Raw genomic sequence first — 133059 nt, forward strand, 5'->3', positions numbered from 1 at the left:
TGCGTGCGCGATGTGCTTGGTCACGAATTCCGAAACACTGAGTGCTGAAAGGCTTAGCCGCATGTCTGAGGATTCCGCGCGCGAATCTTGGTCGCAAAGTCTGCGTCGCCTATGCTCGGAATGCTTAGCCGCAGGTCTGAGACGTTTGCAGACGTAGGTATCGGCCACGCTACTAAGTGTTCTGTGACGTTACTGCGATGTTTGCGTAGCACGGCGTAGCGCCCGTTTTGACACGTCGAGATTACGGCTAATAGGCGATTGAAGACTTCCAGACTCCAGTGTTGCCAGATGGCCCCAACAAAGAATAGCCAAATGATCTCAAAATGTAGACCAAAAATAGCCAGACTCAAATTTTTCGTGAGCGAAAAGTAGCCAAAACATAGTCAAGACGTTTGATGACGTTCTGCAGGTGTATTATGGATGATGTAAATATCGAAATCTCACCACATATTTCCGGCTCTAAAATCACTTCTGCCGCACGCAAACAACACAACAGTGGCCTCAAGATCTGCATAAAGAATTCTAGTGAGAGCTGCCTCTCAGGCGTGGATTTCGACAGCACTTGTTACAATAAACGGAAGGGTTTCTTTTCCGATTTACTCGTGACATTACTAGTACCAAGCCACGTTCTGAGCTAACGTTAGTTCACGCCTCACTGTATCCGGAGCATTTTTAGAGTCGGGCAAAATATGGCCAGCACCAAGCTCGAGCATCAGCTTCAATTGTTGCTGATCGCCTGCCCAAGAGGCAGCCCGAGCTTAAGGCATTAAAATAGGGATGCCTTTCCTAAAGGGGTTGGGACACCAAATTTTGAGGCTACAAAAAGCATGTTGTAGGCTGCTTCCGTGTGCAAGCACACTCAGACCGAGGTATTAATTGGACGCTGCAAACATTTCAAAATAATTTTATTTCAGCTCCAAAAAGTCATTAAAAACTCCTACTCGTAGTCGAGACCCATCGCTAGCGCGGCAGTTACTACGTCACAGAGGAGGATCGAAAGTATTGACGTCATAGCACACTAGCACAAAAACGTGACGTATAATGAGTAGCGATGAAATGCCGATTACGGAGCCTGCTGAGCCGAGCTACAGGCATATAAAAATCCTTTCTTAATGCAAAGAAGGGGTAAGGCGTGCAGACACGGACACAATAGGAAAGAAGTGGACAACACGAACGCCGCACGGCGGCCCGCGAACGGCAAACTGCGTGCGGCGAGTTGCCGTGCGGACGTTTGAGTGTAACACTAGCCGGCCGACTCCGAAAGGGACCAGCATATGCGGCGTTCGTGTTGTCCGCTTCTCTCCTCGCATAGTCGCACAGTTCGGCAGCTCAGAGCGGTCTCCCGTTCGCTTGGCCTTTCTCAATGTGAGGGCCCGTCCACGTTACCGGCACGGAAACTCGCCGCACGCTGTTTGCCGTTCGCGGGCCCCCGTGCGACGGCGGTTTTGCTCGCGAACGGCGAGATTTCCTTGCCGTAGAGAGGACCGGCCCGGGACCCATTTGTGCGGCAGCCGTAGGGCGAAGCGGCCAATCAGCGACCGAGGAGTGGTCACTCTGGCACCGACGGCAGCTTCACCGCCTCTGATCGTTAGGCGCCGCCAATATGGTCGCTAGGCCTTTTCCGGTCCACTTCAAAGCTAAAGCTTACGGCGCTTCGGAATGAATCACCGACTCACACAAGCCGCAATATTTTCTTACCGTTGTTATCGCTCTTCGCAATAATTATATTAATCGCGACATGCACTTCGAATCGCCAGTTGTTGACCTCTGCTGGCAGAGCACGCGTATGCGCGAGCAGACGACGCAGCATAGTTTTACGTCACTATTTTTGTGGCCCACGTGACCAAGCCATGTTGCGCTTCCTCCTCTGTGACGTCATAGCATCCCCCGGAGCCCAGAAACCGAAATCGCTCGGTATAATAATGCTATTACTAAATTATTTATCGGATATATATGAATCCCGTTGTGTGTATCGTGCTCCCTGAAGAATGACGCAACGTTTGAATCAACAAACGCATGAACGAAAATTTTGATGTCTCCACCCCTATAACCCCTATTCATAAAATAAACCTGTTTTTTCTCTCCCGCTTTTTATTTTTCAGTTTACTTGAAAGCAGCTCTACACTGAGTTAGCAAATGCTGCCACTTGGAGACACACTGGACTTCGGAGAAAACCTGAAACCTTCTCGCATTTTCCTCATGTGAAAAATCGGCAGTTGTGACTACAATTCGCCTTTCAGTGGGAATAAACAGGACGACCTGCTGGCAAATAACAGAAGAGGTGGATTAATGTTCATACTTTTAAATACCACATGGGTTACAGCACTGATAGGCAGTACTGGTATCGAAAAGAGTTGAACTGCACAATGTTTAAGCAGGGATTTGGTGGCAAGATTTGTGCAATATGAAAATGCGTACTTCAGTTGAATGCAGGCACGAATGCGCGTTGCCAAATTTCCGAGAGGCTGCACACGTTACTTTCAGGGTGACTTGAAAAAATAACAAATGTAGTTTCACTAGGGAACTCACAAATTCGATTTACATGGGCCGTGCACGGCTGTCATGAAGTTAAGTACAAAGTAAAGCCCTTTGTCTAACAAATTCAAGCACCATATATCAGAATAGGAAGTCAGTAGAACAGTATATATATATATGTTTACAAACTGACAAGAACTTCTTGCCTAACCACCACTGTGATGTATGCAGAAATAATAAAATGTGGACGTAACATTACCGCAAGCACCTATTACGTATATCGAAGCAGTTTTTTTAATCACAGCTGAAAAATATGCGCAAGCAAAGTACAATGTAATGACCAGTAAGACAAACAAAGCGGAATTAAAATGATGATAAAGTAGTGCTTACAAAAAGTTAGCCATAATTGCAACTACCCGCACGTACAAAGCTTAAAGGGAAAAAATTGACGAAGGAGTGCGGTATGAAAATCGATGAGGTATCCCTACGTTCGGTTGGCAAGGCGATCCCTCCCGACCTTTGGCAAGCAATTGCCTTGGCATCGTCACTGAGGACGAACATCGCATTTCATGTATTTACAGAGCCTATCATTGTCATAATATTTAACGTTCAAGAAATGCCATGAAACAATCAACTTTAGCTGCGTTACTAAAACAAAAACGAAAAAAACATTGTGTAGAGTCCCAGTTAATACTTCTCACACTGGCAATTTGTGCAAATGGATTAAATATACAATCTAGCCCCCCTTGAATTAAGTTCCACAGCCACTTGGACCATATGGAACTGCAGAGTTGAAACCCAACAGTAACTGTTCAACTGGCTGAAAATCTTTGCAGCAGTACCCATTCTCCGCCAGACCAAACTTGACGTGAAGGAGAGCTTGCAGTGTCTCATTCGACAGGCGGTTTGTCAAATCATTCTTTGTCAACAAAACCTGGCTGCATTTGAAAAATACAGTGCAAGTGGGGACGAAGCAAGCTCAGACAGTAGAGGGAATGTTGGATTTCTAGCCCAGTTTTTTGCGTTCCTGAGGCTTGGTGATACTAGAATATTTTGTTCTGATCAACAGTCAAGGATACTGTGCTTCACTGAGCATGTACGTAAAGACTTGAACCGTCACGCTTCTCATCTGAAGGGACTTGCGAATTTTTCCCTAAAGTTACTGGGTAAATAAATAGCATGGTGCTTTCCAGGAAAACCAAGCAATAGGCATCGAGGAACCCTTGATAAACATTGAAGGACCACGGGCGAAAAATACTCGCCATGACATGTGTTTGAATAATTCAGCGGTTGTGTGAGTTGCTTGCTGTATAACAGCCACCATAAAACACGTACTCGACAGCTGTCAGCTCCACCATTTTTCTGCCTGAACCAGGCGTGAACCGACCACAGATGGTGCCGAAACCAAAACAAAAAGAAGAGAGCTCAGCGCTGGAATGACGTATAAATATGGCAGCCATGACTTACCGCCATCCTGCAAGCACCGACATTGCCTAAATACACAGCTTTCGAGATTGCCCACGTATTTTTGTAGCAGCAATGAGCTTTGGGTTTTCATCAGCCGGTGTTCGTGAATTTTGTCAGCATTGATCTGTCTTTGAGACTCTGAACTTCTTAAGACAAAGATAGCCCAAATATAGCCATGTAACCAACTCAGAATTTGTGACACCAACCCACATGAAAATAGCCCGATTTAGCAATTAAAAGCCCAATCTGGCAACCCTGCCAGGCTCGTGAGGTGCTAAGAGCTGAGTAGACGACGCGAGCGCCGGACCAATGAGGAACCGTGCTGGAGGCACGTGGCGGACACGGCCAATCGCAGACTTCGGCACGACCTTCAATCATTTGCTTTTTGTGTGCTTGTTCCTGCATAGAGATAGCTGAAGCGGTAAATTTGAAGATGGAGAAATGCGCTTTCTAACAGGACCAAGATGGCGGCGCTCAGTCATGCCGTTCCAGAGATATTGTGGCTTGAAAAACATTTTTCGTAATTTCCGTGAAATTTTTCACCACCTTGACTAATAAAACAAACCTTTTAGAGCACTTCTAGGTGGTTTATAGTGATGATATTTTGGAATCGGAAAGAGTTATAGAAACTGACAATGTGATATTCAAAAAATCGACTTTGTGGCCATTTTTCGCAATGCATAAGCTGCGTCCCCCTTTAAAGGGCCCCTCACCAAGTCTGGCCATCTTGAGTTGACAGACGCAGAGCGTACAGTACGCGCCAAGGATCATGTTTGCAAAAAATTACATCGCTACGCGCCATGGAAAGCTCTGAAATTTCAATCTTAACACCATTTTCCCTTCTCCTTGCGGCCGCTGCGTTCCAAGCCGGACGGCGGCGTATTCGTGTCCCTGCGCCTACGTACTCGGGTCCACAGTGTGACGTTGCTCGTGGTGACACACAACTTCGAGAATTAGTCAAGGCAACACCTGTTAATTTTGTGATCTGTTGCTTGAATTGATGAATGGAAGTTTAGAGCAATAATGAAACACACAAACGGAATGTTACATGTTTTTTGTTTTACTTCGCACCGAAGCAAGACAAATGTACTTTCGCTTCGTCTGCTTGTTCGCATGGCCATGCAGTCACGTGCGTAGGTACCGAAACTGCCATTTTCTACCGTGTTTCAGCGCGTGATCATACTCTGCGACCTGCTTGTTCTGCCTCAGTATTCGTGTAGCACTGAATTATAGCGCTAGTCATGTGTTCTTGTGCACAGCGTACAAAATCGTGCGTTGCGTGAAACCAGGCAATCAGAACAGCTTGTGCACAGCGTCAAAAAAAAAAAAGCGAAAAAAAAGAAAAAAAGAAAGAATGCGGGGCCCATGACATATGAGTCATACGATCCTCAAGGTCCGGTATGAGAAAACGTAGGTCAGGAATTTTGCTTGCGGAGGCTAGACGGAGCAAGTGAAGAGAGCATCGCGCTATGCAGTGGAGCTCGCCTCTTGAAATCATGGGTTCGCAGCTCTGAAATACTTCTAGCTCGGCTATTAATGAACAGATTTGAAAAATTTTTGTGGCAGAACGCTCCCTAGAGGACACGTAACAACTTTCAGCGTATAATTAAAATTTGCTATGGGGACTGGTGAGGGGCCTTTTAACAAAATAGACCAATTTCATAAGGCATTGAAAGGCACAACCTTGCATTTGGCTCAACTTGCTAACATTTGTAGACAATTACTATTGCTATGTCAGAGGCACCTGCTACCTTACTCAACTCCAAATATACAAAAAATATTTTTTGTAGAGCCATCTTGCTTTTTTCAAAGACTTGCATGAAAATACACCTGGGCCGGTATACTGCAGCAATTCCTTTCATCCGATTCTATACCTTTATTATCCGATGTTCATGACCGACTGATTCTGTTAATAACACGACGCTGGTACTAGATCACAGCTTGAGCCACTTACAAAGCACAAGAACAAAGAATTGGAATAGAATCATTACATTAAACTGGCCCTCAACAACCAACATAAGCAAGGACTATCAATAAACAGCAATGTGAGCTACACTTCAATTACTCTGGTCATCACAGCATCAAATGGTAAACAATATGGAAGCAAGTAGTTCTAGAGACGTTACGCTTGCCGTGCGCTTGGGCCACAGCAAGTACCCGACTATCTATGGTAACATTTTCTAATTCCCTCATATTTCCAGATTCTTTGCGACTGCTTTTATAAAAATTCCTGGGCTGCCTTTGACACTGGAGCTTCAAGTTTATGGCTTGCCCAAGTTACCATGCTAACAAAAAATAAAAAAAATCACCCAGTACAGCCATTACTGGTAAGCTGCAAATAAAATTGGATGAAGTACTGTATCACTATCACATTTGACTGAGTCTTGTTTTACACTATTCCAACCACCCAGCCAAGCGCACATTCACAAAACTAGCAAAAGACACCACTATTTGCAGAATGTGAAGGTTCGCTGTAACCAATTACCACGATTCAAAACAACCAGAGTAAAAAGTGCCTAGTCTTTCTCCCAATTTCCCAGAACTGTCAAATTTACTTTAAAGTTCCAGGTTTTCTCTGATAACCTGCAAGTGAAAAAAAGAAAAAAAACAAATAGAGATATACGGGTCTCCAGTGTACACAGAATGACTTCACACAAACAACAGTTGCTCCATTCAGACAGCAGGAACTTTATTATTATTTTTCTTTTCACTGGTTGCTTGTACCTAGACCTGCTTGTGTTCTGAATGCCTACTTACAAAAACCTGCTAGGAACCTTGGGCACACGCACGCACACACACACACACGCACGCACACACACATAAAAAATGGGGGGGAGGGGCAAAGGAAAGAGGGGGGGGGACTCCCCTGCTGCCTCCACTGTGGTGCACGTCCGAAGCCGTGCAAGATTCTGGCAGCACGAGAAGCACAGTTGTTGCTTGTTGCCCGGCCTGCCAACTGGTCGGCCAATAAATAGGAAAAAAAGGCGGTATGTACACGGTTTCGCGAGGAGTCATTGCACATGTTGCCACCATGTGCACACTGCTTGTTGCACATAGGCCAGGTCACTTTGGCACCAGCTTCTTGGTGTCCACCGGGGAAGACAAGTCCAGCGGGCCATCGACTGCACAGAACACGGACGGGCAAGATTGGTCATTTGTTGCAAAGCACGGCACCGCAAGCTAGTTTTTTATAGCAAATGCACTGTCGGGCGCTGGATACGCTACGTGGACTGCGCAAGCCAAGTAGTTCACTGGATTGCCCTTCTTTCGTGGCAGCTGCTACGTAGGCCAGATGGGAAGGTGCTTAAACAACTGTCTGCACGAGCACAACAACAATGTGCGCAATGGTAAAGAAAGATTTTTTAGCCATTCACTGTACACCTGTGGTTGCACCCCCTTGTTTGAACAAACCAGTGTACAGTAACACAGTTGCACAAATTACTTTCATCCACAATAAAGCCGAAGTGCATAATGCAGCTTTAAAAATATTAAATATTAAGATATTAAATATAAAAATATTGATTTTACATCAACACAATCGTGGCACCATCTGTCACCACTCTTGTGAAACATGCCTTGCACCATAGCGGTTACAGATGGGGCCACCACTCTGTTGCAGTACTATATCTTTCTTAAAGGTGTTAGCATAAGGAGTATCAAAGTGGGAAAAAGTATATGTATGAAGCATAGGAAGCCAGTCGCATGGTAAAGGTAGAGAAGGGATGGGAGAGCTAAGAGTATGTGTGAATGATATATATAAGTTTGGTCCAAGATATGCCGAACTCGAAGTGGATTGTGAAATGCATAGTTCGATATATTGACCATTCGAAATATAAAATATGTCTATCTGACTGAAGTTTATCTGAGATCTCCACACGTCTCGGACAGTTTCCAGAGATCATGAAAAGCAGCAACTTACCAAGTGGCTTCTGTAAGGCAGTGTCGAACACACAAAAGATGACTTATTGCTCATGAACACTGCAAGTCACTCATACTCACGCTGCTAAATGGTCTTTGATATACTGATCTAAAATATAATTCCATTTAACTGAATTTGATAAATCCGGGACAGACTATTATATATAACCTCAGCACATTTTATGTCTACTGCCGGACGAAGGCCTCTCCCTGCGATCTCCAATTACCCCTGTCCTGCAGAAACCGATTACAACTACGGCGTGCAAATTTCCTAATTTCATCGCCCCACCTAGTCTTCTGCCATCTTTGACTGCACTTCCCTTCTCTTGGCACCCATTCTGTAACCCAAATGGTCCGCCGGTTATTTAGCCTACACGTTACATGACCTGCCCAGCTCCACTTTTTCTCTTAAAGGGACACTAAAGGTTACCAGAAAGCCAAAGTGATAAAGCAATGCTCTAGAACGTCTAAGGCGTCAATATATTCGCGAACAGAGCTTTAGTAACCGAGAAATTGAGGTAAATGCATGACACGATTTGAGACCCCCCAGCGACATTCCGGTACTAGCCCAATCACGAAAGCACTCCTCATCATAATTTATGTCACTAGTACTCAACTACTCATATTAAAAAAAATCATTTCATTAGATCATAAGACGGAAGAAAATGCTACTTGTCTACTTCTATTCGATTCTAAAGAAAAAATAACATTTTGACGTTACCCTTGAGTAGTATGGGTGATTGAAAGGTTTCGTTTTAGCTCAACTCTGCGCGCTCGACTTTGCGCCGCAAGCGCTTTGGAGTTTCAGTTGTTTCTTTATTGTGTCGTGCTGCGGTGGTCCTGCTGGCTCGCGAAACTTGCATTTGGAACAAGCAGCGAGAATGCCACGTCCATGTGATGACATGGGATGCGCGAACGGTCCGCGGAATTTGGCTAAGGGCAGTTGCAGCAGCGAATCCAAAGTTACTTATCACTGTGTGCCAACGAGTGAACCTCTCCGTTCGAAGTGCTTAAGTGCCGTACCTCTGCCACAGCGCGCTGGCAAAGAGCCGAAAAATCATGTAGTGTGCTCGCTGCACTTTCGTCCAGAGGATTACGAGTTCAACGCCGACTTACTGAAGTCGCATTAAGTGCCTTTCAAAGCAGGCCGTCGTCGTAGTAGTACACGACGACGCCGGCAGCGCGAGCCCTCAACAGCAGCTCACGTTCATCATCATCATCACCACCACCATCATCATCATCATTAGCCTGGTTACGCCCACTGCAGGGCAAAGGCCTCTCCCATACTTCTCCAACAACCCCGGTCATGTACTAATTGTGGCCATGCCATGCCTGCAAACTTCTTAATCTCATCCGACCACCTAACTTTCTGCTGCCCCCTGCTACGCTTCCCTTCCCTTGGGATCCAGTCCGTAACCCTTAATGACCATCGGTTATCTTCCCTCCTCATTACATGTTCTGCCCATGTCCATTTCTTTTTTTTGATTTCAACTAAGATGTCATTAACTCGCGTTTGTTCCTTCACCCAATCTGCTCTTTTCTTATCCCTTAACGTTACACCTATCATTCTTCTTTCCATAGCTCGTTGCGTCGTCCTCAATTTGAGTAGAACCCTTTTCGTAAGCCTCCAGGTTTCTGCCCCGTAGGTGAGTACTGGTAAGAAACAGCTATTATATACTTTTCTCTTGAGGGATAATGGCAACCTGCTGTTCATGATCTGAGAATGCCTGCCAAACGCACCCCAGCCCATTCTTATTCTTCTGATCATTTCCGTCTCATGATCCGGATCCGCCGTCACTACCTGCCCTAAGTAGATGTATTCCCTTACGACTTCCAGTGCCTCGCTGCCTATTGTAAATTGCTGTTCTCTTCCAAGACTGTTAAGCATTACTTTAGTTTTCTGCAGATTAATTTTTAGACCCACTCTTCTGCTTTGCCTCTCCAGGTCAGTGAGCATGCATTGCAATTGGTCCCCTGAGTTACTAAGCAAGGCAATATCATCAGCGAATCGCAAGTTACTAAGGTATTCTCCATTAACTTTTATCCCCAATTCTTCCCAATCCAGGTCTCTGAATACCTCCTGTAAACACGCTGTGAATAGCATTGGAGATATCGTATCTCCCTGCCTGACGCCTTTCTTTATTGGGATTTTGTTGCTTGCTTTATGGAGGACTACGGTGGCTGTGGAGCCGCTATAGATATCTTTCAGTATTTTTACATACGGCTCGTCTACACGCTGATTCCGCAATGCCTCCATGACTGCTGAGGTTTCGACAGAATCAAACGCTTTCTCGTAATCAATGAAAGCTATATATAAGGGTTGGTTATATTCCGCACATTTCTCTATCACCTGATTGATAGTGTGAATATGATCTATTGCTGAGTAGCCTTTACGGAAACCTGCCTGGTCCTTTGCTTGACGGAAGTCTAAGGTGTTCCTGATTCTATTTGCGATTACCTTAGTAAATAATTTGTAGGCAACGGACAGCAAGCTGATCGGTCTACAATTTTTCAAGTCTTTGGCGTCCCCTTTCTTATGGATTAGGATTATGTTAGCGTTCTTCCAAGATTCCGGTACGCTAGAGGTCATGAGGCATTGCTTATACAGGGTGGCCAGTTTCTCTAGAACAATCTGTCCACCATCCTTCAACAAATCTGTTGTTACCTTCAACGCTAAGGTCCTCTTCCTGAGTTAAAGCCAAATACCTGTTCTGTAGCTTGATCTGGAATTCCTCTATTTTCCCTCTTACCGCTAACTCATTAATTGGCTTCTTATGTACCAGTTTCTTCCGTTCCCTCCTCAGGTCTATGCTAATTCAAGTTCTTACCATCCTGTGGTCACTGCAGCGCACCTTGCCGAGCACGTCCACATCTTGTATGATGCCAGGGTTAGCGCAGAGTATGAAGTCGATTTCATTTCTAGTCTCGCCGTTCGGGCTCCTCCACGACCACTTTTGGCTATCCCGCTTGCGGAAGAAGGTATTCATTATCCTCATATTATTCTGTTCCGCAAACTCTACTAATAACTCTCCCCTGCTATTCCTAGTGCCTATGCCATATTCCCCTACTGCCTTGTCTCCAGCCTGCTTCTTGCCTACCTTGGCATTAAAGTCGCCCATTAGTATAATGTATTTAGTTTTCACTCTACCCATCGCTGATTTCACGTCTTCATAGAAGCTTTCGACTTCCTGGTCATCATGACTGGATGTAGGGGCGTAGACCTGTACAATCTTCATTTTGTACCTCTTATTAGGTTTCACAACAAGACCTGCCACCCTCTCGTTAATGCTATAGAGATCCTGTATGTTACCAGCTATATCCTTATTAATCAGGAATCCGACTCCTAGTTCTCTTCTCTCCGCTAAGCCCCGGTAGCACAGGACGTGCCCGCTTTTTAGCACTGTATAGGCTTCTTTTGGCCTCCTAACTTCACTGAGCCCTATTATATCCCATTTACTGCCCTCTAATTCCTCCAATAGCACTGCTAGACTCGCCTCACTAGATAACGTTCTAGCGTTAAACGTTGCCAGGTTCATATTCCAATGGCGGCCTGTCCGGAGCCAGTGATTCTTAGCACCCTCTGCTGCGTCGCAGGTCTGACCGCCGCCGTGGTCAGTTGCTTCGCAGCTGCTGGGGACTGAGGGCAGGGGTTTGATTGTTGTGTTCATATAGGAGGTTGTGGCCAAGTACTGCACCAGGGTGGCCAATATTGCTCTGGTGAGGGAGTGCATTACCGGTTCTGGTCACTGGGATCAGGCCACACTCCAGGCCTGTTTGTGCAATTTTATCAACACGCATATTTTTTTTTATTTTTTATCCGGTGGAAAATTGCCGGCACCAGGATTCGAACCATGGACCTCATGCACGCGAGGCGGGTGTTCTACCTCTACGCCACCGGTGCACCTCACGTTCATCAGTGCTTAAATCGCTGAACACCGTGTTGCTCAGCTCGGCCCCCGAAGACCAACTTTTGGCTGTCCAGCAGGCCGAGGATGCCGCTAGAGCTCAATGGCTTCTGGCCGCCATCTAGGCGGTGTTGGCCCCCCACCAATCTGCCGGCTATATAAATAAAAGTTATTTCTCTCTCTCTCTCTCTCGGGCCCAGCATCACGAGCTAATGTGTCGTCAGGGTCATCCATTGCAACGAGCGTCGAAGTTGGCGTCGAAGTTGGCGTCATAAAATAAAGAACCAGCTTATCATCATGCGCTTTCCCTTCCGCTAGCCACCATAGTTCCGCTTTCGTGCTGCTGTCGGCTCTGTTTCTGGCCGCGTGTTTGCGTTTTTTGCAGAAAAGCCGTAGCGCCGTCTGCGGGAGCCGTTTTACTCACTGACGGCGCAACGTCACTATGAGACCATGACGTCAATACTCCTCGATCGGAGGGCGGGTGATTTGAACTGCGCTAGAGGTATGCGGATGCTTCAGAACGCATTTTCTCTTAAAATAAGTCTCTTCTTCGCACGAAACAAGCGTTTCAAGGTTTCTGGGATGGTATTTCAACAGTCCACATTAACTTAACCTTTAGTGTCCCTTTAATGTCAATTAGAACATCGGCAATTCCCATTTGTGCTCTGATCCACAATCTCTCTCTCTGTCTCTTAACATTACGCCTAAGATTCTCCATCACTCTTTGCATGGTCCTTAACTTGCTCTCAAACTTCTTTTTCAGTTTCCAAGTTTCTGCCCCGTATGTTAGCACCAGTCAATGCACTGATTTTGCACCTTTCTTTTCAATGATGATGCTAAGCTTCCAGTCAGGATCTGACAATGTCTGTCGTATGCACTCCAATCTATTTTTTTCTGTAAATTTATATATATACACTAAACTCCCTTTAAGACGAACTCGAAGGGACCACAGAAATGTGTTCATATTATCAGAAGAATAATTAGCAACATGACCAGGTGCATCCAAATATGCTACTTCAAAACAGCAAATGAAGTAGACGTACAAATGGAGAAAAATGACATAAAAAGCATTTATTTAGCTGAACTTAACAGGAAGCTGTTTTCAAGTGGTGTTCTTGCCTGGTTTCTTCTAGTCCGTGATGGATGTTTGGCGCTTCTGTGCAAAGTGGTGAACAGCCACAAACAATGTCATCTCATCTAATGACCTTAAATATCCTTCTGTGCTTTCGTGCTGCTGGAAAAAGTTCTCTAGGGAGTTCAAGCAGCCATCTGCTGCCTCACAGGTCATTGGTGCAGGGTCCGAGCTAGCGCAAGTACAAAGGAGCACGCTGAGCGTGCAGCAAAGCAGCGCAACCTCGAGGAAAGTCTAGGTCACGTGGAGCGAAGTGGGGAAGGAGAAACGAGGCGGCTTACACACAGTTGAACACGGATATATTGCACCTACAAATAATGAATTATTGCACAGAACAAACAGCTCTAAAATCCCCTTGAGAATTTAAAAATAACATTTGTATTTGATATATAGGATTACCTGTACAGGGTGTCCCATGTAACTTGAGCGAAAATTTTATAAATGAAAGGCGTGTCGGATGCGAATTGAACTGAACGCATACTAGTCGCAATAGCCTATAGTAAATCAGGCATTTTTTTTGTTTTCCCCATAACCCACTCATTCAGTTTAATCACCCAACTTTTTAATTACTGGCTGAGGACCCAAGTATGATATGCAGATTTGCAGACCACCTTCAGAAACCGCCGATGGAGTTGTTTCCTGTACGATACGTCTCATGTAGCCCTTTTTTCTTTGCTACAAAGAAAGCCTGCAAAATATGAAAAAAGCCACGTGACAGAGCGCTTGTGCAATGGTATCGTGCTGCTCTCAAGCGTGTGTTCAATGAGCAAGGTCGGCTGCACTGTGACTGGCGACGGGGAAGTGGCTGAGGAAAAAGCCATGCTTACATGGTTTTTGGACGCAAGGGCACTAAATGTGCCCATAATTGACATGATCTTGCAGCAGGAAGCGAAGGATTTTGCGTGCATTCTAGGCCACAAGGACTTCAAAGCTAGCAACAACTGGTTGCAAGGTCTTAAGAGCCAAAATGGAGTCGTCTGGAAAATTAGCGGCAAGTCTGCTTCTGCTGACAGCGACGCTTCTGCACCGTGGGCTGCCAAGAAGCTGCCTGGCTGTTTTCAGCCGCTACAATCTGTTCAGTTTCAGTTAATTTCTTTAATAAGTGGATATATGCTTACATAAGTACACAGAAGGAGGTCCCAGAGAATGTGGCTGAAAGGGGACCTCCTGTCAGAAAATATATACATTAGAACAAATATACAGCATAAAACAGCAATATTGTCGTCACTAAGTGGTTGACATCTACAACGTTGAGGAGACTGCTCTGTTTTATCAGATGTTGCCAAATCGCACGCTGGTGCTTAAAGAAGAAGACTGCCACGGTGGCAAGCAAAGCAAGCTCCACATGACAGTTTTGTTTTGTGCCAACAGTGATGGCAGTGAAAGACGAATCCCATTAGTTATTGGGAAAAGAGCCCAGCCCAGATGCTTCAAGGGAACGAAGTGAATGATAGTTAAATATGTGGCCAATTATAAAGCGTGGATGTTGCGGGTGATCTTTCCTGACTGATCGAAAGAGGTTGACAAAGACATCAAGAGACGAGGCCGCCAAATCTGCTTGCTGCTCGACACTTGCTCTGCGCCTTCAGCTGTCAAACATCATGTTGTATATTTTCCTCCCAATTGCACATTCCTGATACACCCATTGGGCAAAGTGATCATCAACAGCTTCAAATGCTGCTATCACCGTCAGGTGATAACATCCTTCTGGACATCCGTTTTGAACGGCGAAGATAAACATATATCAAGCGATCTAGATGCTTGCTGTGTCGTGGCAGGAAGTTGGAACCCAGACGGTTTCGATTTGCTTTGCCAAGATCCTAATAAAAGTCGTTCAAGCTGGAGTCTGCGATGATGAAGCGCAGCATGAAAACCCACTTGATGCCACCAAAGTGTAGGATGCGCTATGTGCGAATGGTGGAGTGCCCAACGACGTCGAACTTGGCGTAGTTTTGTATGCTGACAATGGCACCGTATGTACTGAAGAAATGTCAGATGCGGCGCTTGTTGAAATCATGCAAGATTTTGGTGACGAGGTAGGTGCATCAGAGGCAGATACACAGTTTGTCGTGCCTGCCACGAGAGAGGTGAGGGACACATCGGATGTCTTGCATCGTTCTGTTGGTACACAGGATGATGAAGCCGCATTGCACGATTTAGCTTCTTTGGAGTGCCGCTTGATGTCGTCAATTATGCAGAAGAAACAAGCTAAAATCATGCAGTTTTTTTTCTCCTGAATTGAGAGGTGAGCTCACCTGAAGAAAATCCATCTTGGTTTCGTTTTTGCACGATACTTGGCCAGATTTAATGTGAATCCGCATGTAACAAAAACCTGTATATAACGAAATATTGTGGACTTCAATTTCGTTACATCCAGGTTTAACTGTATTACCAACTTTGGCAAGATTGTTTTCATAGTGAAGTCAACAAGCAATTTTTCGCACATGCCTGATTATTTGGAAACCTTCACAACCCCACCACATATTCCATAGAGCCAATGTATAAAGACATTGGATGCTGAAGCCCTTCACCGTCCGATTTTTCTGACTTTGTACCATTTCTACAAATTCAAACAGCATTAACCGAAGCTATTACTGCTGTCATTTCGATTATCTTCCAGTCTTGGGCAAGTGCTTTCATACACCGATCTGTTGGCAGCCGTAGCCAGCGGTAGCCAGCCATGGCCACACGGCCACCACAGCTATTTGTGTGTGGTTTTCTGTGCTGTCGTGCGCTCTTCAATGCTAAGCCTAGTTGCTTAAACGTTCGCTACCAAAGCTCCTGCTGTTTGGTGCTGCGTTTTTTAGTGACACGATTCAATGCTGTCAGAAATGGCGCCAACTCCGCTGGTTGAATACAGCATCCGCAGCAGGCGGGGTTAGCCTGGCAGCCTGCGTCAGCAATTGCTCTGCCTCTGTTGTCTCGCGCTATGCAGCATAATGCCACAGCTAGTGGATTGCCCTGGAGGATAGAAGGAGAGGCACCTGACCTGTGGTGCCAGTGGCAGCCGGTGTCACCAGAGGCGAAGTGGTGCTGGTGGTAAACAGGGGAGCCAGGAAAGGCACTCCAGCAGGCCGGCCACCACGCCAGTTGGGGCGACAGCGTTCCACGCAGCCTGCAGCACACGCGGTTCATAGCAGCATTTGTCGCAAATAGTCCACAGAGCCTAAAGGCCCTTAAGAAAGCATTTCAATGACTGAAACAACATTGTTTGGCAGAGAGTGTTGAACCGAAAATTTCTTGCTTCCAGTTCAGCAAAAACAGTTAATTTATGGTTCAGCTTCAGCGTGAAAAAAAATAAACAAACAGCATACAATAGAACCCTGCTGATATGGTCTTCATTCATAGGTTTTTCTCATGCATTACATTGCTAATGCCCGGTAACAGCCAAAGGCTCACAGGCACCTATGTATTAGAATCCTCATTGATGTCATGATTTCCCCAAAGTTCACGCGTAATACATTGTGACTTGGGTGATTAATTACAAGAAAATATTTCTGTACCATATATAACACAACAAATCTTTAAAAAAATATAGCCAATCGGACATCCTAGGCCTCCTATACCTACACACTTGCCGACCACCACCAACGTGCGCTTTCGATGTGCCACGGTCCTGACAGAAATTTCTTACTGCAGTGCAGCACGATATAGGACTCCGGCTGCACGAAAGCGTGCCAATCTGGCCACAGAAATGAGAAAAAAATAACTGCATTTTGGTTTTCATACCCTATTTACTCGTTTCTAATGCGCACCCGTTTTCTGTCACCAGAAAAAGGGGGGGAAAATGCCCTCGATTGTAACGTGCACCTGTTTGCCGTGACCTAAACAAAAAGAAAAGTCCTTTATAGTACCGCAAACCTCGTTATTTCATACAGAAATAAAACTTTCTCTCATTTGAAAAACAGATTTACTACCAATGTACTAAAGTTGTGATAAATAAAAAAGTCACAGTTTCACCCGAAAGCCGAAGCATAGACTGCGATAGCAAATTAGTAGACAGCTATACGAAAAGTAAAGATAATAGTTTTATTGGCCGTACAAACTTTGAAACATTCACTTACTAGCTAAATTAACAAACATGGTGTCACATACGCACAAGCAAACGTAAACACGTCTCACCTAATGACCGCAGAAACTTTTTATCAGAATGCTGGACTGAGAAAGTGCGGTAGCAGGAGCGAGCAAATTTACCTTTGTGCAACCTCTCACTTCAGCGTGAACTAAGCGACTAGAACCCAGCGCGGTGCGCCTAGTTCACAAGCCCAAGAGGCATTCCGATTGCAAAAAAAAAAAAAAAGTAATAGTGCACTCCATGTTCCTGCTCGTGTTAAAACTTTTATTGGGCTCACTTTCTAGTTTTTTTACCACATCTGACGCAGAAGCCTTTCGGGAACAAATCAGACATTTTGTAAATGCGATGTCTAGGCATTCTCAGATCATGAACAGCAGGCTGCCATTATCCCTCAAGAGAAAAGTTTATAACAGCTGTGTTTTAACAGTATTCACGTACGGGGCAGAAACCTGGAGGCTTACGAAAAGGGTTCTACTTAAATTGAGGAAGACGCAACGAGCTATGGAAAGAAGAATAGTAGGTGTAACGTTAAGCGATAAGAGCAGACTGGGTGAGGGAACAAACGTGAGTTAATGATATCTTAGTTGAAATCAAGAAAAAGAAATGGGCATGGGCAGGACATGAGGAAGGAAGATAACCGATGGTCATTAAGAGTTACGGAATGGATTCCAAGGGAAGGGAAGCGTAGCAGAGGGCGGCAGAAAGTTAGGTGGGCGGATGAGATTAAGAATTTGCAGGGACATGGCCACAATTAGTACATGACATGGGTAGTTGGAGAAATATGGGAGAGGCCTTTGCCCTGCAATGGGCGTAACCAGGCTGACGATGATGATGTCTGTAGCAGATTTCAGAGCGATCTTACAACACGAAACGCCAGGCGTCGCAGAGCACCGAACGTGCGGAAGCAAAGGGGTTAATGTGAAAGAGATGAATATGAATAAGAATAAAAGAAAGCTTTGGCTTTTTAAGAATTAGCTTCTCGCTGCAAACTACTGCGACTGCCTTTTCCACAAAGTACATTACACTAACCCCATTTTTAAAGACGACTTGTTCCATCATCCATCCTACATGTCCTTCTGCACCGATCATCAAGTTGCTGTCCCTTCGAGCTGCACCAATGTCTACTTTTTAACTCTTTAATACCAAGAACTGCGAACGATTGGAACTACCTTCCCGCCACCATCGCTGCCATCTCTGACGCCACTAATTTTAAAGACGCTGTCACCTAATACCTTCAGTCCTCTCTATAATGCCTTCAGCCCTGAGAGTATGAAATATAAATAAATATGCACAAAGTGCAGAAGAAAAATAAATGGAACATGGACATTGGCGAGCACCTTGACAGAACTAGCATGGCAATACAAATGGCTCTCTTTTTCATTTTCGTTTTTTTTTTTCAATGATTATTCACATCGTGCCATTTCAGTGCAATCGTGCACTGCAGTGCACTTTACTGCACTACAGTGAACGACCGATTTTTCAGACGTGCCCAATAATTTAGGCTTTTTGCCGTGACCACATGTCCGAAACGGCATTAATCGAAGTTATTACCACCGCCATTTTGATTATCTTGCAGCGATGAAGCGGCACTCTCGCACGCCAATTCGCATAGCCACCATGGCAACATTAGGCCAAGTTGCTCCAATATTCACTACAAGCTGCCTGCTGTCTGGCACCGTGCTTTTCAGAGAAAGAATTTGCTGCTGCCAGCTATGGCGCCAACTTCGCCTTCTGCATTATCGCAAACAGCTTCGAAGTACAGAAAATATGGAAAGGGACAAGTGTTGATAATGCCAGTTTGCAAAAGTCAGCTTCGTTGTAATACAGCAGTGTTACGCGATCAAGCATACCAAGAATGAAAAGGGGGTCACTGTCGCGGGACACGGTATGTATTCTTTAATTATACACGTGTGCACCTGCTTTCTCCTGTCACAGTATGAGTACCGATGTGCCTTCACATAGCTCTAACATGCCTTCGGAGCTATTTCAGACATCTCTGTGGCAATTACAGCCCTTGGGAGCACTAAAAAGCATGCATTCATTTTTTTGGACTACCCATTTTTCGGACATTTTCGCGGCGACTCGGGAGTCCGTCCGAAAAATTGGATGCTGACTGTACGCATAGAACAGTTACTTGTACTTGTATAATCTGAAGTATTTTTTAGTGTTGAGACATGTATCAAAGCCCAGTGCCTTGATGACTTGGGCCATCAAAAGTTGGAGTCGCTGTGCTTACCATCGGCGAGTGGTGAACCCTGCGGCATCAAGAGTGGTGGTGGCGAGTTGGAGGCGCTCTGGCTCCTAGCTGGTGCCGGGGGACGTAGAGTCAAATTCAGGGGTGGAGGGGGGCCTGAACACAGAGGGGACACTTCATTTACCTGCTACACAACACTCTTCTGTGTCCACACATACAGTCAGCAAATGGTTCCCAATCAAGCGAAATGTCACATTTTATGACAAGCAGTTGCAGGCTTTCGGCATAGAATTACAGAGAAATCATGAAAATGAGAACAAATACAGATAGCTGTCTTGCAACTAGGCTTTATTTACAAGCATGCCTACACTGACGACCTGATCAAGATGACACAAAATTATCAACCAACCAAGCTAAAGAATACGTGCAGCGGCATACGTTGAACAGTAAAAACAGTATCACCTAAGACATATCCTCCTCATGAGAAGGAAAGAAATGAAAGCTCTTTATCCGACAGGTGGACTGCCGCTATACTCGCGTCCGTACACATCACTGTTACTTCAATCATTTCTTGGCTTCCTTGTGGTCTGCACTTTTCCCAACACAGTTACAACGAAGCCTGTAAAATCGGCAATTTGCTTCATTATATCAAATTATTGTTGCATTAAATTCGACCTTTTATGCAAGTAAGTACAGTCACGGATCGATATTTCTTACAGGAAAAGGGTGCAAAGCTATCCGAATAATCAGGCCATCAAGAAAAGCAAATCTTAATGAGAAAAAAAAAAGTATTTGGTTTAATTTTAGAGTCGACAACAAAACATATGGTTTCATGCTGTGTTGACGATATCCTTACATCAGCAGTACAAAATAAGAGAAGCCAGCTACTCTTTCACGTCCAATCCGTCCCCGTGGCTGATAGTGTCACCTGCAGTGGAACGATGCTATGATGAAAAGCACCAGCGGCGGGGAGCAAATGCTTCGGCTGTCTCTCGCTTCGACGCATCTCCAAAACTCAAGATTACACAACCTCCAGTACTGAACAAGTAGGAAAACAGCACATGGTGCCACACCATCTCAGTATGCCCACTCTTTACACACATGGACACCTCTAAAACAGGGCATACGGGCTGGATATATGCTCAGCCGTACACAGCCATGGCTTCTCTATAAAAGGTGATGCATGTCAACCTACTCCTCCCTCCCTCACCCCTCCTCCCCTCGCAAGTACTTGATCTAAATACACAGTGTTCTATAAACGAGAAGTTATGAAAAGTTAAATACTTTGTTATATCGAGAACTTCATTATAGTGAAGTTCATTATATCGAGCTTTAACTGTACAACACATTTTTCGGTGCAATTCTGCGCTGAAGGCCTGCAATGTATTTACAATTTTAGCTCCATCAAAATAAAACAGCACAATCCGGACAAAGTACAATAGACTCTAAGCGCAAACACTGCCTCTTTGCACTGTTTGATTTTGACAATGTTAGCCTACCAACTTGGCTAGCTTGCCATTCTGATACAGATTTCTAACACTCCAAAAACATCAAATCTATCAAAGGACACAAGCCAGGCAGCAAGAGTCACGCAACTCCTGAGCTAATTTGAGCCGACAGGAACTATCTTGAGTGCTATGAGAGAAAGCACAATTACTGGATGTGGCAAGGTCATGACAAAATTTTTCTTGGAACAGAAAAAGGAAAAAAGAAAGGACATGTTCTCAAGAAGCTATAATAGTCAAAATATCCCACCAATAATTTGGACTTGACAGGGATGACCTAAAAGTAGGAATAATGCTTGAAAGTTGGAAGTTTAAAAAAACAGACGCACCAGAAAAGCTCTTAATTGCATTGCTGCAGGCGAGTGTGCATGCATGCAAGCCAAGTTAGTTTGTATTTCAGCCTTGTCAAACCACTGCCTTAGTCAGATGAAAGCACAATCAGTGCATGCAACCAATCTGGATTGTGTGGCAACATTGAACTGAGAGATTAACTCGGTATATCCCTTGCCAAGGGGACGCCAAAGACTTGAAAAATTATAGACCAATCAGCTTACTGTACGTTGCCTACAAAGTATTTACTAAGGTAATCGCAAATAGAATCAGGAACACCTTAGACTTCCGTCAACCAAAGGACCAGGTAGGATTCCGTAAAGGCTGCTCAACAATAGACCATATTCACACTATCAATCAGGTGATAGAGAAATGTGCGGAATATAACCAACCCTTATATACAGCTTTCATTGATTACGAGAAAGCGTTTTGATTCAGTCGAAACCTCAGCAGTCATGGAGGCACTGCGGAATCAGGGTGTAGACGAGCCGTATGTAAAAATACTGAGAGATATCTATAGCGGCTCCATAGCCACCGTAGTCCTCCATAAAGAAAGCAACAAAATCCCAATAAAGAAAGGCGTCAGGCAGGGAAATACGATCTCTCCAATGCTATTCACAGCGTGTTTACAGGAGGTATTCAGAGACCTGGACAGGGAAGAATTGGGGATAATAGTTAATGGACAATACCTTAGTAACTTGCGATTCGCTGATGATACTGCCTTGCTTAGTAACTCAGGGGACCAATTGCAATGCATGCTCACTGACCTGGAGAGGCAAAGCAGAAGAGTGGGCCTAAAAATTAATCTGCAGTAAACTAAAGTAATGTTTAACAGTCTCAGAAGAGAAGAGCAGTTTACGATAGGTAGCAAGGCACTGGAAGTGGTAAGGGAATACATCTACTTACGCCAGGTAGTGACAACAGATCCGGATCACGAGATTGAAATACAGTAATCAAAAGAGTAAGAATGGGCTGGGGTGCATTTGGCAGGTATTCTCAGATCATGAACAGTAGGTTGCCATTATCCCTCAAGAGGAAAGTGTATAACAGCTGTGTCTTGCCAGTACTCATGTACGGGGCAGAAATCTGGAGGCTTACGAAAAGGGTTCTACTTAAATTGAGGACGACGCAACGAGCTATGGAAAGAAGAATGACAGGTGTAACGTTAAGGGATAAGAAAAGAGCAAATTAGGTGAGGGAACAAACGCGAGTTAATGACATCTTAGTTGAAATCAAGAAAAAGAAATGGGCATGGGCAGGACATGAGGAGGGAAGATAACCGATGGTCATTAAGGGTTACGGACTGGATTCCAAGGGAAGTGTAGCAGGGGACGGCAGAAAGTTAGGTGGGCGGATGAGATTAAGAAGTTTGCAGGGACAACATGGCCACAATTAGTACATGACCGGGGTGGTTGGAGAAGTATGGGAGAGGCCTTTGCCCTGCAGTGGGCGCAATAAGGCTGATGATGATGATGATGATCCCTCGCTTAATTGTAGTTCCCATCGATGAAGACAGCGCTGGTGACGTTGGCAACCATTGAGCTACCTGATCATTCCAAGCAACAAAAATTGGCCAATTTTAGGATTTAAATAAGGAAAATTTGAGCTTATACTTACGTATGGGTGCTGACTGAGACCTTTGGTCGGAACTGAATTAACTGAAAAATCTAATTAACCAGAATCGAATTAAAGGGCCCATGAAACAGTTTGAACAAATTTTGTAGATGCGTTGTATACAGCTACAGTAAAACATTAGTGCCACAATTTAAGTGAAGCGCCTCATACAGTGAGACGCAAATATATTGAACACGGACATAATGAATTGTTGTATATAGCGAACAGCTGTAAAACCCCCTTGAAAACTTTTGTATAAAATTTTTATTTTATAAATCGAATTATTGATATATTGAACTATTTCGCAATCCCCTTTGAGTTCGATATATCCAGGTTTGACTGCATTAAGAAGGTTACGGACGATTACAAGGAACCCTCCTAAAGTCATGCTTTTCCTCAACTCGTTAGCCGAGCGATCAGGGCTAAGCCTTGCCTTTACTAGCTCTGCATCATAATGGCATGTCCTGTTGTCTACTTCCTGTGTCTTGAAGTGAGTGCACAAAGCCTCTCGAACCTCTCCACTAGCCGCTTGGCTGCCTATCCTCAGCAAGAGCGAGCAGCGTGCATTGTCCACTAATAGCGATACCACAATATAACAATATATCTGTTATATATTAGGGATATGAGAAAATGAAAAAAACATATATATGATACATTATTCACCCCATATCAGATATAACGGTCAAAATTTTGCCTTCTGGATGGTGTTTTCCATGCAGAATAATTGTGAAATTTGCATTCCTAAGTTCCCCTAAACAAACGATGCCGAAATGGGTTCGCCTGCACGAGTTCGTATTTGCCGCCATTAACCCCGTCCCTCTCATGCGCGAATTGCGAAAGCCATGGAGAGCATCGCTAGTTGATGCAACGCGCCACAAGATGGCGCCAGCCGCCTCGCATTGCCCATGATCAAGCTACGTGTGAGAGAATGAGAGAGAGAATAAAAGCGAGAAGGGAAGTGGCGCCCGCCCTTTGCCCCCTTCTCTGCGAGCACGGAACCGCACAAGCAGCAGCGGACAGTCCGGTTGATAGAAAACGGTGCCGAGAAAGTGCAGTGTTGCCTTGCTTGAGACGAAGCTGCAAATTTTGCAAGGCTCAAAGTGTGAGCTCACTAAGGAGCATTGCAATTATGACGGCTGCAACCAGGGGCCATGCCAATCAATGGAAAAGATGGGCTGGCTTTGTGCACCTCGGTGAAACCTCAGGAACCAACACGGTGGCATTACCGCGGACATTACCGAGCTCTGGAAGCATGTCACTACCGATGATGAAACAGGTGATGCTTCGATGAAGGAGTTTCTGGGTTCATATAGTGCTGCCTCGTTATGCAAAGAGATCGCCAACGGGGCGATTGTTGTCGGGACAGACTGCGACGTTGTGCCACTGGGGCGACAAGATTGAAAATGACTCGTCTTTGACACCAACGTCGATGTCTATGTGAAGTGCACTGTCGTCGATCGATTGCTCATTCATTTGATGCACGCTTAATCATTGCCGCTAGTGTTTGCGCAGCAGCTGGACACCACAGTTTTAAACCTGAAAATCCCACAAAAGCAAGTGCGGATTTCTGACTATTTCAGTGTGCGTAGTGGTTGATACACTGTTTAGAGGCATAGATAAACATTTTGTTCTTCACAGGCTACTTAATACAATGTCTATTTTTCAGCGCAAGTGGCCCATTGGGTTTCAGAGCTGCAAAGGTATGTCCGGCAGCCTTTTTTTGCGGCAGTCCAGATATAGCGATGATCGGTTATAATGATCGGATTTTTTGTTCTCTTGATATCATTATAAGTGGACTGTACTGTAATTCTCGCCAATGGCTACGAAGCCTGGAAGGCACGACGCATTTCATAATGCTGGTTTCTGAAAGTCAGCTTCGCCTCGTTGCAGCACTGTTATGCAATGAAGCATACCTAAAGTGGGAAGCGGTAATTGTCAAGAGACACAGTATGTATTCCTTAATTATACATGCGTGCACCCACTGTCTCCTGTCCCAGTAAGAGCACCGATATACCTAATAAGTGTACTGAAAGGACTTTAGAGCTGTTCCAAATGTACCTGTGGCAATTTGAGCCCTTGGGGGCAATAAAAGGCATGCATTCATTTTTTCAAACTTTGCATTCGTTTATTCATCTTTTGCACCGTTTTTACGACCCCTAGGGAGTCTGGAAAATCGGACATTGACTGTGTATGGTACCATTATAAGTGGACTACACTGTATCTCTTTCTGTAACATTTCTTATAGAAAAAACACAGTGGAACCCCAATTATACAAGTTTGAGGGGACCAGGCAAAACCGTCGTATAATCGAAAAACTAAGAATACAGGCAGGGACGCTGCCTTGCACAAAAAAATGGGTACAGACTGCCCGAATAAGCCAGCTGCATGAACTCGCACTGCTCCAAGGAAGATAGATTAAATTATTAGAAAACCTGGCAACCATGCATATAAGTGGAGGAAGTGCCGTTGGGGTCCCGTTGCAATCTCGAGGGTCCCGTTGCAGTCCTGAGGGTCCCGTTGCAGTCTTTGACTTTGGGACCCTCGTCTGTATATTGTATCTTACCAATGCGTTGTATTTAAAGAATAATAAACTGACATTGAAAAGTGTGAGCGAATCTTTATTCACACCTTTAAAAAAATCTGTGATAATAGACAGTTTTAGTTTAGCGTATACTATGTGCTATAGTGTAGCGTACGCTAAGCAGCGCAGGTTTTTTACAGTTTTAGTTGGCCAGCGAGATCTTCGGATCTCAGAGGCCATATGCCGTCATTGCAGCTATTTCCGGACTGTAGCGATAGGTGGCGCTGACCTCTCGAATGTTTTATTCGTTAGGCTTCGACTCGTTCGAAACAAGAAGCGATCTCGAAAACACCACGAGGTTATCCATAATACTCTGTCATTGAAGCAGCCTGAGACTAAGCGAAAGCCGTTTACACAATCATTTGCTACGAACGAAGTGCATTTTACAAAAGCAATGCCAAATTCAATTCGAAGCGGGCAGCCAGGACCGCCGCCATGTTTCACGCAAACTCCGCAAACCACGGAAAGACGCTAACGCTAAATTTGAAAAATAGCGTGTGTACGCTATACGCTATGGGTCGTCTAGTGTGCTGTGCACGCGCAGTGACGACCCGCTATTTCATAGCGTACACAATGGTATAGCGTACGCTATACTAAAACTGTCTATTTTTCTGGACATTTGCGCAGCCGTGACGTGTCAACTTCCTCTCGAGAGCTGCAACATCTGACAGCAAGTTGCCGACATGGTCGCGTGCGCAAACAAACTGCCAAATGTAGTCGACACTACGGAATACGTCCGCGTAATTTAGAACAAACAGACAATTCGGAAACAAGTTCTCTTCACTTATCGTCGTCGTCTGAACTGGAGACAGCTTTCCTCGGACGGTATTCCTCGGCGATCCCTTTCGGAAATAGTTTCACTATTGCGAAATTTCGCCTGACTCGGCCCCAACAGTACCAAGAGCACTCTTGACCGTATGCTTCAAAGCCAAACTATCTCCGTAAGTGATCACACGAGTACAAGTGCGCTTCGAGCTTGTTTGACATTAGATTTATTCGAATCTAGGTCAATAGTTCTTTTTTCAAATAATTGCATACATAACTCTAGGGTTAGCTTAGACTCAAGGATATTATAAAACACACAAGTTTGTAATTGAAAATGATAAATATGGTGCATAGCTAGCACTATCTAAAAAAGTCAGTTTCACAGCCACAAACTGGCCGGGCCAGTAGCCAACTGAAGTACACAAGCGATGTCGTCACTTTCACCTGTGTAGTATCAAAGCTGGTTCTTTATTCTATGGTACCGGTGTGCGGCGTGGCATTGTCCTAATGGCGCTAAACAGGCGATGCCACTATAGTGTCTGTCGCTTTCAAACAAAAAGTTGTGCTAGCCGCAAAGGCACAGCAAGCCAGGCGGGACTTCAGCGTCGATGAGAAAAATGTCCTTCGTTGCTTTCAAACAAAAAGTTGTGCTAGCCGCAAAGGCACAGCAAGCCAGGCGGGACTTCAGCGTCGATGAGAAAAATGTCCTTCGTTGGAAGGCGCAAAGGGAGATGCTTTTGCTTGTGCTGCAACGAGGAGATGACAGCAATAAGGAAGGCAAGCGTGCAATAACAGAGTGCTGTGCACCGAAATCGTGCCACGTTTCGACACACACAATGCCGCGCCGTCAGCGCGTGCATGGGCACGTGGATGCGAGCTTGCGCGCGTCTGCAAGCTTACATGTGGTCTGGGTTATAGGGAATGAGACTAGTGGCGGTGCCAATGTAGAGTGAGCTCAGCATGTTCATATTAAATAAATGCTGGTATAATTTTGTGAACGCTGTCCTCACTTCTTTTGTTCGGCCTAACACTCGAGGTAAGTTTTTTTAAAATTTTTTCTGGCTTTGGACATTCGGGGTTTCGCATGGAATCGAGGCCGGCCTAGATTCGAGTAAATACAGTACTTCTTAAGAAACCGCACAGCCATTTGATAGGGAACGGTGTCAGGCCACTACGAGGTCCACAGAGCCCTTCTGACTGGCCTCACATTTAAAGAAAGTCTCCCGCGGGTCCTGCCATCCGCGAATCGTTGCCATCGAGCCACCAAGCTACGGTGGAATTTCCCTCTTCCTTGGCCATCAAAATTGCTCCTCTCTCGAAGCGTGAAAGACTGCAAGGTACTGCAGTACCGTAACCATGACACAAGTACGGTGAAAATGGCATCGACTCCAACCAAAAACAAATTTTGACTTTGGCTAACTTGTATATGGATTTGATGGAGACATAAAGGTACATATTGCCAACGTAATGCTAGAAACCATGGAATTTAGGATATTTGTTTTAACATTGTGGATTTTGTTATTATTCAAATGTAATGAGAATGAAACCTGTTATCAGCCAGCTGCAGTGTGCTCACGTGCCAGCGTCCGTCTGCTTAGGGCATTTCCTTTTTCCATAGTCGTACGAGGAGGGTTTGTCATGAAATTGTGTTGCATAATAGAGACTTTTAATACATTATTTCTATGCAGGTTCTGCCAGGACCAAGCCAATTCGTCGTAAAATGCAGGTCGTTGCATGACTGGGGGTTGTAAAATCAAGATTCCACTGTAACCAACATTCCAACAATTATGAACAACATTGTTCACACTTGTTCTTGTTGCCTTTTTGGTGTCCTGCGTCCACTCTTGCGCTAGTCACTTCAGTATCTTCACCATAAAGTCGAAAAAAATTATGGAAGACAAAACGTGGGTAGCCGAATGGATAGCTCGCTTGAGTGACGTCACGTGCATATGCCCGCCATGTAGCTGGTGACGGGTCGGCTGAAAACTCGGGGGAGCTACGCTGCTGCAATCGGTAGTTACGCATATTTAGAGATATACCTTATAATAAATTAAACACATACCGTGGAATGTGTAAATGTGTCACTTAAAGGGACACTAAAGGCAAATATGAAGTCGACGTGGAATGTTTAAATACCTTTCCAGATACCTTGCAACGCTTATTTCGTGCCAAGAAAATACTTAATTTATGAGAAAATTGTGTCTGAAGGGTCCGAATACCCTTTTCGAAATTCAAATCTCCCGCCACCCAACCGGGGCGGTGGTGACGCTGCATATGCCATCAGCGGCCCTTGCTGCCTTTGGTGAGTAAAACGGCGCCCGACAGATAGTGGCACCAAGCCAAGACAGAGCAGCGGATTCGCCACTGCAAGTGCTTTTTGGTCAAGTAGCGTAGACTATTTGGGCATCCCGTGACATCACATGGAAGTTGAATTCTCCGCTACTTGCAGTTTGTGCGAGTACTGAAACGCGAGGGCGTGGGCAGCGCAGAGTCAAGTGAACACGAAACCTTTCGACCAACCGCGTAGTTGTGAACGGTAGTTTCAATGAGTTCTTTTTTCTAAACATGAAATGGAACTGGACATGCAACATTTCAGTTCACCTTATAATACAAAACGAGGATGTTTTTTACAACGAGTAGTTGAGCTCTAGTGGCAGAATTTAACTGAGGAGTGCTTTCGTCATCGGGCAAGCACTTGAATGTCCCGGGGAAGTCTCTAACCATGTCCGGCATTCACCTCGATTTCTCGATTATTAAGGCTCTGTCCGCGATGTTATTGACAGCTTAGAGATTCTCGAACACTAATCTATCACTTTAATGTCCCGTTGTGTCCCTTTAATGAGCAGAAGGACCTAGCTTAATGATTCAATACATTCGCACAAAATCGTCAAAGTCATTTCAAGATCTTTCTAACAGAATTCTACTTTATTGGATTAAGCCATAACAGAAGCATTGTTATTCAGCTGCTAAGCATAGTGCCGAGCAGGTGAGGTATTGAAGCGAATGGTCACTCTGTCTGCCCATCATGATGATTGAGTTTATGTCATGGAGACAAAGCTTGAAAAGCCAAGTTTGAGCCTTCAAATAAGCCAAGACTATGAAGCCTAAAGAGGAAACAGTTACCATTGTTGGTGGTACAACCAAGGCTCTGCTTGGATTGCGCTCCTTAATTTGTTCTGACTTCTCAGAATGGTTGAAGGTGAAAATCTGCCATTCTTATTCTTCAGCTCACCGAGAGGGGGCGCCTGAGGTGGGCACTTGGGCGAGGGGGCAGTCCTGGTGGCTGACGGGGGCCGCTGCTGGTTGCTGTCATCGTCGCCTCCATCCTCATCTTCCGTGCTGTTGTTCGTGTTGTTGCAGCCCCCCGAGGTGCTGTCATCAGGCGTTGCCATCCGAGCTGTTGCCAGGCTTCCTGAAGGCGTCAAGGGCGCTGTCTCTGGCCATGACGTGCACCGGGAACTGCCCCTGTACAAGCAGAGAAACAGTTTTCACCCAAGGCACACACACAAGGCAAACCCTCATGATTAAAATGTTGATTAGAGAGAGAGAGAGAGTGGAAGCAAGGAGCTATGGCTTTCACCACACCGCTATCTGAGATGAGCACAGGAAAATAACTACTAGCAGAACATTCAGAAATGACGCTCGATTGCAAGGAAACTTATTGCTGAAGGAAAAAAAGTTGCAGTTTTGGCTGAAAGGCGAAGCATCGATTGCAATAGCAAATTATTAGACAGCTATACGAGGAATGGTAGTTTTATCAGCCATATAAAAAATATTTGCTTACTAATTAAGTTAGCAAGCATGGTGCCACGCCCACACAGGCAAACATAAACACATCTCACTCGATCAGCGCACACACTCGCTGTCAGAACACTGGCATGAGGAAGAGTGGCAGCAGCAGGTGAATTGACCTTCATGCTGCCTCTTGCTTGACGCGAACTAAGCAGTGGGAACACAGTGTACACAAAGCTATGGGCCCTCGGCGCACCTAGACTCTGCACTTATCGCCGATCGCTTTGAAATAAGGCCTGCGTGGCTGCACTCAGCCACACCATAAGCAGCCACCGATGGAGTAGAACCGATCACCAATATGTTTGGACTACCATAAAAAAAAAAGCTGCTGAACATACCTTCGTAGCTCCTAACCCAAATTTGCCTCTTTCGCTAGATAGTAGAGGTTGTAGAAAGCAGGCAGTAAAAAGTAAACATTTATACCTCCAAACAGCATGTCAAGCATCAGGCACACTGAAACAGAAACCTGTACTTGCTTTCGTGGCAGCTTCGGGTTTACAACCACAGTGCGCATTGCATCCAGCTGCAGCGTGAGCACTGGCGGCAATACTTTAGCATGTGGGAAATCAATGAGCGACTTGATTGACCGCGGCGCACTTTGCGTGATAGTCGGGGTCAAAGACTGGCCATTGTCAATCTTGCTGTCACTGCCACTGCTATCAGTGCCTCGTTGGAGATCTCTTTGCAGAACGAGGCAGCACTATCTGCACCCAGGAATTCCATCAAAGCACCATCTGTTTCATCGTCAGTAGCGACGCGCTCCCAGAGCTCAGTAACGTCAGCGGCTTCCACTGACATTAGTTTCACTATCATGGAAGGTTCCGCCCTGGTGCACAAAGCCTTCCTTTAACTCTTTCGTTACCACGCCTATTCAAATCGATCACCGGTGATCGATGCTTTAAACGGCCGATTTCGACATGTTGGAATCGTTTCTCGTGCAGCTAGCGCCATCCAGTGGTTAGTCTAGGCAGTGCACTTGTAGAACCAGTTTAAATTTTTCCGCTCTGACGACGTTCTGATTTTTGATGCGCCTTTTTGAGAACTAATGTGCACGTGTTGTTGCAAAAGGGGGCGTGGCGGCCGCGCTTGAGAAAAAAACTGCCACTGGTGGTAATTCAGCTTTAGCGTCAAATTTTTGTGATCAAAAGGCTCCCAGCAAGTCAAATATTGAATCATATTGTCGGCTTTGTTATCTGGCGGCGTTGAGTGGGAATAATTACCCGAAAATGACGCCAGCTATTCACTAGTGAGCTTTGACTTGGAGTCCGGGTGGTTTTATTCCACGAAAACGCATTCCTGAAGGTCCGCCGCATGTACAACATGTATACCTGGCCTTTACAGCCAGTTTGCAGCAGTTTTGGTTTCGCTTCTCTTGTTAAATCCGCCAGAGGGCCGCATCCGGTGTTACTATCGCTACAACGCCAGTCGCTCCGGTCTCTGCCATGGCGTCGTCGTCTGACGCGACTGCGCCGCGCGGAAAGCGTTCTGCTCGAAAGTATTCTTCGCCCGCGCCTGATTTTAGTGACGAGGATTCGAGCTTCGAGTCCGAAGATGACAGTACTTCTGCTTCCAGCTCTGACGGCGACGATGTTTCAAGTCAGCCCGGGACATCCGCAGCTGCTCACCGGTGAGTTACCTTTACGGCCTTGAGCAGTCACCGGTGTCGCGCAGCGCTTATCTGCCGACCTTTGTGCACAAGCTTAGAGCTATTCTTGTTATCTGCAGGGTCCGTACGTTGCTAGGCCAGGATGTGCTGCCACCGGCTGTGAAGAAACTTCAGTTCACACCAACAAGGCCGCCGGAGCACATCTCGCCCCAGCACTTCGGAGCAGCACAAGACGCTTTACAACGGCGCGCGATTTTTTCCTCCTGTTCTTCACCGCAGAAGTGATAAATACTATCTGCAAGAACACGAATAAATATGCTTGGATGCATATTTTGGAGCTTCCAAGCTATGCTGAAAGAGATGGGTCGTGGAAGGAAGTGACTCCCGACGAACTAGTGAAGTTCAATGGACTGCTCATTTATATGGGCATTGTGAACGTGCCACGCATCCACCTTTACTGGAATACCAGTAGGCTTTTTTCAGGGCTTCTTCCTCGGAACGTTATGCCAAGGAGACGGTTTTCTGCACTTCTGCGCTTCCTAAGTGTCACTGATCCGGAGGCAACTACTGTAGCTATGCACAGCAGGCTGCACCGCGTATTGTGGCTTCTGCAACACGTGAACACTACATCAGCAGAACTTTTTCAGCCTGCGCGGAACCTCTCTGTGGATGAAAGAATGGTCAAATCGAAAGGAAGATCGGGTATTCGGCAATACATGCGGGACAAAATTGTAAAGTGGGGATATAAATTGTGGGTGCTTGCTGATTCGCAGACTGGCTATTCCGTTCAATTTTATGTGTACGCAGGCAAACGGGAAACAGCTAGTGTAAGTGGACTAGCATTTGATGTGGTGACGCAACTGTGCGATAAATACCTCAATCAAGGATACGTTATCTACATGGACAACTTTTACACATCTGCGTCTCTCTTTGCTCACCTGCTAAATCGCAAAACTCTCGCTTGTGGCACGACACGTAAAGATCGTCGGTGCTTCCCATCTGAACTGAAGGACGTGTCATGGGAGAAAAAGGCAAACAGAGGTGATGTTCGGTGGCTCCGACGGAACAACATCCTCTATTTGCAATGGAAGGACAGGAAGGTTGTTCACATGATGTCAACAGTGCACACTGCCAACAGGCATGTTACAGCCACAAGGAAAGAGAGAAGAGGCGGCGTGTGGACTATCATCCCAATCGAGAAGCCAGTACTGATTGACGACTATAATTCCGGGATGCTTGGTGTTGATAAGTCGGATCAGCTGATTGCATCCTATAACGTTTTGATGAAGTGCGTGAGGTGGTGGAAGACGCTCTTCTTTCATTGTATTGACATGGCTGTTGTGCATAGCTTCATTCTTTTTCAAGAGCACCGCCAGCAACACCTCTCAACACCGGAATTGCAGAGGAGCGCCCACTTCGACCAACTTTCTTTTCGGATGGAGCTCACCCAACAGCTGCTCGAGCTTGATGATGAAGAGGTTGCCAGAGTACATCCTGTCCCAAAAGAAATGCCGCACCATCCGCAAAAGATGCCGAAAAGGCGAAACTGCAGGATGTGCTATCAGGAACGGAAAATCGAACAAAAGACGAACGTTTTCTGCGAAAACTGCGAAGTGCACCTGTGCCTCACGAAAACGCGCAACTACTTCACTGCATGGCACGAGCGCTGAAGCTGTTCCCCGGTCTTTAGTCTTTTTTATGTAGCTGAAGAACGGCGCGGTACAGAGAATTAATTTTTTTAGACAGTATTCCTAAGTCATTGATCTTCAAAATGTATATTCTAAATTTTCTTTGTTAATAATGTGTATGTAGATATTGTGCCTTTTCTTTCTTGTTTTTATCAACTCGCCACGAAAATGGCACTTTTCCGAATTTTTTGTGTGTTCCCTAATAAATTGTTTGCTTTGTAACTTATGTTTTTGGAAAGAGCATTCCATTATGTGCAGTTTGGCATGCTGCAACATGTTCTGGAGTATTATTTGTACTGGCAAAAAAATTTCTTCCGAGACCTATGAAAAACGGCCATTTTCACGCGGTAACGAAAGAGTTAAGCAACAGTTGCTTATTGTGGAAAAGGGTCCCAACCCTTTTTCTGTTGATCAGTATTGACACTGGTTCCAGCTATCATGATCGTGGCAAGCCTGGTTTTTCAGCATTGTTGATATCGTCGGCTGCATGAGCTGATACTTGCTTGGGTTTTGCAAGATTTGTGGCTCTGTCTCAAGCGACACAGCTTTGAGCTTTGTTGGCATCACCTTCTACAACCTGGGATGTCTGCTGCTTTGGGGATGCTTCCATAGAGCATTTCCACGCTTGCCGACAGAGAGAGAGAGAGAGAGAGAGAGAGAGAGAGAGAGAGAGAGAGAGAGAGAGAGAGAGAGAGAGAGAGAGAAAGATTTCAGAAAGGGTGGGCTAGGCGGTTTGGCCAGTGCTGCGAATGTGCTGGCAGGTTGTGTGCGCTCTCTCCAAGCCCCACTGCGAGCAATGCCTGGCAATGCATTTCACTGAGCACATTTCGCTGTAACGCTTGCGATCATCATTTGGTCAGTGCAAATAGCATAATAGGAGGGTCAACATATTCAGTCAATTGCTTTCGAAGCTACCACTTCAAGCAGATGCAAATTGTCTAAGCCAGCGAGCAGCTTTTTATCTCTTCGCACTTAGCCACTAGGCCATGGAGCTAACTTTATGTTGATAAAAGCTGTATTATTAACTAATTTTTTTATTACTAGGCCTTACAGTAACCCACCTTGAAAAAAAAAAACAAAGAGAAAAAGAAAATGCTCCTTGCTCAAGCGAGCAAACGTATCTCCAAAAATTATGGACCGAAATTACGGGCCTCAACATAGAGGGAACCGCCGTGCGTGGTCTAACATCCCCAAATATATGACTAAACTGCATAACTAATAGAACAGAACACATGAATAAAATGTTTAATTATATGAATTAACTGCTACAGTACAGTGATCATTGGCACCACCTCATTTTACGTAGCTTTCGTCTCTTGCAATTTGAAGCTTACTTTTTGTTGCCTTCGTAAAAAAGTCCAGCTTTGTCAAGGCAAAAAATTAATCATATTCCGTGTGGCTGCATGGCCGTTTTTTTTTTCTTTTCTTTGATTGTTCTTCGCTGCACTACAGAATGTATGCAAAAAACTGCACGCAGGAAACTGTGTACACTGCAGTCAACTTTTTTGAGTTAATGCCCTGAGAGGAAGCTAGTTTCTGCAGAAGAAATAGTAAAAGCGTTCTTCAACTTTGTTTTAAAACTTAAAGGACCTTTGAAGGGTAGAGTAAGCATCAGCGACTGTCAGCCGGATGTCATTTTTCTTTTTGACACAGCCAAAGCATATATGTTGGGTTTCCCTCATCCAAGAGCTGATCAATGTGGCTTGCTTTGTGTGCTGCCTTTTTTTTTGTCCCTACATCAGATGGCTGCAGAAGTGAACTTACAATCTCAGCTGGGGAGTTTCTATTCACTGAAGTTGTGAAAACGAAGACTATTTACATAAGCAAAAACTGGTTCGGGGAGGGAGGATCATTCCAGCCAAATGATTGCCTCATTGAGCAAATTTCTTTGATTCAAACTGGCTGTCAGCAGATATTTGTAGTTTAGTTGCATACTTCAGCAGTGACAGTGTGCTTTCCTATGTAACCTAAGTCCAAAGGCAGTCCCTGCATTGAGAAATAGTCGAAATCCACGATGAAAAGATCTCGCAACAATGAAACATTTTCGTATCCGTGGCAAGCGCCCATAGGGTTCAATGCATTTCATACGTCTCGACAACAAATTGTTGTGTACCACAATCCTGCATCACCAAAATTTGCTGGAACTTAACCCCGCATATATTACCACAAGGCTAGCACGCTCCAAAATGTGCTCAAATGTGATTGCTTTGCACTAAAATTGCATAAAATACACCACTTTACACTTGCGTGGGTGCTGCCATTTTTGTTTACAAAAACAACCAAGTGCCGGAAGCGATCGTGTGCGCTGGAAACACGTCATGGCCACCAGCTTGTTTGTTGATCGCCCGTTTGAAGCAACAAGCATGTTGCTACCGACATGTGACGACGGTTTTTGCACACTTAGTGCAGTGTGTAATGTGCACCTCGGTGAGAAAAATGCAGCAAAAACAAGAAAATCCACGTCCCACTGACGTGGAATTGCTTATGGAGCTCGAGGTGGCAGTCGCAGGATGGAGTACCACGCATCGGGCCGTGATTGAGCGATCGTCCGGGAATACGCATCCCTTACTTCAAGAACGCCGGTTTTGGTGCCCCCCAACAGGCATTATGTGCGGACTCGGCACGGGACGTAGATTTGTGCAAAAGGGTCATAATCTTGATCGATTGCCTTTCGGTATGCAAGATATGATCACTTTCATGCTCGGCACCGGACGCATCAGCACCTACGGGTGACAGCGTGTGCTGGACAAATGCAGCTGCATGCATGGAGCACTGTTGCTCTGTGTCTGGTGCCGAGTTACGCAAAATCTCGCAAAAGTGATTGTATCTCGGAAAGCAATTGATGAGAATACTGCTCCACGGTAGTGCTGCCACTGTTGATTGACACATGCGGCGCACTTTGTGCTGTCAGCAGTGCGGTTCTATATCCTCGAGCACAGCTTGCCAAAGTAGGCTAACGGAATTTTGACAGTAATGTTTCGTTCTGCAACACATTACCTATCTGTGCTGTCTCTCTCACTTTGCAACAACGAAATTCTCACGAAAGTGAATTTTTTCATGTTCCCCGTCAATTTCGTTATTGCGAGGTTCAACTGTATACCCCGTGCTGAGCAGCATAGTGCTCCCATGTCTTCATCCTAAATGGTTATAGAATCTTCTAGAAAGCCCGCACTCTCAGACTTTGCTTGAAGCTTTTTGGACGGTACCCCAGATGTCATGACAAAAATTTCTCATTACATGAGTTTCACAAATATTCCAGCCTCCCTACTTTCACTGGACTAGGCACGAACGAGAAGCAGTGGTGGAACTGGCTCCCTCTATGTACTAGCCACTAAGCGGCCGCAAGTGGCGTCTGCTCATGACACTAGACAAACCTTTTAGCCTCTTTAGGTTCACTTTCCACGTTATTCTTTTTTTTTTCTTTCTCTACTCTGGATACGTATGGTGCACGGCACCGACACAAAGCAGCTGAGTGCACCAATTCGCGATGCTTTCGCAATCAGTGCACGAGCGGGACACATTGTGATGAAGTAATGGTGGCAGATACGAACTACCGTACGCAAACTTTTATCCCTGTCTCAGCATCGTTCATTTAAGGGGAACTTAGCAACGTAAATGTCAAGCTCAATCTGCATGAAAAATGCCATCCAGAAAGCAAAACGTTTTATATTCGACATGCGGACATAACATATCATTACACAGTAAAACCTCGTTAAACCGTACCCGCTTAAACAGTAGTTTCGTTTTAAAAGTAGTAAAGTCAAATCCCCGACTCAGCGGCCATTGAACATAATGTGTTTCGTATCCGCATAAACCGTACCAGCCTACTGCATATGCATCGGTTAAAACGTAGTGTTTGAACTTTTCGTCGCGCAAACACGGCGCTGCGCCGTCTCCATCGGACGGCCCGGCAGAACAACACACCTCAGAGATTGGAACAACGGCCTCCAAGCGCCCTGTGCGTTTGCGCGTGAAGCCACATCAACATCATTTCGACGCGGTGCCAGAGAGCGTTATGGCGTCGTGCAAGCGAGGACTCGCGTCGTTCCGAAGCTTGGATAAAAAAAGACGCCGGGTGCTCAGCATAGAAGAAAAATTAAGACATCGTCCGTGCTATCGAACGTGACACGAAGAAGTCGGCGCTGACACGCAACAGGGATCTGCTGTTGACTACAGTGTGTGGCATTTGGAATGCGAAGAAGTTGCTCGGCAGCGCTGCTGCGGCCGCAAAGATATGTCGGCTACGAGGTTCGACAGTTCGCCATCGTTGCCTCTGTTGTTGCCGAAGTGTCGACTAGCGACAGTGACGAGGACGACACGGAAAGCGATAGCACGGGCGATTCAGGCCCGACAGTGGCATAAGCTGCGCGTTGCGTCAGCCTCATGAATGTAATCGTCGCGACGACAATAGGGGCGCGATAACGTAACTCTATTCCAAATGAAAATTATTCCAAACTCCGGCACCCGTAATGAAAAAGGCGCCCCCGGGACTTCTGCAGCACTACTGCGCACGTGCACGGTGAATACGTAACGCCAACGAGGAATCTGCCATGCGAGTGTTTGCCGAGAAGAGGGGGCTGGCTGAAAAGCTGGCACGCAGCTTCAGTAAGTTTGAGGCCGCTGTCGTCGGCGTGCTAGGCCGCCGCGGCATCAAACGAAAATAACGCTTTTGTCGCGCGAAGTGAATAAATACTGCATGTTTTTTCCCCTTTCATCGCACTCTCTCTGAGTTCCGTTTTCGACAGGTAAGTGGGCGATCTCATGCTATTTGGTTAAACAGTACTACCGTTTAGTACGTACCTTTCCCGAGCTCCGGCCAACTACGGTTTAACGAGGTTTCACTGTATATGTTATTTTTTACATGGCCCTAATGCACATCTTTTGTGTCATTAGAATGGCCAAAATATAGAATAATCCCTCGTTATAACGAAATCGCCTTACTCGAAATATCCCTTTACAGTGGAACCCCGTTCATACGTTTTTCACCGGACCGGGGGAAAAAAACGTAACAGCCGGGAAAACGCAACAGTGAGGAAAGCTCCGAAAATGAATGAAAAAAAGGGCAGCTTCAACTATAGACAATTTATTTCCACAGAGTGCGCTTAGGACTTAAAAAAGCCTAGAATGATGGCTTGCCGTTTCTTTCGCTCGGTATAAATCGCCACACGTTTCTCAATAGCCTGGAAGGCCGCATTGCTGTCAGCGTCGCTGTGAGGTGCGACGTACCTGCAGAGGAGGTCTAGAGCCGCGACGGCTTCTCCAAAGCTAGGATTTGGCCACTGCCCGGCATCATGCGGCTCGTGCTCCTCGTCGTCACCGCGCCATGGGAATGGCAACGGACGAAGGAATATCCGCGGGAAATTTTGCCCTCTTTGGCGTAATCATGCTAACCTGCTAACGAATGTTTAGCATTGCTGCGGAGCGCGCGCGTCCGAGCAGCCCGGTTGCCCGCGGCGCGGCGTGGGAGAAATGTAAACAAGAGAGGAGAGCTGTCCCGGTAGGCGGAGCAACGCCACGAGCAACGCCAACTTCCGGTTTCACTTTTGCTTCACAAAGAGTGACGTGAGGGCCTCTCCCGAGTTTCCTTCCTCCGTGAGTCGACCCGTCCAACAACCATGCGGTGACTCTAATCACAGTGATGATAGTGAGAGCATTTTTCACGAATGGCCACTTAGTGCGGCCTATCGAACTGGCGTGCGGCTTTTTGCAGCCAGTTCCATAGCCAAGCCCGGCCAAGCCCAGCCAAAACTCGTCAAAAGCCAAAATGGCGGTTGGAGCGCGTTGCCTACTTCAGCCCAGGCGGGTTCGGGGTGCTAAGTTGCGACGTATCATGCGGGAACGTTTTCACAGCTACGACGTAACAGCGGGGTTCCTTATACATTGAATCCTATGGAAGCTATGCCGGGACCGGATGAAAACGACGTAGCAGCCGGGAAAACGCAGCAGTGAGGAACGTAACAGCGGGGTTCTACTGTATTTGAAGTTTCTTCCTGTCCCGACCCGAATGCACACATCTTAAGCGCCATTACTCGAAGTGCACGAAAAGCTTGACCCACTTAAAGTGGCGAGCGGAGGCATCGGCGGGCGATCCTTTTGCACATGCAGAGTCAAATTAATACCGCCAACGAATTAGCATCATGCAGGCACAGAACAGGCCACAGAAGTAGGAAACCCACAACCAACGACCGCCTAGTAACGGGTACCAAGCGAGTGCCGAGTGCTCCCAGCTGTTTACTGCGGAGCGAACAGAAGCTGTCAACTTCCATGGTGCAGTGCGACCAAACCATTAATCTCGGTAGCAATCGCATTGCTGGTGTCCCCCACGATGGAATCCACATGAAAATAAAGTTTTCCCGACACTTTGTGATGCCAGGAAACCGTGGCCTCTTGGATGCCGAAAAGTAGCCAAAAGATCACGGGCAGACTTGGGCTGTAGTATTCTATGGGGTGCGCCCGGTGAACAAAGTTTAATGCTCTAAAGAGCGTTTCTGGCACTGAAACGTGCCAAAAAACACAAAAGAAGTGTCCCTCCAATTATAAGTGCCATGTTGGACACAAGGAGCTACATTAACAAATCATGAAGAAGACTTTGGGGAAGCCAGTCTAGAAATTTGCTCGCCACTCGCCATAGTCAGCCTGCACCACGATAAAACACTGCCCATAGCTTCGTTGCACTTTCGACGCAAATCGACTGATAAGTTGCCAAAAACATGAAAAATCCAAGTGTCACCAGCGACCAGTGAGGCTGTCAACATGGCGGGTCAATACAAGCTGGTGTTTCCCCAATGATATTCTCGAGCCGGTCATGCTCGATTCATGCCATGCGAATTTAGACAAACCGAGCGCTGCTATCTTGGGTCTCATTGGAAAGCACATTTCTCTGCCTTCAAATCGGCTGCTTCAGCTGTCTCCTTCGTACAAAAACAAGCGCACATAAAGCAAATGATCGAAGGTTGTTCCAGAGTCTCCGATCGGTCACACCCGGCATTTGTTCAACGCACACTCTGTAGGGGCGTCGTCTGCTCTTGGCACCTCGACCACAGTGATCTCGATAAGCGTCGAAATGGGCGCAACATGGACATCAGAGAAGCGCTGCCAGCCCATTCATTACTTGACGTTTCAGAACTACGGCTAAGAATTCTGTGCATCGGTGCGTGGTGTAGCGACCAAGCACTTCACACGCGGAATCCTCGGACACATGGATAAGCCTTTCAAGCGTGGGTGCTTCGGACTTCGCTTCCAAGTTTACTTCCAAACACATTGCGCAAGCAATCTTTGGACCCGCAGACCAAGAACATCGTGTGCGAATTCCTCAGATTTGTGGCTAAGCATCTCGCACATTGGCCCTTCGGATTCGGAGAACATTGCGCACGGACTCCTCAGATTGGGCAATCGAGCACATTGTGTGCACACTCCTCGTATCCACAGCTAAGCAATTTGCACATCGAGCGTGGACTCCTCATATCCATGGCTAAGCATTTTGCACATCAGCCCCTCGGATTCAGCTATTGAGCACATTGTACCCAACTCCTCATATCCATGGCTAAGCATTTCACACATTGGCCCGTCAGATTAGGCGATCAAGCACTTTATGCGTGCACTCTTCATATCCACAGCTAAGCATTTTGAACATTGGGGCCTCGGATTCGGCAATCAAGCACATCACCCACCGAAGTTGGGCTTTGATTTTATTTATGAAATAATGAAATCAATTGACACTTTTGTTCAGACAAGAGTGCACATTTCACTTTGTTCAAATAAAGAACTGTCTGTCCCTTGCACCTTGGTTGTTTGCATTGTTGGCATGTGCCGTTGACAGCTGGCCGGTGTCTGGCGCTGTCAGTGTTAACATAAGTTACAGATAGGGGGTGTAGCCAGGGGCTAACGGGAGCTGGTGCACACCACCAGACAAATGCCCAGACAGATTTTAAGCAGGCTTCCTTTACTTAATTTTCCGCAGAAGTCCGTGAAAGACTGTTTTAGATTTTGCTAAACAGGGTATCAATGGCTTCTGCATCATTCAAAGAGTTCAGTAAGACCAACCTTAATGCTCTGTCTTCGCAGCAAGAGTTGCGAGCCTTCAAAGTCATCACTCAGAAGAGTGTTTTCCTTCCATTTTTTTACCCCCACCATAAACAACCACCTCTATCCCGCATCTTTGTGCATGCACCTTCACTTGGTCAGTCATCCAAGCAAGTCTGCGCCTTCATGGTTGCCCAGTGGCAGGGCACGTACCTGAGTGGTGGTGTGGCACTGCCTCCTGCGCCAAAGGACGTTCCTGGCGCCCCATCATCGTCATCACTCGCGTCCTCCGACGGGGGCTGGCGTGGGCGCCCCAGCCGGGGGGTGTCTTGGGCTTCAACCCACGACCCCCCTTCCTGGGCGCTCAGCTTCAGCACCAGCCGACCCCCTGCGTAGCAAGAAGGATGCAAGGAGCAAATGAGGCCAGACAAACAAGCAGCCTGCCAACAGTTTCCTACAAGAATCACCAGAGGGAACTCTGGCACTGTGGTCATTCAACTATCACAGGGAATGCAGACCCGCCAACTTTAAGGTTTGGAAAATACTGCTGATGAAGCCTAAAATTACTAAATTTACGTTAGATGATGATGAATAAACTTTTTCTGAGCAGAGGGTTGTCCTTGGCTTCGAGCCGTCCTCTTTGCCTAGTCCACCAGCTTGCACCGGTCATCCGAGTAGGTGCTGGTCAGCTGGTTACAAATACTAAAAATTGCTTTAGCACTCGAGATGTGGTCTGTTTATTAAAATAATTCACAGCTAGAATGATATGCATCACAGATGGAAATACAGTAGAACCTTAATCATACATTTTGGGAAAAGACGTGAGAAAAAAAAAAGTACTAAATGGGAAAATGTATGATCCGAACTACCGTATTTACTCACGTAATTAACACATTCGCGTATTGAACGCACCACCATATTAGGTGGGAAAAATCTGAGTATTTTTTTCCTCATGTAATGAACGCACCCCTAATTTTGCTACTGTGCAATCCCACGATCGAACAGTCATGCTGTAGTTTTTCAGAGAGACTACAATCTTTGACTCTCGCACATGTGTTTAAAGCAAGCAGACTCAATGCTTAACACATCTTTTCTGCCAGTGCTGCCGTAAAGGCACCTCCCACACTTGAGAGAGAAAAGAATACAACTAGCTCTCTGCAACATATGCAGTTTACATAATTTACACTGACATAATAGGAGGGCACGCACATGGGATGCACGGCCTGGAGCGGCACACAGAAGAGTCTAAGTGAAGAAGGGGTGTCTGGCACTTGATCAGCACAGTGGCCATAGACGGGTGTAGATGGCCGGAAGCGGCTGCGAGGACGAGCTGGGGTGCGATCGGAGATCACTGTACGAAGCGTGTGTTCAGTTTTACCGCGTGCGATTGGTCTAGGCCGCACCGACTTCGCATGGCTGACGTGTTGGTTCTTTATCCTATGGTGGAACCACGATGGAAAGCTACGGCTTGCAAATGGTATACATGTATTTATGCACGTTCCAAATAATTACCGCCTTACTTTTCAATTTTTTTGCTGTTTCGAAAAAGTCTCCATGAAATTTACCCCTCATAATGAATGCACTCATCAACTTTGGTATATTGTGGAAAAAAATGCATCCATTACACGAATATACATGGTAACTGAAAAAATTCGACAGACTCAACTATTGTTGACATCTACGTAATGCGAAGTGTCGCACAGATCGTTGCGGCACCAGGTGCCAATGCATGTCGAGCTGGTAGTGCTCCAGCGGCCCGAGACGCGTTTTGCTGTTTTCCTATTGCGTGGCATTTTAAGGCAGTGACTGGAAACCGAAACTAAATCAAGCTAGTGGGCAATGCAGGATGCCACAAAAGCGAAACGTGATGCCCACATCACGCCACCTACAGCGGGGAATGGCAGCACGTTTGGATTATCGCCCTACTAAAAGCGTGCAGAACTCTACCAATGGCACTACGCACCATGCGCTGTAAGACAGATAGGTGAATATGCTTATCGCAATAGGTTTAGTGCCACTAATTGCAAATGCAGCATGCAACGACCCGGGCGGAGATTTGCTGGTACAGGAATAAGAAACTGTGCATGCCGTCGTTTTCACGTGAGGCGGGCGGTTATATACTGACACGTGTACATGTTTATCTTTATCGGGTAACCCCGTTTCACTGCCTAACAAATGTTATCGCACAGCGCAGGGGGCACCTGCATGTATCAGCAGTTTCTTAAAAGTTATCGATGGTTGTATCTGGTGTCTGTTGTCACCGAACCTTGCGTCATCCGATTTCATGTATGCGCGATGCGAATGGTGTAGAACTTTCTGGAAGACACGCAGGCACCAGCCATTACTCTGGAATGTTCGATCACTGATGTATAAAAGCCGACGCGCTTGACCCGCTGATGAGATTTTCGGCAATTGCCGACTGTGTTCGCTACTATCGTTGTGCCTGTTTTTAAGGGCACAGGTTCGCCCAATAAAACACTAGTTTCGCCATTCAGTTTTGCTGCTTTCTTCACCGTCGCTACCACGTGACAATACTGTTCTCGATTGCGAGTGCCTCGCATATTTCCTTGTTCACAAGGGATCTAGCTGTCGGAAAACGTATGTAATTGCAATCTGCAGCAGCGAACGGCAGTGCATTTCAGTTATCGCCCATTAAAATCATGAGCTATGCTTACGACGGCACCATGCGCTGTGAAACGGATAGGCGAAGATGCTTATCGTAATAGCATTGGCAGTAATAGCTGCGAATGCCATGTGCAACGACCCCGGAGAACATTTACTGGTACTGAAATAAGAAACTGAGGGCGTGCCAGTGTTTTCACGTGAGACGGGTGGGCAAGTATTGCGGTGAAGCCGCGGCAGCGGGCAGTTATATACTGTTCTTGATTGCGCATGCCTCTTACACTTTCTTGTTTACACGGCATCTAGCGGCCGGAAAACGTATCGTACATTTGCAGTTTGGCGACCTACTGAACGATGGTGCCAAAAAATCATGTTTTCCGGGAATGTATGAACCAGCAAAGAATGAATGGAACTCTCTCTATTGGGTCATTTTTGGTGTTTTCGATCGCGAACGTTGGCGCCGGGAAAATATACATAACGGGAACGTATTAATGAGGTAATACTGTATTTGCAAATTTGAGAAATATTCCTGAAACAGCAGCCGAAAATATAAACGGGTGGGTTTAATGGAGTGGATGGTGCTGCTGTGGGTACCCATCCGAATGATAGAGCAGGTCCGAAAAAGGCAGCTCTGAAAATTGAGTACGCACATTTTTTTAAAATAGCGGCTGCCCTAAGCTGCATGCAAATAAAGAATCATAAAAACCATTAGCATCTTTATAACAATCATAAACAAGCTCTAAAATATAGATTTTTTTTATGTACAAGTTGCTAGTTATGGGAATGATAGGTAGGACATAGATTTGACCAATCTTGTGATTGTGGCTTCAGATGTTTCTGGTGCATTATTTTATTTGTATTTATTTGTTTCTTCATATTCTTACGTCACCTGAACAGGCACTCCAGCAGGGAAGCAATAACAATTATGTTTTACCTTTCTAAATTTCCAAGCAATCATAGTTTTACAAGTGCACAAAGGCAATAAGTTTCTGCACACATACAAAATCATTGTGAATTGTTGCATTTATAACAAAATGTTTTGGTTAACATGATCAATCAGCAATCGCAAAGCTGTTCAAAGGACAAAGTCAAATCCATGCACTACCTGTCATTCCCATGCTTGCTGCACTGCTGTCATGCTTGCAGCTGCCATAACAAAGCTCGCATAGTTGCTAGCACCAGAGTTTCCTCAAAATCTTTTTAAAGAAACTATGATTGGCAGGATGGCCACTGATCCAGTGAGGCGCCACACTGAGCCCGCAAAGTGGCAGACCAATGTTATGAACCAGAAGAAGGAAGGTAGAGGGGCCCGATTTTTGTTAATCATGACCATATAAAGTCAGAAGGCAATGAAGCCACGGAAAGTATAGGGTTAGCTGTGGTTGAAATTGAAATGTAGAAAATAATGAAGGGAAAGAGGAAATGAAAGTGGACGAAAAGATAACTTGTTGCCAGTGGGGAAGAAACCAACAAGCTTCGTTTAATGTGAAGGTTGCAATGTGCAGACAATGTCAGGAACATGGTGAAAGCTGACGAGGATCAAGATTATATCGTGGTTTGATGGCATGAAATCTATAGCTATATTGCGATGGGCGGATAATCTCTCGGCGACGAGCTCACTGGCAGAAAAAAAATTTGGATGTGCATACAGTAGTGCAAAGCATGTCTACTTCAATGAAGACGCAGGTCTCGCAGTATGACCAAACGGGTCGCACAGCAAAGGCAGTCATCAGGTCATCGATGCTGTGAGCTCTAATCACGGAGCAAGAAACATTTAGGAGAAGAAACTCCGTTGTTTGCGGCGACCAGAAAAGGTCATAAGCCCGCAGAACCATTAGAGTGTTTTAGTTGAGCGTCTTTACGGTACGCTCCGCTCCGAGCTGCCCCGCTAAGCCACAGCGGAGGGGCGGGCGATTTTCACGTTTTAGTTATACGTTCAGCGTAGCGGAGCGGACCTTTCGTAGTTGCAGCGTCCTCTGGCTAAATTCAGGGTAATGAAAGAAAATAAAAACACTTTATGATCACTCTTATACATTAAAACATATATATGTGTATATATAACTTATTTCTCCATGAAGTATCTAGACGTGCGCTTGTAATGCGTTACCGGTCCATTTTATCCAATCCAAAATAAAGCGCCGTCTTGGGGAACGCCACGTGTTAGCCAGCGCGCTTGCTTTCTGCATCCAATCCAATCCGTTCTGACGCCAACGCTAGCCAAAGTGCTGCGCGGCACGCTCCGCTCAGGCAGCTTCTAAGCGGACCGTGTTCCTCGCTCCGCTGTCCCGCATACGGCTAAGCGGACGGCGCATGCGCATTCGCGCTTCCGCTCCGCTTAACTGCTTAGCGGAGCGTAAACACGCTCAACTAAAACACTCTATTATCGTGCTGGCGGCGCCTGGCGGCTTGGAAAGAAACTACCGCCGTTTCGGTTGCCAGGGCAACCGGTCAAACGAGTTGCTCCCGTTCGGCCGCGCGCGCCTGGCACGGAAGAAGTGGCCGGAGAGCACGCCGGAGCCGCCTGCGCGCACGCTGCATGTTTTATTTTTTTTTTCGCTGCGGCTTCTATGACGCGCCGCATGGTGCCGCCACTGCATACGGTCCCGTCGGCGCATGCAACAATTGTGACCTTATCTGGTCGCCCGCGCTCGCTCGTGCTGATGAGAGTTTCACCTCCTAAATGTCTTACTCCGTGGCTCTAATCAGTCACGAGATGACGATTTATTTTGTGCAGCACAGAAGCAAGGGTTGCGAATTTATTCAATAAATAAAGCCAGATTGGCTTAGCAAGCATTCAGATATCATTTTCTTGATGTCCTTCACAATTCAACGTTCAGTTAACTCAGCAGTTTTTTCCAGCCTTGTGGAATTAAGATTAACAAGTTTTAGTGTATCAAAGACCTCAAAGACCACTTGCAGCGAGTGACTTGCATCATTTACGTGCAAAAAATAACTAAGGTTTTGTGGCTTCGCAAGGCCTTGTAGCAGCATATCGGTCAATTCCTGCTTTTCCCGATCTCGGGAAACTACCGTATTTACTTGCACAATGATCGCACTTTTTTATCAGAAAAATTGACACAAAATCAGGGGTGCGATCATTACGCGATTTAAATTTCCCGCGAAAAGAAAAAAAAATTTTTTTTTCGTCCCGCGTTTGCTGCGGGACGCCAAAACAAAATGGCAGCCGGCGGAGCAAGCCGAACGTGCCGAACGCGATTTTTTTTCTTCTCGTGAGTACATTGCCTGCATTGAAACAGTTTCTTCCGTATCAGTAACGAATAATATCGTTAATATGGGCAAGTTTGCGGCAATAACGTAGCCGTGTCCACTTTGAGGGGACAGAAAGAGATGGGCGCGCTTAGCTGCCAGTGACATAGAAACACATGGCCGGCATGCTGCGGAAACTGCGGCATCTATCTTCACTACTATGCTAATACGGCTTGTTTCCGCTAAGGGTGGGTGAATATCTTAGCTGTGTTACAAGCGTCAGCATATGAATAGGGTACACTTTTAACGTATCAGTGTAAACGTGGCTACTATCGTTGCCGCTCGCAATTTGTTGCGTGCCCACGAGTGCAGATGAGAAGAATCGAAAGGTGCCTTTTTTGTTGTTGACCACAACCATTATAAAGCCTACACATAATAAAGGCAAGTTTGGTTGCAGCTTTTTTTTAGTCATGGAAGTGCAGAAAGTGATGAAAGCTATGAAATGAGGCATCTACTTAAGAATGTTTGGTGCGTGCAGACTGCTTGGTTTGTCTTGAAGAGTCGTTCGCGTAGCATTTGACAGATGGTAAGCGCGATCAATATTAGCTCGACTTGGCACACGACATATCGCTGCGGCAAGTTCGGGGTGCGATCATTACACGGGAAATAAAAAAAATAGAATTTTGACGACAAAATTCAGGGGTGCGATCATTACGTGAGTGCGATCATTATGCGAGTAAATACGGTATCTGAGACATGCGAAAGTTTCAAGTAAGTTTCAGACTGGCACATTTTATATTATCGGTACATCGAACTATTTTGCGATCCCCTTTGAGTTTGATATATCTGAGATTGTCTGTTCAACATGTTCATGCTGAGCTACTATGGCCTCCTGTGTGCAAATCTGTAAGGTACGGCAACGAGTGCGCATGAGCACTAACAATGCACACTCACTCACCAAGGAAAAACTTGAGTGAACCAACGGGTGCTACCGAGGCAGCGTCTTCAGGTGCTTTCAGCGGCTTGGCGCGCATGGGCTTCACCTCGGGACCTGATGGGGGCGCGCGGATTTCTTCGCTGCCACCTTCGCCCACAGGTGAGGCCGAGGGGGCCTCCTCAGCTGCTGGGAGCTCCTCCTCGTCCTCAGGCTCGTCTGGCGGCTCAGGCTTCACCTCAGGCTCCTTCTGCACAGTGCAGACAGACCTCCCGCCCTCAGCGAGTTGGCTTCTGTAGAAGCTGCCCGCACTGGACCTGTCCCCAAACTGCACAAATGACGACTGAATCATAATCTGGTACTACTTGTTTAACCAACACAGTAGACATCGCACAAGTAATCCCATCACCGTGGTCCCATCGGCTATATTGCTGCAGTAAGTTTTCCTGGCAAAGCTGCAACTGGGGCTAGTTGGTTACACGTGTTCTAGACTAATTCGCCGTATCGTACAAATTAAGAACGACTTCAGCACGAGACGAGAGATATACTACACAGAGTGAAAAGAAATGTCCCTTCCCGTTCTGAAGTCATTTTTGGTTTTGTGCAAAATAGCGTGTTTACAGTATACAAATCGATTCTTCCTGGGGACATATTCTGCAACAATCCCTTTTGGCGAGAGTATTGCCTCGGCCGTTATGCACGCGCTGATTGGCTGGTTGAGCACTACATCACACAAAAGCGATAGTATCGCTGAAGTGATCGTATTTTGCAACAATCACTTTAGGCGACAGTACTGCCTCAGCCGACAGGCGCACACTGATTGGCTGGTTGAGAAAAACCTGATTGGCTGATTGAGCACTACGTCACACGAAGGCAATAGTATCGCCAAAGTGATCCTCACAGAATATGCCCCCTGCATACAACTTAGGATAGGATGCCTTTCTGAGCCGCATAACATTCATAAACGATTCCGCACGTTTTGAACCTGCTGTAAAGGACGAAGAATCATCTGTAAAAATCTTCACTGCCATTGTCCTTCGTATGCTCACCCTTCATGCAAGGTCCCTTTCATGGGACCTTGACCATTTGATGGTTGGGCTCACATAATGAGAACCACATAAATATCTCCTCAATACATGCATCTTCTCAAAACAGTAGCTGCACAGATGTGCAACTACAACTGAAACTCGCAACAACGAAATTGGTGGGGAAGGCAAAAAAATTTGCTTTCGCAAGAATTTTGTTGTTGTGAAATGAGACAGCACAGATAGGTAATGAGTCGCAGAATGAAACTTTACTGTCAAAATTCCATTAGCCTACTTTGGCAAGCTTAGCTTGAGGATATAGAACTGCATTATCAACAGTACAAAGTGTGCCGCGTGAGTCGATCAGCAGTGGTAGCACCACCGTGGAGCAGTATTCTCGGTCAACTGCTTTCCGAGCTACAATCGCTTTTGTGAGATTTTGCGTAACTCGGCACCAGATGCAAAGCAACAGCGCTTCATGCATGCAGCCGCATTTCTCCAGTGCACGCCGCCGCCCGTAGGCGCCGATGCATCAGGTGCAGAGCACAAAAGTGATCGTACCTCGTACACCCGAAGGCAATCGATCAAGATTATGGCCCCTTCGGGCAGGTCTACATCTGGTGCCGGTCGGGCGGCACCAAAAAACAGCATTCTCGGACTATAGCTCAATTGTGTCCCCATGCATGGCACTCCATGCTGCGAGTGTCATCTCAAGTGCCATTAACAATTCCACATCGGTGTGATGTGGATTTCCTTGTTTTTGCTGCATTTTGCACGCCGAGACGCACACGAAGCACTACACTAGGTGCGTAAAAACCATTGTCACATGTCGGTAGCAACATGCGTGCTGCTTCGTACGGGCAATCATCAAACAAGATGGCGGCCATGACGTTTTCGGAGCCCACGATTGCTCTCGGCACTTGGTTGTTTTTTGTAAACAAAAATGGCAGCGCCCACGCAAGTGTAACGTAGTGGTGTTCTACACAATTTCAGTGCAGAGCAATCGCATTTGAGCACCTTTTGGAGCCTGCTAGCCATGCGCAAGTAGGTAATGTGAGGGGTTCTAGCAAATTTCATTGATGTGGGATTGTAGTACAGTGACATTTCAGAGGTACACATTGCAATGAATCCTATGGGAGTTTGCCGGGGATATAAAAATATTTCGCTGACGCAGGAATTTTATTGACGCAGAGTTTTGTTATAGCGGGCTTCAACTGTACTGAAAAGTTGCCTGCACTGTAATTACTACATTGTCATGATGCCCCATGGGAAAGCTCACTTATGGATCTAGGAAAGAAGTCTTCACTAGGGGTGTGCAAATACCAAAAAGTAGATTTCAAATCGAGTATCAAACCGAATCAAGAAAAACAAGTCGAATATCGAATAGAATATTTATACATCAGAACACATTCTACAACATTTAACCATTTGAGGCTCGATTTTTTTCGCCATATGCGACCGCCCAGGGTCGATTTTTTTTTTTTTGCAGATTCCAATTCTTCTTAGGGACTCATTTTGAAAAAAATTTACCGCAATTTTTCTAGGGTGACCGTAAAGTGAGAAAAAAATATCTTGCGTTGGTATATATGTGCTCTTCATTTATGAATAACAACAATAAAAAGGAAAAGAACTGTTAAGAATTAAAAATTAGATGCATTTTTATGCACATAGTTCAAGGCCTTGAACATGCACACATGATAATATTTCGCAAGACTCAAATATTCCTGCTCTTACACCAACGTCTACATCCATAGCGTAATCGAACTGCGTAGGTGCGCACACTCAAGAAAACTATGCGGTTGTGTGCCCGTCAAAAAAGCATGTGTGACAAACTTCCACTAATCTTTATCTTATCGCCAACCAGAGGCAATTAGTTTTCGCGAGTGTCAAAAAAAAAAAAAAAAAAAAAAGAAGGCAACGGAAACGCATGCACGGCGGCATCCTTCCTATGCGCACCCCTGTGAGCACTAAACGAGCGAGAAAGAGGCGGTCGCCCTTTGAGCAATTATTAACGAGATAGTCATCCGTTCTGCAAGTGCACGGAGCCAAAACCCCCCGCATAACAAAACCCGAACCGCCGCCCGCCTGCCCGCGTGCCAATGCGCCAGCGGTAGCATATAGACGCGCGGGAGCAAACTTGCTCTAAAACAAACCATGCAACGAAAACCAAGAAAGGGAGGCGCGAGAAAGAAATTCCCTGTATTCCCACATAGTGGCAGCACATGACAGAAAAGAAAAAGTTAGGAAATTGGCGAGTTTTTTATACGTACAGACGGCGTTGTAAATATACAGCATCAACCACTTTATGACTTGTTCGCGGCGCCGTATATTTAGGTCATTGGCCCTCAAAGGGTTAACGCTTACAAATTTTGGGAAAGAAAATGTGGTGCTGCACATGCTTGGGAGTCTCCTAGCACTGCATAACATAACAGTAACATAGGCACATGGAAATTAAGACATACAATACGGTATACTCTTATTAAAGGGAACACCAAATTAGTATGTCAGCACCGATTACAGCTCCATTCTAGTATATTAAGGTCTGGAAAATATACTTTTTTAGTAATAAAATTTGCCACTGCCCAGTGTGATAATAGGCCGCTACCCGTTCCGAAATGCTTGACGTTAATAAGTTCATACGGGTGACTCATCAATAATCAGTCCCGATATCACGTGCGCAGGTATGATTAATGGCGATTGGCGTATATTGAAGCGGCATTACGTTCGTTGCCGTGCATCCAACATGCTCTGCGCGCCTAATCGGGGGCTAATCAGCCTGATCTTCTCACATGCTTCCACATTTTACTAAATACAGTCAACGACTGTATTTTCGGACGCCCAAATTTTCGGACATGCCTGATATTTCGGACGTCTTCGTGGCACCGCCACGAGCCCCATAGAATCAATGTATAAGGACATCTGAAGTTTCAGATGCTCGAATCCCCCGCCGTCCAATTTTCCGGACTTGATGCGACGGAAAGTCCTTTGGCTCCGGAGGTTGTTGATCATGACATGATCAATGACCTCCGCTCTGCTGGAGTTTCCATACCCACGGAAATAACTTTTGAACAGTTTGTTGACGCTGACAACGAGCTCGACTTCTGCGCAGAACTGACTGATGAGGAAATAGTCTGTCAGGTTGTGGGGGATTCAGAAGACTGCGATGTTGAAAGTGAGGAGCCAATGCCTGCGCCACCTACAAGCGCCGAGTTGACGCGGGCACTGTTGACTCTTTCATCAGTGTACAGTGCTGACATGACCCTTGCTCAGATCGAGGTGAATATGATCGCATGCAACCGGAACGCTGTCCAAACAACCATCAACAAGTTCTTCAAGCCACTGCAGCAATAACACCGGCTGCCCGACGATGCACATGTACATAATAAACCGGCAGTCAGGCTGCATACAGAGTTTTTGAACACCTTTTTTTATAGACACTTCACTGATGCTTTGGCAGGGTTTCGGAAGCCTGGTACTTCGCCCTTTACCTCTCGATCCGAGAAAAAAAGAAAAAAAAAACGAGTTTTTTGCATGCATTCATTTTTTCGGACTGCCTGAATTTTCGGACGTTTTTACGTTCCCTAGAGGGTCCGAAAAATCGGTTGTTGACTGTATGCACTGCTTTTTTTGCCGTTACCTTTATTCAAGTCACATTATCATTTTGATCGGTCCTGTTGACCTGTACTAGCCTTGTACCAAGGGACGTGGAACTAGTCAATGCGGTGAGAATTGCAGCGTTTGGGTGCTGTGTGTGCGATCCCCGCATCAGGCCGAAATTGGGGAGTGCTTGCAGTGACCAAGACTGCTATTGCATCAGCTGAGGCGACTCGTCTGCGGCACACTCGGTGCTCCTTTAGCACTGAAAATGAAGTGAAACGCTCACTTTGGCCGCATTGAGCACGAGGAGCTCTGTGGCACCGGCAACACATGTGGCACTGCATGTGTTTCTACACCAAATATATTAAATATTCTAAATATCTAATAGTAGATATTCGATTCACAAATCGAATTATTCGAACATTCACTATTTAATGTGATTTGGCCATAGTCAAGTATTCGCACAAGCTCGGTCTCCCACATAAAGTTGCCTTTGCTTTTTGCTGTTCTGAACAATTCTGCTGCAAGAGAACCGTGGTTTTGCCGAGTTATTAGTTTGAGTGAATGCGTGAGACAGCCACAGGGTAGCAATAAATGTCAAGTGCATGTGGAACAGCTTGTGGTGAACCACTGGTGAATTTGTCAAGCAACTTGGGCTGTACCTTAACACAGTTGGCAGTGGAACAATGGCCTCCACTGCAGCCAGCGGCGCCCTCTTCTTCCTCTCCATCCTCCTGTGGCTCCTGCTTGGGGTGGCGCCCCTGGTAGTAGAACTCAATCAGGCTCTTCACCGGTTTCCAGGGCAGCTATGGACATAAAGGCATCACTCTCAGCTGTTAAGAGGATGCAGACAGGCATCACAGTCGACTCGCGCTAATTCCTGCGCACAGCATATGCCAACTGAATATATTAAATGACACAAGAAGGCTTTTCATTTTAGAAACGACAAAGAGGCATGCACACCCACGCAGCTATTGTGGAAAGTTTGCAGACACTTAGTGTTTGTGAGACATTCTGCACTGGCTGCCTGCAAATGTGTTCTGCATATAACACCCCAGCCTATTCAAAACAGCAGGCAATTAATGCAGGAAAGCTCCTGTCCCAAACGAACGGGCGAGCACTTGTGCACACACTCACAAAGTCCTTCTTGATGGCACCGAAGTTCTTGCCACATTCGTCGAGGGCACGCGCGAACAGGCCCGCTTCAGCAGATGTCCATGTTGGTGGTGGGGGCTGGGCCACACGGCAGCCTGCATCCTGCTGGCAGCCATGGTGCGAGGCCACAAAGTCCGAGAGTCCACGCAGTGCCGTTTGCAGGCACTCTGGCCCTCCACCGCCCTCGGGACCCCACTTGTTCATGGCGCGGGCAAACAGGCTTACCGCCTTGGCCATCGACAGGTACTCTTCAATGCTCTGCTCCGACAGGCTCTCAGGCCGCCACCGGAGCGTCTCCAAGTCTTCCAGACGACGCCCATCACTCTCCCCTAAAAACAAAGCACAACTTATAGTAACAACCTTGACCTTTGACCTTGATTTTGCTCCCCCCTTATGTAATGCCTTCGGGCCTTTAAGGAAAAAATAAATGAAATGAAATGAAAAAAACAAAATTTGTTGCTGGGCTAGTTGGTTCATGCTTAACAACTGAATACTGGTAAGCGCAGTTCCAAGATGGGACAAAAGGATGACACAGAAGCACAGTACAAGCACTTGTACTGTGTCTTTCTTTTGTCCCATCTTGGAACTGTGCTTACCAGTATTCAGTTGTTAGACACAACTTACAACTTGCTCAGTAAAAGCTGTTAAACTACTATACTCCATTTCAAATATAGCAGGCATTGAAACAAAAGCTTGAGAAGATCCTCTCACAGCTTGCATTCACAACCAAAAAAACAGACCCATCATATATAAAAAAAAGCTGTATGCTTTGTCATGTAAATCTATGTAATATTATATCTCACAATTTTACACAACAAAATATGAAATATTCTTTACATGGATAGCATCACAGATCTGAACCTACTCGCCACCGAATGAGCAGAGTGACACGTTTCTGTAATCAGTGGCCACAGTACAGCACTTGTGCTTGTGACCAGAACATAGTATTTCACATACTGGAAACACAAAGTAATATGTGATTTGACATAGGCTGATGTCTACAACTTGAAGCCGTAATGGGTGGTGTCCAAAATATGGTGCCTATGTCTTTCTGGTTCTGCAAATTGTTCCGGCGCATGCAGTTAGCAAAAACATGGCCTTCGTGATCTGTTCTTGTAGCCCAATGAGTGTCATCACTTGGGCATTGATTTGGACACAACCTATATATAGCATTGTGAAACACACAGAGTGAGACAATAACTTATTGAGCGTATTGCTGCTTGCTATATCACATGATCTTTAGTAGCACAAGAAATTCAGCAAAAAGTAAGAATAACAAGCAGCAGAAAGAGCAGGGAGTAGAACAGGCACTGAGTGAGTTCTATGACCGCACTACATGCACGGCTTCCAGTGTTGCCTGCTACATATGAAACGGTGTTTACAAACCAACAGTTTCTGGAGTATTATACTTTAATTAAAAGCTGTACACAAGCATTTTTGGATTCTGGTCCAATTGAAATGATGCTGGGAATAGCCGAAGCCACTGGGTCACCACTGGTGGGTTGAATGCCAGGTCCAAACCGTAAGCCTGCACTGCCTCTAGGCCACAGCACATGATGACCATTTTTGGCGGTATGTATTGTGCAAGCGGCCATCACTAGCTAGTGTTCTTGATCTGCCCACTTCCTGCCCAACTTGGCAACCATCTGGCAGGGAATGTCAAAGCTAAACAGCACCATTTAGCCTAATCATGCTGCTGTATCCCCTTGAAGTGCTGTGTGCAAAATGGCAAAAACTGCAAGAAAATTCCAAGAAAATTCCAAGAAATTTTTCTGCAATGCAACATGTAAGCACTGATGTTTCAAATGGAAATGTTCAAGCAGCCCGTAACACTAAAAAACTACACATGATACCACTAATGTTAACCACTGATGCCATCTAGCACCAAAGACTGCAACTAGAAGCGAGCTCACAAATACACAAGTCATATGCTATGTATTAGTTCCAATGACCTGGCAGTGGTAAAGGAATGGTTAAAATGTGTAACATGCAATTTGAGACTCTTCCTGATTGGACCTTTGGTGCAAATTTGAATAATATGTGCACAGTGATTATAGCAGGTAAAAATCTGGGTGTTTCCTCACAGTGTGAGTATGTCATTATGTAGTGAGATCACTTCTTTCAATGTTTCTGACTGTGTTTTACATCAGGCATATTCTTCAAGTGGCTGGATGGGCACTAAGTATGCCAGACATGAAATAGCTGATGTTCACACATAGGAAATTTCTGCAGACTGTTCCCATGTGGAACACACACTTTGCAAACTTGAAAAAAGAAACTAACTGAAGAATTTGGAATTCTTATTATGTTCTGCAGTACATATTTAGCAATTATGAACGCAAAAGAGATGTGGTGATTCAATTGAGTAATACTTGTTGGGGGGCTAGTTGGTGCATGTTTCCAGAAGAGGGTTGTAGCGCCAAAAAAGACAACACCTGTCTCGCTTCTATGTGTTGTCTTTTTCGGTGCTACAACCCTCTTCTGGAAAGGTGATTCAATTCTTCAATTGATAGAGTTAATTGGCATCTGAAAGGGACATTCTTGCTGTCTCTTCCACTGAAGGAAGGCTTTAAAATGACTGTTTTCAATACCCTTGCCCCTCAGAAATATACAGCACCTATCTTAGTCTAAACTTTTTTATAATGGTGTTAAGCTGTGTTACATCAAGCTTGATTTGTCAATTACATTTCTGACATAACAACAACGCATTTCAAGACCAGTGGCACCACAGAAAGCACTGTGTTGTGGGATCCATCCTTGCTGGATCTAAAAGCCAATGAAGTGCTCTCAATGTCCTCTGAATGCTTTATTCAATGTTGCTCAGTGCTTTTGTTAGACAGACATGTGGTGGTTCTTTCCATTAGCTTCAAAACATTAACATTTTAAGCTCTCATAAACTACTAATGCTGTCTGGTAAGACCATCTTTATGCAATGTAACAAGCAGGTTCATCTGATGTCTTTCCTATAAAACAAACATTACACGAAAGTGAAAGTTAAACAGCTAGTGCCACATATGCAGCAAAAATTAAATGCACAACAAGGCAAGCCTTGAATGTCTGATAATAACACCTCTAAAAGCAATACTTCATTCCTAACTGAGTGTCTTAGGAAAGCATTCCTTAATGACATGAGCTCACATCTTGATCAAAACATACCCATAGATGCCCTCTTCTTAATTTCCAAAAGGCTTTTGACAAGGTTCCTCATGAACGGCTCTTCCTAAAATTATTGCAACTTAACCCTTGTGTTCTCCAATGGATACCCAACTTTCTGACTAACCGTCAACAGTTCGTTTACGCTAACCAATGCTCGTCTAATTTGTCACCCGTTATCGCCGGCGTGCCGCAAGACACAGTCCTGGGGCCACTACTCTTCTTAATTTACATTAACGACTTACAGAGAGCTTGTTTTTCCAAAATTTGTATATTTGCTGATGATTGCGTAATCTATTGTCATATTACTAACGACGATGATTTTCGTGCTCTCCAATCCGACCTTAACGTCATTGAAATTTGGTGTAATAATTGGCTAACGTCTATCAATGTGAACAAAACATCGCTACTTACTTTCCACCGTCGCCAATCATTCATTTCAGCTAATTACATTATCACCGGTTCTGAAATATGTGCTGTGAATAAGTACTAAGGTATTAAGTTGACCAGTAACCTCGGTTGGTCCTCACACTTTGCAGCATTAGCAATGATACCAATCGTATACCATGCTACCTGCACCGTAATCTAAGTCTTGTTCCCCCCTCAGTAGAACTATTCGCATATTTAAAGCTCGTTCGACCTATACTGGAATATGCATGCTCAGTGTGTCCCCCAGACCAATCTAACCTGGCAACAGCACTGGAATCAATACAGAATTGTGCAACAAGGTTCATTCACTCCGACTACTTTTACCACACTAAGGTCACTAAACTTAAGTCATCTCTGAACATTCCCACCATCGAGCACCGCCGCAAAACAGCAAGACTGTGTCTCTTTTACAAATTTTATCACTCGCTGCTTCACCAGACCGACATCACGCCTGCGCATCACACTTCATCCCGTCATAGCCATTCAAAGGCTGTTTATCACCCTCTAGCTCGTACCATCACTCAATCTTAACTCTTTCGTCATTCAAACAGCGAAAGACTGGAATCATCTACTTGCTGAAGCGGTGCACCACTCAAGTCATTCATCGTTCAAGGCATTCATTGAAACTATGACCTTATTATGCCCACTCCTCATATAAGACCCCAAAAATGAGGTATTTGAGGTATGAATAAATAAATAAAAATAAATAAAAAGCTGTCATTACTGGCTCATTTACATTTATTCTTTTATTATCAGCTTCTCTACAGATAAAAGCACCAAATAACTAAAAAGCAATGAATATTCCCCAAACAACAACACTTACAAGAACACTAAAGAGAAAAACTATTTTAGCTGTAATAGTAAATTGGAATTCTAGAATGCCAAATACGCCATTCTTGCAAGTTAGGCAAGTAGGAATGAATTCATTGTAAGTATACTTGCAGGCAACTTCTCTTGGCTATGAAGCGAAGGCTACAGCACCGAATCGCGCCTCTTGCACTGCAGCTGCAGGTAGTCCCGCAGTTTTGTTCACCGTTTCATACGTGCAAAATAGATAATATACAGTCTAACCCACTTATAACGATACCGGTTTTAACAATATATCATTTGTAACAATGAGAAGCTGCTGCACCGTCAACTTTTGTATGTTTTCCATGGTGAAATAACCCCCTTACCACAATGCCCAGATGCTGGATTATCGATTATAACGATGAAGTCTGGCTGCTGGGTGCCCATGATGAAAGGTAGTGAATGAAATATGAAATCTTTGAAAAGAAAAAAAAAGAAAGAACGAGAACTTCGAGCCGCTGAACGATGGCCCTGACAGCCGCTGTGCATTCATTTACCAGCCTTCTCCGTGTGTCTCTCTCCCATCGCCCTTCCAACCCTCCGAACACAAATGGGCTGTGTACATATCTCTACACCACACCACCCTCTGAAACACGCATGGACTGTGCCAACTGCGCTACTCCCAGATTGCTCACTGGCTCCTTTCAGTGCAATTCTGTAAACAGCTTAATCGCTCGCGTTTGTTTTTGTTGAAATCGTTCCTGGCCACATGGTTTCCCAGCCTCGTTTTACTAGCTGCCAAAACGAAAGATGGCTGATCCGCCCGCTGATCATTGTCAATGCACGAGGTTGCGGGTGAAAAGAAAGCGCTCAGCTATAGATTTCGAAACTAAAGGCTTCTAACCGATGAGGCGATCGTCGCGAATGTGCTTGCATCGAATAGCGACGGCAGCGGTGACACAGTAGGGCAGGCTGCCACACTATTGTCCTCACAGGAGGCCCAGCATATGATTCAGTCCCTCCAGTGCTTCGTTTTCACGAGGAAGCTTCCGCTGCACTATGTGGAGCACCTAGATGCCTTGGAGAAGGATGTTGGCAAGCTTCGCGTAAAGCATGCAAGGCTAACGGACATCGGGTTATCTCGTGCAGGCCAGTGAGAAGTACGTTGTGAGATGCTTGTGGCAATCTTGCCTCAGTGTTTCTTCTAGATTTCTCAAGCTGACAGGCTGCTGTGGCAACCGTCTCGCATTTCTTAAAAGGCCCCATTTGGAGCTACCAAAATGATGCCTCAGCGGAGCTCGCATATCGCTTGCCACCCATGACCCCTCCTTGTAGTTGTTATATCAGTGCCATTCTTTAACACTGACAGCCGTGCTTTGTTGCATGCGATCAGAGCCCCTAGGAAGCAGTTAAACATGTGAACAATCAGCAGCCGGATGGAGCAATGTGATAGGGAGGCGCACTGGCCTCCCCTCCATTATAGTTTTCTCACAACAACTCTGCCATCCCCTAGTTTTTTTTTTTCATGCAACCTGGTTATAACTATGATCAGTTATAATTTTTGTGGCACTTGAATATTGTTATAAGTGGGTGCAACTGTATATATATATATATATATATATATATATATATATATATATATTTTACAGCACATACATTAAACAATACGCAAGATTCACCAGTCAGCTACTGTTATATTATTGTATATTTATTATGCCTTTTCGAGTTTTAGCACACACGAGACTGTCGCACGTTTTATGTATTCCTCAAAGGCAAAAATCGCCTGCATCTTCTGGCGAGTATTCACCGCTTGCTGCCTCGTCCGTCAGCTCCGCTGAAAGTCTGATGACCAACTTCAGCAACAAAGGATCAGAACTGTCAAAGCGCACAGAACTAGTGTTCGCAGCACTTACATGGGAACCAAACGAACACATCTGGAAATTACAAATGTCAGCACATACAAATGAATGAGTGAGCCGACTCATGCTGCACTGGCAATACTGAAGCCAGCCTCGGTTACACGTCTTATTCCTCACCGACGACGAGGCCATACTGCCACTTCAGGGCACCAATGCAGGGTGTGTTGCCTACTGTTCAAAACTCAATACATGTTGGTTGTGTAAAACATATTTTAGGTTCAGAAATTCACACCAACTGAATTGTTTCTGCCTTCACTAAATTAAGCAGCTATGCAAAGTCAGACAAACTGAAACCAAAACCGATAACAAACTCACCCAGGCTGCATTGCATACAAATACATGTGCAGAAAGCTCCGGCCCTGCAGCTTTTGCTTCATGGCCAAAAAGCTGTCCAAGAGTATAATGCACAAAGGAGATGAGGAACAAGCAAATAAATAATGACAAGGATGCAGCACATTATTTGTTTGCTTGTGTCCTCCTCCCCTTTGCACATTAATTACAATGTATGCCATTCTTACTTTGAAGAGTGCCTTCGACACTAAAGAGAAATGGTAAATGAATTCACACTGATAAAGCATGCTTTCAAAACACTACTTTTGTTAATTGTATAGTAAGCGGTAATTAACTAGAAGGGAAAATGAAGGCCAACCATCATTTTGTTTTTCTTTTGTTTGTTTTCCAATTTCATGTAGCATTGTTATTTCATGCAGCACTTTTCAATTTCCCAGCACGGCTAAATTATTGTGACATTCAAAGTGCATTTTTTTAGCACCTTTAAAGCTTTCGAAAATAACTATGTTTAGTCTTTGGCTCTTTTAGAGCACAATGTTGTCCATTTCTACCAATAAAAAATCAACTATACCCAAGCAAATATCAAAATCCATGACGTCATGGTTGGCTGGTAATGGAACTTCAAGGCAAGGTCTCCATTCATCCTATGCTCCTTGCATCTTCTCTGGCCTATCAAGCCTGATCTCATGGTAACACTGGCTTATTCAGTATTGCAGAAAGGTATTTACTAATACAGCTTAAGATACATTTCTCTTTAGTGTCCCTTTAAAATAAGTCACCAAACCCTGGAATACCCAGAATCAAGCCTCTCACCTGGCCTCAGCAGCGGAGGCACAGTGGCCTGGTACTGGCGGCCTACTCGGATGCGGTTGCGGTTGTTGTTGCGAGACTCATTCTCCCAGTACGAGTCAAAATCCGCATCTGTACACAAAAATGACCGGCAACATGCATGACCACTTCCACAGCCATATCAGCACAACAAGGCAGCACATAAAGCATTTCTGCTATAAGCACAAACATCGTCATCCGCTTCAAGTTTCCCAACCTCGTGCCCGAACTACCACTTTTGCCGCATCATTTTTCTCCCAGACTGCAGCAGACTGGAACGACCTACCCAACGACATTGCAGCCATCACGTGCTCATCCAACTTTGCCAATAATGTTACCAGTCATGTTTCGTTGTGTTAACACTCGCTCACCAAAATATATGTACCCACCCCTTATGTAATACCCCTCGTGGGTCTTTAAGGTAATAAAATTAAATGAAATGAAAATCTAAGGCAAAACTCTTTTCCAACCCTTTTGCTAGCAAGCAACCAGCATCAACCACTTCCCAAAGGCTGGAAGAATTGCCTGCCTAGCCAATAAATGGAAAGCTTTTACACAAGGAAACACTGTGGATTGGAACAACACAGATGTTTAACAGAATGTATGCTGAAACAACGTGTACAGCTTCCAAGATTTTTAGTAGGGCATAAGCACCGACTACATGGCATGTCTGCATGTTATAATAGCAAGAAGCGACAAAGGTGTGTACATGCATGCAACGCACACCGAAATGCAAGCACTGTCTGCAATGCTATTATGTTTAGGGAAACACACTTTGCCACTGTTAATTGTGCAATTTGTTTTTAAAAAAACTGGTGTGAAGCAGAACATGTGCATAACTTATTTTTAACATAAGCTTTTTTTTTTATTACTGGTCCTTTGTATGCATAAGCAAATTAAGATGAGAAAGAGAAATGAGAATATGTAAGAAAATATTGTGAGGAATTCTTGCAAACAATGGGGCCTTGAAGGACAATAAAGACAGGGCATGTACACTCATGGAAAGGGAGAGCATGGAGGATGACAGTCCCACTGATGAATCGATTGTGCACTTTCACATACTCTTGCCGATCTCATTGGCTCTTGATGTTATGTAACACATGCTATAACAGATCTGTATCAAGCCAACAGGCAATGAAGTCAAGGAAAACATAGGGGTAATTAACTGTGGTTGAAATTGAAGAAAGTAATGAGGAAAAGAGAAAATGAAAGTGGACATTACTCATGGCAATGTTTAACAATCCGCTGGAAAACTGCTGATCAAATTGATTAATTTCTTTCGGCCCAGTAATGAAAGAGTTAATGTTCTGAAATTGGCACTGTTGCTTATGAAGGATGCCGCAGCAGAGGTGTTCTGGGTTGATTTTAGCCACTAGGGTTTGTTGACATGCAGCTAAATGTAAGTAAACAAACGTTTCTTGCATTTTGACTATATTAAAATGTGCCTGCCGTAACCAAGGGTTGTACCGGTGACCTTACACTCAGTACAAGAATGCTACGACCAATAAGCCACCACAACGTGTACAAAGTGCATAACATCATCGTGAAATATCATTAGACAGCCTTCTTTTTATAACCTCATCAACAAAGATAATACTAGGTTTTCAGAGCACAATCACCTTCTCTTAGCTAAAATCAGATCCAACTATGGAAAATTTGCACTTCACTTCTATGGCATTTCACTTTGGAATCGCATCCCTGTTAACATTAAGTCATCTCTTTCATTGCAGCTTTTTAAGCACAAGATGAAAAAAATACTGTTAGCAAAATCACGTTGTCATTTGTCATAAACACATTTTCTTAATTGTTACATTTTCTTTTATTTTTTCTACATTACATTTATTACTGTATGGCTAGGATCCACATTTTTGCAAGACAAGTTGTATTTTTCGTTGTTGGTAACATGTAAAATGGTGAATATTTTTCTTTTCTTTACTAAACATTCCTGTTTATGATTATTTATTGTGATACTATTGTATAATGTTTTAATGCTTATCTAATTGTTTTCTATTTTATAACTGGTTCCCTACGGATTGTATTTCTTGACACTTTTATTGCCCAGTTGTTGCTGCTCTAATACTCTTACGTAGCTACTAATGATAGGAGGTCCCACTACCAGTTTCTTACTCCCTGATGTTTTATATAATATGAAAGCCCATTTTTTCATAAGTGCAATAACAACCAACTTGAACACAGCAGTTGTAAGAGTAAAAAGAGCTTTAATTCATAACATCTTTGGGGAGATTTTACTCATGTACGTAAACACATTTATTTGGTATTAATGCTGCAAGTGCCAGTCACTATATCATTGAGCTGCTGAGCTAGGCAGCCTTCTGCATGCAGCAGATTTGTTTTTAATATGATTACCATTCTTAGGGTACTTCATACACTTTTGGGGGACTGACTATCTATCTATCTGTCTCTCTGTCTGTCCTTCCATCTTCATTGTAAGGTTCGTTACAACACAACACAAAACACGGACAAAAGGAAGGTACAAAACGACGACATGGCATGCCTTGTGCTGCGCTGTAACGAACCTTACAATGAATCCTAACCAATTGGCCCAACTTGCCATCTTCATGTCTGTCCGCATGTCTGTCACACAGGGTATTCCATGGTCGAATGGGCAGCGTATTGGGCTTCTGTGCTGAGGAAACAAGGTTTGAAGCCAACCAGCGGAACAACATGGGTCGGTGGCTATGTGGCACTGTGTATATATGCACCACCTCTGTTGATGCCGATATGCACCACTCAGGATGTCGCACTGGACATGTGCTGCTCCTTAATGAACGTCTTTGACACTTCGAGCACCAACCATGTGCCACTCGATCTCTGCTGCTCTTTGATACCATCTTGGGTCACTGGGTATGTGTCAGTAGGTGTGTGCCACTCTTCAGTGAACCCTTAATGCCAACCAGGGTAACTACGCATGTGCTTCTCTGCAATGACAAAAACGGTCCCTTAAATTTTTCCGATGCTCAGCAGAATCACACCCATGCCCCGCACAAGCTCTTTGGTGGCAGCGCCAGATGGTACAGTATGTGCAGTAAGAAGTGTGAGAGAAGAGCCCGGCTGCATATACGTTTTGGTGTTCGCAATACAATGGGTCGCTGACATTGCTTCAATGCTAATCACATTAAAGGGGCCCTATACGACCCTGAAGTCAAAAACTAGTTACACAGTGGCTGATGTGTGCTAGTCTACAAGAAACCTATGGCCGCAAGAATTTTTTAAAGGGGTGCAATTATAGCAAAGTTATAGGTGTTTGGTGAATGAGTACGCAGCTACCACTGTTTCTTTCTCTCCACCCTACCTTTCTACACTCGCACACTCTCCCCCTCACCAACCCTACGCAGTGCAGAAAAAACTGTGGGCTGCGTCAGCACACCAGAAGAAAGGCTCCTCCATTTGTCCGCCTCTAATTGTCCTCCGCTTGAAGCTGACTGAAGGGAAGCTTCATAAAAGGTTCAGTGGCACAGAATGGGTGAGCCGCCCACCATTCTAGAAACACAGTCAGCTCTTGTCATATTGATGCTGTTGTTCCTCAACGACCGACCAATCGACCACTTTTACTCCTGGTGACATCACTTGGGGAATGCTGTTGACATCACAACAGGAGGAGGGGGCAGTAGAGGAGGCGCATGAGATTGTTTTCTTTTTTTAATTTGTGGCATTCCCGCGACAAGTAGCACTGCTGCATTCGCCACAGATTATGGTCACGGTAGCTTGTTTTAAATGTGTAAAAAATGTCCAAGGTTGTCTGGGGACCCTTTAACATTGAAATTCATTTTGAGATGAGTTCTGCCAGATTTTTTTTCAATGAGGAAAATGCTTTGAGTTTGTGTCATTACAACAGCATCAGCACTTAGAAAATAAAGATCATGAGCACTACACTCTAAAAAAAGTGTACACCCTTTGTGGTGTATATCTGCCACACAACAATAATCATCATTTGCCTTGCTTGCGTTTCCTTTCTTGGAAACGCCGCACCCGCTACTTTCCTGTCGACAATGCTATGTCACGCTGATAATGCGCATGTCGTTCGTTACTAGGAAGTACCGGGCTCGCAGTGTTAAAGAAAGGAAATGCGGACAAGACAGATGACGTTTATTGTTGTGTGGCAAGATACGACTCAAACGGTTGTAAACTTTTCTTGGAGTGTATACTGTGCTCATGCAGTCAGTAACAAAAAAGCAAGAATATTATGATCATGAAGGTTGCACTAATAAACTGGTGTACCAACTTTTCGTCCGTTTTATACTGGTTGCTTAAAGGAGCACTGACACATAATGTCAAAGTTCTATAAATGCTAACACCTGTTTCTCAACACATAAGAGGGATCACACTTGGCTAGTACAAAAGTTTGGAAAAAGTTGCAACATATTTTAATTTGATATTAAAATTGTCTAAAAACTCTAGGCCTGGTGCCATTGATACTACCGCGACGTCATGACACAGAGAAAAATTTCCCGATTCCATGTATAAAATCGGGCTACGTACTATAGCATTGCTCATAAAAAATAAAAATGTGATGCAAGCTTATTTTTGGGCTGCACTCACGTGTGGCAGCCACAACAATCACAGGAACATAATACAAAGCATTCTAGAAAACTACTTTACTTCAATGCTTTCCAGTATATTTTCCGAGGTTTAGAGGGTTTGAACCTTCATTTAACAGGTATTTTTCTGAGGTACAATAAATTCAATTTCTGTTTAAGTAACCCAGTAGCAGGCTTTAAATTTAAATGCTATTTATTGGCAATATGTTGTCGAACATCTGAAAATATTTGAAATTTGAAACAAAAGGTAATACTTATGCTGAATACTGATTTTAATTAGAACAACTAGTGCTTCTCTTGCAGCATGGTTACTGTCATTACCCCTTGAAGATACCTCATAAACAACTAAAAGGTTCTTGAAAGAGTATCAGTTAGTAAGACATTCATGAATTCTTGCATCATAAAAAAAAGGGAGAGCTTTTTGCACTGACATGCCATGTCAGCTTAACAGGGCCACAATTTTGTAGTGATGCATTTTCCAATGCTAACGCTTTTCAGCGCTTTTTGCATTCGTGAGTGGTGAAGAGACGCTCCAGCCTAGGCACAGTGTCGAACAGGTCCACTCACAAATGCGAAAAGAGGCGAAAGGCATTAGCATCACAAAAGGCATCGCTATAAAATTGCAGCCCAGCTCTGTCTCACCACCCGTTGTATAAAAACAAAATCTAGCATAAACTTTTTGTTTAAACAACTTTTGAGTAGATGGTGGAACCAGTCTACAGTTATTTCACGTTCACTAATTATCTTGGGCGCAGCTAGGGGTGTGCATGGATGGCCCGACGAGTATACTTGGACACAGCACGAGTTAAAGCTTATGTTTGGTTAAAGACCAACTATGAACTGGACTGTGCAAACTGCCGTAGTATGGCTCCACTATTCCATTGCAACAAAATTTTGCAGCAATTTTTTGGCAGCATCAATGCACACAGCATGCACTTCTGCTTTACTACTAAATAAGCAGGCAAGAAACATTCGTAAACATGCTATTACACTGAACTCACTGCAAAGTACATCTGTGCAAAATTCGAGCAGAAATCAGCCACCAATCTACCTGGAAAATTCGTGCACACATGGCACTCCTATTTTGTTTAATAATCAGTAATTTGCTACAACTAACAGCAGTAAAGATGAAGATGTTTTTATACTTGCTGATAACTTGTCAACAATAGTATGCAGGGAAGTAGACATAACACTAATAGCGCTCTATAAAACAATGCTTACGAGGCCTGTATGAACATTGTTCACATAAGCACTAATCAAAGTAAGATTGTCAGACTGTGATGATAGATGATTATAATTTTGCCTAAGTGCAATATCAGATGTCTGTGTGCATCAAACTTTCTGCTACAAAAGTGCCAAGATTTTATGTACATGTTTTATCAAACCACTTGATGAAGATATAGCAGAGGGCTGGGGCACATTTATGAAAGCTAGCAGCATTAAAGTCGGTGTGATCAAAATGCAATGAGAGTAAAGAAATATAAAAAAGAGAACAAAAGAAAATTTAAGAGGCATGCAGTTATCTGTTGGAAGAGCTGTTTAAAGCCCAATGCTCCACTATGGCATAGTGAAGTACCAGAAATCACTTTTGTCAGCAAAGTCTGATTTGACTGAATGACTGCACTAGTTGTTGGTCGCTTGAAATTTCCCTAGCTGCGTAAAAGTGAGCATTATTGCAGACTTTTCTCACAGTCTTACATGTTCTATGGTTTTGCAAGATTTGCAACTTGTAATATGATACTAATAGCTACTTGTAAAACTGGAATAAATGTAAGAGGTATAACATCACATATTATTGCTGACTTAGGGACGTATTCTGAAATGTTCGCTGCCGCGAAAGTTTCGCCCTGGCCACGCCTCCGCCGTTGCGGCGCGCGCTGAATGGCTGCTTTGACAAAACCGGAAATTCACTTGCGCCACCTGAATTTCCGGTTTTGTCAAAGCAGCCATTCAGAGCGCGCCGCAACGGCGGAGGCGTGGCTAGGGCGAAACTTTCGCGGCGGCGAACGTTTCAGAATACGTCCCTTAATATCAATGCACGTTCAACTACACTTTATCTGCAGAAACTTAAGGCAGCCTTGTAAACTCTATGACTTGATGACTATGCTTGCTCCTGATATTGGACAGCTTTGGACTAGAAGACGCAAACGGCTTGCGTACCCGTGAAGCCAAAATCTGCTTAGGTTTTGATGAGACCCAAGCAGCTTCCATAAAGAAGCAGAATGCGTGCCTCTTCAGTCCCCATATAAAATTAATTAACCGCAGACTCCTTATATGTGTTCTGAAATCACTTTCTTGGGTGGGTTGGCTCGTATTAAAGACAAAAATTTTAGCACAAGGATGCCAGTCCTGTGCAATGTGCATTTTCCCTCGTCTTTCTACACTACGATCTTTAGTTTTCCTCATATGTTTACGGCAATTCAAGCTGGCCCTGCAAAGCCTGCAACAGCTAATTCGGGAATAGCGTGAACACTCCATCAGATCTCGGAAGCATTATTACAGCCGCACCAGTTTGGACAAACCTGTCATCACCGACGTACAGTTGCATACAATCTCTAAATGCTGACTTTAATATGTTTTTAACTATGCGAAGACATATCGTGACCTTCGCAAAGCGAAGGCGGCAAGTTTTACGGGTTGCGTGCCAGCATTTTCTCATAAAGTTAGTCGGGCAGTGTATCTCAGTTTTTTTTTTTTTAATTATGGGGTTTTACGTGCCAAAACCACTTTCCGATTATGAGGCACGCCGTAGTGGAGGTCTCCGGAAATTTTGACCACCTAGCACCTAAATCTAAGCACACGGGTGTTTTCGCATTTCGCCCCCATCAAAATGCGGTGTATCTCAGTCTTCATATAACGGCACACTTAACGTTACCACATTAGCCAGTCACGAAAAACAGCCCAATGAGTTTTGCAATGTGCAAGCGCTGCAAGACGGCTACTCAATGGGTGTGTGTGTGTGCGCGTGTGTGCGAGTGCCATGCATACGCAGGTGCGCATATGACCCAGCGTTTTGCGTCGCCACACATGGCACAGACGCTGTGCAAACGCGCCGCGGCAACGTGCATGGACGCAGCAGCTGTGGTGGGGTGCGCTTCAACACAGGCGTCGAAAGGCTCGCCCGGTCAGAGCCCCGGAACAGGCCATCCGTGCACACCGCACGCCGAAACGGCGGCTGCCGCGACGGCACGCGCACTTTTCTTTCTTTTTAAGAAAAAAAAAATAAACGCCGAGCTTTTTTTTTTTTTCCCCCAGTTACGAGGCCACCATCTAATGCAACCCTCGCGCGTCAAGCCCTGTCCAGAAATTGGTGTCGACGACGGAATCCGTGTTCTCGCACGGCCCACGGAACAGGGCGAGCGGAAGGAAAGCGCAGCAGAGAGGAAAGAAAAAAAGAAATAAAGCAAATTAGAGAAGCAGGAAGGACAGACTGCCGTTCACTTCGCCGCTGGGCCAGACGAATTTGTGATCGCGTATCGTGCACCGGCCGCGCCCTGGGGGCCAGCTCGCGCGCGACTGAGCACGCACAGTGCACCTGAAGCATGCACTGTCCGCAAATCGCGCATTAATTAACAGCAGTACTAATTGCGTTAAGCCCAACCATCATCGCTCGCTCGGGTGAGCGGTTTCCTTCTCCACCTTCCCCCAACCTCGTCGTCGATGAGACCGACAGCGGATCACTTGCTCGAGAAGTCGAAGGCTTACCTGATACATCCATTAATGCACGGTGACTAAACTTGAGGCTGTCCGGCTCTGTGCATATTTCATGTTAGCGGACGCAAGCGGCGAAAGCTGCACGGGCTTTTTTCGAATGTTTACGAACTGTCCAAAATAAACTTCGGAATCCCACACAAGCACGGAAACGCCGAACGGGTGAGGCGAACTTCTCGTGATCGACGTCGAACGTCGCCAGCGTAGGACACTTCTGAAGTGCTGAAATTAAACATGGTCGTATAGCAAGGTCGAGATAACGTGCGAAGACTTTTTCACAAACAGAAAGTTAGTAAAATTTATGAGCACGTAGAAAATGAAATGATCTTACACATACTCATCTAGTCACATAGCCAACGCCAGATCTAGCCTCTAGCTTATGGCTTTGTTACAATTGGTATCGTCATCGCGGTGTACGTAAAATAACGAGAACTGAAACCACAGGTATGTTAACCGCCGTAGCCGCGCGTAAGCAAAACCTTACACATACATGCTTGATTTGTACGTATTGTGTGCGTGCAGGTGTATGCACTTGCTCCCTTCACTGGTATATGCAACTAGCGCAATGTAAGGCTATCTCGCCGCCTATTAGGAGTCGACGTGGGAGCAGCAACAGTAATTTCTAGGCGCTTTGATGTTATACGTTAACACTTGACACATCGGCTGTTTCAGCCCAAACTTCAAAAATAAAAAAAAATCTGTGGGCTCCTCTGCGGTACAAAGCAAGTACAGCTTCACAGATTTATCTAGAAATAAGCGCAGGACGTGTTATGCACTGGCGGTCTCGGAGGTCAATTTTGTAGGACCTTAGAACCATAGAGTTTCTCACTATAATACCTAGAGGGAAATCTGGCGCCACCGTCTATGGGAGTTTCTTAAGGGGGCACCCATGGGGCACCGTGCCGTCATGGGAATGACGGTATATGTGCGGTATATGTGTCTGCGAGGCTCGTGTTGGCTGGTGTTGTAAGAGGCTTCGTCTAAAACGTGGATATGGCTACAGAAATAACGCGTTCTCAAAGTAAAATCTTAATGAAATGTTTCCATTCACGCATATTACATCTTTACTCACCCGCACTGCATCACCAAGCGAAGAAAAGCAAGAACAGACGACCAACTGTTTCAGAGCGAGCGCGAACCTTGTCGTCTGTCTTCCAACTTTAGCGGCCCGCTGATATTTTTTACGTAACGTATAGTCGTACACGCAATAACAAGTTCTCATAGTTAAACAAAACATGTTTTCGCGTAATAATAAAGCTAAAACAGCTTTTTACGCGCTGTTTTAGTAGAAAATGAATCATTGTGACAGACTGAACCGTACTTGCAAGGTGTCCTGTCTCTCCGAGAACGATGTCAATCCGAAGTCACAATATACCGGCATTCCCATGCATACCACAGCGCAGCAGCGCCAGATTTCCCTCTAGGTAATAGTGAGAAACTCTATGCTTAGAGCCATGTTAGAGCCACGAACTAGTGAACTACCGTGAACTAGTTAACTACTGAACCCCAGACCTGCACATATGTCCCTGCTTTATCGCGCGAGTTCTACTTCATCCCTTTTGCCGCTAGGGACAGAACTAACGAGCAGAGTGGCGCTATAACTTGTTCGCTGTCGTCTGCTTCCGCGGTCCGTTTCAGCAGTCGTGCCACTATTTCGGCTGGCGGAAAGTGCTTTCATCCTGTTTGATAGCACAATTAACGACAATGAAAGAATAACAGGATATTTGCGAATGTTTTGCATTTGAGCATGGAGCCACAGTAGGAGGAGCGGCGCAAGAAACGTAAACAAAGAGTACAGCTGGCAGATGGCAACTTTTTCTTTCCTTGTATCCGCAGAAGGTAAAATCTTCTGACGGCAGGTAGCTTTATCCTTTGCTGCATGTATCTTTTATGAGTTAATTGCGGATAGGCTAGTGTCAAAGATGCATTATACGGTATCCTTCTGTGTGCCTTTATATGCAAGCCTGAAGGAGGCGAATGATCTGGCATAAGTTTTCAGAAGTTTCTTGCGAGCGACGTGTGTGCAGGAAATATATAGAGGCTGTTTCAGGGAAAGGTGGCTCTTTTTTTTTTGCAGTATTACTTCACGTGTATGGGAGTTGAAAGCTTGCAACAGATATCCTAGCTAGCGCTCTAAAACGCCGCTGCACAGCTCCCAATTAATTCTACCAAAGTAGCTATTCCGCATGGCACAGCGGCATAGTAACGGTGGTGCGAAGGACACGTACGCTTTGAATATATATATGCGCAATCCTCTTTTTGAACTAGCAGGCATCTTCTCACATTATAAGAGTTACAATAAATAGTCATCGAATTCCGTCCTCGAACGTTCTTTGCGGGGGTTTCTAGTTCGAAAAGGCGGAGAAGCGAATATTTTACAAATTGGACAAGCAGTTAAACTGCTGTGAACTTTACGAACTCGATAAATACTGTGACTTAATATGCAAGAACTGTGCAGTTCGTTACTGCGTGCAAAAAAGCAATGCGAGAGGTTATTTAACGCTATTTACAGAGTAGCAGACTGCACGCGCAGACATTGTTCACCGGGTTCTGGCAGTCAACTGTGGAAGCCAAGGGGCCGGTCACAGCCTTGACATCGCGGCCACTGTGATCGCAAATGTCAACAATGCAAGCAGTCTGTCACAGCTCATGGCAGGTTACTTATGGAAGTTACTCATGCAAGGTTTCTTTGTTAGAACGACAACCTAGTGGAACTCCAGACCTGCACAGATAATCGACTTCTATGGGAGTAGCGTGCGCCCACATCTCGTTCAACCGTTGGCTGTTGGTGTCGCTTTGATTACCTGTTTGTCATAAATGTTATGACCTTTTATGGCCTGTTCGTCTTTTCATAGCCTGAGTAACTACTCAAGAGAAAAAACGAAATCAGAAAAAAGAACAATTTATGATAATTCAAAGGAAAGCTCTTTACTGTTCGAAGCGAGATCAGGATGCCTTAGAACATGCTCTTATAAAGCGAGATACAACAATTGGGAAGAAGAAGCATGTGCTTGCTGCGGTAAAGCTAGAGAAGCGATAGAGCATGTTTTATTAGAAAGTGAAGATATCTGCCTAGCGGTCGATTTATGCACCTCTGGTCTCCTTGAAGCCCTTAGGTTCAGCGAGAGCAAGGGGAAAGCAAACATGTCCGCACTGGAGATTAGTAAGAGGCGATTGGAATATTGGTGGAAAAAAAATGTGCTGCATGTGCTGCATCACTTCGCAAACTCTGTATTCTGCGTCATAAACTAAAACAAGCGGCCCCAGAAACTAAGCTTTATGCATACAAATCACTCATTAGGCCGAAAATGGAATACGCATGTACCGTCTGGGATCCGTATAATAAACACAATATTAATGCACTGGAAAAGATTCAGCGGAAAGCAGTTAGGTTTATGCTTTCTAAGTACCGTATAACTGACTCACCAACAACTATTACGGACGATCATGGTCGTGGGGATGCGCGACTCACGCGTCCCCTGATATGTTGTTTTCTCGCATGGCTCCCGTCTCCTGTAATCCGGCTTCGCCGCGTGGCTTTACTGCGGCGGTTGGTATGCTTACGGAGTAGTACAAGAGATGGCGAGGGTGTTGCTCTGCTAACGCCACTTAACGGCGGTGTTACTTGGGCGAAAAACGGAGAAGGCTCCTCCTTTTTGGCTCGGGCTCGGCGAGCGGCGCGGACGTTCTGCGCCGATCCATGCTTCTGCGAGACCGTCTCGCGAAGCCTACCCCGGAATCGACGAACACGATCGTTCGATCGCGCCACATTTCGCGTGACCGTAAACGCGAACGACCAGGCGTTGATGTCCAGCATGGGGCGAACATATTCGCTCGTTATCCGGTCGCGGTGAGTCGAACTTCCGCGATTTGTCGCGCGCCCATCGGCATGTTTTGTGGATAGCAACTTGGCTAGCAGGCATTAGTCTATGAAAGGCGCAGTAAATGCCCTTGTGATTGTTTGCGCTACTGTGCTGTCGTTCCTTTGTCCCAAGAGCACGGGTGAGAACCCCACATGGTATACAGACATTACAATTACGGCGGAAAATTCTAAGAATTACATTTCTTTTTCTACTCAAAAATAAACTCTCGATCCATACTGCTCCATATGCCCGACCATTAACCACAAGACAAACCAGACATCACCACTCTGAATCCTTAACTCCCTATCAGACATGAACTAATGCCTTCAACTTTTCCCTTTTCCCTCGTACTATTGAAGAATGGGACGCACTACCATTATAATAATTATTCTTAAACAGCACTGAGTCAATTGATCTGATTAATTTTTATCTGTTAATTTCGCAACAGAGGGGTCAGCATTTTGCTTTCTTCTGAATGCATGTATGATTATTTTTTGTAATTTTTCCACTCCTGCTTGGGCCCGCATGGCCCTGCAGTATTTTGTAAATAAAAATGAAATAAAAAAGTAGGCAAACGACAGACAACGGTGGCGTACAAAAACAAAGTTCCCATTACGCATTCAGAAGGTTTGGCGATGGGAATTCTTCGATTTCTTTTTATTTTTGAAGGGAGGTAGGGCATAAGGCATTATAGTAACAAGAGCTTGGTGGTGCAGCCCACCGCCGCGTTTCAAAGGGGACGCTTACACTCCACTCCACTCACTCACTCACTCACTCACAAACTCACTCACTCACTCACTCACTCACTCACTCACTCACTCACTCACTCACTCACTCACTCACTCACTCACTCACTCACTCACTCCTGTTTTATTTGAATGTTGCGTGCTATTGCTTTGTTGAATAACGCTTGTTTTACGTTGATGTAACCACACTTCCCCTTACCCAATGCTTTCATGAATGTCATGCAAGATATGGATAAATAAATACATTAAAAATAAACTTTCCCTAAAAAGACATGCGGGAAAGAGACTAGTATATTTGTGTTCGATGTAATTAACATTTTAATACTTTATATTGTTTTAGTTATGATAATGTCTGCTCGGGTGGCAACTACATGCACTGATGAATGAGTAAATAATTGCATAATTTGTCATTTCACGCTTTGTGTACAATTTCTGGCTCCATCCTTGCGACTGCGGCACACAGCAGGCACTCACGCAGCAGAACATACGAATTTTCTTTAATCCGAATCAAGCTTTCTTAAAGGGACACTAAAGCGAAACAATAAATCAGTTTAGACTAATGAAGCATTGTTTGAGAACCCTGCAGGCAGCCATTTCAAAAAAATAGTTTGATTATTAGATGAGAAAATGAAGGTCCAAGTATCAGTATTTGAATTTCGCGCCGAAACCCCAGTGCCGGTACGTCAACGTGACGTCAGGGATTCCAAAGTATGTTTTCGCATTTGGGCCGCGTTGACTGAATAAAGGTTCCCGAAACTTGCCATGTTTAATATTTGGTTCCTTTAGAACACAATGTAGTCAATCTGTATGGCTACATATAATTAGTAGGCCCTAGAAGATGCCATCAAAATCCAAGACATCACAGTCCCCAGGTGCGGAAGCTTAAGTAGGCGTCGCCACCATTATTTCGTTCTTGCGCTTTTTCTGGCTTACCAAACGTTTTATCGTTGTAAGAGTGGTGTTTTGGTGTTGTAGAACGGTAATTTACGGATGCAGAAGAAATCATTTTTCACTTTAGCGTCCCTTTAAATCTTGCTACGCTTTAGCTGAAACATTATTTGTGCGTTTGAACATTTCAGGGACAGCTCACCTTGAATATTTGCCTTTTGATTGGCACACTTAATAAGTATATAAAGAAATAATTACATAAAGAGTTCACAAATAAATAGACCAGTACATTGTGGATGTACGTCCTAAAAACATGACCTAATTACGAGGCACGCCGTAGTGGGGAGCTCCGGATCAATTTTAACCACCTGGCATTATCTAACGTGCACCTAAATCTAAGTACACGAGCGATTGCTGCATGTTTGTCTCCATGTTTGTCTGCATGTTTGTCTGGGCAGATCATACTACGTCTTGCTTCACGACCTATCACGATGGCGAAATGCAAAGGCGTATAACCAGTAAATTATGAAGTATAGTGCGTGTCCGGCTCATGACGAACTTTTGGAGATATATTACAATATATTCCAACGTGAATGTAGAGGGAATATGCGCGTAGAAATAAAAATAACGCCTTTGAGAATAAAGAAGTCCCAGCATGCACATTGCCCCTCGTGGACTGTCACGCGTCATTTTCAAATCAGTAAGGGATCGTATTGCAGCGTAAAATAATTTTTTCTCTCACCTAATCAAAGCCACAGCAATAGAAGTGGAGCCATGTCCCTGGCTGCATAGAGAGCCTGACTGTCACCCAAGAAGTCCCAGCGCTGCGATCGAAATGACGTGACATTTAGCGTTAAATGTCACGTCATTTCACCGTTATTTCACCGTTAAATGTCACCGTTAAGGGCCCCGTGTAGCACAAAATCCGGTGTCGGACGTCGTTTCGGCAAAAAGACATTTTCGAACCACCTACTAAAATACTAAAAGCTACTAACATAATTGAATTTCTCAAGCTAAAATCGTAATGTACATAACCTACAGACATGATAGTGTCGGATTGTAATTTGAATACACGAGAAAACATACTTCTGTTACGCGAAAACTCAAAGAAACCGCTTTTCTAGCGCTTCTACCATTCATAGACCGGCCACGGCGTCCGCCATTTGCGCGCGCCGGCGCGTGAGTATCTCGGTGGCCACGGAGCGGTGCGCCCGGTTCCTTGCAATACTTCCAGATGGCGCTCGCCTCCGCCGCATCGTAGTGTTCAGGAACACTACCGCATCGCGGCGCACGCAAGAAACCGCGTTTCTACCAGAAAGCCCGCCTTCGCGCAAAGCGTTCGCGGCTAGCGTTTCCCGGTAAACATTAAGGTTACATATGCTCCAGTTGCCGGGAAGCGTCAGAAGCAGTCAGGGATCTCTGAATGCGATCCCGTTCCACTCTTAAAGGTGAAGCGTGTGGTCTGCTTCATCGTCTGTTGTTTCCGGCATTTAACTCGCGCTAACCGCCGCAGCCTTTTCAGAACACCTCCAGCTCTCAGAATTCGATTAATAGTGCTTACTGCGAGTGGAATGTGCCACTCGGCCGCGAGCACATTAACTTTCTCGCTCAAGGAGCACATATGTGAAACGTTGCGGGAATGAGGAGTTCACGACGCGCGGTCCAGGGCTGATGTTCTCAAAGTGCTCAGAGTTCCAAGTGCTGTGTAGGTATGGTGTTTATGCTTAACTAAATATGAACGCTACAATAAGTAAACTGTGGATTTTCTGGAGATTCTCTTTATTGCTATGATGGCTTGCACGCCAGCCTTCGCGATTAATAAACAAATAAAGTGTGCGTTCGATACGAACGTAATTTGGACAGGTTAAGGGCAGCAGGCGTTAAAAACGACGCAACTAGTTGAGTACTAATGTGGCGGAACCAACATATATGTTTCGCCAACTGCCGTTTTAAATCACCCAGGCACGCACATTACCATATTTGTGTCGTGTCTGCATTAACTTCAAATGTTCTGTTTGCGTAAACAAGCGTTATGAAACTTGGAGAAATCTAGAATGAGCGAGAAACATTCAAGAAGAATAAAAATGAAAAGAAGGCACGTACGATTGTATTCAAATGAAACGCGGTGATTTTAGATGGCACGGCGTTCGGCGGGCGATGTGCCGTTCCAGGAAAGCTTTTGAATACGCAAGCACTTATAGGCCTTCCTAACAAGGAAACCCGTCGGACTGTCAGTCACGTAAGACGAATAGCTCTAAAGAAATTAATGTATAAAAAGTTGAGGAGCAATTCCACTATGTGAAGGTTGATGGCCAGCGGAGCTGTAGCACATCTCACAGGGTCAGACAAGGGCACGTGTATTTATTTCCATCATTTGGTCATGGTATAGCGATGATAACTTAGTGATTACTGTGATATACACTGATTCGTTCGATTACACGCTTAGACAGATTCTTGGACAAAGTTAAATCTATACACGACCGTTGTCGAGTAGTTGAGTGACATGGATTGCTGTGGCACTTAGAACCAAGCTCTCCTAGCACAAACTGAGTGAACCATATATTGTCTGGTTTGGAACTGTCCACGTTGAAGTCTCCAACGATGATCACAGGGGTCGCGTCATCATGGCTAAACCATGCAAAGTGCGTGGTCATGAACTTCTCGATATCACACTTGGTTGTGCCTGGGGATGTATACGAAGTGCATAGCACAATTCCGTCTTTCGTTTGCACGGCACAGATATCCCAGTCGGTGGCATTGTCCTCTTCCTAGTCTAGAGTATATAGTCGTACGTACATTTTGTCCTTTGCATATATGGCAATACCTACTGTTCGTGAGTCTATGTACTGTGCACAAGTGGTTACAGTATACCCATCGGCTTGAAACAATGCATCTTGATTTATTTATTTCATTTATTATTATTATTATTATTATTATTATTATTATTATTATTATTATTATTATTATTATTATTATTATTATTATTATTATTATTATTATTATTATTATTGGTGGAGTGCTTGAAGCCTGCTTCACCTCCACCGCGGGTCGACCTGCTATTGCACTACCTCCGTGATCCGCCCAAACTTTTGCCGACGGACACAACGCATGCATTGAGGGTTAGAAGTATATAGGTTGTGGGCTTCTTTGGCCAGGAAACGTTGCGTCCTGGCTAGCCTGAACGCGACGCCGTTGTACACACGGACGTTGGTGTTCCCGTCGCCACTTATCGTGTTCACGCTGTTCTTCGGGAGTCTTAACTATGCATGGATTTTCCATAGCGCTATCACGATACAAATGAATTCAGTTGCTAGGCGGGTTCTTCTACTACATATGAATGTGTAGTTACGTCAGTCCCTGCTTCGTATGCTACCATTGCCGCTTCCCGACAACTGCTTCTTATGCAGCCATAATATTTACCAGGGAACGCTTGCGGCGAACGCTATGCGCGAAGGCGAACTTTCTGGTTCTTTCTTCAGTTTCTTTTTCTTTAACGGTGAAGCTGTATACATCCACCCCGCAATGCATTTGTCGTGTCCATGGGCAAAAATTACTTCTTTCGTCGGCCGACGCCGGAGGCAGGTAAATAGTAGGCTAAAATTGAAGCGAAAAGTGCGCATATCCTTTCGAATCACACATACAGCGTATACCACATAAGACGTTTCGATAAAGAAAAGCATAAAAAACGTCTCCTTTCAAGATGACGGGTGATAAGGCGGTAGTTAGCAATGGGAAGCACAGAATGATTGATAACGCCATCCGCTTGTAAAAGAGGGCTTGACGTTAATACACATATAAAATGCTGGTTTGTGACAGCCCATGTGCTGCAGTTTGTACAAACTGCAGTTTGTAACGCAGGACGTCACGTTACTACATTACATATATATCTGTAAAGAGGACCAACCTAGTACGGCATTGTATTTGTCCTGCGACAGTGCTATGAGAAGGCCACGTATATTGAGGACTTCCGAAGAGCAGCGTGCCTACGAGGAGCGGCGAAGAGAACAGATACGACAATGTGAGCAACGCGGCGTCGTCTTTCTGCCGTGGATGAACACCGTGTCTAGGCAAAGGTCCAGGACGCTCAGCACAAGCGCGACAGGATGATGATGACTGTCGTGAAGCCCAAAACGCGGCCAAGCGACGAAGGTACATCGATTGTTTCAAGGGTGCAAACTCTAAATTTAAGAAGAAATTTCGCAACGCAGAAGTTGGATTTAGTTGCTCCGTGTGTGGTCGACTGTGGTTCCTGGTTAAGTGCATTTCAGTTGTCTCTGGACCACTCTTTGTAGGTACACGTAGTAGCATCGCAAGCGAAGTCGTAGGCCATTGAAATGTCTATGGCTAATAATTAGGTAAAGTGCGTGTGAGTGTCGCCACGTGAAGAATTTCAAGTCACGTCGCAATGGATAATCGTTCTTGTCGTTTACAGCTTCGCTGTGCAACCGCCTTCACAGCGTAGACTGGAGCCCAAGTTTCTTTACAGCGGAGCTGTTATTAGCTACATTCTGGCAGTTTGAGCGTGTTGGGAAGAAAAAAAAAAGGTGGCAGCCACTCCATAACTAAAAGAGCTAAAGCACAATGCAAAAGCGTACAGTCGGGTATGCCCCAGCTGCGTTTAACCGCGAGAAGTGTCGAAACGTATTGTGATAAAAAATATATCATAATATCGTAAAAGTATCGTAAACCGGGATGGACACTGTTTAGTATGGATTGCGGTTTGACGCCACGGGCTCTACAGGCAAAACCTTATCTCAGTTCCCTTCCACCCGTGCAATGGGTAGGCCGCGGGTGGCGAGGACCGCGGAAGAACAGCGCGCCTACGAAGAACACCGCGCCGTGAACAGAAGCGGGAATGTGCGCGGCGACGCCGGGCGGCACGTATGACAGCAACGAAGATTGTGCCGCAAACGCCAAGCGTATGTACCTTTGGTTAGCTCAGCTCTGCTGACTCCACTCCCATCGTAGTTGCGGGTGATTTCAACATAGACTTGTCTCGGCCAGATTGAAAGTGGTTCGTGGCGTTTCTCTTGGAAAGGTTCGGTATTCAATGTTACACAAACATAAGCGTGCCCACGATGGGTCATCGGTCGTGAATAGACCTCACATTGGCCAAGAAACTTTCCAGTGTCGCCAAAGATCCATTGGCCGTATATCATAGCGATCATAAAGCTATAGCCACCTTGGGGACCAAATAATAAATCCAAAAAGGTAAGCAAAAGAAGGGTAAAGAATTGGCTGCGGCTTAGCTCAGCTAACCCTGGATATGCAAAGCGAACGCTTGGTGTAGCCTGGTTAAGTCTTGGTTTCACTTGGTTAACGTTTGATTTAGTTGTAATTATTATACGTAAGTATACAATCATCGCTAAGCCAGGTATGACGGCTGCGCCTAGGTCGGTTGCTATACATGACTGGGATTAGGCTTGGGTAGACACGCATCGTTCGACGGTGCGACGCCTGTTGCGCCAAAGGGAAAGCGCAAGTGCTAGACATGCAAAGGCACGCCGCGGACATGCGCAGAGTCGAAGCACAAACGGACAGGGCGCGAACGCAGTCGCTACATTGATTTCAACGGTGCGACGCCTATTGCTTCAGTGAAGCAGCTCGCTGGGCGATATCCGCGGGGTGGTAAGACGCCGCTTGGCGACGACGGCTCAAAGCCTCCCGCTCCCGCGCAACGCTCAAAGACGGCCCGGCCTCGCTCTCATCCATGGCCAAGCTTGCACTCACTAGGCGAGCCAGGCGCGCGGTGAGTCACGTGTCAGGCGGCGACGTAGCTGGGGAGAACGCATGCGCCAAGCCGGCGGAGGCGTCGGAGCTCGGCGCAGCGAGTCACGTGATGCGTTGTCAAGGCCACGGTGGTCAAGGCTACAGCGCAGCTGCGGTTAAATGAAGGTCAAATTGCTGGCGACGGCGAAACTCACCTCGACGCGGTTAGTAAAGCTTTCGCTTTAAAATCAAAGAAGCCTTGGATATGCAATTTAATAAAACAATAAAAAATTGTGTCTTATTTGCAATCAAATATTTATTATCAACATATTTATCACCATATATGCAGCTCCGCTGGTCATCCATGTTCACAGAGTGGAATGGCTCAAAATTGTTTTCCCCTGCACGGCCGCCGCCGCCGCGGGTGGATGCTATGAGCGTCCCCTTTGAAACGGGGTGGTGGGTTGCTCTTGTTCTTATTTTGCCTAATGACCTACCCATCTTTTTCGGAAAAATAACACACACACTCACACACAAACGCGCGCGCGCGCGCACGCACGCACAAAGAAGTCCCGGCATCAAACTTTATGAACCACTACTGCGAACTTTGCTTTTGTACGCACCCGAAATGTCTCTATTGTTTGTGATCTCCCTACTCTTCTGCCACCAACCCTCCCATTGCATCTTACTAATCTCTATAGCAAACATGTTTACTTTGCCCATGGAGGAACGAAAAATAAGGAGGGAGCATTACGTAACGAAGCCAGCCTTGGCAAGCGAACGCTCCGTGAAGCCACAGGGGCGGCGCAACACGTGACCTCTTGCGTGTAGATCACGGAGTAAGAACACAGATTTGCTGAGACGTTTAGTTTCCAGTAGCTACATGCCAGCAGTTTTTATTCAGTGCGCGCTTCTTCAGCTGCAATGCCATGACCCTGCCCGTAGAGTTTCAAACTCTATGGCCGTGCCTGCAGAGCGGCAACACTAGAACCAACCGCACACTTTGACATGCAATCACGTGTTGGTCCACCAGGCCTCCATGTGGTTTGGCTTCGATCGCGTGGCGGTATGCTCCCTCCTATCTTTTTCCTTCCTCTTTGACTTTCCCTCTGCTGTCCCTGAACCCAAGGGCTACAAGGAGGCCAAAGGAGCCTAAACCTAGAGCTGGGTAGATATCTTCACATCAGATAAAACGTGTTCCACCGTTTCCCTAGCTTTACCGCTGCAAGCACATGCTTCTTCTTCCTTGGTCTACCATGCGCTATAACACCCTGATCTCGCTTCGAAAAGTAAGGAGCTTCCCTTTCAGTTATCATAAACCATTTAATTCTTTCCTCCGAGTATGCGAGCGCCATCTGGTGGTGCTGCAAGGAACCCAGCGGCACAAGTCTCCCGCTGTGATTGGTCGAGTTTTTGGTTGCGGAGGCGAAAAAAATCCCAGGATCTTCAAGTACAGCTTCGCTGTAAAAAATCTCCGACGATTACGATACTCCCTAATGCGAAATTTGAGCGTAGCTCTACGCGTGTTTTCATTTCGCGCGTCAATATTGTGTATTATGACTATATCGGTACTGTGACCAGCGTGGCTGGCGAGGACAATCTGTCTCGTGCGGCACATTGCAAACGGAGCCAAGTGTAGCGGGACTACCTCGCTAATTGGGAGATCGGGAGAGCCAACGCATGGGTGCCATTCACAGCAGCCTCTGCAGAGAGCCATCCGCTCATGCAGCGCTTTGTTTCCATATTGGCCTCGAGCTCCACCATTGGAAAAGCTGGCGCCACCGTCGGCGCGACGTGCTAGGAGGGATCACGTGGACATAGCGGCCGCGTCGGCTGCTTCGGGAGCGCCGAAACGAGTTTGAATTCCCTCGTACGCTACGGTCCTCATTTAGTGGCGAAATTTTCCCGCTTCGAGTGTCTCTTTTACAACGCTTGAAAGCACCACAATAGGTAGTGGCTGCCTTTGAAGGCACGCAACATTGTAGGCTACTGCTCGGTGCCGCAGGGCTGGACGCACGTAACGGAGGCCGGTGTCAGCCTTATTCACACGTAGCCGCAGGACAAGAAGCTGCGTGAAGCTTGGCTCGCGATACATAAAACCGGCAAACAGTCATCGGCTAGAACTCGGGTGTGCAGCAAGCACAGGCGCGAGGAAGATTTCTGCAACGGCGCCTGGTCTGCGATGTTCTGAAAACGCGCACTGAGACGCTCGCCCGAGTCCGCTGCCCGACTAATGTCATGACGGTTTGGTCTATGAACTTGTCGATACTATAGATACTGGCAAGTTCAATGTAGTGGAAAGGCAGCGGTAAGAAGCACATTTAAAAAAAGCATGGCATATGGTCATGTTTGTGTTACGAATTAGTGCACTAGATTACAAAAAAGGAGCAGCGGGAAATTTCACGCTGAGAACACCGATAAACATACAGTGCGACGCAACTCGAGAAATAATATTGAAAGGTCAAAGACTTTAGAAGAAAAAAAAAAAAGATTGAATCGTCGCGACGGCACATCACAGTCCGCCGTAGGCGTCGAAGTCTCTACAATGAAATTATTTTTGAACAGCTCTGTTAGAGCCCACGCAACAATGGTTGTTTGTATACTGTCAAATGCTCATATTCTGCGGCCTAAAGCTCATGGCACGGTGCGAAAACGCGCGCGCGCGGACAAGCATGCAGACGCGCAGTCGGTCGCTGCGAATCTGCGCGATCGCTGCATTGAGGCTTCTTTCTATTACGCTCCATTTAGTTATACAAACACTATAAGAACGTATTTCACATAGTTTGCTCTCAGCGTTTACCTACCTTTCACGCAAGAAGCCGGTTCGGTAGACTCCATCGCGGCGACCGCGCGCAGTGGCGTTCACTGTACGTATTCGGTAAAGAGATAGCGTCTGTAAACGTTGTGTGCTTTCAGTTTGCCCAAGATTATTATTTAGACAGTAAAAAAAACGTCTCTCGCTTCGAAAGTACTTAATGTCCGGGAGAGCTCGCGCGTGGTGTTTTCAGTGAGCGCTGACAGCAAAACCTATGAGGAGCGCGCCACGTGATCACTCATACTACGCCAGCGAGGCGTTTCCGATGGATGGCGACTCCGTAACTCCTCGCCGCCAATATGGTATCGGTGGACGCGCTCACCGCATGCCTTATCGATGGCGTCATCGGTGAGCAGACGAGGGCGCGCTACTCTGGCGCCATCTCGTAGCCGTCGTCGACGCAAAGCCCGTCATGCGCGGTACTTCTCACGCTTTCGCCATACCTTCCTCCTCCGCTTTCCGCCTCACAGTTTCGCTGCACCAAACTCCTCCACGTTCATCCTCCTCCTCTGTTCGCTATCACCGTCCTTCTTTCCTCGTTGCGCTCCGCGTTCCCCCTTTCATCCTGAGCTGTGCTCGTTCGCTCGGTTACGCAGATAACGCCGAGGGACGCCGACGCTCAACGCAGTAACGGGCACCTAATAAGAGCTGCGCTCTAAAACAGAATAAATTCGAAAGGAAAAACCTTGGCAATAGCTAGTCCCGAACCTCCGACCCCACGCTCGGAAATCGTGTGTCTTACCACGGCCGCTGGATAAAAATAAAAAATTGGCCGACGATTACGCTGCTTGGTAATGCGATATTTGAGCGCAGCTGCTGCCTTATTTGAACAACAGGCAACTGTATATCAGAAGACGCAGTGCCGAACGGAGGCGGTTCTGTGTTTCGGATTGGGCGGCACACACCGCCATCCACCGCCATCGCATAGTGTTTCACCGCCGCGGAGAGGGGGGGGGAGATTAACAATTATTATTTAATGTTTCTTCTGAGGTGGGATGAGGAAACAGGTGGAGAACAGGGGTATGAGTAGAGGTCACACACTCATTCACTCACAGACAGGCCTCAATGTGGCCGCACAAGGTTGGGGTGGAAAGTAGAAGTAAGGGGACGAAACGCTGTAACTGTCACCACAGCAGTCACCACAACGGCACTGCGCCAGGTAAGGGGATGTATAGGGCAAGAGTGAGGCGGTAGAAGGACAGCCAGGCGCAAGCACTGCCAGAGGCGACAAATGTCGCTGAGGAACGCGTCCCGCAAACGGGGGAGCAAGAGACACAGCTGAGAGCCGTACAGCCACACGACGCGGAGATGGAGGAGCGGAGAGCCGTGGATCACGCGCGAGGCGGCAAGGAGCGCCCGCCGCCGGCAACGCGGAAGTGCCGGGACAGCGGGAGAAGTGACGGCAAGGGCGGAGTGGACGGTAGTTTAGACCAGGTTTAGACGGTAGCGGCGATAGTCAGCGCAACGACGCTGCGCGCAGGAAGGGGGCGAGAGGATGGGGCGAGAACACGTGATCCGGCATTGGAGGACAAAGGGACACGGCCGGCCTCAAGGGGAGCGCGCGCTTTCCTTCGAAGAGAAGCGTGCGTACCCCTCGAGACCGGCCGTGAAAGGGAGAGCAAGGCTCGCGCCGTGCGCGAGAGATGGCGCCAGGAGCGCACGCAGCTAGAGCAACGCGCTGGCCCCGGCTACGGAGCTGGTTACGGCGAGGCACAACAGTAAAGCGCAAGATATAGTCCGGCGTAACGCGCGCGCGCGGCCACGCGCGGCGCGGTTAAGCGACGTCGGTGAAAAGCGCGCAGTCTACAGTCCGGCGTCACGGCGTAGCCGGCGTACCCGGGCGCGCTTGGCGAGCACAACGCCGCCGGCGCGGACATAGAGCTTGTTCTATTTCACGCGGCTGCCGCTAGACCAGAATGCACTGCGCGCTGCAGCGGCAGCGAGCAGAAGGCAGAATGGCGGCCTGCGGTGCGCGTATTGACAGTGCGGCTGTGGTTTTTTCAACATCCGTGTGGGATGACAGCGCGAGTGAGGACGCCTGCTTGAAGCGATTTGCAACCTTCCATGTGTATACGATGTGAAACGCATGGACTACCGCGACACAGAGCGGAAGAACAACGCGTGGGAAGCTATACGAAAGCAGTGTGGTCTCGCCACAGGTAAGCTGCATTTCGCAGCTCCTGTACTAGTTGGTGGTAGTCGCCGAGTTGAGGGCGCTTGTCGAATAGCTTTCGCATGTACATACATGGTCCGCTTCCGTTTTTGACGTAGCCGAAGTACTAGCAATATGAGTGCGATGTTCTGGCTGTCAGGCACGGCGGCCGCATTTCAATGGGGGCGAAATGCGAAAAAGACCCGTGTGCTTAGATTTAGGTACACGTAAAAGAAACCGACGTGGTCGAAATTTCCGGAGTCCTCCACTACGGTGTGCCTCATAATCAGAAAGTGGTTTTCGCACGTAAAACCCTATGTTTCTTTTTTTTTCTGGCTGTCAGGACAAGTTAACGCCATTCCGCAAAAGTTTTTGTTTTAGGCGCACAAACAGCGCGCGGAACGAGAAGCGCGCGCGCTACCCGAACGACGAGGGTATATGCAAGACGCGCATGCGCCATGTAAACAGCTGTTCGCCGCGGCGGTGAAGTTGCGCTCCCAGACGCACAGATGGCGCCAGCCTCGAGTTGCGCGCGCACGCCGAACTCTAGAGGAAGCAAATTTCTTGCACCCCTGGCGTCGCTAGCGCAGCGTATCCGACTTCGCCTGCCGCGGCCCGGCGCGCCGAGAACGCCGGACTATATCTTGGCCTTAAGGCCGACGGCGACGCCAAACGCGGGAACGGGCGCCAAGGAGCTGCGCTCTAAAAAAAAACAAGGCTGCGGCCTGCCACGTGCATCTAAAACACTGTCATCTGCCACGGCGCCACCAGTCAGGGTGTGTTGTCTGGGATCAGCCATGATCGGCATAGAAAATGCATCAGGAACGGGATCGGAACGCCGTCGCCGACGCGTCCCATCCCCGACAGCTATAGTGCCGTTCGGCCTAGCCAAGCAGCCGAGAATTCAACTACGGCTGTCACGTTCGCTCCTATTGCAGCGTAACTGACGCGGCAGGCCGCACTTTCTTTCTCTCTCTCTCTCTCTCTCTCTCTCTCTCTCTCTCTCTCTCTCTCTCTTTTTTTTTTTTTTGAGCGATAGCTCTACTGCTCCAGGTACAAAACCAGAAAACGTTTGGTTGGTCGATTGGCCGATTATTAAACCAGAGAGCGCACAGAGCTATATGTTGCAGTGATAAGCCATATCGAGCTCAGCTGCCGGAGGATAGCGTCGACAGTGATACAAACATTAATGTGATGCCGTCTTTTTATTTAACTCCGGCAAAAGACGCTCATTTCGCGCGAAAACATGCCTAAGTCATTGTGGTTGCGCGGAGCGTCACGTGATGTCTCTGCCAACGGTGCAGCTACATCTCACCTGTCCGGTAACACGGTACTTCGCAAACGGTAATACGCTTATGGACAACCGAAAAGTCCCCGTTTCCGTTCTGACATTTCTAACTTCCCGGCCTCCTATAGTCTGGCCGATTATAACAAGAACGGAAGATAAAAATGAACCGTCACAAAACATGCACAGATCCGCACAGCCACTCCTCGAGTGTGTGGTCTGAGACTTTTACCAGGCCGGGCTATAGATGGCTTGCACTGATGTCGTCGTAGCCGCCGTGCTGGTGCACCGGCACGGTGAAAAGCTGGGTCTGTGACGTCACGTGAAAACTATCAATAGGTGGCTGTACTGCCGCCGCGTTAGTGCGGATGGCCGCTCGGTGGCGCGCATTACGATCATGGTGGCATTACGTTTCATTACTTTTCGAAGCGAGATCAGGATGCCTTAGACCACGCGCCTATAACGCCGGATATAAGAAGGGACAAGAAGTATGTGCTTACTGCGGTAAAGCTAGGGAAACGACGGAGCATGTTTTCTTAGAATGTGAGGATATCTGCCCAGCCATCGATTTGAGCACCACTGGACTTTTTGAAGTCCTTGGGTTCAGCGGGAGCAGTGGCAAAGTAAACATGTCCGCAATAGTGATTAGTAAGAGGCGATTGGAGGATTGGTGGAAGAAAAGTAGGGAAACGACAAAAAACGGACACGTACAAAAACAAAGTTCACTATAGACGTCAGACTCTGCCCAGGCGGCACTGCGGAAAAACCCGTCCCCAGCGCCCCCATCGCAGCCTCGGCACAAACTGAGTAGTGCAAAAAGAGCTGTCCGCAAGCGAAGGTGCATAGGCCACAATGGACCCTCCTCTTTCGGTTGTGTTGAGGCACGGCTTCCTCAAGATCAAGGACCTGGAAAGCTTCTTCCGCCCCTCCAGCCTTCGGAAAGGAAGAAAGCTCAGCAGGGCGTAGTACTTGTAGAATATAAAAGAAGTCTCAGGTATTTTTTCGGCGTGCTGAAACTCGCAAGTACAGAGAGCATGTGGTTTGTTTATAGGCATATCATCATAAAAATCTAAGCATTTCAAATTGTTTCATATTGAAAATGTCCTGAACACAAGACTTAAGTATCTCCTACATTTTTATGCATATTATCGTAATGTTCTTGCTCGCAATTATTTACAGACAGCTAATCTTTCCAAAGCCTTCTTTTGCGGCAGCAAACAGAAAACGTTTTCCAAGGCAGCAAACATAGTGCGAACATAACGAAAGTAAGCTTCCTACAGTGCCTGTGCGCCCCGTCTTTCTGTCTCGCAGCAGCTACATCATCGCTCAGTACCATTGAAATTTTCGCAGACGCTTCAAGCAACATGCGCGCACAAATAAATGTAAATAAACACCACATTGTTTTTACACACGTGCGTTACTTCGCAATTACTGATCCAGTGCTCCACAGCAACTTTATTGCTCACATTTGAAAAACGCACTCGAGCAGACTCAGCACATTGCGAAACGTACTTGTATCGGCGCAGGACATATACAAAATGCCGAAACTAGAAATGAGCTCGCGATACAACGATGCTCTAGAACAGGATTTTTAATTCATAAACGAACTAAAATGTTTGGCTAAACTGAAAAGCCAAATCTCTCCGTTCCACTTGTTTAGTCAAGCGGAGGCGGACGTCTGTTAACAGGTGGAAATATCGATGGCAGATACGCAGGATGGTTCGCAACGTTGTTTTTTCTGTTGCCAACAAAGTGGCGGCTGCAGATTCTTGAGTGTTCGCTTCGTTGCCACAGTCCTCCGTCAGGGCTACGCATCACCATTAAAGCAGAATAACATTATCGCACTTTCTCATGTGAGCCGCTGTGTTGTGGGGAATGCAAGTAATTCGATTACCCAACACGTTGAACGGCCCGTATCCAGTGCTTTCGCCTTTCCCCTTCATACGATCGCGATGGAAATCGGTAAAATTGAACGTTGTTATTCAGTCCTTCACGTTCATCGCAATTTACAACACAACAGTAGCGTCGATTGCGGCGTTTCTTCTTAGCGCGCGGGGCTATCGAGGTTGCCGCCGTTTCCTCCATCAGGCTGACGAGTGAGCCAGCAAGCGCTTTATGGCAGTTCGGCCACAGAACACCCATTCGACGGCGCGTCATACTAGCGGATAAATTCATAGCTCTCTGTCTGGGTGTTAAATGCGCAAAACACTAGCAATGTGGACAAAAATCTAGTTAAATCGTTGTTTCGCAGTCGCTAGCTGCATAGGCAACTTAGTAAGGGAGTCGGGCTTCGCACTACTCAATTATTGACTCTTCGCATCGGCAGGTGGCGCTACGCGTCTTGCAAAACTCCAGAGTCTGATGTCTATAGTGGGTCAGAAAATTCCGTTATGGAAATTTATCGTGGAGCGGTCTTTCTTTTTCTTTTTTTTTTCTTAACCTTGGTAGGACACTAGACAGTATAACAGCAGAAGACTGGTGGCGCAGCTCACCGCCCCGTTCCGAAGGAGACGCTCATATAGTATCCATCCATCCGTGGCGGAGCTTCGCTGTGATATGTTTGCGTCAATTTCTGGTAATAAAACCTGAAGGCAACTGGTATATATATATATATATATACAAGACAAGACAGATTACGATTATTGTTGTGTCGAAAGATACGATCCAAAGGGTGTAATAAAGCTAACAAACAATGACGCAAAGGACAGCATAACTGAAATTAACTGTAATATTACGCAATGATAGTACACAATGTACAATCATTATCATGTACCATCACGTACTGTATATATCATCACGTACATATATATATATATATATATATATATATATATATATATATATATATATATTCAGTGAAGTAGACGCGCATATGAAGCGGTTTATTGACGTTTCGGCCGGACCCCGGCCAAAACGTCACTAGCTGCTTCATACGCGCGTCTACTTCACTGTAAATATTTACCCGGACCGAGAACTGCTTCTTTCCTGGTATATATATATATATATATATATATATATATATATATATATATATATATATATATATATATATATATATATATATATATATATATATATATATATATATATATATATATAATTCGGTGAAGCTAACAAACAATGACACAAAGAACAGCAAGCGGAGATTAAGTGTAATATTACACAATGATAGCACACAATGTCCTAGCAGCGTGTGAGTGTTTTCCATTCATCCTGAAACTCCTAGGTTCGTATAAAATGCGCATGCGTCTAGGCGGCGCGGCGCACGCGGTGGACAATGCCCCTAGATAACGAGGGGCTTTAGAGAGGGGTCGGTTTTCGCGCCACCGTATATAATGTGACGAATCTTCAAATCCTGCCGACGCTGGCTGACCCGCACGGCGCGTCGGACTATAATGTGGCCCTTAATTCCACCTCTTGGGCCATCGAGAGGCGACATATGCAACGCTACTGGCACGCTCATCACGCCAGCCTCCTGAGACGCCTTCAGCGCAAAGCTAAACCATGCTCGATCGCTTTCAATGATTCGCCTTCGGGTAAAACTGGCAATTTTTTATCCAGCAGCCGTGGTCTTACCCATAGAGTTTCCTAGAATAATTATTTTATGAAACTCTATGGGTTTACCCACTGGGCTAAACACCCACGCTTGCAAAAGGTGAATTTATCTGAACCATATGAATGTTTTGTACCGGCGGTGAAACAAATGTCGAATAAGAACAGTTTGCATGAAAGCTTTCTTGAAAGATTTGGTTGTGTTGGAATAAAAGCTATCTCTAGGACCACACATACAGCCGAATTGGAGCATTGAAGACATTAGGAAAATTTCAATTTGGGAAAATTTAATGCTAAGCCTGGCACATTCCCGATGCGTTTCGGTGGTCTAGGGAAGCGCCTTCCGATGGGGCGTTCCTTTGCCGACCGAGACATAGAGAAAAAAAAAGTATGTTAGAGATGCCACCGATCTCTGAGGACTTATGCACTTCGCGTCGCGCAACACTGACAGGTCAGAGCCAATGAGTTGATAAGGATGATAAGGAGTGACCAAGGGTTATATGGAACTCATCACGGTTGATAATAGTTCGACGCAGATGGATAAGGTGCTACAGAGCGATAAGGGCTTATAATCGTCGGCTCAGTTCTGATAAGGTTGATAAAGACCGGTGAGGGTTGATAAGGGTGAGATCAAGTCTGATAAGGTTGATAGGAACCGATACGAGTTTGTAAGGTTGATAAGGAAAGATAAGGCTTGATATAGATCGGATCGATTGCGATAAGTTTGATAACGACAGACAAGGGTCGGATCGAGTCTGATAAGGTTGATAACAACTGAAAAGGGTTGATAAGGGTCGGACCTAGTTCGATAACGTAGATAACGACCGAAAGGGGTTGATAAGGGTTTATATTGGTCGGATCAAGTTTGATTAGATTGATAATGACACCGGGCTGCATGGAGATAAGCAGGTGGCGCAATGCTTACGCATACTTAAGACAACGCTAATGGAGTTCCTGCCGTAATTTTTTTCTGATGCTGCTACAGCCTGGCCCACTACACCTCGACATAAGGCAGTATAGCGTACGCTATGCGCTAAGCAGCGCACGTTTATTACAGTTTTAGTTGGCCTGCGAGATCTTCTGATCTCAGAGGCCATATGTCATCGTCGCGGCTATCTCCCGACTTCGCCAATAGGTGACGCTGACATCTCAAAGGTTTGCGGCTAGGATGCAAAACTTGCGCCCACCCGAAACAAAGGGAAAAAAAGCCACATCATAATCATCATCATTTCTTTCTCGAAGTTTATCTGACATCTCGAAGGTAACAATTCTAGTCCATCAGCAAGTCTACTCGAAGAGTCCGATAATACTTGCACAAGAATTGACATGCATAATCGACTAATTAAAGAAAAGTTCACTAATTGGGTTTTTAACTAATTACCTTATCGCACATATTGGAATTTACCAATTCTAACCGGGGAGTTTGCTAGGCAGGTCCACTTGGAACGAATTCTCAGGATGACACCAGTTTCGAGATATTAATTTCCGAAAACTTTGCGAAGAAATGCATTGGCGTTCCAGTTACTTTTGCGCTTCAATTCATAAAACGACGTTTACTTAAGAAATTAAGTGGAACGCCAGTGCATTTTTACCGCAAGTTTGACGGCGCGTATCTCGTAAATGGTGTCATCCACAAATATGTCTTGCAGTCTCACCCGTTAGAATTTGTAAATTGCAATATGTGCCATAAGGTAATTACTTAAAAACTTAGTGAGTTTTTGTTGATTAGACGATTATGAATTTCAACTTCTGGTGGAAGTAATGTCCGCCTCTTCGAGTAAACCAGCTCATGGACTAGAATTGTGCTATCTGCCACAGGAAATATTTAAAAATTTTGAAATTGTTCGCTGAAACACCCGGTATATGTTAGCTAACGAAGCAGAAAGAGCTCGTCTGAAGGCGTAGACTAAACATGCTGCGTAGTCTGCGGCGTGGATGGTTCCACGTGACCTGGTTGCAAGTGTGTGTATATATATGTATATATATATATATATATATATATATATATATATATATATATATATGCTAGCAAGAAAAGTAGGAAGCTACCTATAAAGAAAGGGGTCAGACAAGGACACACAATCTCTCCAATGCTATTCTCTGCGTGCTTGGAAGAAGTATTCCAGCTATTAAATTGGGAAGACTTAGAAGTAGGGATCGACGGCGAATAGTTCAGCAACCTTCGGTTTGCTGATGACAATTGTTCTATTCAGGAACACTGCAAACGAGTTACAACAAATGATTGAGGACCTTAACAGAGACAGTGTAATATATGCAGAAGAACAAAGATAGCGATGAATAATCGGGCAAGAGAACAAGAGTTCAAGATGGCCAGTCAGCCTCTAGAGTCTGTGAAGGAGTACGTTTACCTAGGCTAATTAATCACAGGGAACCCTGATCATAAGAAGGAAATTCATAGAAGAATAAAAATGGGTTCGTGCACATACGGCAGACATTGTCAGCTGCTGACTGGAAGCTTACCATTGTCATTGAAGAGGAAAGTATACAGTCAGTGCATCTTACCGGTGCTGACATATGGGGCAGAGACTGGGAGATTGACAAAGAAGCTGGAGAGCAAGTTAAGGACCGCGCAAAGTGCGATGGGGCGAAGAATGATAGGCATAACTTAGACAGAAAGAGAGCGGTATGGATCAGAGGGCAAACGGGTATAGACGATATTCTAATAGACATTAAGAGAAAGAAAATGGCGCTGGGCAGGTCATGTAATGCGTAGGTTAGATAACCGTTCGAATATTAGGGTTACAGAATGTGTACTAAGAGAAGGGCAGCGCAGTCCAGGACGGCAGAAAACTAGGTGGGGCAATGAAATTGGGAAATCCGCGGTTAATAGTTGTAATCGGTTGGCGCAGGACAGGGGTAATTGGAGATCGCAGGAAGAGGCCTTCGTCCTGCAGTGGACATAAGATAGGCTGATGATGATTATGATTATGATGATGATAGCAACACCTTCGGATAGGCTACAGGCTTGGCGATCTCTCCGAGCGAGTTTTCCAACTGCCCGCGCCTATAGTAATGTTGGCCCCAAACTGTAAAACCGAAGTCATATGAAAATTATAAGGGGTGACGAAAGCTGTAACGAAAGAACGATTTCTGTTTCGGGTTTCACCCGCCTACGATAGTACATTAACCAAAGAATAACAAACAAAACAGTGGTTAGCACAGAATAACTTTGTTTTGTGTTTAAAGGATACTGACATGATGTTGACGATACGTTTTTATCGTTAACTGAAGGTCTTGTGCTTTGAACCCTAGAAAATATAGTGACAAGTCTCAGATGGTCATGACTAAGTTAGCATAACAGCTTTCCTACGGTCAGTAGCGGTTTCATTTCCCAGGAGGATACTGTGTCGTAACGTAACGACATTCACATGGGAGCAGGATATTGCAATGTTTTGAAGGGCCTCTTCCGAGATTCTCCCTTTGTTAAAATTTCGGATAGCTAATTGGTTGTCGCATAATATTACTCCCGCTTTTGTACCCGCACAAGCGAGCGCGACTGCAAGCTCCTCGGCTGTACAGGCGTACCTCGTGCACTTGGAGCACGCTATCTTAACGCACCTGTCGCCATCAACCACGGCGGCATCCACGTACGCTACTTTATGCGCCGGTGTGTTTTTAAGTTTATTTACTAGAGCCTTAGCCCTGTGAGCTCTCCTCTCTTTGTTGTAGATAGGATGCATATTTTTCGGTTTGGGGGGGGGGGGGTTATTCGGAAGCGTTTACGCACGTCCAACGGAATGTCCTTCTTGTCAGTCGGGGCACCCCTGTCGCATTGGATTCCTACCCATTCCATGAGTTTTCTCCCTGTCTTAGACTGCTCGTCCACCCCTCCCCCCCCTACCTACGTGTAGGTTAAGAGGCGGGCACCCCACCTCTGTGAAATAATAAAATTTTCAATCAATCAATCAATCAATCAATCAATCAATCAATCAATCAATCAATCAATCAATCAATGCAACGTTTTGACACTCTCTCCGGTTCGTTCGGTCGTATGCTATGTGCCACTACATCGACATCACAACAAGTAGCAGAATCTTACGTATCCCTAATTACTCTTGATTATGCTTAATAATTAACAGTGATTACATTTCATTTGTGAATTATATTTACCTAACTTACTTTTTAATTAGCCTCACTGTTCTTAATTACCTAACCTTAATAGTGATTACGCTCAAGTAATATCATCGTGGTTAATCTCCCATAGGATTCATTATACCCTCGTGAACTTCATTATACCTTCATTAGGCTTAAGGAGTCGTACTTAGGCTTAATTAATTTTATAGTAATTAATATTATTATTTCGTTGACCTTGATTACCCTTAACGCTTCTTCAGTATTCACTGTACGTAGTCATGATCACAAATCTAAGTAGCCATACGCCGTCACATAAGGCACTCTCATGTACCAACCATAGGACCGCACGTGTGGAGCGCATCGTGTCACGCGTTACAGACAGACGAGCAGGTTTCCGAGGGTATAGAATGCTTACGCGTGAAAGCATCGCAACGTCCTGCTCCCACGCGACCGCGTGCAGTGGCGTGACGTCACGATACAGTATCCTCCTGAGAAACGAAAGCTGGCTGTAGAAAAGCTACTTTATTAAATTATTTACGGCCCTCTGAGGCTTACTACTATTTTTTTTCTGAGGTTTTGATGTCTAAGACAATCATTTAACGCAAAAGAAATAAATGTTCCGAAATATCACGTCAGTGCTCCTTTAAGGAAATAATGCAAGTCAGTGCACGCGGAGGCACGCACGCACAATCTCTGGCGCCTACCAGGTGCGTCAGAACGTACCTGAAATAGTTCGCGTGGCGAGAAAACAAGAAGCTAAACGGAAAACGATTGCACACTTTTTTTGTGGCTGAATTTGTCCACGTGAACAGCAGCCTTGCACCTGCAGGCCGGGATGCAGGCACTGCAGCGTAACTATAGTTGTAGAGGCGAGGATACATCTAGCGCCTCTCACCACTGCAATAGGCAGCCCTCACGGTGCAAAACGGGCACAACAAGGCAATCTCGAATGGCTTGAGTTCAGCCAACGTGACATGCTTATATGGCGGCGGAAAGCCGTTGAAGATTGTCCGTACGGATGGCTGAGGATCATCTTCCATATACCGGTGGGCCATTCCACGCCAAACGTGCCAGCCGAAAACTTAAGAGCAAAGTGTGATGTAGAAGGAAAAAAGAATATAAATGAATATAATTCAGTGCAAGCAGAAATTTCATCTCAGTACTTTAGAAACATTGTGCCTTGCTATGGACATTCTTTTGTGCGGTCCCGATCTTATATTTAATATATTAATTATGTGGCGAAAAAGGACAATACGGAAAATTTTCCACATATTTATAAAAACTTCATATTCGTACGTAGTAGTTTTGTTAACTATTCCTGGCAGTCTTGCGTTCAAATAATTGGATGAAAAATGTTGGCATGCAACAACTACAAAATATTGGAGAAAAATTATCCCACAATGGCGAAACTTGCATTTGTCTCGCGTTTTCAGCTGTAAATACGGTGATCTCAGTGATGTATTTAATATACTGCATTAAGATGGTCGATATAAAAATATGACAGGTAGCCTGTTTTAGAGAGGGACATTTAACAATTTGTTTCAGAAAGTTCGATCCGAGTAATTTTTGCTTTAGGAGAGGAAAAAGTTTAGTCACAACTTCATATGATACGGCGCCATTTACTATCAGCGCATCTTCTCCGCAATACACGCATCGGGTGGCAGGAGGCTTTGTGCACTCACCGCGTTTTCGTTAGGAGGGCGTTGCGAAAGCGCACTGTACCGCCGTTCGTTTGGCAATTTCCCACTACTGTATCGATCAACATAGTCCGCGGTCCGAGAAAGTGAGGCCGCGCCCTTACTATATCTAAGCCTAATTCGATTACTTATTTTCAATTCATTGTTCCAATAATTGGACAACCGTACTCATTTCGTCAATATAGCTTTGCGAGTACTTATACCTCCGTGCAAGTATAGAACCAAATAAAAATGAAGAAAGAAAATACAGGGGGGGGGGGGGGGGGACATCTACTTGCCGGCCCCTCTCGGCGGAGAAGTGAAAAAAAAGAAAAACGTTCCGGAACTGAAGCTCTCGCATTCACCTTTTCAAGAGGCACTTCCCCACTCCCCTCGCCTTCGTTTCCAAAATGGCCACTTCACAGATGGAAACAGCTTTCGAGAAACACGCCGAGCATCTCGGTGAAAAGCTAACATCCGCGACCAAAGCGGAGAGCCAACAGGCCGCGCACCCGCAGACGGCGCCTGTCACTCTGCCTTCGTCGTTCCGCGCCTCGCGCCGAACGCGGCCGGCGGGGAGGGCCGCGCAGCGCGAACAAGAGGCGCCCCGAGTCGACCGGCGGGGCTTGACCGCGGGAGGCTGCGCTGCCACGATGAGTGGCCAGCTCCGGCGCCGACCGTGTTTGCCTGCCTGCATCCCCGTCGGACACGCAAGGCACGTCGCGAGAAGGTACGGCACCGTCGGCATTCGCTCGCTACTGAAAAGCGTGCACGAGTTGGCCGAAGCCGTGCCCGCGAAGGAGGCTTTGCAGCTGCTTAACGAACGCTTGACGTTGGGGAAAACAAAATTATGGCGTTTTACGTGCCAAAACCACTTTCTGATTACGAGGCACGCTGTAGTGGGGGACTGCGGATTAATTTTGACCACAAGGGGGTGTTTAAAGTGCCCCTAAATATAAGTCGTACACGGGTACATAGACATTATATCGAAGCGCATCAGCACGCGCGCAAGAAGAGAACGGAAAAAGGTGCAACGCTGTCCTGTCTACTTTTTTTTTTTGTCCGAGTGCTGTATAGCGCTTCAAGATCTTCGCAATGAACGTTTACTCATTTCGTTCGTTACATACACTCTGCTTTTTCAGCGTTAAAGTTCGATACGTTACCGTTATACGTGAGGCACTCAGCGCATGCGCTGCCTCTCCGCGGCAGGCATACCGAGAGATCAACGCTTTAGCATACCGTTAACCCTCATCGCGTATCAAGCTTTGGCTTAGAATTAAATTATGTGATGCAGTGAAGAATTGGGGTTTTAGAGTGTTCAGCATCGCCAACACACCATTGTGATGATGATGAAGTGAAAACGGGAAAGTGAAACACTATTCCGTTTCGGTGCCGTGCCGCCTCTCAGGCATATAAAGCAGCGTCAAAACAAACAGCTGATCGCAGTAATAACTACAAGATATCGCTAATGTTCTGTCCTCAGCGTTGACGTGTGAGACTAAGCGACGGCTGATTTCGCCATTCATTTCTTGCTGCAAGTCAATACGAAGAACAGGTATACGCAGCAAGGGTAAATTCGGATCGAAGTGGGCGATCTTCTGGGATGGCATGGGCGCAGTCATAAGCGGAAAGTTCTCTTTTTTTCCGGGGGAGGGGACAACCAGCGTTCTATACCCCACCATATATATGAACGAGAAGGAGTTAACCAAGGGTCCCCCAATTTAAACAAATAAAAAAATAAATAAATAAATATAACCTGTGATAACAGCTGCACGTGAAGAAACATGGTGTGACTTCGAAGAATTTTTAACCGAAGTGACGGCCTTATGTGAATATCTACAAGACCTCATAGTTGGAGACAGTTCAATTTCACAGCTTGAATCTCCTCGCATCAACAGCAGAATGGCGTCTCTTGGATCAGCCATACGACAAGCGGATTCAGTGAAACACGTTTGGAAGATATATGTGTTTTGTGCGTATCAGGCCGGACAAATACACATCAATGATAAAAGGCATGCAACGCCTTCTCAAAGATTTAGTACTCATAAATACAATCAAGAAGTCTTTTTCTGACGAAAGGTCATTTCAGAAGAGATAACATATATAAAAATTACACATTAATACAATTTGTGAACACGTCTGACTAGAATATATATATATATATATATATATATATCATATCATAAGAAGCGAACATATAGTCATATATATCATATATATATAGTCATATCATATAGTCATATATAGTCATATATATCATATAGTCATATCATAAGAAGCGAACAAACACTGCCACCAAAAGCAACATAGCTAGGGGAAATTACTTGTGCTTAATAAATGAAATAAACAAACTATAAATTATTGGAAATGAAAGTGGATGAAAAAACTACTTGCCGCAGATGGGAACCGAACCCACAACCTTCGCATTTCGCGTGCGATGCTCTACCAATTGAGGTACCACGGCGCCGTTTCCCCATCCACTTTCTTGGGTATTTAAGTGTCCTAGTAGAACCCGGGGAGTGTTAGCCAACGCCACCACTCACAGACCTTGGCGGCGGACGTGGAACGTCCTTTCTGCCGCAGGCGTCACGAGAACGTGATCCTTTTGGGTGAAGGCAACTGGTCAATAAAAGCACACACGCTACCTGAAGGCATCAATGTTACCGGATTATAGACCCTCATTATCTAATAAACGAGAAGAAAGGGGGTTAACCGAGGGGCCCGATTTTTATTAGTCACATCATAAGAAGCCAACAAACACTGACACCAAGGACAACATAGGGGAAATTACTTGTGCTTAATAAATGAGATAAAGAAACGATAAATCATTGGAAATGAAAGTGGATGAAAAAACTACTTGCCGCAGGTGGGAACCAAACCCACCTGGCGAGCTCTTTAAATTTTTTAGGTTTAGTCTTTAGTTTCTTTAAAGGGCAATTTAATATTTCTTTCTTTCGACAAACAACTAATGAGTTGTTCTTCGACGTCAATCTACCACCACAAGTCTTTCGGTCAGTGCCCTTTATTTTTTTTATTATTATATTTAGCTTACGAACCTGTGTTCACACTAAAAGTTACAGTTGTGGTACATATATGTTGATTCTTTATGTTTTTTGATGACCATCGTTGGCTTGCGCGAAACCGCATCCCCGTTTTTTTTTTTCTTTCTGTGTGACGCCCGAAATGGAGAGGAGAATGGCCGCGTCTTGATTTGCGAAATGGGGTTTGCGCTGATAGACGCGACCTAAGAAGAGGATAGAGCACACACGTGTTTTCTGCCATGTCTGTCAGGGCAAATAAGTTACAAACGTGAACATACGTTAATTCTTCTTACTTTTCCAGAATTAACGAACTTATGTTGACGTTTGTAACTCAGACACTGCTTTTATTTTAACATTCTTTAGCAACGTGACTTGCAGGGACCAGCCCAACTGTGCGTGCCCTGTACAGTGTGTGATCGCCTTTATTCTTTAAGATTTGTCATCTTTCTCTTTCCTGTCTAGTGTATATATGTTTATAAAACAAATAATATAAATATATATTATAATATATATATTTACATAATTAATAATTATAGTTAGTATTATATATATATATATATATATATATATATATATATATATATATATATATATATATATATATATATATATATATATATATATATATATATATAAAGAATTCCTCAATGCACAACCAACTCACCCGAATCGCCTCCTTGAACGCCGGCCAGCAAGGAGGAAAAATAGCGTCTCATGAGGCGTGGACAGCATAGACGGACGTAGAGGGTAAGAAGACAGCAAAGAAAATTAAACAGATCGTAGTTTCGCTAAATTGACTATCTACAGTTCACTGGAACTTTCGGTAGTGTTAAAGAGGCTATCCATAGCTGTACTGTCGGCTATGCTATCAATAATATTGCGTTATAGTTCGCTACCATTGAAGGCCCCCCTCTGCCCTAGCTCGAATCGCTTTCGTTGCGTTATGTCGCCGCCGTTACGCGAACAAAGCGCATTGCAAGGAGCGCGTAGCTGTCGGAGAGGCACACAAGTGCCTCTGGGCGAGCGAGAAAAGCAGAGCAGGGTGGGCCAGACAAACCATTCACGATGCCTGTGACGGTGCGAAGATTCGCGCCTATATCAAAGGCTCCTGCGCTGCTCCCGCCGGTTGTGAGTTTGCGTTTGTCAGCACGGACGGTCTTCAGCTTAGCAGCCGTGCCAAGTGTTTCCTTCACCCGACTGCTAGCAAAGCGCCCCGACTGTAGCAGCGGCCCGCTGCGGTCCCATCCAAGGCGCGCCTCTCCCGCATTCCAGACTACGTTCAACCAGCTGCGCCACGTCGATGCATTGTTTAGCTCGTCACCCATATAGGTGGGCCGTGCTCAGATGACCGAAGCGCGACAGCCGATTGCCTCCGCGTCTAAACTAGTCCCGCTCAAAACACCGTGCTTCAAAAACGCGTGATTCTCGGTATAAATAAAGACTTTCGTAATTTGATAACTGGTTTGGTAGAGCTCTCGTGGCTGGACATGTCGGATCGCGAAAGAAAAGTAATCCCGTGCATTCAACAATGCTGCGCGTCGTCTGCTTTTTAGCTTCATTGTGCAGGACAAAAGAAGAAAGAGCAGCTCTGCGTGGATTTTGCGCTGGTTTACATGTACACGGCACATTTAATATTCGTTTTCCACGCTCAAAATGAATCACTTGCTATTTAACAAGTACTTAGCAAAAAAAAAAAATCATTTATCGAAACCATTACAAAGCTGGGGTGAGAAGACGATCCATGCAGGAAAGGTGCAAAAATGCTTCATTCATAGTTTTAAAATAAGTACTCTTGATATTAAATACCATAAGAGTTATATTTATTTTGCTTTGTGTTTTAACAAACTTATTTTGAAGAATGTTTTCCTTTTTTTCTTTTGCAAGCCTGCAATCTCGCCAATTCCTGTAGCGTAGCGTAATTTTTTGCCGCCGGATCACGGCTCAGAATAAACGCACGCGGCACAAATGCTGCATCGTAAGCTCGCAGCAATATTTCCGGCACGACGGACCACCGCAAAGCAGTCTGGGAATTCGCTCCGACGAGGGGCCGGCGCACACGACCGGCGCCATTGGGCTCAGTTCGAAGCGCGGGCGGCCATCTTCTCCATCGGCGGAGTCGCCGGCCGTCCGGCTCGTGACGTCAGTCCAGAGTGCGCGCCCATTGGTGGAGGCTCGTGTGTATCCGTCTTGGAGGAGTAAACGCCCCCTTTTTTCTAAAGCTGTACCCGACTATAGGAGCTTAGCATTTGCGGTACTTCACGGGCTCATCGACCACGCGACAGCGATTCCTGGACCCTCGTCCACCCATCCCCAGTGAGCCTTCCGAGAATCGCTCCGGAAATTTCATGCTGCTACGGTTTCCCCGCAACCTGCACAAGGGAATGCATTGTCTCCATTCGGTAGAGACTTTGGTATACAGGGTGTCTCAAGTAAGTTAAACAAAGGAAAGAAAGAAGCGGCAAACCGCAACTGAATGAAATTAACGACATATGGTTTTCCGTCATGCGGCGCTCCTTAGGGTAATCTTCATATTTCGCTTAATTAGTTAGTTAACTAAGATCAATATGCATCTTTTAAATATTCTCTTTAGGGCCAAGTGAGTTTCATTACATTGTAGAGGGCATTTCAAGAGGACCGATCCTATCTTTTGTGGCGACGTACATGCTCCGTGGCGATTTTTTTCCGGCGTTTAAAGAAAGCCCGCAAAATATGAAATAAAACCACGTGACTGTGCCCATGCGCTACCGTATTGCAGCACTTTTAACCACGCTTCGTGCGAAAGACCCGTGCGCGCGGACCGTGGCGAAGTGAGCGGCCGCGGCTCCCACACAGGCACCGGCTTCGCAGTGCGTCAGCATCTTCGGCGGTGGCGCACGGAAAGGAAGCGCCGCCGTCCCCGATGAGCGACAGGCTCGACGCGCGGTTGAGCGCGCTGCAACACGAGGGCGCACGAGCGCTGTCACTTGCTTTTATTTCATACTTTGCAGGCTTCCTTGAAATGCAAAAAAAAAATAAACGCCACGCAGCCTGTACGTTGCCACAAAAAAATTGGATCGGTTTCTGAACCCCCTCTACAACGCAAAAAAAAAATATTATGGGGTTTTACGTGCCAAAACCACGTTCTGGTTATGAGGCACGCCGTAGTGGAGGACTCCGGAAATTTCGACCACCTGGGGTTCTTTAACGTGCACCTAAATCTAAGCACACGGGTGTTTTCGCATTTCGCCCCCATCGAAATGCGGCCGCCATGGCCGGGATTCGATCCCGCGACCTCGTGCTCAGCAGCCCAACACCATAGCCACTGAGCAACCCCGGCGGGTTACAACGCAATGATACTCACTTGTCCCTAAATGGAATATTGAAAATTTTGCATAATTGATGTTAGTTAATTAGCTAATTAAGCGCAATATGAAAAAGAAAGCATATTCCGAGGAGCGCCACTTCACGGCAAACCAAGTGTCATTGGTTTCATTCAGTTGCGGTTAAGCAGTATATTTTGAGATCCCTGGTCCAAGTTACGTGAAACACCCTGTATACTGCCGAACCCTCGTAGATTGACGGATCTTGTGGCATACCATAAATTTTCGCCTTTGCTGTAGTGAAATGGACACTCTTGAACGGCAACAATCATTTCCACCACTCAGTGGTCGAGAATGTGTGCTTTGCAAATAGTTCGCTCGAGCACGCGCCGAATATCTTAGCACTCACATACAGGCTGTAGTTGTCTCGTGCACATAACTTGAGCCAAACTTTTAAACATGAAAGGCACTCCGGGCGCGAGTTGAACCGAATGCATAATGTTGGCACTGGCCTAGATTTACTCAGGCTATCTTCTATTTTCCCCTTAACTAACGGATTAGTTAGGTTTAATTAATCAACTTTTTAAATATTGGCTGCGGACCGCAGGTGTGATGCGCAAAGTTGTAGAGCACCTCGAGAAACCTCTCAATAAATTGCTTCCAACACGATATATCTCACGTGGTCCTTTCTTCCGCGTTCCAAAGAAAGCCCGCGAGATATAAAAAAGAAATACCACGTGACGGGGCGCTTGCGCACTGTTATTGTGCTGCTCTCAGGCGTGCGATGGATGAACAAGGTCGGCTGCAGCGAGACTGGCCCGCGACAGGGCGTTATGTCTGGTGTCGGCGCGCGGCTTTTATCGCATGACGGCGCAGATGCGCGCTGCTGGCCGAGCGGTGGCGAAGTGATAAAGCGTCTGAGACGAAGGAGAACAAGAACATAGCTTTATTTATTTATTTATTTTTATGCTTGAAACAGAGAATATGCTTGAAATGTGCAAGAGCTGGCAGCCTGCCGACGGAGTGTAATGAGGTTAGCTGGGGAGGCGGCGGTAGCGCCGGAATGATTTTCCAATGACCTTTAATCCAAAAAGCGTCCTTTGATTATAATGCGTGTTCGAAGAATCTGCTGTAATGCACATTTAACATCTCATAGGCACATTTTCCGAGGCGTTCTTGATCATGGTATCAGGGATGGAGTTGCAGACTTGTCTCATTTCTTTCTTTTAGGTTCTCTGATGTTGTTGTTGGTGTCCGGTATACTTGATCCTTGACATAGCCCCGGAGAAAGAAATCGAGGGGAGTTAAATCTGGCGACCGTGCCGGCCAAGCAATGGGCCCTTGCCATCCAATCCACTGCTGCCGTGCGTGGGAGCATCATCATGCTGATACCAAATATCCTTGATCCTAGCCAATGGAGCTTCGTAAAGAAAATCCTCAAGCGCCCCATCAAGGATCTCGGTATCTTTCGCCTGTAAGCGTGTTAACAAAAAACACGGGCCAATGATAGTGCCACCGTAAACTCCGCACCACACATTAACCGACCGCTGATATTGGTGACGTGTCTTAAAAGCCAAGTTAAAATTTTCGTCGTTCCAATAGCGAGCGTAGTGGATGTTCACTTGGGGGGCATTACGTGAGAAGGTACTACGTCATCGGTCCACAGTATTTTGTTGGCCAAGCCTGGGTCCTCTTCCATCTTGATTATAATCCAGTTTGCAAAGTCCTTTCGATTTTGGAAATCGCGGGGCTCTAACATTTGATGCAGCTGCACGTGGTACGGATGAAGCTGCCTCTTCTTAAGTACTCTCCACACTGAAGACTTTGACACTCAGCACCCACACTATACGAACACTTACATGTGAGATGAAGAAAACTTTGACAGAATATCTGTCTCCACGTCCTCGCCCAGGATTGAAGATTTATGTCGCTCCTTCGTAAAAGTCCCAGTCTGTCTCAGCGTTTCATATGCACGCACAATCGTCATTGTGCTCGGACGCGTACCTGGATTCCAGCGTTGAAATAGCTCAACTGCTCGCCTTCTATGTCCACTTGAAGCACCTAGAGCCAAAACCATATATATCCGCTCTATCCTCTTTGGAGTAAGCCATATCTGATGCTCAACGTTGGTCACAGCCAAATAGCGCTGCTGTGGAGAACACGCAGGGATACGGGCGCCTGAGGAGCAGTGGATATATTACAATTCGCTGGGATTGGTTCAAACGAGGTACATAAAGTATAATCTACATCTGGTAAACTGGAACAGCCTGCGGGCGCACTTTCTGATGAGACTGACGCGCCGGTCACGGTGCAGAAGTGTGAAGCCAGACGCGGCCACCCGATACTGCGACCACGAAACGATGGGCACGTGCAAGGTGTGAGAACAAAAAAGAACGTTTGGTAGCGGGAGAAGGAGAGAAGATAGGGCCAGTGCGAAGAGTCATCGTCTGAAGAAGACATGCGTAATCTTTCTCGAATATAATCAAGGCTTTTTTTAACCATTAGTTAGTTTTGTCCCCGTGTGATTTATCCGCTGTTATTCGAGCCCTATTATAAGGTTTAAAGTTGTAGCATCATCGTTCAAATCGAAAACTACCACAAGGTCATTTGTGTACAAAAGCAAAATTGTAGCAGCCGTCATCGCCTTCCATCGTTCCCACGTGTTTCACCCTTTCCTTCTTTGAAGCAGAATCGAAATGCCGCTTTCGTCTTTTTCGGGGCCTTAGACGCTTTATCGCTTCGGCATTGCTCAGCCAGCAGCATGCATTTGCACCGTCATGCGATAAGAACAGCATGCCCAATACCAACACCAGGCATAACGCCCTGTCGCGGGTCAGTCTTGCTGCAGCGAACCCTGATCAGCCATCGCACCATTGATCAGCACAATAACCGTGCGCAAGCGCCCAGTCACATTGTATATTTTTTAATATTTCGCGGGCTTTCTTGGGAACGCGGAAGAAAGGACAACGTGAGATATATCGTGTTGGAAACAATTTATTGTTTCTCAAGGTGGCTCTACAACTTTGCGTGTCACATTTGGGGCCTGCAGTCAATACTTAAAAAGTTGATTAATTAAACATAACTGATCCGCTGGTTAAGGGGGAAATAAAAAATTGTATGAGTAACTCTAGGCCAGTGCCAACATTATGCATTCGGTTCAACTCGCGTCCAGAGTGCCTTTCATTTTTAAAACTTTGGCTCAAGTTATGTGGGACAACCTGTATGCTGGCGGGCAGCCGTCGCGGCAGTCCCGCGAGAATTGAGGAACCTTACACGCGGTTACCAATTAACATGCACTCGATAAGGAGCATTCATACTACAGTATGAATGCTCCTTCTTGAAAGCATGAAGGTGTCGCCGCTCCTCGATAGGGTAAACTACACCCGCTGAACGCGAGTGCCAAGCTAGCCGTCCGGCCGTTCCTGGTGACATCAGCCGCCTCGTGGTCACGTGACTGAAGCGGTCGCTCTCGTTGGACTCGTCTCTCTGCGGCATGCCGCGAAAAATAGCTCCGAGAGCCGTCACTCGCACGGCAGCTTCCGCGATACGCGTTTTTCCTCAAGTGTGGCCGTGCCTTTACAAAACAACTCTGCAGTCTTATGAGCTGCAGAAATGCAGGCCAGGAGCACATGTCAGGAGAGAGCAATTATTCATATCTATCGGAGCTTGTAGCCTCTATAAGCCTGTGCGAACTACACGGAGGCGAGCACGATGACGATGTCGTGTATACTTCTGACAAAGGTGTCTTCTAGCACAGAAAGGAGCTCTTCTTGGGTCTGTCGGTGTCATGGAGTTTTGTGTGTGATCAAATAAACACAGCTGCCGCGTGTAGAGCACTAGAGAGCGTTGATCTACCACAAAGCCATGATGTCGAGTTCAATTCAAGCACCTCTTGAGCGAACAAGGATGCCATGTGGATTAGCGACTCTTCGAAAGTGGATTAAGTTTGACATTGTGTATATCACACTATCAAAGTTCTGACCTAAAGCTTCGCCACGGTATTTGCAATTGAGAGAGAGAAGGAGATTCTTGAGTATGGGAAGGAAAGGTTGGGGTAAAGTGCAGCGCAGTAACTGTCTCTCAGCAGAGGACACCTCAACCGCGCTGCACAGGGGGTAGGGAATGAAAGTAGGGGGAGAGAAGGAGCACCAGAAACAGCAGCACGCCGCGGAAATGTGATGGAGCTAAAGGCGGTCGGCGAGGCCGACAGCCTCGGCGAATGTCAGGAGCGCACGTAGAAGTGTCCTGTGGCGTGAAGGGCAGCCCGAGGGGTGCAGGAGTTCAGTCACGGTGTCGCACGGCAGGCCGTGCCCACGGTAAACACGGGCAAGGGACGCGCGCGCGAGCGAAAAGTTGGGGCACTCACATAGCAGGTGCTCGAGTGTCTCGATCGCGCCGCAGTCGCGGCAAAGGGGAGAGGGGGCTCCACGCAGTCGATGCCGCCGCTCGGCGGGCCACACAGAACCGGTGCGAAGGGCGAGGAGGAAGGCGCGCTCGCGCCTAGTGAATCCGGTCTGCGGGAGACTACGCGGTGGGCGCCCCTGCGCAACTCGGTCGTCGGGATGGCGGAGCGCGAGCTCCCGTCTGAAGTGGAGTCGCGCTGTATCCAGCGAGCTCACCCGGTCTGTCAGCGCGGTCGACGGGTCGTGTGCGCGCCTGGCCAGCTGGTCCGCCGTCTCGTTGCCCGCGACTCCGACGTGCGAGGGGATCCATTGCAGGCGTAGGTTGCATCGCCCCTTCAGTGCGTGCAGACGGACGGCAAGGCGCTGTGCAAGGGGCGGCGCGCGCTCGTCGAGTAGCAGCTGCTGCAGCGCGGACCTCGAGTCGCAGAGAATCGCCGCGCTGGTGATGTGCGGCGACTCCTCGAGGATGTCCGCAGCGAGGTGAAGTCCAGCTAGCTCCGCCGTGGTAGAGGAAGCCCGATAGTAGAGCCGGCACTGCTTCGTGATGCCAAGTTCGGGAGCAACACAGGCGGCAGCCGCCGAGCCGTCGCTGAGGACGGAGCCATCGGCATACAAGTGCGTCCTTCCTCCCAGGTCGTCCTCGATCCTGGCAGCAGCCTCCTGCTGTACAGCGCAGAGAGGCGTGCGATGTTTGGAGCGGACGCCCGGGAGGTCAAGACACACGTGAAGTGGCGTGCGCTGGTGTGGCGGTGGCCAGGTCGGCGGTACTGGCGGAGGGTCGACCACCAGGCTGTCGTACAGTTCGCACACTGTTCCCACTCGTGACTGGGGCAGGCAACGGATGAGGGACAGGATGGGTCCTGCGTCCGGGGCACAGGAGAGACGCTCGAGGTGACCGAGGGCACGCAGGTCAGCCGTCAAAGAGACGGGCCACGCGCCAGTTTCCGCGAGCGTCTCCGCAACCCGCGATGAGCGAGGGAGGCCGTGGCACATGCGAAGCACTCGGCGGTGGTCGCTGTCGATGAGCTGCCACAGCCGGGCACTGACACGGCACAGTGGTAGCGCGTACAACACTTTCGGCAGTGCCACCGCAGAGTAGAGCGCCGCCGCGAACGAGGCAGGGCAGCCGTCGCCACGGGCGAGAAGGCAGCGCACCGCACTCTCCACTCGGCGCATCTCAGCGCGCAGCCGGCGCACAGCAGCGAACCATGTGAGGCGGTTGTCTATCGTGAGCCCCAGGTACCGCACTGTCAGGCGCCAGGGCAGGGGCACTCCTTCGACGAGCACACAGCCGGTGCGGCGGCGGACACCGCAGGGGCAGATCAGGATAGCCTCGGATTTCGTCGACGACAGCCGCAAGCCGATGGCGCGCAGGAAGTTCGCGACGCCGTCCAGCGCCTCCTGAAGCCGGTAGCGCATCTCCCCCGTCGCAGAGGTCGGCCCGTGCACGAGAAGCGCGATGTCGTCTGCGTAGAGCACAGCACGCACAGGGAAGCGGCCCGTTTTCGGAATGCACTCGATGATGGGCGCGAGGGCAAGGTTGAACAAAAACGGGCTCAACACGCTTCCCTGAGGCACACCGCAGCTCACAGGACGGGGCGAGCCGACCGTGCCCCCGACTCGGACAGCTGATGTTCTCCCGGCGAGGAAGGCCTCGATGTAAGCAAGGAGCCTGCCCTCCACACCGAGCGCCCGCACGGCCGAGAGGATGGTGTCGTGAGGGAGGGAGTCGAATGCGCTCTGGACATCGAGGAGCAGCAAGAAGGCAGTCTCCCTGTCGAGCCTGGCCTGCTCGAGGGTGCCGACGACGACAGCGATGCAATCCGCCGTGGAGCGGCGAGCGCGGAAGCCGCACTGCTCGGGAGGTAGAGCACCGCGGGCATCCGCAATCCACTGGAGCCGGGACAGAGCCATCGCCTCCATCGTCTTGCCCGGGATAGACGTGAGGGAGATCGGCCGGTATGAGGCAGGGCTGTGAGGTGGCTTGCCGCGTTTCAGCACGGGGACGATTACAGCATGTCGCCACGAATCCGGGAGGGAGCCGCTGTGCAGGACGTCGTTGTAAGCGTCGAGCAGGAGGCGGCGCTGCGGCTCGTCCAGGTTTCGCAGCATCTGCAGCGTTATCCCGTCCGCCCCAGGCGTGCTGCGACGGCGCCGGCCGCAGGTGTCTTCTAGCACAGAAAGGAGCTCTTCTTGGGTCTGTCGGTGTCATGGAGTTTTGTGTGTGATCAAATAAACACAGCTGCCGCGTGTAGAGCACTAGAGAGCGTTGATCTACCACAAAGCCATGATGTCGAGTTCAATTCAAGCACCTCTTGAGCGAACAAGGATGCCATGTGGATTAGCGACTCTTCGAAAGTGGATTAAGTTTGACATTGTGTATATCACACTATCAAAGTTCTGACCTAAAGCTTCGCCACGGTATTTGCAATTGAGAAGCAACATAGCATGCGCACAACGCAGGAAGGGCGATTCAGTAATTGTTTAAGGAATAAGAGATATTGGAGCCACAATAATGGTTTAGGTTGTTCACTGTGTGGCTTAGTAAGCGCCGTTGCTCATTTGAATGCGTCAGGTTGTAAAAAAAAAGTTCTCTTTTTCTTTTGCAGATGAAACTTTTCGCTTCATCTCTGACCGCGCTCCCTCTCCCCTTGCTAAAGAAATCACGGCAGAGCCCGGTCGCACAATAACAGTCGTCGGCAATGCGATTAGCATTCACGCAACGTAGCGCGACACATGCTTTTAGGCTTTATCAACCGGGTATGCTGCAGTGAAATGGCTTGTTCGTGCTGCAAAGATTGCGCATGGGCACGAGCGTACAGAAATGGCGTAACCGCGTAGACGTTACGCTTACCCATGCATTAAAAAAAAAAAAGGTAGCATATGTTACAGCTAGTGGAGTTACTGGATAGGCTTCCTTTATAGGGAGCCTATATACAGTGACTCTGTAGTGGAGCGGGCCTGTTTGCCCTGCAGTGGGTGTTTGGGCAGGATACATAAATGAGCCTTCCTCAGTGCGCTCCACACGGAGACGGCCACGCTTCGCCGTGGTCGAAGGGGGACAGTGAACCGCCGTTGGGTATCCCTCTGCTTTGCTGCCCGAGTCTCTTCACGATATTTCTGCCTGTCGAACGCAGAGGCCGCAAAGCTGATCGAGCGTGAAATTTCTGCAACAGTTTGCACACTTGTATGTTTCAGTTTGTTAAATCATACCTATCTGTGACATGGTGTTAGGGTTGGCGTCTGACACCACGGTCGACCTCATCCCCTTCTCCTTCTCTTGGCCGGACCCCACGGCGCCGGAGAGGTCATTCACCCGACCTTCTCCCCGGTTTCGTCCAAGAGAGGATCGACTTCTCCTCCCCGTGCTCGGTATTGCAGGAAGAGGGGCCCTCTCTCCGTGCCTGTCACGTGTCATCGACAGAAGCAAGATCCCGCCCACACTTTGTGAGAGCCTATTTAAGGGGCTCCGAAATGAACGTTTGACTTCATACTTGATACTTCATACTTCATGCTCTTCTTTTCTTTCAACTACCTTTGAATAAACAGTGCAAGTTTCGCACTAGCAAATCGTCTCGCCCCTGCTTGGTCGCCATGATCTACCGGATGCCTGCAGCCCGCCGACAACGCCACGCTACCCAATAAGTAATGTCGGTCGAGCTTCGATAGGCAGGCGTCGCTACTTCTCGGCAGCAGTATACGGTACGCTACCCTGGAGTACGCAACAACGGTGAGCTCTCTCCAGCGCGACCGCTCCTGCTTGCACAGATGGAGTGCCGAGCCACACCTGTACACCTGAACGTCGAGTGCGAGGCTAAATTTAGCTCCAACTGTGTCACGCATGGCGCTACAACGATGCTATCTGCGCACGCAAAACATGCATGATCGAGTAGTGACTTTTCTTCCTCTGTGTGTGTGCCGATGCCAAAGTGGTCGTAGAGCGGTTGCAAAGACAGCAGCGATAGCAATACCACATGTTCTAGTTACATGCGATTTTAGCAAGCGACCCCCTCTGGCCAAACTGAAAAATGTTTCATCTTCAAGAAAGAAAGAAAGAAGCCGCCTTAGAACGCCGCTTTGGGGGAGGAAGTGAAAAACACTGCGTCGCATCTTCATCTGAATCATGACGCTTCCGTGGAACCATTGAGAGTGTGGCAGCAATTGCACTTTACAAACGCACTTTTCCAGTTGGTGCTTTACACTTCATGCAACTTAAAGGACCATAGACAGTTGAAATTACCTGGAACTGCAGTGTCTAGTACACAGCGTCTGGCACTGTCTATAGTGCACATACCTTTGCAACGTGAACCCTCGATAAGTATTAAACCGATTTCTCTTCATTCGGAAAACACCAATATTCACGCCCAGAGCGTGTACCAGGCATGTTCGTATGAAAAATGAGACAACTGGATAGAACGCTATCGCACCACGCATGCTCCGACAGCATGTCAAAAAAAAAAAATAGAGAAAGGTAATTTTCAATAGCACGTAAACAGGTAAACTCGTGTCATCGTGCTTACAGAAAAATTCTGGAAGCAAAGCAGCACGACGACGACGCAATAAAAGCGTGTTGTCTTTGCTCGATTCGTGTTGCACGAGGCGTGTTCGACAGCGAAATAAAAAGTGTGCCGTGCATACCATTCTGATGGCTGGTGCATTGTCTCCGGGCTTTCGTTGAAGTGGCCCACCGAAGCCTGATCTTGGGCATATCCAAGCACGTGTTGAGCGAAGCAGCACGCGTATAGTGACTGACGGCCACGTCGTAGCAATTTCACGCACGTGACGCAGGCACGCACCCCTCTTGTCCTTAACAAGGCGGACACGTTTCCGGCGAATGCGCGTGGTGAAGGGGACTGGTGCGGCAGGAAAGCTCGGCGCCATCTTCTGCTGCTCTTGAGGGTGCTAGCACGGCTCGCTTTTTGCGGCAGTCTCGCTCTTCCCCTCTCCCTCGATACGATACGACAGCGTTTACGTGCTCCGCGTGAGTCAACTTACCACCCGTCCCGATCTGCACTTTCCTGCCGCACATGAATATGGTCGGCTATATACTTGTCGCATTCATGCAAACGCGAATCGGCTCAATTGATAGTATAACTCGATAAGTCATCTCACGCGAGCTATTTGCTCTTGATAAAACACCCAGCTACTAATAATCTTCTGGACTGTTAATAATCCCCTAAACCGGGAGAAATATTAGACCATAAGTGAGCACCGCCAAAGTATGCTGCCTCATATACTTACATCCGATGGTTGTGACGCCTAGGCAGTTGCACGCGCGTGCGTCACGGGTGACCTTGAACACTCGCGTTTATCAAGGTAACCTCGTGCACACTCTGACGCGCTCGGTCAACACACCATAGAGTTTCCTTTATAGACACCTCCAAGGCGGGTAGGCGTGACCGACAGTGGGATCGAACCTGTACGGCTTCCAGCTGTAAGCACAGCAGCCCATTATATCGCACGCATGCTCCTCTCGGGACAAAGTCGTTTTAACGTGACGGCTCTGTACGGGCCCCGTCTCGCAGAAAAACCGGCGTCCGAGAAAAACATCCTGAACCACGCAGACCCTCCCCGTGGCGCATAGGCGTTACTGAACTAACTGAATTTCTCAAAGTAAGATGCGCCAGAAAATTCGTAAAATATTATAGCGTCGCATTGTAATTTGAATATACGAAAAAACGTAATTCTGTTACGCGGAAACTCAAACCCCTTTTCAAGCTGCCGCTCGAGGCCTGTCTTGGAGCGTCGCGGCCCGCTCGGTTCCTTGCAACACCATTTAAAAAAAATAAAAAAGAAAGCTTCTTTTCGTGCATGGCGTTCGGCGCCAGCGTTTCCCGATAAACATTATACGGTTACGTAAGCTACAGTTGCCGGGCAGCGTGAGCAGGGATCTTTGAATGCTGTCGCGTTCCACTCTTAAGCTTACGCGCGCACTCCCAGTTTTTGTTTGTTCGAGCGCCTGGCGCCAGTTTCTCGCGCCCTTCCCCCGTGACGCTGTGTCGATTGCACTGCCTTCGGAATCTGCCCACATTCTATGTCCGAGCAACGTGATGCCGCCACAGTGGAGAGTGGTGCCAGATGGGTCCGAATTTTACAGCGAAGCTGTTTTAGGGTTCCGTGCATTTTTCTTCCGCGTGTGCAAAAGCTGTGCGCCGATTCCAGAAATAGTGCAATACCGGGCCGACCCTAGTAGGAGGTGAAGCAGGCTTCAAGCACTGCGTCAATTTGCAAAAATAAGGTTAACATCTTGGGTCCAAATAGAATCCGTATCAGATATTAAGCTGATAAGAACAGATAGTACACTTTCGCCCGCGTCAGTCATGTCTACGTTATAGCGGCGCCGTCTCTTTGCCGGCGTTCCAAGAACTTGAGTATCTCCTTTCCTTCCGCTCTCCCTCGGTGGCGGTAACGTCGAAACGTCACGCGTGTCTAGTTTCGTCGGGTTGCTCGGGGTGGCGGTCCCGTCGTCCACGCAAATGTGCACAAAAGTCACGGTAAATGAGTTCGTACCTTTGTTCAAAATTCTCTGTCACCTCCGTGTCGTGTGCTAAACAGCTTCGCTGGTCATCCGTCTTCACAGGGTGGAATGACTCACGATTTTTCATGTGCTTTCGGGAAACGAAGTGGAGGACAGAAATGCGTTGGCTCGGGCCAGTTGCTTGGGTCGCACGCAAGCGCCAATTCTTCGGCTCGATTCAGTGCGGCGAAGGTCGGTCGCCAGAGCCGGTCGCAGGCAGAGCTACGGTGGCTCCCTTCTAGCCACCGTAGCGGAGCCATTCTGCTGGCTCTCTTGTTGGCTCTGCGTGTGCTTTCTCGCAGAGCGAATTGGCCGCTTGCAGTTGAACGGGAAATCACAAGCGTGAAACGGGCGTGCGGCACAATGTAAGAAGCGGACAGCCCGAACAGTCCCACATGTACGCGCTGGCGTCAGCCAGAGTGTGGAAAAGGCAACCACGGCTGAACAAGAACGCTTGTGCACTCGAGCAGCTTCGTACAATAAAGTTTTCCCCCTCTCCTCTGCCGACGGGTTTCGCGAGGGGACACGAGTGAGTGGCGCGCATGTCTATATACCTGATGGAACACTGCGCCGCGAAGGAATGCTGCATGTGGACGTAAAGAACTACTGTATACTCCTACTGTATACTACTATAGACTACTATATATAGACATACACGAAGCGCAGACTAACGAATGCTTAATGACAGGGAGGAAAACAAAACGAATACGTAGCGAGAGTAAGCAAGGTACACGGTCATATGGCTCTTTTCAAGTCGCGTGCGCATCACTTCCGTTTCTTTCGTTTTCACAAATTCGATTTCTTTGTCATCAAGTGCTAAGGGCCGTGCGCTACCACACGTACCGTTTGATAGCACTGCAATATGGAACGCTTCGATGATCCCTCGCTGCATTTGTCGTGCGTGGCAATAACGGTACAGTTTTTTAAAAGACCTGGCTGGCGAGGGCACATCCAGCAGTGCACGTGCATCGCCACATATCGGTGACGTTTCGCGGGCTTTGCAGTCGTGCTCTGCACGCTGCCCGACTTCGCGCATCGGCGCAGCGTTCCATCGCGTCTCTGAACCAACTGGCCTGCAAGACGTCGACGTATGCAGCTGGGAAGCTGGCGGAGGCGAAGGCAGGTTGTGTGTCCGCTTCGAAAACGCCTCCACGCTGACCGGGGAACAAAAGTGGGGAGCTTTCGAATTTCTGGAATCCCACTCTGTCCACAATGGCTTGTGGGCACAATGGCACAATGACCTATGATGCCCTGTGACTTGCACTCATGATGCACCGTGCTTGGGGGGTGCCGGGGGGGAGGGTGCTAAATGTTCCGAGTAAATTGCCCTGATAGTCCCTATTCTAGTTTACTTTCCCTTAGGCTGCGCCTCTCTTCTGGCCGCTGTTCAGTTGTCCCCCGTCGCGGGTGTGGCCAGGAGAATTCTCGGGCGCGTACATGTGGTTCCTGCTTTATTCTTGAATTTATTCACAGAAAATAATTTAAAAAACAGCGCATGTGCAATAATATTTGGGACAGCACGAAACATCATCCTTATAAACAAACATTGTAAAACATTATATACGAGACGCAACCGTTGTCAAGATAGTTAAATTCTTTTGCTGTTATATGATCAACGATCGCGCGCTCCCACAAATTTTGTGCCACAATTTTCCGATTGGATATGCTTCTACACAACCTCTCGCTCCTGCTACGTTTTCTCCCGTTGGCCGACGCGAGCCATAGCTTTCGCTGCATTCTATATAAGTGCATGCGCTTATACTAAATTATCTGGTGGTTGTGGGAAACGCGTAGATAAGAATTATACAGGAAAAGAAGCGGAGAAAAAGAAAAGACAATACTGGGAGTGAAAGAATAGATTGTACGAACGTTTCAGACGGAGAAGAATGTGAATGAAATGTAGTAGAGATTAAAAAAGAAAAGTAGGATTTAACATAGCATGCGTTTCTTGCTTGGAGGAGACTTAAGGGCCAAGGTACTTAAGTTAAAGGGCCAGACAACCTCTCGGCACATGAATCGAGATAACCCCGCTCATGGAATGATTTCCTATCGTAGTGGCTAAAACGAGCCATGCTTTCTCATTAAACGTGGATGTATGTTTTTAATGCATCACTAAAAATCACGGAAAATGCCATTTCTCGCACCACGCGGGAAGCTGCATAAGAAGTCCACCACGTGACTTCATATACTAGTGTGCTCGGTTCCTGGTCTTTTCAATAGTATTGAAATGCAGTGTACTTTTTTATTATTATAAGTTTTTGCTGGCTTACAGTGTGCAGAAAAACCTTCGCTTGTAGCGAGCAGAAAAGCGGCACTGCCTTCGTTTTCGATGAGTTGGCTTGGCTCGTCTATCGACGAAACAACGATGACGAGCGAGCTAGCCATGACGTATGCGCGCACTTGGGGAAAAACGCGATACAAATATAAGAAACGTCTGTACAACAACGCGAACTTACTACGACAGCTTTTTGTTTTCAAAGTGGTTGAAAAGGTCAAAATGTAGGTGGTTACCCACAGTTACACTCCCTCCTGTGAAATCAGAACGATGGGCTGATTTCACAATTTGCGAGGTGGGCTATCGACATTGCTCTCACCGTTCTCATCGTTGCTAGCTGGAGGAGGGACTTTTACTTTTTTAGAGGCTGCGCAGATCGAAAAAGTCTGTTTACTAAATATCCATGCGTTTTTGGAAGTAACGGCTGCAGACACTACCGAGGGTGAGCTTTGCGTTGCGCCATAAAAAAAAAACCGGCCCTTAAAAATCGGTTGTCAGTCCCTTTAAAGTTTGCGGGACGAAGCAGAGCCTCAAAAGGCTTTAATTTTTCTTCTTTTCAAGGTATTTCCCAAGAAATGGCAGACAGTCCACAGATAAGGATAGAAACATGCGCCGGGCAGCAGGCGAACAGTGCGATCGCCACGGATCCCCCCCCTTTTTTTTTTTAGATTTCTTCCTTCGAAAACCTAAGCGCTGCGGATCCGGAACCTTCTTACTCGCGAGGATCTGTGCTGTTGTCCCACAATCTGCTGGAGTGGCACGTTGCTATCCGTGGCGAACGTCAATTTCACTCTAAAGGACGCAATGATACGAAGGGCATTTATTCCTGCTCTTCATCTTTATATAAAATACAAATGTCCGTGTCGACCATTTCCTGCAAACTTGGATCGCAGTTTTTTTTTCTTCTTTTTTTTCTGCCAGGACACATTGTAAGCTAGTCCGGATGACCCTCATTTGTGTAATTCGTTCACGTGAACCCGACGAAGTCGAGTCAACTCGGCTTATCGGGTCCAATATGTATAAACGCTATAGCGGATCGGGCCGCCCGAGCGTCGAGGCAAGTTCAGTCAGCCCGTCTGCAAGAGATGAATTGGCGGGCATCGACTTCCGACCAAACCCGTTCGCGTTAAGCTCGTGTAAACAAGACATCACTACTGGGCATGTTGTATCGGTCAGGGTTCCTGGTTGCAACCGGGTTTTGTATTGAGGCAGCCTCACACCTGTTTTCCCGCGATGCAATGCCACGAGTAGTGAGGAAGAGATAAACGAGATGCGAAAGGTGGAGAGGTATACCGCGAGTAAACTAACAGTCGGCGTTGGCGCCAAACTTGACACAGTCCCGTGCAGCGTCAGTCCGTATATGGCAATTCAGCCCGTCTGTTATAATTACCTTTTGAAGTTGAAGAACAGAGGGCAGCCGCACTTTTCGCAGCAGTGCTTTCCAAGGTTTAATGAACTTCGCCTTGGACATTGACCTCCCAGCCCGTATTTCAGCCCCCCTGCATGTTTGGCCTGCGTGCGCCTCGTCGTCGGCCTGCAGGCGCACGGTGTCGCTGGACATGTCTCTCTTCTTCACTCCTCTCTTCGCCCGGTCCCGCTCCTTGGCGATGTTGCAAGCTCTCCATCACGAGTGACACAGTTGCTACGCTTTTTCTCTTCGTGAGAACGAGTCTGCTGACTAGCAGCGAAGTGCGGCAAGCACGGCCGCAGTTTGCTAGCAAAGAGTGGAAGCGATTGCGCGTAACGGTGGTGCACTCGCTAGCACTGCAAAATAAAGAAACCGCTCACCGATCAAAATAAATTTTTTTTGCGATATGCAATACATATTCAGCATGAACTGAATCGAACTGCGTAGAAATATTGCGGAATCTCAACAAAGATTAAGCGAATTTTTTTTTTACCCAGTCAACGAAAGCGCGAGCTGCGGCGGTGCAGAAAGCAGCCGCTCGTGCACGCGTGCAGCCGAAATTCTACCGGAGCGGTCGATATGCGAACAGGACAAATGCGCAGCCTTTCTGTGTTCCATAGATGTGCATATTCAATAAACGCGGGAGCCATCACAGGGCGCGAGCGCATTTGCGTGTCCGCATGCAAATGCGCGTACACGCTTGCCGTCTCTCCGTGGGGTTAAGCTGATTCCTTTAAGAGTGTGCGCGCTGTGACGCCTTCACAAGGTTAACCCGCCCAAGTCACACGTCAACGGGACAGAGTGCTGTATTGCAAAGACGCTGCGAGGTTTCAGAGGGGCGCGACACAAAAGCTGATTTTGAACAAATGTGCGCGCCATAAGCTTCGCGCGCCTCTTGCGCCGTCTGTGTGTTCGCCCTGCCGCTCGTTGCTGCTCGGCACGCGCGGACGAGCGAGCACATGCAGGAACGCGTGCTAATCCAAAAGCGCGTTCCGAACGAAGCACGCGCTGCACTCAGTCTCTGTATACTCAGCCTGTCTGTCTAAATGCGTGCAACGTTGAAAAAAATCCACATATAGCGCTTGCCAACAGACAGCTGCGATAAAAGAATGCACCGCTTTCGATGACCGCGCAAGCGCATGCATCACATTCAACGACGTCTGCTGCACACAATTTCGCACGAAGATATCTAGATGGACTGTCTCGTGATTGATAACGCCGAGCTACCTCCTGGATTGTGGATACTGCGTGAATGCTTGCAAGTCGGACATGGGCTTCGCTGGCTGTATAGTATATGCATGCAATGGTACAATTGGATCGTACATTTCACCACAGCCCTTAGTTTGCAAATGTGACTATGTTACGAAAGTGAGATGCGAGGTAATGTCTGTGAAAACCTTCGAACGAGTTAAATCGGCGTTGCAAGATTCTTAATAAACTCGGGGGGCCAGGCATAAGGTGGGTTAGCAGGAGCAAGACAGTCGTAATTGGAATTGATGGGTTCGACGTCACACAGCAACGCAGCGGGTTCAACCAAAATAATTTTGAGCAGTTTAGGTTAATTAACGTGCACGCAAAGCATGGTACGCGAGGGGTTCTGCATCCGGTTTTTGTGCGAATAGGATAGACGGCGATCAAGACCGTGGGGAATCGAACCTTCAACCTCGTGCTCAGCTGCGCAACCCACCGTGGCAGTTCAAGATTGTTGAAGCGATATTTATTTCTATGGGTTTTATGACGGCACGTCGACGAATCCTTCATAAAAGTTCGTTACACCGAACAATTAATAATAATAATATTTGGGGTTTTACGTGCCAAAACCACTTTCTGATTATGAGGCACGCCGTAGTGGAGGACTCCGGAAATTTTGACCACCTGGGGTTCTTTAACGTGCACCTAAATCTAAGCACACGGGTGTTTTCGCATTTCGCCCCCATCGAAATGCGGCCGCCGCGGCCGGGATTCGATCCCGCGACCTCGTGCTCAACAGCCCAACACCATAGCCACTGAGCAACCACGGCGGGTGTCCGAACAATTCCTTCAAGCGATGTTGGCTCGAGCACTTATACGCTGCGTAGCTTTCACAATACTGCACTGTTTTATCGATGCATACCGGGCGCGACGATAAGCATCAAACGACGACATTGAAAAGAAGGAGCGCGGCATGAGAAAGCAAAAATCCTGCGGAGCAGAGCGTATATCGGCTCGAGGTGGTGAAAAAAGAAACGAAACAAATGGAAGCACCACGGAGTGGTGCCGAAGCTATGACAGTCACCGCGGTTTCCCGCCGAGGCGGCAAAACGGTTTTTCCACTCAGCTCACATTAGGTGCGCGCACAAGCGGACGCGGGAAGACGACGCCCCGCGAATATCTGCATGCACGCACACACGACGCAAGGCTACAGGGACGACGCACCGCTGTGCTCGGCAGCAAAGGAAGCAAGGATTGTCGAAAGGGGAGGCGGGGATGCCTCGATTAGATTGCGGAGGGAGGAGGGGGCGTCGATGAGTGGCGCCCGCCCTCCGCCCCGGGAAGGCGCTTTTGTGTGCGACCGCTGCGTGCGTGCTCCGCGGAGGAAGGGAGCGTGGTGGCTTTGGCTTCGGTTTGGCTACGGGCTCGGCGGGCGCCTTTTGCCCTCTTATCATCGTCGACAATCTCCGGGCTGCGCGAGCGCAGTTTTCACGCTCACTTGGGCAGCGCGCAGTACGGGGCTGGCAATTTCCGGCATGGGTTTTCTAAAATGGTTTCTCTACTGCCCTCTCCGAGGCTCCGAAGATTTCCCATCTTGTGCGCGGGGCCGCGGATCTCAGAAACGGCGGTTCGTGGTAGTTGTCGTCATTATGAATCGTATGGGATTATGAAACTAATAGCTGCACTGGAATGACGGGCAGCATCCTCATTGAAAGCAATAAATTATCCCAAGACTCTAGATTCGATTAAAAAAAAAAAAAGAAGCAGAGCTCGGCAGGTCATGTGTGTGAGAGAGAGAGAGAGAGAGAGAGAGAGAGAGAGAGAGAGAGAGAGAGAGAGAGAAAAGAAACACAAGCAAATATGCTACCGTAATGAAGTAAATTAAACTGTTGGATATAACACCTCGAAACTGCAGAGTACGTTGTGAGGGACGCCGTATAGTGCGGGCCTACGGATTAATCTTGACCGCCTTGACCCAACGCACGCAACACGAGCATGTTCACACTATAGAGCAGCCGCCACGGACGGCAACCGAACCTGGGAGCTCGTGCTCAGCAGTGCCACGCCACAGCGACTGCGCGCCACCGCGGCTGCAATACATTAGGCCACTATGCTGGAGGCTGCACTCGACGGAAGAAACAGTAGTGCGGCACTCGACGTCAGCCAAACGGTCCATGGGCAGCAAATCACCTGATGCGCGTAACACAAGCGCTTTCCGGAGCGCCGCAACCCAGTCGACAAGGGTTTCAGCGAGCACCGCCGCACGCTCTGAGCAGCAAATACTTCTTAATTTGCAATATCTCGCTGACGGCTGCAATGAAGAAGTAGAGGAACAAGGAGAAGAAGAAGATGATGGCGATGATGAAGAAGAACAAGAAGAAAATGTGTATCGGGGCAAAATAAACGCTATTCTTTCTCTTCCTTACAGCCGTCGGCAAGACATCGGCGATTGGCTTCCCCCGGACGTCCTTTAACGCCGCGCTCGTTTCGCGGCGTGCCCTTTTTCCTCTCAGTGCGCCACTCGACGTCAAGCCGCTGGGGCTACGCAGTCAACGCGAGGGGCTAAACCAACGCCACACGCGCCGCAGCCTGCAGGCGGGGGGAGGAGAACGCGCGACACGTGGCCCACATTAGCGTCAGGGCCAATGAGGAGCTCATCGGTCAGCTCGGCTCGTTGCCAGGGCGACGGGAAGACACGGCGGCAGCCGATCGCGAAGCCGTAACCGGGGAGGACGACCGGCCTTCTGCTCCGGCACGGGACGAGAACGCACCGGCGGTGCACCGCCACACTCTCGAGCCGGACGATGTCGCCTCTCGGTCGACGCACTATTATTCATAATAATAATAAGAGGAGGGGGGCTCGTTGCAATGCTAGGTCGCGTGTGGAGAGGAAATTTAGGATAAAGAGTTATCGCTGTATCTCACTGGAAAAATAGAGCAGGAAATACACGATGCTGTGAGACACGACGTCGCGGTTTCAACTTCTGGCAATAGCTGCCGCATTCTAATGTGCGCCCGGAGAAATGTCTACACGCTTTACCACAGGCGGCCAAAATTAATCCGCAACGCGTCCCGCCCCACAATCGCTACTACTATGAAATCTGTCATTGGAGTTAAACACACTCAATAAATATATTATTGAACAAACCAATAAATAAATTACTTACTTATAGAATCGGTCGATCAATTACTGAACCAATCAAGACGTTTCGTTTCTTTTTAACCGAAATGTGGCTTTTTTTTTTCCATGCGGCGAAGCAACTTCTGCAGGAGCCGACACTCGGGGAGTGGTCCTCAGCCGTCACACAAACGACAAAATATTCGTACTCAAAGGGCAATCACAAGGCCCACTATAATCTGCGATGCGAAAACAAGGACAATTTTCTGTCTTGAATACAAATCACGGTTTGCTTTTTTTTACTGGTCCCAATATTGTACGTTGCCGTTCTTGCCGCTGCGAATTTGGAACTCTGTTGAGATGTTTCTCCCGGTGACTCGCCCGATGAGGTGCCGTCCACTTCACCGTGCTGATTGTTATGACTGCGTGAGGAGGCACTACTAAATGGCTCGTGTCTTGCGCGGTCGCCACCACCTGACGACAATTTGTGGATGATTTTGTGGACGTATACGATCGCTTACGAGGGTTCGCTTGATATGTACTTGCACCGCATTAAGTAGCATTTGTTCTCAGAAGCGCATTCTCTATAGTAAACTCGCCAGCTAAAACGTGCTGACTTTTGAAAAGGTTTCCAAGCCACTATACAGATAGGAATGGTCACCTGGCTCTGTTCGCTATACGGACGAAGCTGCTTGCCTGTAGCACACGCAAATAGGCACTGTCCGGATGAAAAAGTTAGGATGTGATTAAATGATGACATATGCCGTCTTCTTCACTTGCCGCCATATATAGGCAACATTCTTTACAAAGTAAAATGTGAAAACTTCGTCACGTGAGGTAATCTTGATTGCAGAGGAAACTTATGTCTTGCTCATAGTTCGCCTGAATTTTGTTTTTTCCTTGCTTGGACTGAATGCGACGGCAGTGCTGCCACACCTGCGTGACGTCACGCTCAACAGCTCGTTTATAGTCCAAAGTTTCCTACAAATATTGCTAGAGGGAACTCTGTAGTTATAATGTCTACATTCAGGATCTGTAAGGATGGCAAACGTGCGAATGATGTATATTACATCAATTTATCTAATCTTAGTCCGTCCCGCTTCATTTTACTGACAGCGAATTGGTGATGTTCAACAAAATATTGCGTTATAAATGCAACAATTAGCAATGAACACAGGTGCGCGCAGAAACTTGTGTTGTTTTCGTGCGTTTAGAACGGATGATTTATTGGTAGTACAGAAAGATGAAGCGTGATAAGCGACGCAGACGAGCTCATCTGAAGCCACGAGCACGAAGATCAGGCAAAGCCCCGTCCTGCCCATCATTTCCATGGCAGCTGGACTATCTCGGCGCCTAAGGTTCCTCTTGTAGTTTTTGTGCGAAACTACGACAAGTACAACCTCGGTGAGCCGTGCTGCCTGCTCCGAGGCTTAGGAGAGCATACGCCCGCACTGCTGTCCCCGGCTTTGAGGAAAGCAAGCGAGAGGCCCTCAACTCTCGGCTCGATGACCGATGCGGTGAGGCGCGCAGATGACCGCCGTGGACTTTTGACAGACTGCTTATATGATACATGGAGTAGCGGCTGAAAATGATACATTTGGCCACCACCTTTGGATGCCGTCTATTTTCCGACAGCGCTAAATACAGCCAGCTGTAGCCACTATCCAGGGTGCCCCACTATCATGCACCAAGATATTAAAATATGCAAATGCCAAGTAGCTGGACAGAACCAAGCTAATGTTGTTTGCCGTCACTTGGAGGTACTCAGATTATTTTTTGCATTCCGCCTAATTACATCATTAGTCATAAATAATTAATCAACTTCTCAAATATTATAGTTCGATGAAAACCATCAATGAGATAATATATAGCAGCGTAACATGAAAAAGTCCGATACAGCTTTTTCTTGCTCAGTATGTGCTACGTAGAAGTGTTTTTCCAAGCGTGAAAGAAGCCTACAAATGCACGCAAAGTGCCTCGAGTTGCCAGTCGCGCGGCAATTTTGCGTATATTCGCGGGCTTCTTTCACGCTCACACACACACACACACACAAAACTTTTATGCAGTACGGAACAGAAAGCTATATCGGGATTTTTTATGTTGTTCTACAATTTTCTCATTGACTGTTTTCATTTAATTATAATATTTTAGGGGCTGATTATTTAATTACGACTAATTATACAATTAGGCGAAATGCAAGAAATAATCTGAGTATCTCCAAGCGGCGGCAAACAACGTTATCTTGGTTCTGTCCAGCTACGTGGCATTTTCGTATTTTAATATCTTGGTGCATGAGAGTTGGGACACCCTGTGTACACTACGGGTTGCAAACACCGTGATGCGTTATTGAATTACATGCTACGAGAACGTTGTGAATAAACTGAGCTCGTTCACCGAAGCCATGCATGCTCCATTAAATTTCAGCTAGACCACATCCGCACCCTCTGTTGCACTTACAAATAACTGCGAACATTTTCCGACCGTGTACGCATGCATGATCGATCGATCGATCGATCTATCTATCTATCTATCTATCTATCTATCTATCTATCTATCTATCTATCTATCTATCTATCTATCTATCTATCTATCTATCTATCTATCTATCTATCTATCTATCTACCTATCTACCTATCTATCTATCTATCTATCATCTATCTATCTATCTATCTATCTATCTATCTATCTATCTATCTATCTATCTATCTATCTATCTATCTATCTATCTATCTATCTATCTATCTATCTATCTATCTATCTATCTATCTATCTATCTATCTATCTATCTATCTATCTATCTATCTATCTATTTGCTTATTCCGTAAACCAACACACACGCTTGTTTATACTTTTGATATTACGATTGCGTGGTTCAAAATATGTATGGTACTTATAGCGTCTTTCTTACATAAGCGCTGTGTCAAAAGACGGCTCGTTGCAATTTAAAAATGTCAATGTGTTCAACTACCGCCTTCCTTAGAATCACTAAAAATAGTTCCACGCTTTCTTTTTTTGTGTCTGAAAAGCAGCGCGAACATTGCATTGGCTGGTGGTATGCGTATACCTGCCCACCCGCGGACATTAAAATTCGTATATATCCTTCGGACTCCGGACCTGAGGAGCGAGCGGGGCAGCACGTATGTTTAAATTATTTATTTAAAGCTTGCCTAGAGTACACGGCATTTCTGCACTATAGCATGCACATCGTTTAACGATGGTGTAGCTTTAGGGGTACCGAAGAAGAAGAAGAAGAAGAAGTGAAGAAGAAGAAGATGATGATGATGATGATGATGATGATGATGATGATGATGATGATGATGAGGAGGAGGAGGAGGAGGAGGAGGAGGAGGAGGAGGAGGAGGAGGAGGAGGAGGAGGATCAAAGCTGGAAAAGCCGGGAATGATAAGTGAAGCCTTGGTTTTCATATCACAGTAACTCTTTCAGCGCCTTTTCTGTTACAGGTTTTGCCTGCTTCAGGAACTTACTCGAAGCAAGAGCCTAGCCCCTCTTGCACCATTTCACCTATATAAGGAAAACTTCGAACGGGATGGATGAATGGATGAAACCTCTATTTGAAACAAATGGCTGGCGCTTTCTTCACTTGCGGGAGGCGACGGCGGTTAGTCGGCCCGGAGTCCCTGCTCCCTGGAGGCTGCCTCTGCACGTCCCGCGACCCAGACCCGCTCGTCTGGGAGGTTCTGCGATCGACGAGCTAAGCTTTCTCGCAAACGGCATTTTTCGTAAAACTTGAAACAGCGTTCGTAAAGTCGCAAAACAATCCCAAATGCGTGAAGTTTACGGAACATTCGGGAGAGTAGGCAAGTATAGTGGTTGCATGCCGCCGACAGAAGCACCGCGTGTCACTTGTTGGAACTTGTAAGGGCCTAAAGCCTTGGAAATATGATGCTGACTCGCCCGAAGCTTATGAATCAATGGCTGCATTTACAGAGACTAGTTGATAAGCTGGAGCGGTTCGCGAGAGCAGCATCTGGCCAACCGTATGCCGAACACATTTACTAAAGATCGGCTAATGATCAAAGAGTTCTTATAAAAAAAATCCTGTCATCAGCTTCATGATCTCTGTTACATTGAAACTTACGGCACAGTAGTTCGATAGGCTCAAGTTTGCCATTGAAAGCTGCAGTGTCTTAATCTTGCTCCGCGAAACATCTTGGAGAAGGACTTTATTCAACAGAGAAAACCATATATCTCACATCGTGTACGAAACCAGCGCACGAACGAAACAATCATACCAGCTCACCCAGCTTATTGTGCTTCTATGCAACTACACATGTGTTACAGGCTACACTGGCGCTTATAATTTGCCGAGACTTATACTTTATGAGAACGTGGTGCATTATTCCCCCACAAAAAAAAAAAAAAAAAACAATAGGTAAAAAAAAAAAACTACCGATACATCAAAATCACCGAAACATTATTTAAAGTGCTGCGTGACCGCAAACAAGCACGACTACAGCTAAATAACAAGATTGTTAATGAAAGAAACCGCGCCGGGTTCACCTTTCGTCACTACGAGGTTTTTATCCAAGATAACATACACATCAGCCAAGGAGGGTTCGGGACAACTGGAAATGACCGGCCGAATCCGCGACTGAAGGCGGTGGGGAGAGAATTGCGGTGCTTCCTATCAACTTCTCTGGGCCGGTGGTGCCATGCCCCAACCTAATACTGTATCTCGCAAAAAGCAGTTCCGCACTGCCAAATCCACCAAGTGCGTGAGCCCGTCAGTTCGGTGCAGTGCAGAAAGTACTCAGTGCCGGGTTTCGACAACGCTTATTCTTTTGCAAGTTAGTCGCTGTCAGTCGTCAAAGTGCTCGAGTTGCAGCATCGTTTGTTTTCCCGTAGTTTGACGCGTGCGGGTGACATCGGCTCGCGTCACGAAGCAGGCGGTGTGACGCTGCGACGCGTACACACATACGCGGTGGAGCGAGAGATCCGGCGTTCTCGCTTTCGCGATTGGCTCGCGCGAGATGTATATACAGCTTTCAAAGCGCTGCACCGTTCTCGCAGGAGCGAGTACGCAGCGAGGCTAACCGAAAAAAAAGAAAGGAACCCAGAAAAGTGAGGCGTCGGCGTGGAAAGCGGAGAGCGGCGCGTCGCGTCCTAATTGAGCGGCGGCGCGCCCAGGGGCAGCTCTAACGAGAGAGCGCGCGGCCGCCGGCGTCCGAGTGGCTTCGTTAGGCGGCGCTCGCGCGAACGGGCTCCTGGCTGTCGTCTCTCGGCGCGCGCGGGGCGCTAATGGCGGCTCACCGGCGCAGCGCCCGACAAAGCCACTCGCGGGGGCGCCAATTAGCAGCCGGCCAACGGCGCGTCTGCGCCGAAGAGGCGCTGCCTCGCCCTCGCTGCGCGCCTTGCCGACGACGAAGCACGCGCGCCGTCGGTCGCAGCCCGGGCTGGCGCAGGAGCGCTCACGCCTGGGCGCTCGGTCGCGCGCTATAGATCCGAGCAGCGGCGCGTAAACCGTATTTGCCGCGGCTCGAGCCAATCTCAAGACCAGAGCGTCGTGCAAGTTTGAGCTGTTTGCCTCCGCGACGCATCCGTGGGGATGTCGACGGATCGAGCGGGCAGCGCCGCGAAAGGCGCTGCGATTGTTCGGAACGAATTGCCACGTGCTCGAGGTCGTTCTGCACGACGCACAAGACAAGTAACACAGACAGCGTTAACTCAGTATCTTCCCAGTAGTGTCGCCCGTCGACAGAATGGGCTACCACCGTCGTCGAAATGACGTGACACTGTTCAACGGCACGCGAGGAACGACAAGCCCGGTAGACACTCGGAGCTTGCATGCTGCACGGTACTGGTGAGACGCTCGCACCGTCTCTTCCCCGTGCTCTCCCTCGCCTCTGGTAGGGCACGTTCTTCGAAGAGGGCACGTCATTACGAGCCGACGCGCGTGTCCGCGCATTTGACGCGCGGCGCTCGCGTGTTTGCGGAGCGCGACTCTCTCGGCGGTGGGTGGCACGACGAGCGTCGGCCCCCGGAGACGCGGTGGTTAATAAACAGCCGGCAGTGATAACGGAGAGGGAGGGGAGGACTCGCTCGTGTGCGGTTCCTTCCGTCAGCGAAATGGAGGAGGAGCGACACACGTGCCCTTTCACGGCGACGAGCAAAGTGCCATGGGAAACCGGGTTGGAATGCAAGCAGCCTATACGTAATGTAGCTTCATTTCGCAAGATTTAATTCACTGGTCGTCAGGGCCAAAAGGGAGAACTACGCTGTACGTTCCAAATGACGTGCGTAAATTTTCGAGGCTCTGAGATAATATTAACTCGCCTAATTAAGTGCGAAGGTTATACAGTACTTGAAGGCAAATTGAAGACAAGGCTTTTACAGAAGACACAAAAGTATCGATACTAGACCGTGTCGGGATAGTGTTTCGTGAATGCCGCAGCAGCGAGAGCCAAGCGAGCGACTTCAAGTAAATCGCTTATCGCAGCGCGCTGTTCTCATTGAGGCTGCAAAATGCCCGAGCCTGCTATATACATATTTTTAATTCATCGTATATTTCCGGAATTCAGACTCCAGAATTGAACGCATAGTGCCTCCGTAAATTCATCGCTCACGTGGGGCACTCAAGTAAAGCATATAATTAGGCGCTTTGCCATGCATGCGCATAGTTGTGTAACTGGCCTAATGACAGGCAGACGTGCGCATGCACTATAGCCATCCGATACCTGTCCGCTGTCCACCTCATTGCAGCAGAAGCACAGGCTGGATAAACGCAGATATCAGTTTATAAACGTGCGATGTTTTGCACAGGGCGGTGCAGTGCTCGACGGACAGATGGCAAGTGACTTACTGAAAGCTGGCTCTTTCGCAAAGTGATACTTTATGCGGCGAAGCCATATAAGAAGGGATTGAGAGTGCTGTGCCGGTGGTAAAATCGCGACTTCTAAGGCAACGAAATAACTAAATTCGTGATTTCTGAGTCTTGCGTATGTGAACAAGACAACTCTGTGTTAAAGATTGAAGGCACTTTTGTGTTTCTTAAGGACGACGGGTTTGTGCGACCACCTGTGACTATTAAGGCAATTTCTGTAAAACCGCACGCGTCAGCGAACTTGCCACAATTTCATTCTTTCCTTCCCTCCTCTCTCTCCCTGTGATCTTTGCTTTCCCCTTTCCCATTCCCCCGGTGTAGGGTAGCCAACCGGACGTTATTCTGGTTAACCTCCCTGCCTTCTTCTTTTCTCTTTCCTCCTCCTCCTGTATTAAAGATGTTCAAAATCTGGACTACGGGGAACAAAATCGCCGGTGCTCAAACAAGCGCGCTGCCGCGAAGGATCACTAATGTCATTTTCAGTGTGTCTTCAAAACTCTGAAAAGCTAACGTCAGCTATAAAACCACAAATATATGTTGTAAAAGCAGGAAACCAGCTTTTTCATGTTTATAGCTGTTTTGTAGGTGTTGTGTCAAATCGCTATGAAGCAAAGCTGACCTTTATAGGAGGGAGGTAATATTGGGCGGCACACTTGAAACACTTCTATATAGTGCTTGTTTCGGCATTAAGTTTGTAAGTTCTTGAATAAATGAAGTATTTTTGGTAGCAAAATTGGAAATACGATTTTTTGAAGGTAATATTGCCTACCACCACCCCTAACTAAGCTATAATCCGGTGAATGAATTCTTGCAAATGCATTGGAAATGGCGGTCAAATATGTTGTGTGGTCTCTGCAGTTCAATGAACCCTTACATTAGTAAACGAAGAATACGTGGTAGGAGATGTATCAACGCTCATAAATTCTATGATGAGGCATATGTCATTGAACAAATACTGGAACTATGTATGACTTACAAAATAGGCTAGTTAGCATGTAAGGCAGCGTTTAATCCGTCTTATTTAACGTATAAAACTGCTAACAGTTTCGTTTACGTCAGCGCTTGAGCGCGGCCATTAAACATCTGTTCTTTTTTGCATCTTACGTGCACATCAATTCGAAGGCAGATGAATAAGTTGTTAGTTGCCGCCAGATGTTCATGCACGTCATCATCAGCTTGTCTTATGTGCCCTGCTGGAGGAAAGGATCCTTAAGCGATCTCCAATTATCTTTTTCTTGAGTCAGCTAACGCTATAGTTCCCGAAGCTCCGTTGGTGTATTCTTGTAAAAGGCCCGCAGTACACAAAGTAAACAAATTTAAACATTGTTGAGGATGCAATTATCAAGCCCAAGCCACAGTCATAACCGCGATCAGTAAGTGTTAAGTTCTGTGGATGCAAGCATGCAAAGAAACAGGAAGACGATCGAGTCAGACGCTCAAAGGTGGCTAACCGTGCGGCAATTAAAGTATGGCGTTTACTGCAGTGTGAAGTTCCCGTAACAAGATGTACATAAAGCATGCAGCAAATGATGATAAAAATTGTCCCTGGTGGCTGGCAGTGCATACAGTGACTCGGGCTATGTATGGACCACGATTGTGGAATGCATACGAGGCTTCCTCACCTCGTCTACATACGGAAAGACACCATCTAATGCGATAACTCTAATAGGCTATACAGGCTACCTGTTATATATATACATTACAAGGCCTGCCCAACTTCCATTTCTTTCTCTTAATCTCAACTACCAATATCGGCTACTTCTGCGCTCTAATCAATTGACACCGCTGCCTTCGTGTTTTTAACGTTACGCTTGCCGTTACAATTCGTTGAGCCGCTCAATGTACGGTCCTTCTTCCGGAGCTCCTTCGTTAGCCTCCAAGTTTCTGCCCCGCATATATATTAGCACCGGTATAAACGCAATCATTGTGCACGTTTATTTTCAAGCGAGCACATAGCGCGGTGCCAGTCGTGACTTGGTACGCGTTCCGGCCCATCTTTATTCTTCTGCACGGAGAGTGTATACATGTGTTTCTCACGGCCCGGGTCCTCCTTAGACGTATACATATATAAACGTACTCTTGCGCACAGATTGTTGATTGCCAATCGCGAATTCGCGTTGTGATGGCGGGCTATTAGATGTTATCTGAGTCTGTACATAATTGTTCAAACACATCTGTACTCTCAAACTATATAGGAGGGTGTAACTGGCCGAACACCTCGACATACAGCCACGCTGATTTAGATCAAACATGCACGCATCTCATGTACGTCACTGGGTATCGTATAATACACATTGCTGTAAGCGCTGTCACTCCTTTAATTCTTCATGTATATTGCCGTTAGCCTGCTGCTAAACGTTTAAGGTCACATGATATGGGTCGGTATACATATGCCAAGTTACGTTTTAGAGAATATAATAACTACTTTAATGTTAACTACTAAGACATGGGGGGTTAGAGAGCCCCTCTATGGGCTTGGCAATAATTTTGACCGCATCAGTTTACTTAACATGCACCGCGGCATTCCCCACGCTTAGGAATGCGGCAGCCAAGATTCGCACGTGTGACTCGATGCTCAGCGGCATGAACGCATTGGGCACGGTGGCAAGAATTCAGGAACGGAGCGACAACCACCCATTTCTCGAGTACCATATATATATACACCACGAAAGGAGCAACTTCGTGCTTCTTGTGTGGCACCTTCGCTGTATATATATATCGGACGGTGTAGAAGCTGTTCACCTGAAGCGGGAATAGCATAAGCGCACGCTGAAATATATTCTGAATTCTTTCACCAAATGCATGAGGCAGCAAAACAACAAATATGCACCGCAACGGTGACGACGACAACAACAACCGTTTTTCCTCCTTACATGCAGGCCGTGTTTACTCTCGTGAGATGATTTGCTGATACATACGGTATACAGTGCAACAACATCGGATCAATTAGCTATGCTCAGGAGGCGACTTTGGTGCGAGAGCCGAAGGCCTGCATACGCTAATTTGTGTTTGATGTAACTTTATAGCTGGATGTGCTACTTACGGCTTTTATAGTTCGCACATTATAAAAAAAAAAAAAAAGGAAGGTCCGACGACTATTTGCGCTCCAGGCGTATTTTTTTCCTTGCAATTTCTCGAATTGTCACTTCCGTCGACAAATGTAGAAACGCTGTGTGGCCAAGCATTTGTTACGATATAAAACGAGAGGGCGGAAATGGATGCGGCGGCGCTTGTTTGGCGAGAAGGTTCGCGCAAGGCGCATATTCTTTTCTCATTTTTGTGACGGTGTACTATATATACGCGGCCCGTGTGTGTCTACTGCAGAAGGCACGCAGCGCTACATCAAAATTCACTTACGCCCTTTCCCAGGGAAGGGAACGTTCGCTTCGCCGCACAGAGGCGCAAGTCGGGTTCGTACGGGAGGCGGCTAAGGTAGCTCGTTTCGCTTGTGCGGGAATGAAACGAAATGCGAAGAAACAACCGAAAAGCGATCGGTGCTGCGGAAATCGGTTCCCGACGCCTTGCCGCAACGAAGGGAGGAAGCGGCCGGCGGCGCGACACATCACCCGTAAATAAGGAGCCCGGCTTCGAGAGCTCCCGAAGCCCATTAAATGCGTGCAGCAGTGCGGCAGCGCCAGCAAGAAAGGGTGAGCACACATCGATGCAACCAGTCCATCCGCGCTGCACGCACGCGAGACCCGTCGACTGTTGTCAAAGGCTTGGAACAGACGACGCTGCTCCCTAGAGCAGCAAACGAAGGCTCGATGCATCGTCGGGTATCGCGCGCACGAAATCCGTCTGCTCGGTGGACGTATCCACTAATGCCTTAAAGCTTCGTGCAAGTATATACAACAGAGGGAACTGTGGCGCTATAGTGTCTACGGGAGCTGCAGGAAGGGCGGTACAGCCAAAATGGAAATCATGAGTGTACCGTATACATGGATTTGCCTAAACTTCGCGATGCTGCAGCTTTAAACGGTATCGCGACTTTCCAAACTCATCATTTTCGTGAAAGTACAGCGCTATAAACAATTAAATAGGCACCGTTAAAATTATCCGAAAGCAGGAGGACATCCAGCACCGAAGCCCCATATTGAAAGCCGTACGGCACGGACACACAAACGAGCGGAGCCACTGCAATTAGCAGCGATTATGTGTGTGCGCAGATTCTTATTGCCTTCTGCATTAAAAAAAAAAAAGGTATACACTGCTTTGAAGTTTAGGCTAATGAAAGAAGATAGTGGGTAATAAACGAAGCCACGAGGACATCTGAAGCCACAAGCACGAAGCTAAGACAAGTCCACGTTCTATCATTCCCATGGTCGCTCAACGATCGCAGCCCCAGAGTTCTCTCTAGTAATTATTGTACGAAACTCTATGACTACTGCAGTTTCTACATGTGGGTGGTCGCCCCTTATTTTGAATATAAGTCTACGACGCACGGGAAGTTGCAAGAAAAAATTACATATACAAAAACAGCTACATTGTACCGCTGAGCGCGGCGCACCTTCGAATGTGCTGCACTGTTTTAGTGAGACGTGTTATAGTACGCAGCAGCGTCGTTTAATGCCCACGCGCTTCGCTGTCGCCGTTGTCCCGATTTCACCGTTTTATCCTTTTTTCTTTCAACATTCGCTGACACGAAAGAAGATGGCCGCACTACGACAGGACTTTCTTTTCTAGTCGGCGGCATTCTTCTGAAAGAGCAAGTAAAACCAGAAGAAAAACGGAAATAACGAGAATCAGAAGACGGGACCGCCAGCAAACCGTGGCCAGCCGCTTTATAATGGCGCACGACTACATAAACACGATGCCCGAGTCCCCCTTCGCCATCCAGCTTTCGCGTGTGCCTGCGCCCCCTTAAACTATTTTTGCTTTTCCGTTCAGACGAAGCGCG

General features: G+C 46.7%; 1 protein-coding gene and 2 pseudogenes across 6 annotated transcripts; 1 reads left to right on the forward strand and 2 right to left on the reverse strand.

Annotated features, from left to right (window-relative positions):
- Positions 1-6610: 6610 nt before the first annotated feature.
- LOC142564365 (uncharacterized) lies at positions 6611-69486 on the reverse strand. 6 transcript variants are annotated; one of them, XM_075675346.1, is made up of 10 exons: positions 69283-69482; positions 61004-61111; positions 53592-53938; positions 53117-53215; positions 47857-48160; positions 41283-41457; positions 29194-29426; positions 19209-19322; positions 15887-16012; positions 6611-7064 (listed from the first exon to the last, which is right to left on the reverse strand). In XM_075675346.1, exons 1-10 carry the CDS (start codon positions 69293-69295, stop codon positions 7006-7008), a joined length of 1578 nt encoding a protein of 525 aa, XP_075531461.1. In that variant the 5' UTR covers positions 69296-69482; the 3' UTR covers positions 6611-7005. The 6 variants fall into 6 exon arrangements, 5 of the variants coding, with proteins under 5 accessions (XP_075531461.1, XP_075531464.1, XP_075531459.1 ...); XM_075675349.1 differs by having other exon boundaries at positions 47857-48082; positions 69283-69480; XM_075675344.1 differs by having other exon boundaries at positions 53117-53260; positions 69283-69480.
- An 8252-nt stretch (positions 69487-77738) lies between these two features.
- On the forward strand, positions 77739-77875 carry LOC142565106 (U2 spliceosomal RNA; annotated as a pseudogene).
- Positions 77876-112954: 35079 nt separating this feature from the next.
- Positions 112955-113134, reverse strand: LOC142565062 (U2 spliceosomal RNA; annotated as a pseudogene).
- Between the last annotated feature and the right edge of the window lie 19925 nt (positions 113135-133059).

The sequence above is a fragment of the Dermacentor variabilis genome, chromosome 11, assembly GCF_050947875.1.
Source record: "Dermacentor variabilis isolate Ectoservices chromosome 11, ASM5094787v1, whole genome shotgun sequence".
NCBI lineage: Eukaryota > Metazoa > Arthropoda > Arachnida > Ixodida > Ixodidae > Dermacentor > Dermacentor variabilis.

Excerpts from the sequence above, each read along its gene's own strand:
- LOC142564365 (XM_075675344.1), bottom strand. Across the intron at positions 16,013-19,208 it reads GGGTTCACCACTCGCCGATG|GCTGCGTGGAACGCTGTCGC; the intron begins GTAAGCACAGCG and ends CGTGTGCTGCAG. Across the intron at positions 7,065-15,886 it reads GGCTGCCACTGGCACCACAG|TCGATGGCCCGCTGGACTTG; the intron begins GTCAGGTGCCTC and ends TGTTCTGTGCAG.